General features: G+C 43.6%; 1 protein-coding gene across 1 annotated transcript; it reads left to right on the forward strand.

Moving 5' to 3' along the window:
• The first annotated feature begins 10,476 nt into the window (after positions 1-10,476).
• sec63 (SEC63 homolog, protein translocation regulator) lies at positions 10,477-120,885 on the forward strand. The gene is made up of 20 exons (XM_084315353.1): positions 10,477-10,686; positions 14,268-14,367; positions 29,478-29,592; positions 33,119-33,231; positions 36,787-36,848; positions 37,001-37,059; positions 44,333-44,383; positions 44,530-44,638; positions 45,233-45,327; positions 53,386-53,518; positions 61,679-61,771; positions 62,184-62,329; positions 85,178-85,325; positions 87,345-87,427; positions 89,457-89,543; positions 92,248-92,409; positions 95,680-95,847; positions 97,426-97,626; positions 108,470-108,574; positions 116,009-120,885. Exons 1-20 carry the CDS (start codon positions 10,563-10,565, stop codon positions 116,144-116,146), a joined length of 2,292 nt encoding a protein of 763 aa, XP_084171479.1. The 5' UTR covers positions 10,477-10,562; the 3' UTR covers positions 116,147-120,885.
• Positions 120,886-132,344: the final 11,459 nt, after the last annotated feature.

A 132,344-nucleotide genomic window follows, 5' to 3' on the forward strand; every position in this document is an offset into this window, starting at 1 on the left:
CGCCAACCTAGTCCCTGGACAGTGTTATGGTTTCTCCTCTGCCGTTTTGATCACCCATGTTCCATAATAACACAAAAAATACCTTGGCATTCACTCAGAGCTCCTAACATTCATCCATTCAAACACATATACTCAGCAAAACAATGTCCCATTCATAAGCATACCATTCATTTGCGCACATTCATCCTAAACGCATTTCCTACCTCGCCCATTTCACACAATATTCTCCTAAATTCTAATCTCATGTGCAGTTACCCCACGCTTTTCTCCCACAAGTGCATTATTCCAAAGGTTACTTCCCCCCGTCGTTCTAACTCCCCATCCTCTCAATCTTCATATTAGCGCTGTCGGGGAGTTTACCTGTCTAAATCTCACCCCCAATCAACCAATACCTCGAAAGGCGAATTTTTTAAGCAGATTATGTCGGACCACGATACAACAGATTTGCATGAAACGCCTTTCAAAGCTCGCCTGTCATACGCGCCGATTCTAAAGGGGTCCCCACACGGCGAGCGATTTTAGCCAGGCGACCGATTTTTTTAGCGAGCCGACAGACAGAATTGTATCGCCTTCATTGTTATGAATGAGAGAACCCACACGGCAGGAGATTCTGAAGCGACGGTCGCGCAGCTATTTCTGTCGCCTCGCTCAAAATCGCCTCGATCCTATTTTTGGAGGCGACGGCAGGCAGGACTGAGGAAATAACATGACTTCTACAGTAGTTCTACTGGTGTATCATTTGTACACCATTAATGTATCATTCAATACATTCATTGATCAATAACCTCCGTATTATTACCATGCTACTTATGTTCATTATTATTAATGGGAACAATTTAAATAAATAACGTTAGTTTGAGAAGCTGTAGTGGCCGCTTGTCATTAACTAATAAATGAACAATGCGCCACGATGCATCTAGTGTTTTTATACTCGGGTAACAAAAGAAGTTGTGGATGTTGACAGAGTTTAATGTCCAGGCTGCAGCTGATGTAGTTTGTAAGGTTTATTGTCCAAAGAAAATTATGGTTGAGAACAAAACAGTTTGCGTCTTCCGTGAAAAATACACTCGCTCAGCAGCTGCATAACAATACTTGTCCAATCGTTGGTAATGAACGTATCGTAGCGATCAGGCATGCAGTAATGTCAGGAAGAATGAGGAGAGGTTGTATTCGTATATGGTGGTTTAATTCCAGCTCAATATGGGTTTTACAGGTTAATATTCCCTCGTAACGCGCAACACAGCTACCTGCTAGTGCTAGTGAAGAGCTGCTAATATGCTCACTTCACAACAACATGACGTCCGGTCCCGGCGGTCCGTCCTCCTATATCTCCCGGGGGGAAACAAGTAACCACACCCCCAGCTAGACAGAGCGACGGTCGCCTCTGGTGTGGGGGGATAAGCGATTGTCGTTGAGCAACAGGCGATCGCATCGCCATGCGACGTCTGTCGCCCGCCGTGTGCAGACCACTTAAGAGTGAAGCCTCGATAGACGGTCTGGCAAAAAGCAATCAATTAATCCCCATATTCAACATCCATACTTGTTAGTACCCTAGCCCCTGCCTATCCTCTTCTCATCACTCTGTTCTCTGTTTCTATGTTATCTGTACCCTGTACTCTGTTCTCAGTATACTCTATACTCCGTTCCCTGCACCCTGTCCTCCGTACTCTGTTCTCACCGTGGAACCAGGATCTCCTGTACTACAATCACGGTTCTCTCAATAAACTCTTTACCTCACCCTATAATCTTCTCTTAAAGATCTGACCACTCCGCGTTACCCATTAATGAACCACTTAGCCACCTCACAGTCTCACGTCCCGCATATCTGTGACTATTCCCCGTTCTACCGCTTCCACGCCTACGCCTTCTAGTCAATTACCTATCCCTAACCTATCCCCCTAAGCTAACTAAATATAGACATCTATATCCTCTCCTCACTTGGCATTGTACCAACCATAGGCATCCTAACCGAACATCCCCTATCCCCTAACCCCTCTAAGCGCAGCGCCGGTGTGTGGCTGAGACCAGCGCCAGGTTGTGAACCCTGGACCCCGGTACTCCTCCAACACCAACTTTATCCTGGTCCATTTACATCTCATTTCTACCTAAAGTAATAGCAACCCCAAAAGCGAGACTGCTTCGACCACTACCAATCTTAAACGCCATCACTACTTACCTAGTCCCGCTGGCCTCGGTTGAAATGGTGACGATTTTTCAGTCGTAGAGGCGTCGACGAGGTCCATCTTCCAGAAGTAGCTTTCCGTCGTCTCCAACCGGCTGTGGCCGAATGCAGCACGGGTCACGGACCAATTGAAGTATCTTCTATCTTCATTTATCTCTATATCTAAGTTCAGTGATCGTATAGTTTTCTATATTACCCTTCTCCTGCATTTGTTTGGTATTTCAGATGTTCGGTTCAAGTAAGGAGAGAAGCTGACGAAGTGGTCAAATCAACAGGCTGCGGTGTTTATTAATAAACCACAGCTTAGGAATCAAAACAAGTACATCGTCTCTTTGGTTCAATCTAATCGTCTCTTTGATGTGGCAGTTTGGTCCATGATCCGATCAGCTAGGGCCGATCAGAGCTTTTCTTCTCCGGTGCTGGGGTGGTATTTCTTTGGTTCCCATGCCAACACGCGTCTTCTCTTAGTGGTTTGCTGGTCGTTCCTCGGCGGTCAGGCAGGGAGCGCTTGATTTAGTCTCGGCGGAGTCTGCTATGAGCCTCGGCTCTGTCATCTGGTGTCAATGGCTCTCTGTGTCACCGGTTCCAGGGATCCTTCTCCGTCTCCTCGCTCCCGTCACCGGGTGTGTCTGCAGTCTCCAGGTCCCTTCTGGTGTGTGTGTGTTTTTCTCCGTCGCCATCAGCCCTTTTTATGAGAGAGAGAGAGAGAGAGAGGACCTTCCCTGCCTATCTATTGACGTCACTCCCACAATCTGGCTTCCCTATTTGGCCAAATTCCTTGTAGCCGGAATTTGTCTGTTGTGACACGTCCTCTTGGGTCTTGCGTCAACATGTTACACTTATTCTGCTGACACAACCGTTCACCATAGAATCTGCCGGGCTGTTTAATCATTGATTAGTTTAATGCGTGCCACATCCTCATGTTTTCTTGTGACAAAATGTTTACATAGTCTAGATTGAAGAAACAGACTACTCTCAGTGCCCAGACAACAAACCATATCCGTCCTTCAATAGAACACTTTATTTCCTGATTAAATCATATGACCAATATTGTATAGTTGTTTATCTTTTTAGCATTAAGAGTTTTTATTCCTTATGGTGACTTCTGTTATTCTAATAGTTCTAAGAGTTATGCCTACATGTAACTTATGAAATTGCTAAACCTATTAGTATATTATTGATTTGCACTGTTTTAACTGGTGGCAGTTTTCTGTGATGTGAAAGGAAGATTCCAACCGTTTTGGTGTCACCTTTCTGACCTCTGTACCTTAGTCAGCAGCTGCTGCCGTTGTAACTTAAATTGCTTTGGCTTAATGTAAATATGATCTTTGATCCCAACTGTTATTTTGAGTTTGGTTTAGTTCCTTCAAAGATAATTATATCCTTCCTTCTGTCTGTTATTATCAAATAGGTTCCGTCCGGTGGGGGCAAATGGGTCCTTCTGGAGTAAGCTTTTGTTTCCTCTCTTAGCTAGAGTACATACTTCCTTCCTGCCCTATCTTACTATCTCCTGGAGGGCCCAGTAATTATCTTAAGGTCAGCCATCTGGTCTGGGGAGTCAACTGTCTCTACCCTCTTTAGGCCTGGTGCTAACGGACACCATTCTTCCTGGAGCCCCTGTCGCCCCTTTCAGTTTACCAACTGCATTTCCGTCCAGTATTATTTTGTACACTTTTAGTTATTTTATTCATGTTTTCATTTAGAAATATACGACATACCCTTTCAACAGCAGAGGGTGTTTTAAGTGATACTGGTGTTACAGAAACAGTCAATAAACCCCCACTAACAAATGTACTCAGTACTCAGAACAAAGAGACAAAGGTCACACCTACTGTGACCAGATTACCGCAGAGGACAGCTGGTCTAACCAGAGACCTCATACTGGCTCTGACATTATAAGACAGGACAATCTATTAATCAACTGTTTAGTATCAAAAGATCTCATATGATGTCTGGTATCAGTCTAAGAAAGCACTGACTGTACTTGGATGATATTAGACATCTATAGCCATATAGAAGGAATGTTAAAGTTATATATTATTCATTTAAGAGGAGATTTGGCCACACCAAGGAGGGGGGGCCATCAAGACCCCCCTTCTGTTCACTGACGGAAGACAACACCAACCCCCACAGAGACGCCCAGGAGATCGAGGAGGTGGGGGCAGCCGGCCCCCCCCCCCCAGAGAAACCCAGAGGTGGGGGCAGCCAGCCCCACAGGAGACCGCCTGATTGGACCAACTGTATTAGTAAAATGTGCTATTATTGGCCAGAAATGATAGTATATAAGAGCGAACATATTGGCAGTTCAGGAGCCCAGACCACCCCAACCCCAGGGTCTGCGGCTCCACCCCTCCCCACCAGAGAGACTGTGCTGTTTTTGATGTAAGTAAGCCGGATGGAACCATTATGTTTGGTTAGAATAGAATGTAACTTAGCTTAGAAACCAGGCTTACTTATATGCAAAAAGGGCTTACAGTATTTTCAATGCATGTTCAAATTATGTTAACAAATGACTGTTTTGTGTACCTGTTGGGGTTTGAGATGCAAACCGTGTTGATTCTTTGTACAGAGCAGACATGTTAATGTTTTCTGATAATCCTTGTATGTGAAAGGCAACCTTTTATTCACTCTTGGCCCTGGGTCAAATAAATCAGTTGAGTTGAACTAGAGTTCTGGTTGTCTGGCTTACACGTTTATTTCTCATCTGCTTAAGTCAGATGAGGAGACCAACAATTCTATCACGTATGCTCCTTTCTCCTCCTTCCAGATAGCAATCTCATTGTACTGTACAATAACCTTAGATTATTGTAGGATTCTATAGGAATATACTACAGAAGGATTCTATAGGAATATACTACAGGTGTAAAGTACTTGAGTAATTGTACTTCATCACAATACTTAAGTACTGTTTTTGGGGATTTGTACTTTACTTGAGTATTATTAGGTTTGTATACTTGTACTTTTACTCAATTACATTTCAGAGAAAAAATACATACTTTTTACTCCTTACATTTAAAATGCAGACCTACAAAGTACAAAGTACAACTATTTTAATTAGTATATTTGTTTCTCTGGCCGAACTAACGTTAACGTTATTAATCCTGCGGCCACACTTTATTTAAAAACAGCCAATCAAATCCCCATCAATGGAAAATGAACCCGCCCATACCCATGCTGATTGGTCGTTGTGCAAGACTAGAAAGCGGGGATCTTTGATTAAACATTTAAAAGTAGAAACCTTTTTACTTTTACTCAAGTGTGTTTTTAGCCAGATACTCTGACTTTAACTTGAGTAAGATTTTGAGACGGTACCCATACTTTCACTTAAGTGCAATTTCTGGGTACTTTTTACACCCCTGATAGTGGGGCTACTGTTTTTGTTCTGTCTCTCTGCTACGGGAATGTCTGTCTATGCTACAATCTTCCCTCCTCTCAACCGTTCATGCTGACGGTCAATCGGTGTATACTGGGGGAGTAGTGCGGGGGGGGCTTTGTTTACTTTCATGGGTAAATGGGCTGAGGTCTAGGGCTGGTGTGCTGTTGTGAATATTATGAATGAATGCGGGACTGGTTCTCTCTGTTCCGCCTCCCCTTAACGTTGTGTACATGGGCTTGCCCATTCTACAGTATGTTCGTGGTGTTAGTTCATTTATTCATTAACCCCTTCATGGTGCACACCACAGTGGAGGTTGCTGTTTACAACCACCACTGGTGCTCTGTGTTAGCATCAGTCCTTTGCTTTTGACATGTTGAAACAGTGCCCCGCCCGGCCGACGCCATGAGGTGGGTCGGCCCGGCGAGTGGCTGGTGGGCTGCTAAAGCCTGTACCGCCACGGTATGGAATTGGCAGCGATTAGAACTGTGTTCGAATTGCTGTTTTTTCTGTCAAAAAATGGTGTCTGGTGGCGGGACCTTGAGGGCCAGCCGACGTCGACACATCGCGTGAGGTTGTTGACGTTATTAGCTTTGACCTAGCCGCAAGCTATAACCGCTCAGGGATTATATAGGGATTTTGGTCTTCCGCTGGAGCGCGGGCGGTATTTGTCCTAGGCCCCACACCGCCTCACACCGCGCAGCCAGAAGAAGAGAGAGCACGGCCTCGTCAGCGGCGATGACGAGGCCCTCGACAGGTGGCCATGTTTTCCCCCGCCAGAGGTATCCTGGGCGTTGAATCGACAGGTGTCCACAAGGCCGACAGCCTTGGCGGCCGAGGGATCGGCCATGTTGGATGGGCTCGGCTTAGAATATACAAGCCGTCGCCGTCCTGCCGCGAGCAACCCGCTCTCCGATCACTCCCTCCCCCAACACCAGCGGAAAAAGGGGGCTCTTATTGTTTCCTTTGGCTGCGGGCCGCGTGCCTTCGTTAAAGCGCGGGCGGCCCCACTTTTCGCTTCTCATGGGGACAGGGGCTGACACCCAGTTGATGGCTGAGCCTGGGTCTGTCCGTGAGAATGTTGTGCTGTCAAGCGGCTCCGACACCATAAGCTGTGTTGGTTGAGCCTGGTGTTACGTCTGTCAACTATAGGTGTTGTCAGCAGGGGGGCTCGAAACCTTTTGAGGCACACAGTGCAGGCTTCCCCGGCCTCGCCTTCGCCAGGCCAGGTATCATGTTGGTGCCTCCCACTCCCGCGAGATCGGCAGTGGTCTGAAAAGAAGAGGTGCGTGTGATTTAGGTGGTAGTAATATCACTGCAGGGCTACGGTGTGTAGGAACCCATGGGGTCCTCACGCCTTGCATGTCCGGCTGCAGAACAACTCCTCAGCATGTTCTGGAGGGGTGTTCAGTGGGGGGGCTTTTGTCACCTAGATTGATGTCAGCTTCCCCCGTATCAAACCGGCCCTTTCTGTCGGGGTCCCCCCTTGGGTGCGATTGCCTCGTGGGTAGTGTCAGGTTCCGACCCGACTCCACGGAACGCTCTGCTCGCACGGGTCCAGGGTTGGCTACGCACAGCGGGTGGGACCGGGCCACCTATCTACAGTTCCTTGCGGACCTGCGCCACATGGCGGCGGGTGCGTTGGGAGTGTCATCACATATGGCTACGGCAGTACCATATGTCAAGGTGGATGGAGAGAACGCTGAGGCGGGGACTTGTATTTACACAACCCCACCCATTTTCGGGTTTGGTACAGACCCTATTGTCAGGGTCACCAGCAGTGACAGCTCTGGTCGACGAGATCTGATCTCTGTGGACGAAGCAAGCCATCGTCGTGGCATTTTACTCCCGGTGTTCTCTGGTGGAAATCGGGAGGGGGGGGGTGTCAGACCCATGTTGGATCATGGGAAGGTTCGGTATTTTTTGGGTCGTCTCCTACCTGTTGAACACTGTCAGGTGGGGGTCTGGTTCTCCTCCATAGACCTGTAGGATGCGTGTTCGCATTCCCGATCTTCCGTCCTAGGGCTTACCTGCGCTTCTCTTACAGGGTTAGCGTATGGGTACCAGGGGCTACCGTTCGGCTTTTCTCTGGCTCCCCGCATCTTCACCAAGTGCGTGGAGGCCGGACAGGGGCCTCTGCGTCGTCAGGGGTTACGAAGTGTATTCTGCCCTGCCGACGTTCTGGTCCTTGGCGGTCAAGGTGGATCGTCAGGTCTCATGCCAGGCAGGGTTCCTACCAGCCTGGGGTTGCTGTAGACTGGAAGTAGAGTACTCCTCTTCCCAGTCAACGGGTGGAGTGCTATGGGCATCCCTCTCAGAGCGTGTTGCGACACGCTCGATACGACGTCAGTGTCGTATATCGACAGACAGGGAGGAGTACGCTCCCCCCGTCTGCACCGGGCGGCGGCCGGCTGGCTATGGGCGTCCTCCATCTGCGCGGCCTGAGGGCTCCCCACATCCCCGGCAGGGTGAATATGGGTACAGGTGTAATGTCGCGGGCGGTCCTCATCCTGACGGGTGGGGATTACGTCCGGACATAGCCAGGCAGGTCTGGGACCGATGCCGTGCCGCCTGGGATTCTTTCCCCATACATCTGTTAGGTCAGTTGTTGGGGGCGGGTACGTTGAGGAGCGCAGGTCCTTGATCCTGATTGCGCCGGACCGGGGCGCAGTTGTGTGGTTCCCGGTCCTGATCCAGCTACTGGTAGCACCGCTATGGCCTATTCCTTGGTCGGCGAAGGCCCTCACTCAAGCACACGGGTCGCTGTTCAGCACCCGGTGTTGTGCCAACGTCTGATGGTTTGGCTGGTGAGAGGGTAAGTCTGGAGAGGATAGACCCTTCTGTGGTTGATACCATCCGGAATGCGCATGCTCCCTCCACTGTCGCGCTTACGCGGGCAGATGGCGTATGTTCCAAGAGTGGTGTAAGGCGGGGGGCAGGGACCGGTGTCCTGCCCCCTGGATACTGTCCTTGTTTACCTCCAGTCTCTCCTTGATAGACTGTCGGCTTCGACGGTGAGGGTATATGCAGCAGCTATATCCTCTTATCATGAGGGATTTGAGGGTGATGTTGTTCAGCCACCCTCTTGTGAAGCGTTTCCTGCTTGGCGCCCGACGCGTTAAGCCGGTAAAACGCTCTTTGGCTCCGAGTTGGGATCTTTAATTGGTCCTCGTCGGTTGTCCTTGGCCCCGTTTGAGCCTCTTGAGCAAGCGCTGTTGGAACAGCTGTCATTCAAGACCGCGTTCTTGCTGGCCGTCACCTCCGCTAAACACGTGGGTGTGCTTTGTGCTCTCTCGGTACGACCAGAGTGCCTGTCTTTCGTTCCGATTGCGGTGCCACTCTGCGGCCTAATCCTGCCTTCGTGCCTACAAATATCCGGAGTTCCTTCCGCTCCAGGGATATTGTGGTTCAGGCGTTTCATCCACCTCCTCACGCTAGTGAGTTGGAGGCGGGCCTTCACCTGTCATGTCCGGTCCGGGCTTTGGGGATTTACCTCAGCCGTACTCAGGGCCTCAGGGCTACCGATCAGTTTGTCTGTTACGGTGGTTCTCGTGCTGGTAAGGCACTATCGAAACAGCGCCTGTCCCATTGGTTGTGCGAGGGCATTGCCCTTTGCTACACGTTGGCCGGGCTGGCTCCCCCTGGGGGCGTCAGAGCGCACTCCACTTGTGGGGTGGCAGCCTCTGCCGCTCTGCTGGGTGGGGCCTCGGTGGAGGACATCTGTGCTGCAGCTTCATGGTCCTCCCCGGGTCCCTTCGTAAGGTTTTACCTCATGGACATGACCGGGGGTTCTGTCTCCCAGGCGGTTCTGAGGTCTGTGGCCTCTCCTGCTTCCCGTCCTTTGGTGGGGTAGCAGGGGTGTGTGGGTATGGGCCACAGTGTGTTGTGTCGCACGTGGTTCCGCCTGTGCTGTGTGTTCAAGGGGTTCTAGTTCCCTCTTGTTCGCACTCGGGTGGAGTTGACTGCGCCCACGCTTCATTAGAAAGGATGCGGTGACGGGACTCCCCTTCCCCCTTAATGTGGGCTTACGGGTCCTCAGGGGGTGCATCTGTCGGGCCTCGGGTCCGCTCTACCCCATATCTCGGTATGGCTTAAGAGCGGGACGCGATGCAAGTACGAAATATAACGACAGGTTATGTATATAACCTAGTTATATGAGTACTGGCTAAGCGTCCCGCTCTTAGTGTGCCCTGAGTTCCCTTGGGGAAACTTTTCTTTGGAAACGATTTTTTTCCGAGGAAGAGTGAGTGGTGGCCATGCCCAGTCCTATGTAGCATGCCACTAGGGGCGGGGCCTGGCAGGTGAGGGGTGTATTTTGGTTTTATTCGTTGGAGTACAATAGGTACATGAGATGAGGTATATCTCGGTATGGCTTAAGAGCGGGACGCTTAGCCAGTACTCATATAACTAGGTTATATACATAACCTGTCGTTAACCCTTTCACTACCACACTACCCAATGGTTAACCCTTTCACTACCACACTACAGAATGTTAACCCTTTCACTATCACACTACAGAATATTAACCCTTTCCCTACCACACTACAGAATGTTAACCCTTTCACTACCACACTACAGAATGTTAACCCTTTCACACTACCACACTACAGAATGTTAACCCTTTCACTACCACACTACAGAATGTTAACCCTTTCACACTACCACACTACAGAATGTTAACCCTTTCACACTACCACACTACAGAATGTTAAACCTTTCACTACCACACACTACTACAGACATTTGATTTGATTTGATTTGCGTGCATCTCTGCAACCTGTAGGTGTCAGTAAAGTCAAGCACAGTGGTTTTATTTTTAATTTTTTTTAAAGACGAGTCACCACCACTGAAGAAGAAAAATAAAACACACTGCGCAGGCGCGTAAACCACGTCCACCGACCCTCGTCAGAGCTGTTCGGGCTGCCGGTCTGTCAGGTCACCAGGTCGGGCTGAGAGGGAGAGGAGCACTGCGGAGACCCAGCGGGACCCGAGCAGAGCCGCGACGACATGGCCGGGCAACAGTTCCAATACGACGACAGCGGCAACACATTCTTCTACTTCCTAACGTCCTTCGTGGGTCTCATTGTGATCCCGGCCACATACTACCTCTGGCCCCGGGACCAGAACGCTGGTGAGGCCTGGTGTCCGTCTGACTGGAGGAGCTAGCGGCTAGCTTAGTTAGTAAACACACTCCCTGAAGCTAGCTGTCTCTCTCTCTATCTAACGTTACGTTTCACTTGTCTTCTCTGCTTGTTAGTTGACGACGTTAGCTTAGTGTGTGACGGATATATTACACTTATCTGTTGCCTCGTTGTTCAAAACCAACAAGCTTAATAAGCAAGCTGCCATAACCGTGAGCTAGCTAGCAGCCTGGCAACAGTAGTTAGTCATGCTATCGTGCATCTTGTTGTGCTGATGTTAGCTAGCTTAGCTAGCTTAGCTAACATCGAATCGAGAGACAGCAACAGCATCGCGGACAGGGGTTCATATATTCATAACGACACTATTCACTGCCTTGATTGGTATGTCATAATGTCTAGATGTAGCAGTACTGTCTATCTGTATGTCATGTATGTTATGATTAATTGAAAATGGGGGACCCTGATGTAAACAAGACGAAAGTCTTTCTCTGGTCTGCATGACTGCATCCCCTTAACAATTGTGTGTATTGAGCTGTACTGTATTGTACCCATTCTGCAATCTGTTAATACAATTTTCAATCAATCAATTGACCAGGTCAGACCTGCTATAACCGACCTGGCTTGAGTGTTTCCACGTAACACGTCGTTTTATTAACGTTAGCTGACAAAACCCAGCTGTCAAAATCGCCAGGTAATCTGTGTTGAATCGTAGGCAGATGTTAGTTTGGGTGATATTGTATAACTTAGCTCACGTTAACACTGTATTCCCTTCTGGCAGTTTTCTCAGCGAGAAGTTATGTAAGCATCGGATTTCTTTATGCATAGCTCCCTATGCATAACTATGCTTGCACCTCATGGTACCAAAGCACCTCAAAGGCGCTAAAAACAAAATTACAAACATCTCAAAACAAACTGGTCAGACTACTGCTTGACCTTACTCCTAGAACCCACTGCCCACTTTGACAACCTAGGATGGCTTAGAGTAGACGACAGAGTACAGCAACTTGCAATGGGCCTGGTCTACAAGATACACTACACGACCAAGGTACCCATGTACATGTCAAAATACTTCCCAAAGGTCAGTGAATACCACGATCACAACACCAGAGGGAGCTCCACAAATCATGTTAAACCCAGATTCGGCTCAAACAAGGGACTAAACACGTTTCGCAATTATGCCACATCAATGTGGAACGCCCTACCCAAAGCTGTAAAGGAATGTATTGTGAATCACTACCCACTTTCAAAAACACTCTCAAAAAACACCTACGGGAGACTGCAATTCGAAACTGGGCCCTGCAAATATCCTAACACAACCCCCTCCAATGTACAGTAAATTACCAAGTATGGTCTTGTCAATATTCCAATGTACAGTTTTGTTTGTACAGTGTCCCCCACCCACCCCTCCTACCCAACCTCCGCCCCCCCACCCACCCAACCACCTCCAATGTACAGTCCCCCCCACCCCCCCCCCTACCCAATCCAATCCAATGTACAGTTTCTACGTCAAATGTATATACTCTTTTTTTTTTTTTTTTCTGTTCTGGACTCTTTTTGTATCACAAACGGTACTGTATTTGCAAATCTGGTATGTCATAGATGTAGCAGTACTGTCTATCTGTATGTCATATATGTCATATATGTTACGATGAATTGAAAATGGGGGACCCTGATGTAAACAAGACGAAAGTCTTTCTCTGGTCTGCATCCCCTTAACAATTGTATGTATTGAGCTGTACTGTACCCATTCTGCAATCTGTTAATAAAGTTTTCAATCAATCAATCCCTCACAGTAATCTTTAGGATCACAAACGATTCAAACGTACAGTATGACAGAATTTCCCGAAATCAAAGTCTATGCAGCATTCTCCCAACATCTGGTCGGGTAGCCGGGGGAAACGGTATGAAGGAATTGGATTCCAAAGAATGCTATTTGAACATGTGAAGACATACGTTTATAAGACATTATACACGTTGGCAATTACATTTAGGCTAACCTGGGAAACATATTTCTATGCAGCCAGTGTTTACCCATTTTTGTATTTTGTAATGTGAATCTTGACAGTTTTTTTTTAGCCTCGGGGGGGAAATGGTATACAAAAAAAGCACTGCAATGTGAGTGAGCATCAGTATATACTCATGACATGGCAGTATATACTCATGACATCTCAGTATATACTCATGATATCTGGCTAACTTCCTACCAACATGGTGCTGTTTGATGAGCACCTACTTGTTTAGGGAAATCTATTTTTTAGAACGCATCTTAAAGAGCATGGCAGCAGCGATAACGATGCACAGCAATATACCCGATGCTTATTGCGTATTGTCAGTCAAAACAGTCAGTTACCATTTGTAATAATTACATTACCTCCACTCTGTCTGCAGCAGGTCTCTCCTCTCATGGAACAACATATTTCCATATCAGTAGTCTATGAACCCCACACAAACTGGGCGATAGGATGTTGACACAATTTGGAAATGCACTTAACATGAACAGCTGTTTTTTTTCTTCTTTTTTATCCACTTTTTCTCCCATCCCAATTTCGTATCATCCAATTCAACCCTCCCCTGTCACGGACGCTGTTTCTTGCCTCCCACAAGCCGGCTGCAATGTGGACTAAGTCATACATAGCACAAGTCCCCTCCGGTACTTGAGGTAACAGCAGTCGCATCTTTTCACCTGCGCAGCTCGATCTCTCAGTGGCGAGGAGTAATGCGTGGGAGGCTCACGCTGCCCCCGACACTTCCTGATTCTACTGCGCAGGCGCACCAACCGACCTGTAGGAGTCGCTTGTTCACAACGCTCGATCCCCACCCATCAGTTTCCCACCCCCTAATACGGCCAATGTGTATTAGTATGAACGACCAGCTAAACTTAAAGCAAATGTGGAGCGCTGGGCTCGAACTGACGAGCCCAGCGTCTCCAGCATTTCGTGGCGAGTGCCTTGCCCACTACGCCACGTAGCCGCCCCACATGAACAGCTGTTTTTTTCTTTTAGATAACGCTAAGCTTGCTGTATTAATTTCCAACGCAACAAACTTTTCGCTGTAACGTTTTAATAGAATCCTCCTTATGCTCTCATTCTCTACAACTTAAAATGTTGTCTTCTCATAACAACTCACGCCTTGCAGGATTTCAGAGTGAGACTTCCGTTTCCATGACAAAAACAAGCACTTTTAATAGACGACGTACTTGATGGTAACAAAAAAAAGGAGTTCCCTCAAAAACCACTCAAGTTAATTTGAAACCGCGAGTAGAAATCAACTACTCGCACCCCTTCCCTACCCACTAGTTTATTGTAATCACTTGATGTTTGCCTACCAAGATGTCTGTGAGACTGTGATGATTATTATTATGTCATTTGAATACTAGTAGGAATGTGTTCTGTGTGAAACCCCTTACCAACTCTCTCTCTTCAATCTCTTCTCTCTCTCTCTCTCTCTTCACACTTCTATCTCTGTCTCTCTCTCTCCACACTCCTCTCTTCACACTCCTCTCTTCACTCTTCTTTCTCTCTTCTCTCTCTCTTCACACTCTTCTCTCTCTCTCTCTCTCTGCTGACCTCAGAACAACTGCGTCTGAAGAGCCTGAGGAGGGTCCACGGCAGGTGTCTCTGGTACCGGCTCAGGCTGACCAAGTCACAGCAGAGCATCGTCCCCACACTAAAGTAAGTCCCCCCCCCCCCCCCCCCTCAGGCTGACCAAGTCACAGCAGAGCATCGTCCCCACACTAAAGTAAGCCCCCCCCCCCCTCCTGAATGAACCAGAAGTGATTTCATTTCATTTAGCCGCACGTCATGTGTAACATGTTCAAGGAATTTGACTTTGACAGATTTACACATGCATTGAATGCAAGCCTCGCCCTCTTTTCTTCACCCTCAAATGATGACTATTGCTTCCCTTCGACAAGGAGGGAGGGATGCAACAATTGTGACTCGAGGATCAAGAAAAGTCTTTGTTTGTGCATGGAAGTAACCGTCATTATTGGAGGATCAAGAAAACAGGGCAGGGCTTGAGATAAGATAATAAAAGATAAGATGATCCTTTATTAATCCCCTTGGGGAAATTTGGGTGTCAAAGCAGCATGGGGGGGGGGGGGGGATATACAGGCTTCACATTCCTATACAGTCTAGTATCTATATACACTATAGATATAAAATATAAATACAAATACAATATAATATAAAAAAGTACAAATACAAGATAGTCCAGTGAGTCTCTAGTTCTCAAGTCCCGAGTTCTGACAATGATAGTTGTGGCAGCAGAGCCGGTCGTCTAAGCTCTTTGTTGTAGAGCCTGATGGCTGCCGGTATAAAGGACCGCTAGGTAGGTAGGCAATAGATAGGTAAATTGCCTCTTGTGTATTCGCTAACGGAAAGCGGTTATGACGTGACATAGGGATGGGCATTTTAAAGAAAAGTCCAGATCGATTGATCGCATGCTATACTCGATTGATCTGTATTACTCAAAGGAAAAAAAAACTTTAAAAAAAGATATTAGAATATATATATATATTAACTTATTTTAGTTCATTCACGTATATATGTTTAAGGAAACCAACAAACAGCTATAATCTTACACATGTGAAAATATATGTAAATATTTTCAGATTTCTCATAGCTACGAGTAATGGATTACTCACGCCCATCCCTAACGTGACACCCATATCACAGAACCTCATCCCTAACGTGACACCCATATCACAGAACCTCATCCCTAACGTGACACCCATATCACAGAACCTCATCCCTAACGTGACACCCATATCACAGAACCTCATCCCTAACGTGACACCCATATCACAGAACCTCATCCCTAACGTGACACCCATATCACAGAACCTCATCCCTAACGTGACACCCATATCACAGAACCTCATCCCTAACGTGACACCCATATCACAGAACCTCCCCTTTTAACCCTTTCACTGCCACACTACAGAAGGTTAACCCTTTACTATCACACTACCGACGTTAGTGTGATAGTAAAGGGTTAACCTTCTGTAGTGTCGCAGTGAAAGGGTTAACCGTTTGGTAGTGCAGCAGTGAAAGGGTTAAACAGAGGCCTCGCACAGAATGTTTGTCATCTTTCTTCCAACATGGCTGCCTGTAAGTAACCACTGGAACCCTCTTTGTGCAGTGGTGAGAGTGGGTACTGCAGTGGTGAGAGTGGGTACTGCAGTGGTGAGAGTGGGTACACAACAGTGGTGAGAGTGGGCACAACAGTGGTGAGAGTGGGTACTGCAGTGGTGAGTGGGTACAACAGTGGGTACAACAGTGGTGAGAGTGGGTACAACAGTGGTGAGAGTGGGTACAACAGTGGTGAGAGTGGGTACAACAGTGGTGAGAGTGGGTACAACAGTGGTGAGAGTGGGTACAACAGTGGTGAGAGTGGGTACTGCAGTGGTGAGAGTGGGTACAACAGTGGTGAGAGTGGGTACAACAGTGGTGAGAGTGGGTACTGCAGTGGTGAGAGTGGGTACTGCAGTGGTGAGAGTGGGTACAACAGTGGTGAGACACCAAATGATTACATTTTTTTGTTTCATGTATTTCTCATCTGATGGGGTGGAGATATACGGAAGTGCCCATTCACTTCAATGTTAAAACGTCACTATTAACACTTTGACTGCCACTCACGGCTTTTCTCGGATTTACAATAGTTACGTTGAAAGCCACTCACGAGATTTCTTGATATTTTTTTTTTTTTAGCGATCTGAAATCATATTGCATCACGCGAGCCTACCCTAGCCTACCCAAAGGCCGCCGGCGATCAGATGTGAAAAAAGCGCCCCCTATCGTCTCCCAGATGACATCAGGGATTTTGGAATGGACTCAATGAAAATGGATGGGGGAAAAAAATATTCCAGTCCACATTTTCCAGTCCACTGATGCAGCCGGGGTTACCAGAGTTCATTCTGGAGACTCTGAGCCGCGGCAAGCATGAGTTCTACTGTATACACGTTAGATCTATACACTTATAGATTTTTTCGAATGGTGATCAGGAATTGGAATATACCAGTTGGATACCATCTGATGTCAGGTAAGGAATCTATGTTATCAGTGTTAGGATAATCATACTCTTTTTGATTAAGATATAAGCTGTTTTCTGATATGTGCTCCAGCGGTTTCACTGTAAAATCCATGAGGAAATGAAAACGGCTATTATCAGCGCGCGCCTCGAATGTGCGTGCGTGTACGTATACTATTAATCATCTAGCGTTTATTTGAAAACGATTCATAAATAGGCCGACAAATATCAACGTTCTGGAATATTCCAGTAAAAGACGATTATCACAGAATGGGCTGTTTTTTACCTCAAAACGGGTGTTTTTCAAAATGCTCTCAAACGGAAATGAAGTGATAAAAAACCAATCTGCCTTGACAGCACTGACTGGAAAATGATTCTTTGATAAGCGACGGGCAGCAAACGCGGAAGCGCTATACAAGAAAGGACAGAGCCGGCTGTTCTTCCTTAGGAGGCTCAGGTCTTTTAATGTGTGTGGGGAAATGTTGTTCATGTTCTATCAGGCAGTGGTGTCAAGTGTGCTCCTCTACGCCGCTGTCTGCTGGGGTGGTAATACCACGGCAGTGAGGGATGCCAGGCGGCTGGATAAGCTGGTCAAGAAGGCTGGCTCAGTGGTGGGGAGGAGACTGGACCCACTGGGGACCGTGGTGGAGAGCCGCACGCAGAGCAAGCTGCTGGCCATCATGGGCAATACCAACCACCCTCTCCACCGCCCCCTGGTGGGACAGAGCAGCAGTCGCAGCGGACGGCTCATCTCCCTGCACTCACGGACTGAGCGGCACAGGAGGTCCTTTGTCCCCACAGCCATCAGACTGTACCAACAGTGTATTATAGTGCGGGGGACCTGACCTCTGACCCACACACCTGTTTTTACACCTGTTTTTATACACTGTTTTATACACCTGCTTTTATCTAATCACGCTCCTATTAATATTGATGGATATGATTTAATTGAATTTGATCATGTGCTTATTTTTTATTCATGATGCAGACATAACGTGTAATAACTGAATGAGAACGGTCAATGTCTGTATACTGTGTGAGCTGCGAGATACCCTGAATTTCTAAGTCGTGCGCCCCCTGGTGGCACTGAAAGTGTTAAACACCACTTCAAGGAACAAAATAGTCAAACAGGAAGTTTGTACTTTTACACGAATGTAATTCAACGCAAAAAAGAACACTTACTTTTAGTGTTTAATTACATTTGTGTAAAGGTGTTACCTTTAGTGTTTAATTACACATACACTTCACCACTAACTGACGCATCACCTTTATTATTCAGCTGTGGTGAATGAGTGGTTACTTTTTACACGTGTCATCCTAGTGCTGGCCTGATGTTGTTGATCGGTGGGGTCCTTTCTCAGCACAATCCATTCTGTTTCTCATACTAGCTCTGGCTAGTCTTGCCACAAATCCATAGAACGTCAATGGAGTCAAGCTGCTGTCTGTACAAGCTGACTGAAGGTGACTGAGATCTACCTTTGTGTACACACTACATCGAGTACAATCTGTGAGCCTCAGTCAGCTTGTACAGACGGGAGTAAGAAATAGGGGTACTCAAATCACAACTATCCCTTTTTAAGAGCTGTCACTGTCAAACAAAATTAATGTGTGAAACGGTTTAGAGTTTTTGGATGTGTGTGAAATTATGTTTTCAGGAAATATCTCATTCAGCATGGAATAAAATAGCATACAAATAGATAGAATTGACTAATAGATTCTTGGCTGTCTAAGACTGAATCAACTAATTAATTGCCTATGAGGGGTCAGCCCTGCTGTAAACCCGCCTCGTTTTCTCTCTTTCACACACTCACTCACACTCACACACACCCCACCCCCAATCACCTCACACTTCTGCCTTTTCTCAATCGTTATTACTCGTCACTATCTCTTTCTTGGTCTATTAGGGCTGGGCGATGTAACGATAATGATAATTATTGCGATATATTTTAATAATCGATATCGGGGGAAAAAAATATCTTATTTAATTTTTTCTGACCTGCAACAGGGCAGTTTTCAAACCAGAGACAGTGGACAGACTTGTATTTCTTGCCTGCAACTTAAAGTAATGGCTTTGCTTGTCCAAATGACAATACTGACCAATACTGGAGCCACAGCCAGCAGAGAAGCCGGTTTACTTTCGCTTTCAAACCAGCTGCAGCCTGAGAACTGGAGTGTGAGGGGCTGTAACACTAAAGATGGCGGCAACGACAAAGAATTGCTGCAAAATAAACATACATCTGTTGACATTTTTATTTACATTTTATATATATATTCGATTTTTTTTAAATTATCTATCGTTATCGCAATATCATTTTTGGCCATATCGTCCAGCCCTATGGTCTATCTCTTCCTTGGCTCATGTCTTCCTTGGTTCATCTCTTCCTTGGCTCATGTCTTCCTTGGTTCATCTCTTCCTAGGTTCATCTCTTCCTTGGCTCATGTCTTCCTTGGTTCACCTCTTCCTTGGTTCATCTCTTCCTTGGCTCATGTCTTCCTTGGTTCACCTCTTCCTTGGTTCACCTCTTCCTTGGTTCATCTCTTCCTTGGCTCATGTCTTCCTAGGTCCATCTCTTCCTTGGCTCATGTCTTCCTAGGTTCATCTCTTCCTTGGCTCATGTCTTCCTTGGTTCATCTCTTCCTTGGCTCATGTCTTCCTTGGTCCATCTCTTCCTTGGTCCATGTCCTTGGTCCATCTCTTCCTTGGTCCATCTCTTCCTTGGCTCATGTCTTCCTAGGTCCATCTCTTCCTTGGCTCATGTCTTCCTAGGTCCATCTCTTCCTTGGCTCATGTCTTCCTTGGTCCATCTCTTCCTAGGTCCATCTCTTCCTTGGTCCATCTCTTCCTTGGCTCATGTCTTCTTAGGTCCATCTCTTCCTAGGTCCATCTCTTCCTTGGTCCATCTCTTCCTTGGCTCATGTCTTCCTAGGTTCATCTCTTCCTAGGTTCATCTCTTCCTTGGCTCATGTCTTCCTAGGTTCATCTCTTCCTTGGTCCATCTATTCCTTGGTCCAGTTCTTCTTTGATCTAGCTCTTCCATGGTCCATCTCTGCTTGCCATGTTGTTTCTTTTCCCTATGCTCTCTCGTTCCCTCCTCTCCAAATAGACGCTGGGACTGTAATCTTGTGTTTTTTCCTCAGAATCTGTAAATGTTGTATCTATACTGACTGTGCTTGTTGTGTACTGAGGCAGTCTGAAGCACAGGCACCTGCAGACATGAAAGAGGCTCATAGCTTTGATCCGTTGCTTTCATTTGTTCTCTCTTCATCTCCCTCTCTCTTTTCCCTTTTCTCTCCCTTTTTTCTTTCTCTTTCCCCTCCCTTTCTCTCACTTTCCCCCTCTCTTTCTCTCCCCACCCTCGCTCTCTTCCCCCATCTCTATTTCCCCCTCTCTCCTCTGTATTTCCCCTCACTCTCTCTTACCCAATCTTCTCTCTTTCTCTCTTCCCCATCTCTATTTTCCCCTCCTCTGTATTTCCCCTCTCGCTCTCTTTCTCTCTCCCCCCTCTATCTTTCCTCCTCTCTCCTTCCTCCTCTCTCTCACCCCTCTCTCTTTCTCTCTCTCCCCCCTCTCTTCCCTCCTATCTCAAATCAAATCAAATCAAATCAAATTTATTTATAGGGCCCGACAACACACGTTAATGTCCCCATGGGCCGTACAGGTCTTCTTTAAACAAGTCAAGAAGACAACATAACAATAAGTCAAGAACAGAACAAGAACACTAGATGAATGCAAATAAATGAAAGAATGCAAGCACTCCCAGACATACCCCACGCGAAGGTAAGGAAAAACTCACTAAAACCTAACAATAGGGAAAAAAAGCTCCACAGGCAATGTGGAGGAGAGAAACCTTAGAAGGGCCGTTCAAGGGGGGATCTCCCTTCTTAGATGTCGGTGATAGTAGTGTTGCAGACGGACAGTTGGTAAGCATGCACTCATGTGTGTGGTGAAACACAGATGAGTGCATGCAATAGCAACTGTACATTTTGAAAAATTAAAGATAGAGCTAATAGCGATAGCAACTGAACATTTTGAAAGATTAAAGATAGAGTTGATAGCGGATCTATTTGAGGCACAGGGGCGGCGCAAGAGGGTCACGTCCTCCCCGTCTTAGTCACGGGACATTCAACACTCCGGTCGTTAGAGTTAGAGAGTTCCCATGTTTGTGGTGCTGCAAAGGAGCAGACATGTAGTACCCTGTAGTGCCATGTAGTACCCCGTAGTGCCATGTAGTACCCCATAGTGCCATGTAGTACCCCGTAGTATCCTGTAGTACCCTGTAGTGCCATGTAGTACCCTGTGGTGCCATGTAGAGCTATGTAAGCCATGTAGTACCCTGTAATGCCATGCAGTACCAAGTAGTACTCTGTGGTACCATGTAGTACCCTGTACCCTAACTAAACTACCCTATAGTAAACTATCCAGTGGTACCATGTAGTACCCTGTACCATAACTAAACTACACAGATTAATCTAAAGGTCAGTCCCCGACCAGGTGAGATCAAGGTAGGTTGAAGGAGAGAGAGAAAAGATGAGTCTTAAGCAGGGATTTAAAAGCTTCGACAGAGCAGGCGCCCCTGATGACGGCAGGTAATTTGTTCCACAGGTAGGGAGCGCGGTAGACAAAGGCTCTGTGGCCGGCGGATTTCTTTTTAACCCTAGGGGTCGATAGAAGCCCCGCATTTTGTGAGCGCAGAGCACGAGCGGGCGAGTATCGGGAGATGAGATCAGATAGATAGAGCGGTGCAAGCCCATTTAAAATTTTGTAGGTGAGGAGTAGCACTTTAAAGTCAGAGCGGGCTTGGATAGGAAGCCAATGTAGGGCGGACAAAACTGGTGTGATGTGATCAAATTTTCTAGTTCTAGTTAGTATCCGTGCAGCCGCATTTTGCACGAGTTGAAGATTTTTGATGCTTGAATTAGGTAAGCCTGAAAAAAGTGCATTACAGTAGTCCAGACGTGATGAGACAAAAGCATGAATCAGGGTTTCAGCATCAGCCAGAGTTAAAATGGGGCGTATTTTTGCGATATTACGAAGATGGAAGAATGCAATTTTGGTGACATTTTTTATATGTGCATTAAATGAGAGGGAGGAATCAAAAATGACTCCGAGGTTTTTTATGGTGGAGCTCTGGGATACATGACAGGTATCAAAGTTGAGGGAGATGTCCTGAAACAGGCCTCTGTGGTTTGGGGGGCCAACAATTAACATCTCAGTTTTATCTGCATTAAGGAGTAGAAAGTTTTGCGACATCCATTTTTTGACGGCAAGCAAGCAGGCCTCAAGGTTTTGTAGTTGGGAGGAATCATTTGGCTTAATAGGTATATATAATTGGGTGTCATCAGCGTAAAAATGAAAGTTTATGCCAAATTTGCGTATGATATCGCCGAGGGGTAGCATGTAAATCGAAAATAGCAAAGGGCCCAGGACAGAGCCTTGTGGGACACCACATTGCACTGGGAGGGTCTCAGATGTTAAATCATTATAGACCACGCAGTGTGTTCTATCAGTTAAATAGGATTTAAACCAAGCTAGTGCGAGACCCCGAATGCCAACATGGTTCTCAAGCCGACCTAGAAGAATCGAGTGATCGATAGTGTCAAAGGCTGCACTGAGATCAAGCAATAAGAGCACAGAGGTGAGGTTTGAGTCAAGAGAGAGCAGTAAGTCATTTGTGACTTTGGTAACCGCCGTTTCGGTGGAGTGTAAGGCTCTAAAGCCAGATTGAAATGATTCATTAAGATTATTGTTTGATAAATGGTCAGTAAGTTGCGTTGCGACGATCCGTTCTAACACTTTGGATAGGAATGGGAGATTGGAGATAGGTCTGTAATTTTTCAAGATTAGAGGGTCGAGGTTCGGTTTTTTAAGTAATGGTTTAATGACGGCTGATTTAAAGGCCAGGGGCACCACGCCAGTAGACAAAGAGGTGTTGAAGATATTGAGTAGGGCAGGGCCTAGAGTTGGGAAGAGTTTTTTGATGAGAGTTGCTGGGAGAGGGTCAAACAGACAGGTTGAAGGTTTAGCCGCGCCAACCAGTTTAGAGAGGGCACTAAGTGAGACGTTTTCAAGGCAGCATAGCGTATGACTGGAATCAAAGTCAGGGGGAATGCCCGTCAAGGGTTGGGAGGGACTCAGATTGTTGAGTAAAGCAACAATTTCATCTCTAATGAGGTCAATTTTCTTGGTAAAAAATGTCATGAATTCGTTAGCCGAGAACGCATGGTTTAGGGCACTTGGTTGTTTCTGCGTAAGTTTTGCAACTGTGTCAAACAGAAACTTTGAGTTGTTTTTGTTTTCATTTATGAGCCTGGAAAAATAAGAGGTTTTGGCAAGTGAGAGTGCCTTTTTGTAGTTACGTAAACTATCATTCCAGGCGAGGCGGAATACTTCGAGTTTGGTCGAACGCCATTTATGTTCAAGTTTGCGACAAGCCTTTTTAAAGGAGCGCGTTTCCTCCGTAAACCAGGGAGTTAGTTTTTGCGGAGCACGTTTAATTTTAGGTTTAAGGGGAGCGACAATGTCGAGGGTGCTACGAAGGGCGGCATTAAGTTTGTCTGTAAAGAGATCAAGGGGGCCAGAGTAAGAGAGGAAGGGAGAGAGGGTGTCTGGTAGGCAGTTAACTAGAATTGGGACAGTTGAGGCGTTAATACGACGGCTCATGTAGGATTCTACACTGTCTGGGCGAGAAACCGTCAGATCAATTTGAAATTTGATGAGGTAGTGGTCTGAGAGAGCAGGAACATAGGGGGAGACGGTCAAATTTGACACAGTGAGACCGCGGGCTAGGACTAGGTCAAGGGTGTTCCCACCACTGTGAGTGGGTTGGTCAACGATTTGAATGAGACCGACAGAGTCAATGATGTCGGTAAAAGCCTTATTTAGGGGATCTAGAGTTTTATTGGAATGAATGTTAAAATCACCAACAATTAAAATGTTATCTGAGCGCATAACAAGCTCAGAGATGAAAGTTGAAAATTCATCTAGGAAGAGGGTGTAAGGGCCTGGGGGGCGGTATAGGACAGCCATTACAAAGGATGCAGTGGAGGTAGGAATCAGACCGCCACACTTTCTGTTGGGTGGAGAGGGATGCAACAGGAGCACCTCAAACGAGGAAAACTTACAGTTTGCGTCGGATGTAAAGTTGTGCTTAGAGTCATAAATTAGAGCAACTCCGCCTCCTTTCTTGGAGGTGCGTGCGATGTGGGAGCTACAAAAATTAGGGGGTGAGGCCTCGTTTAAGGGCAGAAAATCATTAGGTTTAAGCCATGTCTCAGTGAGGCCAAATAGGTCGAGACTATGGTCTGTTATCAGTTCATTTACCAAAAGAGCTTTGGTTGGCAGAGAGCGGATGTTGATAAGGCCAACCTTCACACTCTCTGTATACTTAGCAGCGCGGTTTTCAGCCATGTGGGTAGGTTTAATCGCAATTAAGTTGGCATGGTTTATCGCACAAGGACGAGCTGGGTAAAGCGGAGCGTAACGGGATATTCTAGTTTTGATTGGGTATACAGGTTTAGGGGTAGAGATAGAAAGAGAGGAGTGGGGAGCCTGGTGGAGGAGGGACCGAGCAAGAAAGGTATAAGGATTGGCAGGGTCCATCAGTTTAGCATGACTAGCAGGCTCGCTAAGAGCCTGCACCCTGGCATGCTTGTGGGGTGGCTGTCAGCCCGAAGCTATAATCTTGTCTATATTGCGAGATAAGAGAGAGGCGCCTTGCATGTTAGGATGCACGCCGTCCTTTCTCAGCAAGCCAGGGCGCCCCCAGAAAGAGGACCAATTATCCACGAACCCTAAGCCCTGTTCTTTACAGTATTTTTCCAGCCATCGGTGTAGAGAAGCTGTCCTACTCACGAACTCATCATCATGCCGGTTTACAGGCAGGGGGCCAGAGAAGATTACTCGATGCCGACTCATCTTTCTGGCGAGGTCAGAAAGCCTAACTATGTTGATCTTTGTGACCTCAGAGACTTTCATCCTACAGTCATTATTTCCGACGTGTATAACAATATGGTCGAATTTATCTTCAGTGGGTGTGATACGTGGGTTACCTTTTGCCTTGACTATGCTATTCGCCAGAAATCTCAGGTTGGCTTCAATGTCTGTAGCTCTGGCTCCCCCATAACATTTGATCTCGGCTGGCTTGTCTAGCAAAATATGCCGGGTGATGGAGTCGCCAATCACAAGGACGGAACGACGGGGTTGCAGTGGAACCGGCTGCGTACTGGGACCGGAACCCGCAACACGTGTAAAATCATGTTGCGGAGCAGGTGCTGTTGAGGCCAAGGCCGAGCGGTTACACTGCCGCTTCGTAGTGGGCGCAAAGGCCTTGTCCTGAGCACTATGTCTGGGACTCTCCAGACGAGAAGACCCCGCTAGAGGCTCCTCAGAAAAGCCTGTAGTGTCCAAGACGTCTAAAGCTGACTGTTTTCCTGACTCAAGTTCAAGGACACGACTCTCTAACAGAGTTAACCTTTCTAGGAGAGAGGGACAGACAGAACACATAGCCATGATTACACCAGGTAGAGCAGGAACAAATAAAGATACGAAGTACTATGGATCAGCTGCTAAAGGCTATGTGTATGAAGCCGATTGAAGGTTTAGCTAATGAGCTAAAACCAGTGGGTCGAGTAAGTTGACAAGCTAACAAGGCAAGACCAGAAAATGCAGGTACAAAGGAGTGGCCTGCTAGAGGAGGGCAGGTGAGGGGCAGTAGATACTCTAGTGCACTCGGTTGCCTCCTCGGTTAACTCCAGCAGGAAAACTCCAAGTCTTTGTCTGTCTTAGTCGGTCGCCGGCGCTCTGCTGGCGCTTGGATAGACTACACTTAAATCCCTATTGAATATTGTCCCACACCTGTAGGGGGCTAGTCTCTGACTGATTGGACTAATTACCACAGGCTGCTCAAGTCAAACCCAATGGGGTTGCACAGAGCCTGATTGATTAACAACAAACAATTATCAAAATATACAATGGATTGAGTACGAACTTACATTACTCAGCAAGAACACAGTGAAGTCAGCTCAGGTTTTAGAGAAATGTGTGCACAGGCAAATGTATTTAAACAAGCTTTGCCTCTGACTGATTGGACTAATTACCACAGGCTGCTCAAGTCAAACCCAATGGGGTTGCACAGAGCCTGATTGATTAACAACAAACAATTATCAAAATATACAATGGATTGAGTACGAACTTACATTACTCAGCAAGAACACAGTGAAGTCAGCTCAGGTTTTAGAGAAATGTGTGCACAGGCAAATGTATTTAAACAAGCTTTGCCTCTGACTGATTGGACTAATTACCACAGGCTGCTCAAGTCAAACCCAATGGGGTTGCACAGAGCCTGATTGATTAACAACAAACAATTATCAAAATATACAATGGATTGAGTACGAACTTACATTACTCAGCAAGAACACAGTGAAGTCAGCTCAGGTTTTAGAGAAATGTGTGCACAGGCAAATGTATTTAAACAAGCTTTGCCTCTGACTGATTGGACTAATTACCACAGGCTGCTCAAGTCAAACCCAATGGGGTTGCACAGAGCCTGATTGATTAACAACAAACAATTATCAAAATATACAATGGATTGAGTACGAACTTACATTACTCAGCAAGAACACAGTGAAGTCAGCTCAGGTTTTAGAGAAATGTGTGCACAGGCAAATGTATTTAAACAAGCTTTGCCTCTGACTGATTGGACTAATTACCACAGGCTGCTCAAGTCAAACCCAATGGGGTTGCACAGAGCCTGATTGATTAACAACAAACAATTATCAAAATATACAATGGATTGAGTACGAACTTACATTACTCAGCAAGAACACAGTGAAGTCAGCTCAGGTTTTAGAGAAATGTGTGCACAGGCAAATGTATTTAAACAAGCTTTGCCTCTGACTGATTGGACTAATTACCACAGGCTGCTCAAGTCAAACCCAATGGGGTTGCACAGAGCCTGATTGATTAACAACAAACAATTATCAAAATATACAATGGATTGAGTACGAACTTACATTACTCAGCAAGAACACAGTGACTCACCTTCTCTCTTTCTCTTCCCCCTCGCTCTCTTTCACCCTCACTCTCTCCCCCCCCTCGCTCTTTCCCCCTCTCTCTTTTTTCTCTACCCAAATTGCTTTGATAAGGGTGTTGATAATGGATGCTCGCAACACCTCAAGTGTTTCTTCATGGCTTTGAGCGACACAAGCTACGAGTGAGCGGTCGCCACGGTAACGGATGCAACATAGTAGTAGGTTCACCATTGTCATGGAGACATGGAGTCCTTTCACACACACACACTTAAAGGAAAACTCCAACATTTTGGGAAATTAGCTTATTTAACATCTTTCCTGGAGTTAGACAAGAAGATACATACCTTTTTTGTCTCTGTGCGTAGAGCTGCCGCGGTATTGATTATTTCCTTACCGCACAAATTTGCAAAATATTTCCTACCGCCGCGGTTATTACCGCATGCACACAAAAAATTTAAAAAAAAAGTTTGAATGCATTTTTTTTAGTAGTAGTCTACTCTTTATAGCATATAGCCTGCCTCTAGTCTAAATGTCTATTTTTAGAGGATGACTTTGCAGCATGAATATTGTTTGGGATTCGGCAAGCACGCATTAGTTATTGAAAGTGAAACACGGATTCGAAGTTTACCCTCTGGTCGTGCGCCGTTCACTCGGTGACGCGGGCAGGGGTGGTTACCCCTAACCCCCCCGACCCTTTCTTATTATTATTACTATAAAGTTACTACTTTATAATAAAGGCATTCGTTTTGTGGCATTAACATTATATAGTTATACGTTCAATAACATCAGCGTATTTACCGGACAATAGCAAGGCAAGCAATACTCTATTCATATCTCAGTTCCTTTCTTTGCTCAGAGCGTGCTGAGTTGTCCCATTCTGCGGTCTGTTAATAAAGTTTTCAATCAGACAAGTGTATAGAACGAAGGGCTTTTATTATAACATTTGTTGCAGACAGTAAAATCATTATGTCTCGTTTAGTACTCCTTAGGAGCGATCGTAGTCCACTCCGGCGGAGAGTTAAAGCTAACGTTATTAGCCGTGTTGTGATGATCTGACATTCAGGAAGTAAAAACCTAATACGCGCTTGCCGATTGGTGGTGACGCTACAACATGTGACGCGTCTCTCTTCTGACCAATCAGTGGTCTGCAATGTTTCACGTGACTTTTCTGGTACCCAATAGGGTCGCTTGGAACCTCGATAGATGAGTAGGGTATATCTGCAGAGCCGCAAGCCCAACGAGAGGCGGGTAATTTATTATTATTATTATAAAAAACAGCGGTGACGCGGTATTCAGCCTACTCTGCGGTGGCCGTGATGTAACAGCGATACTGCGGTAATCGCGGCAGCTCTATCTGTGCGTGCATTATAGGCTTAGGGAACAGTCGCTCTGTTAGCGTAGCTTAGCTTCATCACTGGATGTTGGTCAGACTTGTACCCTGACGTTCCCTACAGTGCCCTACAGTCACGAAATACACTCCAAATACAACTCCAAAACGTTCCTGTAAACATGTTGTGACCTGTGTATTTACCACGTGGAGAAATAAAAAATAATTGAATTCGACAATTACGTTTTCTAAGCGAATATACTCTGAACTATTTTTTGCCGAACCACTCCTCTGGGCGCAGTCAGTGATTTCAACGTGTCGCCGTGTTTGTTGACATTCTCATTCATTCAAAGGATCCGAACCGATTGAAGTTTATGGATACCATGACTTAAAATCCTCTTACCTTGACGATTAAAAGCCTCCCCAATTTAGAAAACAATATTCCAATGGCTGGTCTTGATATCCTGCACGCTAACGGAGCTAACCAGCAACCGGACACTCAAGCAAATATAATGACTTCCTTTCTGGGGGGTTTCAAAATAAAAGAGCGACGTCTATAGCAGCGGAATACGTTTATTTTGTACATTATCTAACGTTAACACGAACCTAAACTAACGTTACAACTAACCTAAAGTTTTACTGGGACAGCGGTCAGCAGGTCTACTGGGGCAGCTGTACTGGGACAGCGGTCAGCAGGTCTACTGGGGCAGCTGTACTGGGACAGTGGTCAGCAGGTCTACTGGGGCAGGTGTACTGGGACAGCGGTCAGCAGGTCTACTGGGGCAGGTGTACTGGGACAGCGGTCAGCAGGTCTACTGGGGCAGGTGTACTGGGACAGTGGTCAGCAGCTGTACTGGGACAGTGGTCAGCAGGTCTACTGGGGCAGCTGTACTGGGACAGTGGTCAGCAGGTCTACTGGGGCAGCTGTACTGGGACAGCGGTCAGCAGGTCTACTGGGGCAGCTGTACTGGGACAGTGGTCAGCAGGTCTACTGGGGCAGCTGTACTGGGACAGTGGTCAGCAGGTCTACTGGGGCAGCTGTACTGGGACAGTGGTCAGCAGGTCTACTGGGGCAGCTGTACTGGGACAGCGGTCAGCAGGTCTACTGGGGCAGGTGTACGGGGACAGCGGTTGCCCTCAACATCCCTCAACATCTAACGCTGACATACCTTGAGCAAGGCACCGACTCCCCAACTGCTCCAGTGGAACTACTCAGTGGCCAACAGCAGAAAACTGGGCTGTGTGTGCCAGTGTGTGCCTGTGTGTGTGTGTGAGACCATCCCCCAGGCTTTGTAAATACAAATGTGTTCTTCTTAGTCAACTAACTGTTTTAAAACGTGGATATAAAACGGGCAACATGGTCGTGCTAATGTTTTGTTTTGTCATCCTCTGCAGGAAAGGAGCCTTGTTATTGGGCTGGGCAGTGTTTTTACTGCTAGCCTACAAGGTGTCTAAACTAGATAGAGAATACCAGGAGTACAATCCTTATGAAGTCCTCAACCTGGACCAGGTATGGTGTCTCTCTCTCAAACACACTTATGCTCAAACACACTCACTCACTCACTCACTCACTCACTCACTCACTCACTCACTCACTCACTCACTCACTCACTCACTCACACTCTTTCTCTCTCACAAACACTCACTCACCCACTCTCAACCACACACATTCACTCACTCTCAAACACACTCACTCACACTCTCAAACACACACACACTCTCACTCACTTTTTCTCAAACACACACACACACACACACACACACACACAGTCTGTTATATTCTTCATCAGTGAGAGCTTTCAGTTAGCAGCACAGTAGAGGGCCTTGCTGGGATACATGTCGTAAACGTAAACAGTTTGTGATCGGAAGGTTCTCAATAGAAACCAAGGTACCTGTTTTTATTTTTAAGTCTTGATCTGACATGGTTCTAGGGGTGGACGGTATGGTCTAAAATGTATATCACGGTATAATTTGAAGCATAGACGGTAACGGTATATATCACGGTATCAGTGTTTCCGTTACAATAATTTTCTTTGCCTGATAGGCAGGCTATATAAAGAGTGACATCCTCAAGGCATCTAGATTTATAATATTTTAACTTAAAACTAGGCTACTTTTGCATATACAGTCATTATATTCCAAATAAAATAAGTCCCGAGTCGAGACTCCGTGCTGCTCCCAACAGTATGCAACTGCAGAGCCGCAGAGTAGGGGCGCTTTCAGGTCCGGTCACAGACCCGCTCAACAGCGCCCCCCACCCAACGCCTGAATTGCCAATGGCTGAATTGGAGTATTGCACTGAAAGCGCCCCTACTCTGCGGCTCTGCAGCTGCATATGCTTCTCGCAAAAGCCAGCATCCAGCTCGCGCTGCCCAGCCGTCAGAACACTACACACATATCATAATGTTCACAGCAAACTGTAGTTGATCACCAGGTATGTTTTATTAACGTAGAATAATTCATATAAGAAAAACGATAGGGAAATCTCTTACCTTTCTCCACTGGTTAAAAATGCCAGGAACTGAAATTGAAACTTGCTGTGCGCCGCGGCGATATGTGTTTATTATGAAATGACAATTGCGTGTTGACATGCCCACTGCGCGTAGCCTCCTAAATAACCTTTTCCAGTTTGCACATATCTATTATCTATCTAATTCTATCTATTTTTAGGGGCAAATGCGAGTGAAATAGTCGCGCTGTGGTTACATGACGTCATTGCTATTTTAGAGCTGCTCTACCGGTTACAAGGTATAGTCAAAATCCATACCGTAGAGCAAATTCATACCGTTTATACCGTCCACCCCTACATGGTTCTATTGCATATTAAATATCTTTATTGATCTGACATGGTTCTATTGAATATTAAATATCTTTATTGATCTGACATGGTTCTATTGAATATTAAATATCTGTATTGCTCTGACATGGTTCTATTCTATTGGATATTCAATAGAACCATGTAGGGCTGGGCGATATGGAAAAAATTCATATCGCGATAACGATATGATGATTTTATTTTATTTCTCGATATCGATAATTATCGAATTGTTATAAGTATAAAAAAAAAAAAAAATCTTTTTTTAACAACCGATGTATGTTTATTTTGCAGCAATTCTTTGTCATTGCCGCCATCTTTAGTGTTACATCCCCTCACACTCCAGTTCTCAGGCTGCAGCTGGTTTAAAAGCTAAAGTAAACCGGCTTCTCTGCTGGCTGTGGCTCCAGAGGAGTTGAACAGTTCTGGCTCTGCTAGTTTATTTTTGATATTTTGGCGCTTTTTTGGTGGACAAACCACTGCACATGTGCACTGTGACTCGTGACTGGAGTCTAGTTCTGCTAGCACACATAGCCTACTGTGTACAGACGGTTTCAAAATGTATTTTAAATTAGAAAGCAAACAAAATAAATGGACAAGAGAAAAAGAAATCTGAATTTGGTCAGTATTGTCATTTGGACAAGCAAAGCCATTACTTTAAGTTGCAGGCAAGAAAGACAAGTCTGTCCACTGTCTCTGGTTTTAAAACTGCCCTGTTGCAGGTAAAAAAAAAAAAAAACGTTTTTTTTATTTTTTTTTTATTTCGATATGCGATATCGATTATTAAAATATATCGTGATATTTATCATTACCTTTATATCGCCCAGCCCTAGAACCATGCCAGATCAATAAAGACATCTAATATTCAATAGAACCATATCGGATCAATAAAGACATCTAATATTCAATAGAACCATGCCAGATCAATGGTTCTATATTGAATATTAAATGATGTCTTTATTGACAGTAAAGTACAATAGTAATATACAATGTACAGGTGATTAAACTGGGTATATACATTTGTCCTATTGAGTAATAGTGCTAAGCAGATGTATGTACAGAGTTGTAGTATTAATATGTATAGTGATGCAGTAGGGCTGGGCGATATAACGATAACTATAAATATCGCGATATATTTTAATAATCGATATCAAATATCGAAATAAATAAAATCGAAAAATCTTTTTTTTTTTTTTTTTTTTTTTTGTGACCTGCAACAGGGCAGTTTTAAAACCAGAGACAGTGGACAGACTTGTCTTTCTTGCCTGCAACTTAAAGTAATGGCTTTGCTTGTCCAAATGACAATACTGACCAAATTCAGATTTCTTTTTCTCTTGTCCATTTATTTTGTTTGCTTTCTAATTTAAAATACAGTTTGAAACCGTCTGTACACAGTAGGCTATGTGTGCTAGCAGAACTAGACTCCAGTCACGGTGCACATGTGCGGTGGTTTGTCCACCAAAAAAGCGCCAAAAGATCGAAAATAAACTAGCAGAGCCAGAACTGTTCAACTCCCCTGGAGCCACAGCCAGCAGAGAAGCCAGTTTACTTTAGCTTTTAAACCAGCTGCAGCCTGAGAACTGGAGTGTGAGGGGATGTAACACTAAAGATGGCGGCAATGACAAAGAATTGCTGCAAAATAAACATACATCTGTTGTAAAAAAAAAAAAAAAAAAAAATTAATACTTATAACAATTCGATAATTATCGATATCGAGAAATATGATAACATTATCATATCGTTATCGCGATATGATTTTTTTCCATATCGCCCAGCCCTATGATGCAGCTATGAAGACACTATGGTAGAAGTCATACTGGCCAGCAGTGAAACTAGTAAAGAGTAGGTAAGGGATATGTACAGATATAGATATAGTATCTACAGAATACAAAAAAAAAAAATATATATATATATATATATATATATATATATATATATATATATATATATATATATACGGTTTATACAGAGTTGTATGGGTTAGTAGGTATATAGAAGGATTGTATGCCGGTATATTCAGACAGATATGAATGAATATAGATACTTGGCGTCAGTGAAGCGATATAATATCGGCATGCAAATATAGCAATATACCGGTGTACAGATTTCATTTATTTTGAGTATCAGCGTATTGATTATTGTGACTTCCGTTCCATCAGCTGTTTTGTGTATTTGCTCTAACTGTCTGTGTGTGTGTCTGTGTGTGTGTGTGTGTGTTCAGGGGGCATCTCTGTCGGAGATCAAGAAACAGTATCGTGTTCTCTCCCTCAAATTCCACCCCGACAAAGGTGGAGACGCCGCCACCTTCATGAGGATCACCAAAGCTTACGCTGCGTGAGTCTGTGTCTGTCTGTGTGTCTGTCTGTCTGCTGTGTGTGTCTGCTGTGTGTCTGCTGCCCTGTGTGTGTGTCTGTCTGTCTGCTGTGTGTCTGCTGCCCTGTGTGTGTGTCTGTCTGTCTGCTGTGTGTCTGCTGCCCTCTGTGTCTGTCTGCTGTGTGTCTGCTGCACTCTGTCTGTCTGTCTGTCTGCTGTGTGTCTGCTGCCCTGTGTGTGTGTGTCTGTCTGCTGTGTGTCTGCTGCCCTCTGTGTCTGTGTCTGTCTGCTGTGTGTCTGCTGCCCTCTGTGTCTGTCTGTCTGCTGTGTGTCTGCTGCCCTGTGTGTGTCTGCTGTGTGTCTGCTGCCCTGTGTGTCTGTCTGTCTGCTGTGTGTCTGCTGCCCTCTGTGTGTCTGTCTGCTGTGTGTCTGCTGCCCTCTGTGTCTGTCTGCTGTCTGTCTGCTGCCCTGTGTGTCTGTCTGTCTGCTGTCTGTCTGCTGCCCTGTGTGTCTGTCTGTCTGCTGTGTGTCTGCTGCCCTCTGTGTCTGTCTGTCTGCTGTCTGTCTGCTGCCCTCTGTGTCTGTCTGTCTGCTGTGTGTCTGCTGTCCTGTGTGTCTGTCTGTCTGCTGTGTGTCTGCTGCCCTGTGTGTCTGTCTGTCTGCTGTGTGTCTGCTGCCCTCTGTGTCTGTCTGTCTGCTGTGTGTCTGCTGCCCTCTGTGTCTGTCTGTCTGCTGTCTGTCTGCTGCCCTCTGTGTCTGTCTGTCTGCTGTGTGTCTGCTGTCCTGTGTGTCTGTCTGTCTGCTGCCCTGTGTGTCTGTCTGTCTGCTGTGTGTCTGCTGTCCTGTGTGTCTGCTGTGTGTGTCTGCTGCCCTGTGTGTGTCTGTCTGCTGTGTGTCTGCTGCCCTCTTTGTCTGTCTGTCTGCTGTGTGTCTGCTGCCCTCTGTGTCTGCTGTGTGTCTGCTGCCCTCTGTGTCTGTCTGTCTGCTGTGTGTCTGCTGCCCTCTGTGTCTGTCTGTCTGATGTGTGTCTGCTGCCCTCTGTGTCTGTCTGTCTGTCTGCTGTGTGTCTGCTGCCCTCTGTGTCTGTCTGTCTGCTGTGTGTCTGCTGCCCTGTGTGTGTCTGCTGTCCTGTGTGTGTCTGCTGCCCTGTGTGTCTGCTGTGTGTCTGATTCCCTTTGTGTGTGCTTCCCTCTGTGTGTCTGCTGTGTGTCTGCTGTGTGTCTGCTGTGTGTCTGCTTCCCTCTGTGTGTCTGCTGTGTGTCTGCTCTGTGTCTGCTGTGTGTCTGCTTCCCTCTGTGTGTCTGCTGAGTGTGCTGTGTCTGCTGTGTGTCTGCTCTGTGTCTGCTTCCCTCTGTGTGTCTGCTTCCCTTTGTGTGTCTGTTGTGTGTCTGCTGTGTGTCTGCTCTGTGTCTGCTGTGTGTCTGCTTCCCTCTGTGTGTCTGCTGTGTGTCTGCTTCCCTTTGTGTGTCTGTTGTGTGTCTGCTGTGTGTCTGCTGTGTGTCTGCTCTGTGTCTGCTGTGTGTCTGCTTCCCTCTGTGTGTCTGCTGTGTGTCTGCTTCCCTCTGTGTGTCTGCTGTGTGTGTCTGCTGTGTGTCTGCTGTGTGTCTGCTCTGTCTGCTGTGTGTCTGTCTGCTGTGTGTCTGCTGTGTGTCTGCTGTGTGTCTGCTGTGTGTCTGCTCTGTGTCTGCTGTGTGTCTGCTGTGTGTCTGCTGTGTGTGCTTCCCTCTGTGTGTCTGCTGTGTGTTTGCTTTTAACATGTGCAATGTTCAATGAAATAGAAAAATAAATAATAAAATGTGTTGATTAATCCCACTGGTCACAATGGTGACCGTAATAATGTTTTTGTTATAAGGCTCTGCAAATGTTACTGAATGATGTAGCAATGTATTTCCAGCTAAATTGAAATAATAAACAAATAAAGGGTCTCAATTAAATATGTGGTAGTAAAAAGAACCTGTGGGAGGATTTCAACAAGATGCGACAACAGTGCAAAATATTTCACTATAATATTTCAAAGCAAAAAAAAAAAAAAAATTATAACTTTAATATTTTTTTATTTTTTTTTACTGCTGCCCTCTGTGCCTATGCAAATGCCCCTGTGTGCCTATGCAGGCACGCGTGCCTAGGGTTGCCTACCCCTGTTCTAGACCATTCTATGATAATCGTCTTTTACTGGAATATTCCAGAACGTTGATATTTGTCGGCCTATTTATGAATCGTTTTCAAATAAACGCTAGATGATCAATATTATACGTGCACGCAAGCACATTCGAGCCGCGCACGGATAATCGCTGTGTTCATTTCCTCTTGGACTTTTACAGTGAAACCGAAAGAGCCTATTTCACAAAACAGCCTATATCTTCATCAAAATTAGTCTGATTATCCTAACACTGATAACATAGATTCCTTACCTGACATCAGATGGTATCCAACTGGTATATTCCAATTCCTGATCACCATTAGAAAAAATCGATAAGTGTATGGATCCAACGTGTGTACAGTGCAGTACATGATTCCGTGGGTCTCAGAGGCTCCAGAATGAACTGTGATAACCCCGGCTACATCAGTGGACTGGAAAATGTGGAGTAAAAAATCAGAGAAATCTCGTGAGTGGCTTTCAACATAACTATCGGAAACCCGAGATATCTCGTGAGTGGCAGTGAAAGTGTTAAGAGAGTGCAATAAATGTTTTTATTGAAAAAATAAGAATTGTGAGAATCGTGATCTCAATTCTTAGCGAGAAAAATCGTGATTCACATTTTAGCAAGAATCGTGCAGCCCTAATGTATACCATCGTGGAGGTTTACTAAACCGTCATCCACTGTGTGTGTGTATGTTAATCAAAAACCTGTTCCTTGCAGCAGTATTACAATGGTAAATATTTGAATAGATAAAATAGGCCATTTTGAATTTAAATTGCACCACGACGATTGTATAAAAACATTGTCATATATCGCATTGTAACTTAGCTGGAAAACGGAATACGGGCAAAACTAAGAGAAATATTGTGACATTGATATTTGAGCCACATCCCTCAGCTCTAGTATCTACCTATTATTGCAAAGACAGAAATATGGATATTCTAGGGGCCTAACTATTTTGTCCATATCACGCAGCCTAGGGCTGTATGTATGTCTAGGGCCTGTGCTAGGGCCCTGGTTTATTCCTTAACTGTTACTCTAACCCTGTACATACTATTATTACATTATATACTTGTAGATATCTATATACATGTATCATATACTCCTACGTACATACATATTCTGTACAACATTTTGGCTTATGTTGTATCTACATTTCTCTTTTTGTATATTTCTTACCTTTTTATCCTTTTCATATTTGTATCTTTTTTGTATCCCTTGCTATGCTGCTCTTTTGAAACAAAGTAACTTCTCTTTGTCATATCTTGGTGTGAATAGATTCATATAATGCCAGTTGAAAAATATGGTATATGTTGAAAATAGCCATAATCATCCCTTTTGTCTTGTGGCACACACACTGTATTCTGGGTGATTTCCAACTGCACCACTTATTTACTTAATTTGACCCAATTTGACCCCCCACCCCTCACTACAGTCTGACCAATGAACAGTCGAGACAGAACTGGGAACAGTATGGCAACCCAGATGGTCCAGGAGGTGAGTTCAAACCCTGCAAACTCACACACACATTTACATAATTTGAGCATAAATTCAGCATGTGCTGTTGGATAGAATGAACCCCTCCTGACGTCCATGTGGGGAATAGCGCACGTTGTCTCGTTGCCTAATCAATTTCTCTTTCTCTCCAGCGACCAGTTTTGGTATCGCTCTGCCTGCGTGGATCGTGGACTCTAAGAACTCTATGCTGGTATGTTGTGATAGATTTTAGTGTTCTTTTCTCTTGATATTATTTGTATTCAATGTTTTAACACATATACAAATGAAGCAGACAGAACAGACTAAATCAAGACATCAGATATGCACAACGACAAAAGAAAAAGAAAATAAATACAAATATATATATATATATATATACCTCCCCTCAACAGAAAGGGAAAAAAAGAAAAAACAAGACAACCAGTCACTCCTTCGTGCCTCCTACCAGTGCTGGACACATCAAGTCTTAAAGATTGACAAATAGGGGAGCTCCAGTAGCTCACCACGTACCGCGAGTGCTATTTCAGCGGCGTGGACAACCGCGCTCGCGCGGATCTGGGGCTGAGCGCGTTCGAATCCCGGACGGCAGCCGTGCCTTTCCCAGAGTGTCTTTCCCCCCATCTGAACCCTTTCAGCCTGCTTCTGTCGGTCGAACTTGACCAAGTATGAATGCGACGAAAAAGCGATAAACGCAAAAAAAGAATCATTGTATAAATTACCATCAGGCCATAGTGTTCTTTTCTTACTGTACTTTTATATTTTACTTTATTTAAAGCTAGCTTCTGTAATGCCGGGAGAAGTGTGCCTCTTGGTATTGCACTTTTTTCACATTGTTTGTTTTAAGTTAAGGATAACTTTTATTGATCCCTCACGGGGAAATTCAAGTGACACACGCATACAGCTCATCGTCTCATTAAACAATCATCATATCACAATCATACATTTTTTACAGTAACAACGGCACAACATAAATTCAAACAGGCATGTACATTTGTTGACACATGTCGACTACAGTATGTCTGAGACACCGTATGCGATAGTCGGCTGCAGCAACACCGGGGTGTCGTTGCGCCAGGCGGGAGGGAGGGAGGAGAGATTGTCCAGAACCACCGTTGCAGCACCTGATGTGTGGGATAGAGGAGCGGTTGCTCTTGCACCTCAGGTTCTGCCTAGGTTCTCCAGACCTCTCAACTCACCTCCACACACAAAACGGAACACAAACTAAATGTAAACAAAGTGCAATACCTCGCAGGGCTCTTTTGCCTAGAGGTCACTGTTTTGAAGGCGTTATGGAATCTACCTTTAACTGGGGGGGGGCTGCGTCAATATTTTAGGCAACCAACTTGTGTTCAGCGTTTCTCTGATTGGCCACTACGCCCATGTGACCGCGGCAGCGCGAGAGAGCGGCATTGCGGAAATAGGCTGCATTCTATTGCCATTCTCTGCGACAAACTCTAACCTTAACCAACTCCGAAACGGCGCCTAAACTTAACCCTTCTAACCTTAACCAACTCCGAAACAATGCCTAACCTTAACCCTTCTAACCTTAACCAACTCCGAAACAATGCCTAACCTTAACCCTTCTAACCTTAACCAACTCCGAAACAATGCCTAAACTTAACCATAACCATAACCAACTCCGAAAGAATATTGCCATGCTCTAAGACAAACTCTAACCTTAACCAACTCCGAAACGGCGCCTAAACTTAACCCTTCTAACCTTAACCAACTCCGAAACAATGCCTAAACTTAACCGGCGAAAGAATGCACGTTAAAAAAGAAATTGAAGGGATTCGAACTTGTCACCAACGCACCGCAGGATCCACAGCAAGGCGGCGAACCAGTTGAGCTAACCGTCGATGTTAAAAGAGGGGGAATTACGGCTACATAATGCTGCCGCGGGGGCGTGGCTAGACGCAAGTTGGTTACCTTAAATAATTAAGCGGGGGGGCCACAGTGACTCCGGAGGTAGACCAGTCGCCTGGTAATCAGAAGGTTCCCGGTTCGATTTCGGCTCCTCCGTGCAGTGTGTCAAAGTGTCCTTGAGCAAGGCACTTAAGCCTCTTAACTGCTCCCGATGAGCAGGTTGGCACCTTGCACGGTTGCCTCTGCTGTCTGTGTGTGAATGTGAGGCATAAGTTGTAAAGCGCTTTGGATAAAAGCAATATACTGTATATTTGCAGTTCATTTTCCATTAAATGTGCAGTCCATTTAACACATTGTCCGCCATGCATTGTACCCATCCTTGGGCCCAGTCTGCCAGTGCTGTAACTAGAGTTGTTCCGATACCGATACCAGTATCGGAAAAGCCGCCGATACTGGCTAAAATGCTGGTATCGGTATCGGCGAGTACCCTCTAATGCTGCGCTCCGATACCATATGACGTAATTTATCAACAACACTGTGGTCTGTTGAGTAAGCATTATAAAACAAACGTGTGCTTAATCGATTAAAGTGTCAATGCCATTTGTCATTTTAACAGCAGATACTTTCTTAAATGTCATCGTCCCGACAGAGCGGTGTTGACGGGGAGCTCATGGGTTCGCTTGGTGGCTGGTGTTATTAGCATTGAACAGCTAACCGAAAGCTAGCTTTAACATTACCTTGGCTAAAGTTGGGGCTATTCATATAATCCAGCAATAATGGCTGCAGACCTGCAAGCAAAGTACAGCAAGTTGGCAAAGGAGTATTCCAAGTTAAATCACAATGTCACCAGTAACGTTACAGTCTTCTATGGTCTTCCCATATACCGGTAGCTCATGCTAGCTAACGGTAACGTCGTCATTGCACAATTGCACGTCGCGTACACAATTAATGACATGTTGCGGACAGCCATATCGGCGACAATGTTTAGCTTTTAGTGCCAAATGATAAGAGTCTGAGGCGGAGTCTCAAAAGAGAATGTTGAATATTTATTGTGCAAAAATCACAACAGATCCTCTGCTACTTCAACGGAGCCTTGTAGACAGACTGAGTAGGGTATATCTGCAGAGCCAGTGGGTAGCGAGTGCAGCAACGTATAATGTCCGTGTGGATCATTGGAGTAGGGTATATCTGCAGTGCTGAAGCCCCATACTCATTGATTAATGATACCAATACAAATCTATACAATCACCTGTTGTTGAATAAATACCATTACTTTCTAGTTATTACTAAAAAACAGTATATATAAAACAGTATTTGTTAAAAAAAAAAAAATTATATTTATAAAAAATTTATATAATATATATTTTTTTTTAAATTTATGTATGCACTGGTATCGGATAAGTATCGGTATCGGCCGATACCCAAAGCTTAGGTATCGGAATCGGATCGGAAAGGAAAAAATGGTATCGGAACATCTCTAGCTGTAACCCTATGGAGATGTTTACCTTCTTTGCAGGGCTATAACTTTTTAAATATTATGAATGAATGAAAAAGTTTATTTTTGGACATGTTATTCTCCATATTTCTCCAAACAACTCACGATATCTTGTTCCGTCGAACCAAACAATCATAGCAACAAATTAATAAAACATTAAAAGAAAAACATAAAAAAAAAGAAAAAAATAAGGAATTATAAACAAAAGGTCAAGAGCAATGTGTTTGGTTAGCAGACATGTCCAAAAAAGGAGTAGAGGGAAGCTAAGCTTATTGATCCCTACCCCCTTACATTTATATTTGTTCTTCCATTAATTTGACTAGATATAACATAATTTAGTGTATTACAATATAGAATATACTTTGACTTATATTAAAAGATTACAAGAAAAGATAAAAACTTGATTCACTTAACAGCAGTGCATATAGTACATCACTACATACACAATATAACATAACTTTGTTTATCCTCAATACTAATTTCTGTATTTTTCCAATGTGTATTTTTTGTAGCTGCTTTTTAAATTGTGCCACATGTTTACTCTGTTTGATGTATTCGGGTAAATTATTCCACAACTTCACTCCACACACCGATATGCACATGCTTTTCAGCGTGGTGTTTACCATTGGTTGTAGGGGTGGACGGTATAAATGGTATACGGTATAAATGGTATTAATTTGCTCTACGGTATGGATTTTGACTATACCGTGTAACCGGTAGAGCAGCTCTAAAATAGCAATGACGTCATGTCATTTAACCACAGCGCGACTATTTCAATCGCATTTGCCCCTAAAAATAGATAGAATTAGTAGATAACTGGAAAAAGTTATTTAGGAGGCTTCGCGCAGTGGCCGTGTAACACGCAATTGTTAGGGATGTCCGATATTATCGGCCGACCGATATTATCGGCCGATATCGGCAGTAAAATGTGATATCGGAAAATATCGGTATCGGTAAAAAAAAACAAAAAAACAATAACAATATATATATATATATATGTTTTTTTTTTACATTTATTTAACCTTTATTTACCCAGGCAAGCAAGTAAGAACCAATTCTTATTTTATTTATTGTCAAAAGTATGCATGTTGGTTTAATTCAACAACAAGAGATATGTAATGTTAATTTTAACTTTTTTAATTATCATATTTTGCACAGATAATGCTTACATTTAGAAAGCCTTTTGAATGCATCCAGTGAAATTATTAGTTACCTGAAATTATTCTGTTTTTTTGGGGGGAAACCCTGCATATATCGGTATCGGTATCGGAAATTAAGAGTTGGACAATATCGGAATATCGGTATCGGTAAAAAAGCCAATATCGAGCATCCCTAGCAATTGTCATTTCATAATAAACGCATATCACTGCGGCGCACAGCAAGTTTCAATTTCAGTTCCTGGCATTTTTAACCAGTGGAGAAAGGTAAGAGATGTCCCTAATGTTTTTCTTATATGAATTATTCTACGTTAATAAAACATACCTGGTGATCAACTACAGTTTGCTGTAAACATTATGATATGCGTGTAGTGTTATGATAACGACGGCTGCAGCGGGAGGACGGCTGCAGCAGTGGATTTGCGAATAGCATGCAGCTGCAGAGCCGCAGAGCTAGCGGCGCTTTCAGGTCAGGTCCGCTCAACAGCGCCCCCCCCCCCCCCCCCCCCACCCAACGGCTGAAAGCTGTGACCAGACCTGAAAGCGCCGCTGGCTCTGCGGCTCTGCAGCTACATATGCTTCTAGCAAAATCCAGCATCCAGCCCGGCTGTTTGCAATGGGAGCAGCACGGACTCGGGACTTATTTTATTTGGAATATGACTTTATACGCAAAAGTAGCCTAGTTTTAAGTTAAAATATTATAAATCTACATGCCTTGAGGATGTCATTATTTATATAGCCTGCCTATCAGGCAAAAAAATTTATTCTAACGGAAACACTGATACCGTGATATATACCGTTACCGTCTATGCTTCAAATTATACCGTGATATAAATTTTAGACCATACCGTCCACCCCTAATTGGTTGTTTAAGATTCCCTTTCCCTCTTAAGTTATAGCTATATCGACATTACTATGGCCCATTCAACATCGATTATCTATCGTTCGTTTATTATCTATCGTGTGGGAACGTTATATTTTTTCATTCATACGTTGTCGTGTTAATACAGTCGTGAATATAAGTATGTCTTTAAGGTTTTCTGCAGTAATTCCTAAAATGCGAGTTATAGGCCCTGACGCATATGATAGATTATCGATTGGCATTTCTTTCCTATACACCAGGGGTCAGCAACCTTTTTGACATGAAGTGCCAGTTTGAAATATAGTTGTAACTAGTGTGCCTGTGCCATATCAACAATATTCCATGCATCGTAACATTTCTCATAATCGGGTATTTTTTATGATAATTTTTACATTATTACATCATTATTGTTATTGTTATTATTAACAATATTATTATGATGGTTGTATCAACCCTAAATCTGAGTTCGGGCGGGGGTGCAATGCAGACAAACAGTTTTGCCTTACTGAGCTCTGTTATCTGGGGGCTGTAGTTGGTCCCTTTAAGCTGCACACCGGAGCATCTTTTAATCCAGCCGGTTGCTGTTCTCTGATATTTTCTGACATTTCGTTGATGCGTCGCTCGACACTTCAAGCTGACATGGGGATATCTTTTATCCTTGATTTGATTGTCTCTTTGTTTGGCAAGCCTTCAAACAAAACATCTGAGCTACAGAGAAAAGCCTCCTTGATATACTCGCCATCAGTGAATGGCTTTCCACATTTCGCAATGCAATGAGCAATGCGATAGCTTGCTTCAGTTGCATGGTTTTTAGCAGTCGTGAACACTTTGAGGGTGCTGGCTTGCTTTCCATACCTGGCCACGGCACGTTTAATCGATTCTGCCTTAACTTTTTTGATGCTTCGTCTCAAAATGGCGTTTCACACCTGACGTTCTGCAAACTACATTTTCTAAACATAAAAGTACACACAGCACGGTCCTTCTGACACACAAACCCGTAGTCGTCTGTCCACGAGGGCTGGAATGCCCGAATTTCCTTTGCTTTAACTTTCTTAGCGGGGGTTGCCATCATGAAAGACGGCACATACAGAATGCAACCGCAGCACTTTGATTACTTGGGAACTACGCGCGGGTGCGGGAGGCCAGCTGACTGCTGACAGCTGAGCACCATGGGAACAGCTGTATAGCTGTCATAGGGGTGTGCAAAACAGTCAACTTACAAAAAAGAACCTGTGGGAGGATTTCAACAAGATAAATGCGACAACAGTGCAAAATATTTCACTAATATTTCAAAGCGAAGTATAAAAAAAAAAAAAGTATATACCGTATATATATTTTTTTATTATGCTGCCCCCTGTGCCAATGAAAATGCCTCCGCGGGCACGCGTGCCTAGGGTTGCCTACCCCTGCTATACACGCTATATTAAAAAATTCAAATGTATATGATCGGTATACAATTATGCTTCATCATGCTTGAAGGAAAGGTGGGGGGGGGTTGTTTATAATTCCTTGATCGTCAGTAGCGTCTTTTTTTACTATGGGTTGATACGTTGATCAGATGGATTGACGTGAAATGAATAAACAATCGGGCTGAAAATAACGTTGGATTCCTCTTACCGTTCGCCGATGAGACTGGAGGAAAAATATTCCAATTATTTGATGTCGATCTGCTAGATCCATTTCCCGTTTGTATGACGCAATAAACGCCGAAATCATATTGATTATTGCGTTTCGAAAGCGATCTATCTAGATCCACACTACAAGATATTACTGCCGGAGGAATTTCCTCGATGCACCGAGCGCCACTTCCGGTTTGGCTTGGAGTGTAACTCGCCTGACATCCACCAGGCGGCGGTATTGAGGCGTTGCAATATCAGACAGGGTCCAGCTGCAGCAGCGGAGGGAGGCTGGGTGAATTATGAATGCCATGGCGAAAAAATGAAATATTGATCCCAAAAACGAGTTTATTCGTTGTTGGCGCACAACGCATGGCGGGCAATAACGAGTATACACGTTTTTGGCGCACAATGTGTTAACACTTAAACTGGTTAGTTAGTCTTATTTACAATTATAAATAAATGGATTGTCTGTCTCTTTTCCTTAGGTGCTGTTAGTCTATGGCCTAGCCTTCATGGTCATCCTTCCTGTCGTTGTCGTAAGTATTAACACAAGATCAATCGTGATGATGCCATATTTTGCACGTGTGGTTAAATTGAGTGTAAAAATGATTTGAAAGATTTAAAGATATTTAGATATTCTCTTATTACTTCTCACTGTTTTTTTGTGTGCACTTCTGCTCAGGGCACGTGGTGGTACCGCTCCATCCGCTACAGTGGAGACCAGATCCTCATCAACACCACGCAGCTCTTCATGCACTTCATGTACAAGACGCCCAACATGAACATGAAACGTGAGTCTCGTAGCGCCTCCTCCCAATGACGCCACCTGCTCTTTTAGTGCATGCACTCCACCGTTTCAGCTCACTATGCCAATAATATGCCAAAGACTCTGGAAAATGGATATCAATGGCTGAAACGCAAAACCTCCTATCCATTTTCCAAAAGCAGTATATTGTATTGCGTATCATAAAAATAAAATAAAAAAGGCATTCTGCAAGAAAACACCTTTTTTTTTTAATTTTCTTCCCAAAAAAGTGAACATTTCAGATAGGAGGTTTTGCGTTTCAGCCTTGGATATGATATATGATGCATATTGAGGTCTGGGGGTGAGCGGGGGGGGGGGGGGTGAGCGAGCCAGTGCCCATGTATATTGTTCTTTCGTTTAGTTTTTGGTGTTTTTTGTCTCAATTATTGTCTTGTTGTGTTAAGTTGTTGCATTGGGATGTCTTTTTATGTATTATTATTATTGTATTGTGATATGTCTTTGTTTCATGTTTGAAAAAATTTAATAAAAATATTTGATCACAAAAAAAAGATATATGATACATACTGTATTAGCTGTGTCGTCCTCGCCCTAGTTGACCTCACCGTGTCCTAAACTCCAGGGTTGGCCATGGTGCTCACAGCAGCGTTTGAGTTCGACCCGCGCAGCAACAAAGATGCCACCATACGACCAACGGACAACATCGAAGTGCCACAGGTAGACATCAGCTGTGTGTGTGTGTTAACCTGGCCCGCTGGATGGTCTGTTACACAGAACCCTCTGGGAAGTCGTCTGTTGAAGCTGTTTGGAATATGGCCGTGCAAGACCTTGAGGTAGCATGGCCTAGACTAGAGGTAGCATGGCCTAGACTAGACTAGAGGTAGCATGGCCTAGACTAGACTAGAGGTAGCATGGCCTAGACCAGGGGTTCCCAAAGTCGGGGTCGCAACCCACAGGAGGGTCGCGAGCCGCCGCAGTGGGGTCGCCAGATGATTAAAAAAAAAATATATATATATATTATATCTAAAACATTTTTTTATTTTTTTTTTTAATGCAGTCAGGCCACTGAACTTAGAAGCAGGCCAGGACAGTGTTTCTAGTTGCACCAGCGCAATAGTTAGATAACCTAGGTGGGGAACAACCAGGAGATCACTGCAACTCACACAAGTTGGAGAACTATCTCTCTCTTGCTCTCACACACACACACAAAAGGAGCCGCATGTGATTGGTGGAGGCAGGACTCTTACAAAAAACTGTTGTTGCTAATCATTGACACATGCTAGCCTGTAATAACCCCCCCCAGAAAAATTTGCATTTGATATATTGCAAATATATGCCATCACACACACTGGCATTTAAAGGGTTAGAATTATAAAATGTATATGTGGTGTTATGGTCAGGGCTGAAGTTGAATAAAATATTGTATTATTTTCAATCTGACATTACAAAAAAACTGAAAATCCATCAAAATCTGTGTTGTTGCTAATCATACATAGCCTGTTTTTTAACAATAATTTGTGATGCCATCACAAACACTGGCATTTAAAGGGTACAAATAAAAAAAATGCCTGCACCAGAATGCAGGAAATGAAGTTTTTGTAACAAGAAATGTCCTGGTGGGGGACCCCCCGCTTAAAAAGTAGCCTGACTGGGGCTATATTTTGCACTATATTTTGCACTATTTCCTGGCCTGAATGATTTCCCCAGTCCGGCCCTGGTTAAAAGCCTCCAATGCTTATTAGTGTGTGCGTTTGAACGTGTGCATGTTTCAACCATACATTTCCATTTATAAGAAAAAAATAAAAATAATTTTTTTTTATTTTTTTTTACCTCTTATAATAGTGGGGGTCGCGGCTCTCTGACACCGTTATTTTTGGGTCGCGGCCTGAAAAGTTTGGGAACCCCTGGCCTAGACTATAGGTAGCATCGCCTAGAGACTATAGGTAGCATGGCCTAGACTAGAGGTAGCATGACCTAGACTAGAGGTAGCATGGTCTAGACTAGAGGTAGCATGGTCTAGACTAGAGGTAGCATGGCCTAGACTAGAGGTAGCATGGCCTAGACTAGAGTTAGCATGGTCTAGACTAGAGGTAGCATGGTCTAGACTAGAGGTAGCATGGTCTAGACTAGAGGTAGCATGGTCTAGACTAGAGGTAGCATGGCCTAGACTAGAGGTAGCATGGCCTAGACTAGAGTTAGCATGGTCTAGACTAGAGGTAGCATGGTCTAGACTAGAGGTAGCATGGCCTAGACTAGAGGTAGCATGGTCTAGACTAGAGGTAGCATGGCCTAGACTATAGGTAGCATGGTCTAGACTAGAGGTAGCATGGTCTAGACTAGAGGTAGCATGGCCTAGACTAGAGGTAGCATGGCCTAGAGACTAGAGGTAGCATGGTCTAGACTAGAGGTAGCATGGCCTAGAGACTAGAGGTAGCATGGTCTAGACTAGAGGTAGCATGGTCTAGACTAGAGGTAGCATGGCCTAGAGACTAGAGGTAGCATGGTCTAGACTAGAGGTAGCATGGTCTAGACTAGAGGTAGCATGGTCTAGACTAGAGGTAGCATGGTCTAGACTAGAGGTAGCATGGTCTAGACTAGAGGTAGCATGGTCTAGACTAGAGATAGCATGGTCTAGACTAGAGGTAGCATGGTCTAGACTAGAGGTAGCATGGTCTAGACTAGAGGTAGCATGGTCTAGACTAGAGGTAGCATGGTCTAGAGACTAGAGGTAGCACGGCCTAGACTAGAGTTAGCATGGACTAGACTAGAGGTAGCATGGCCTAGACTAGAGGTAGCATGGCCTAGACTAGAGTTAGCATGGTCTAGACTAGAGGTAGCATGGCCTAGAGACTATAGGTAGCATGGTCTAGACTAGAGGTAGCATGGTCTAGACTAGAGGTAGCATGGTCTAGACTAGAGGTAGCATGGCCTAGAGACTAGAGGTAGCATGGGCTAGACTAGAGGTAGCATGGTCTAGACTAGAGGTAGCATGGCCTAGACTAGAGGTAGCATGGTCTAGACTAGAGGTAGCATGGTCTAGACTAGAGGTAGCATGGCCTAGAGACTAGAGGTAGCATGGTCTAGACTAGAGGTAGCATGGTCTAGACTAGAGGTAGCATGGTCTAGACTAGAGGTAGCATGGTCTAGACTAGAGGTAGCATGGTCTAGACTAGAGGTAGCATGGTCTAGACTAGAGGTAGCATGGTCCAGACTAGAGGTAGCATGGTCTAGACTAGAGGTAGCATGGTCTAGACTAGAGGTAGCATGGCCTAGACTAGAGGTAGCATGGCCTAGACTAGAGGTAGCATGGCCTAGACTAGAGGTAGCATGGTCTAGACTAGAGGTAGCATGACTTAGACTAGAGGTAGCATGGCCTAGAGACTAGAGGTAGCATGGTCTAGACTAGAGGTAGCATGGTCTAGACTAGAGGTAGCATGGTCTAGACTAGAGGTAGCATGGTCTAGACTAGAGGTAGCATGGCCTAGACTAGAGGTAGCATGGTCTAGACTAGAGGTAGCATGGTCTAGACTAGAGGTAGCATGGTCTAGACTAGAGGTAGCATGGTCTAGACTAGAGGTAGCATGGTCTAGACTAGAGGTAGCATGGTCTAGACTAGAGGTAGCATGGTCTAGACTAGAGGTAGCATGGTCTAGACTAGAGGTAGCATGGTCTAGACTAGAGGTAGCATGGTCTAGAGACTAGAGGTAGCATGGTCTAGACTAGAGGTAGCATGACTTAGACTAGAGGTAGCATGGCCTAGAGACTAGAGGTAGCATGGCCTAGACTAGAGGTAGCATGGCCTAGACTAGAGGTAGCATGACTTAGACTAGAGGTAGCATGGCCTAGACTACATGTAGCATGGCCTAAACTAGAGGTAGCATGGTCTAGACTAGAGGTAGCATGGCCTAGACTAGAGGTAGCATGGTCTAGACTAGAGGTAGCATGGTCTAGACTAGAGGTAGCATGGTCTAGACTAGAGTTAGCATGGCCTAGACTAGAGGTAGCATGGTCTAGACTAGAGGTAGCATGGTCTAGACTAGAGGTAGCATGGTCTAGACTAGAGGTAGCATGGCCTAGACTAGAGGTAGCATGGTCTAGACTAGAGGTAGCATGGTCTAGACTAGAGGTAGCATGGTCTAGACTAGAGGTAGCATGGTCTAGACTAGAGGTAGCATGGCCTAGACTACATGTAGCATGGCCTAGACTAGAGGTAGCATGGTCTAGACTAGAGGTAGCATGGTCTAGACTAGAGGTAGCATGGCCTAGACTAGAGGTAGCATGGTCTAGACTAGAGGTAGCATGGTCTAGACTAGAGGTAGCATGGTCTAGACTAGAGGTAGCATGGCCTAGACTAGAGGTAGCATGGCCTAGACTAGAGGTAGCATGGTCTAGACTAGAGGTAGCATGGCCTAGAGACTAGAGGTAGCATGGCCTAGACTAGAGGTAGCATGGCCTAGACTAGAGGTAGCATGACTTAGACTAGAGGTAGCATGGCCTAGACTACATGTAGCATGGCCTAAACTAGAGGTAGCATGGTCTAGACTAGAGGTAGCATGGCCTAGACTAGAGGTAGCATGGTCTAGACTAGAGGTAGCATGGTCTAGACTAGAGGTAGCATGGTCTAGACTAGAGTTAGCATGGCCTAGACTAGAGGTAGCATGGTCTAGACTAGAGGTAGCATGGTCTAGACTAGAGGTAGCATGGTCTAGACTAGAGGTAGCATGGCCTAGACTAGAGGTAGCATGGTCTAGACTAGAGGTAGCATGGTCTAGACTAGAGGTAGCATGGTCTAGACTAGAGGTAGCATGGTCTAGACTAGAGGTAGCATGGCCTAGACTACATGTAGCATGGCCTAGACTAGAGGTAGCATGGTCTAGACTAGAGGTAGCATGGTCTAGACTAGAGGTAGCATGGCCTAGACTAGAGGTAGCATGGTCTAGACTAGAGGTAGCATGGTCTAGACTAGAGGTAGCATGGTCTAGACTAGAGGTAGCATGGCCTAGACTAGAGGTAGCATGGCCTAGACTAGAGGTAGCATGGTCTAGACTAGAGGTAGCATGGCCTAGAGACTAGAGGTAGCATGGCCTAGACTAGAGGTAGCATGGTCTAGACTAGAGGTAGCATGGTCTAGACTAGAGGTAGCATGGCCTAGAGACTAGAGGTAGCATGGGCTAGACTAGAGGTAGCATGGTCTAGACTAGAGGTAGCATGGCCTAGACTAGAGGTAGCATGGCCTAGACTAGAGGTAGCATGGCCTAGACTAGAGGTAGCATGGTCTAGACTAGAGGTAGCATGGTCTAGACTAGAGGTAGCATGGCCTAGACTAGAGGTAGCATGGCCTAGACTAGAGGTAGCATGGGCTAGACTAGAGGTAGCATGGCCTTGACTAGAGGTAGCATGGTCTAGACTAGAGGTAGCATGGTCTAGACTAGAGGTAGCATGGTCTAGACTAGAGGTAGCATGGCCTAGACTAGAGGTAGCATGGCCTAGACTAGAGGTAGCATGGCCTAGACTAGAGGTAGCATGGCCTAGACTAGAGGTAGCATGGTCTAGACTAGAGGTAGCATGGTCTAGACTAGAGGTAGCATGGTCTAGACTAGAGGTAGCATGGTCCAGACTAGAGGTAGCATGGTCTAGACTAGGGCTGCACCGATTAGTCGACATAATCGACGATGTCGATTATAAAAAAAAACGTTGACGACGAATTGTTGCGTCGATTAGTCATTACAAATATATATATATAATTTTTATTTTTTTTGCACTACCTATCTTTGAAAGTGGCTTCTCAGCTCTGGTCCAGCCAGCTGAAGACTTCTTAGCTTAAAGGGGAGATGAAGCATAGCGATAAACAGTCATATCATCAAATTAGTATTTAGATAAACCACAGAAAAAATTACGTTATAAAAATAAGGCGTTTCTAAGAAAACGATTTGTAATAATGTCCATTTATGTAGCATTTATGAACATGTGCGCCGCCATTTTGTTGCTGACGTCACGTGTTGGTTTGGTGTATACACTGCTGATTAGCTGCATAGTAAATATGGACTGTCGGGTCAGTCAAATGTTGCCTACCAAACAACGGGACCGCGGTGGTTATTTTTGTATTGCTCCTGGCTCTTCAAACTAATTTTACCGTGTGAAAGAGAGGAAAGTTGGTTAATTTCCACAAACTACCAGTGAAAAAAACAGTGTTGTTGGCACGTTGGCTCAGGCTGGCTGCACTCTGGCTGGCTGCACTCTGGCTGGCTCCACTCAGGCGGCGCGATCAGCCTGTTGGACAGGGAAGGAGGATCTGCAGCGAACACTTCATTGCCTCGGATTATGTTGTTGGGGGTGGGAGGTTTGTCCAGAATACCACTAATCAGCTGAAGCGGTTCCCTCGGTCTTCGACAGACAGACTTGCGCACCGGGCGCAGGCAGTTCAGCGACGGGAGCATTTAGCCTGCTGGCTACCTAGCTCCAGTTCAACCAGCCGAGCGACGGGAGCATTTAGCCTGCTGGCTACCTAGCTCCAGTTCAACCAGCCGAGCGACGGGACCATTTAGCCTGCTGGCTACCTAGCTCCAGTTCAACCAGCCGAGCGACGGGACCATTTAGCCTGCTGGCTACCTAGCTCCAGTTCAACCAGCCGAGCGACGGGACCATTTAGCCTGCTGGCTACCTAGCTCCAGTTCAACCAGCCGAGCAACGGGACCATTTAGCCTGCTGGCTACCTAGCTCCAGGTACCAGCGTTAGCTCCCGGAGCGATGGCTAGCTAAGCCAGGTACCAGCGTCAGCTCCCGGAGCGATGGCTAGTTAGTTAGCAGCACCAGCCGGGTACCAGCGTTAGCTCCGGGAGCTGACGCTGGTACCTGGCTTAGCTAGCCATCGCTCCCGGAGCTAACGCTGGTAACCGGCTGGTGCTGCTAACTAACTAGCCATCGCTCCGGGAGCTAACGCTGGTACCTGGAGCTAGGTAGCCAGCAGGCTAAATGCTCCCGACGCTCGGCTGGTTGAACTGGAGCTAGGTAGCCAGCAGGCTAAATGGTCCCGTCGCTCGGCTGGTTGAACTGGAGCTAGGTAGCCAGCAGGCTAAATGCTCCCGACGCTGAACTGCCTGCGCTCGGTGCGCAAGTCTGTCTGTCGAAGACCGAGGGAACCGCTTCAGCTGATTAGTGGTATTCTGGACAAACCTCCCACCCCCAACAACATAATCCGAGGCAATGAAGTGTTCGCTGCAGATCCTCCTTCCCTGTCCAACAGGCTGATCGCGCCGCTTGAGTGCAGCCAGCCTGAGCCAACATGCCAACAACACTGTTTTTTTCAGTGGTAGTTTGTGGAAATTAACCAACTTTCCTCTCTTTCACACAGTAAAATTAGTTTGAAGAGCCAGGAGCAATACAAAAATAACCACCGCGGTCCCGTTGTTTGGTAGGCAACATTTGACTGACCCGACAGTCCATATTTACTATGCAGCTAATCAGCAGTGTATACACAAAACCAACACCGTGACGTCAGCAACAAAATGGCGCCGCCCATGGCGAAAACAGGGAAATTATATTTGATTTTTCAGACAAATAAGCAGGATTTCACATTTTATTATAGGACCCTGTCTTACACAAGGTACACAACAAACAAACTAGGATCACATTGTTCACTGCTTCATCTCCACTTTAACATAACAGACCGACAGTAAGTTTGGGGGAACTAATGGGATAACTGGGGATGTTGTTTGGTCCTGACAAGAGTCTCAAAGCAACTCTGAGGTCATGCTCAATGTCCAATCTGTTCCTCTGCTCTGTCTTCAGCTGGACCAGAGCTGAGAAGCCACTTTCACAAAGATAGGTAGTGCAAAGAAAAAATATATATATATATATTATATATTTTTTTTAATATTGTTTTTTCGATTAGTCGACTAATCGAAAAAATAATCGACAGATTAGTCGACTACCAAAATAGTCATTAGTTGCAGCCCTAGTCTAGACTAGAGGTAGCATGGCCTAGACTAGAGGTAGCATGGCCTAGACTAGAGGTAGCATGGCCTAGACTAGAGGTAGCATGGCCTAGACTAGAGGTAGCATGGCCTAGACTAGAGGTAGCACAGCCTAGACTAGAGGTAGCATGGCCTAGACTAGAGGTAGCATGGCCTAGACTAGAGCTAGCATGGCCTAGACTAGAGGTAGCATGGTCTAGACTAGAGGTAGCATTGACTAGACTAGAGCTAGCATGGCCTAGACTAGAGGTAGCATGGCTTAGACTAGAGGTAGCATGGTCTAGACTAGAGGTAGCATGGGCTTAGACTAGAGGTAGCATGGTCTAGACTAGAGGTAGCATGGCTTAGACTAGAGGTAGCATGGTCTAGACTAGAGGTAGCATGGCCTAGACTAGAGGTAGCATGGTCTAGACTAGAGGTAACATGGTCTAGACTAGAGGTAGCATGGTCTAGACTAGAGGTAGCATGGCCTAGACTAGAGGTAGCATGGTCTAGACTAGAGGTAACATGGTCTAGACTAGAGGTAGCATGGTCTAGACTAGAGGTAGCATGGTCTAGACTAGAGGTAACATGGTCTAGACTAGAGGTAGCATGGTCTAGACTAGAGGTAGCATGGCCTAGACTAGAGGTAGCATGGTCTAGACTAGAGGTAACATGGTCTAGACTAGAGGTAGCATGGTCTAGACTAGAGGTAGCATGGCTTAGACTAGAGGTAGCATGGTCTAGACTAGAGGTAGCATGGCCTATAGGTAGCATGGCCTAAAACAAAAGGATCTAAGCTCTCCCCTCCTCCCCCTCGCAGTTGATCCGGGAGTTGGGGAACATCAACGTGAAGAAGAAGGAGCCTCCGTTCTGCTATCCTTACAGTCTTAAGGCCCGAGTCCTGGTGCTGGCTCACCTGGCCCGTATGGACGTGTCTGAGGACATAGAAGAAGGTAGGAGAGAGACACACACACTCTGCAGCCATATCTCTTGTATTGGTTTTCCGGTTAACATGGGAGTGGGATTCTACCAGGGACTTCACGGTTCAATTCAGTTATATATCGTATTTGCTTTCGCGTCCCGCTCTGAGCCTTATGAGATACCCCTTATCTCCTATGATACCTAATGTATCTCCCACGAAACAACTACATGCACCCCACCTGTATGGGGCCCCGCCCCTATGGTGGCATAGCCCATATAACCGTGACTCTGGTCACCAAACACCCTTCCTCTATTTTCGTCCCAGCGTACTGGCTGCGTGCACCATACGTAACTAGCAGGATGAAAAAGATCAGAGTCATAATGTTGAAAGCTTACCGGAGGTTGCTGGCCCCTGGCATCTTCGACGCATGTTTTCGGCGACACGGCGGGCCTATGTTGATGTTCCTCGTCTGATGACAGCAGATCGAGGTTCAGCTGTACAATATTGGCTGTCAGGCCAGCTTGTACTCAGGTAGGCCCTGTGTCTTCAGGCATGGGTATTAGTGTTAGTAATGCTGGTTTGTTTTGTTACACAACCATGTTGTGTGTTGGCGCCGGGGGCAGGATGGTTTGGTGAACGTTCACTGCAGGGAACGGTTTCCAAGCTGTCTTGGGCGTGCTACTAAACATATAATGCTATGCTACATGCTATCGCTAATGCCACATGCTATTACTACTGCTAACTGCTACGCTGTTCTAATGTCTCCGCCGTGAGATGTTGTCACTTCTCCCTCCTCTTGCCCGGTTCATCAATGAAGGTCAGTCGGTAGCTGTTGTGGTTTTTTTTGCTGAGTCCTATTTACCTTTTTTCGGGTAAATGGGTTGACAACAGGGTAGGCCGTGGCTAGGTTGCCTAGCCAGGTATGTTACCTTGTGTTCCGGCGGGGTCTGTTGAACGGTGTCCCCATCTGGGGCGATGCGTGAGCTCGGCGGTGTAGCAGTAGAGCTATATTACTGCAGGATGGGACTTGACGGCGGGTTATGGCTCAGCTGGCTAGTTCCTATCCACATTGGCGTCGGGTAGTGGGGCTATGGGTCCAGCCGACATGGTAAACATGTTGCGTGTCTGCGCAGGCGATTGTTGATCTGGGTCCCACATCGCCTCACGCTAGGCTGTAGTAGTATAAGGGTAGGGCCGCCTGGGAGAAATGTGAGGCCCTGTGCGAATTTAAATGCGAGGCCCCCCACCCCCTGAGGCGGTCCTGTGTAGTGGGCTATTGTTTCGTTCTGTCACTCTGCTATGAGAAGGTCTGTCTTGCTACAGTTTTCTCTCCTCTCAACCATTCATACTGACGGTCAATCGGTATACTGGGGGAGTAGTGCAGGGGGGGCTTTGTTTACCTTTTTTGGTAAATGGGCTAAACTAGGGCTGGTGTGCTGTTGTGAATATTTTGAATGAAGGCGGGACTAGTTCGCTCTGGTCCGCCTCCCCTTAACTTTGTGTGTATGGGTTTGCTCATTCTACAGTATTTTGTGGTTTAGTTCTTTTATTCATTTAACCCTTTCATGGTGCACACCACAGTGGAGGTTGCTGTTTGCAATCACCACTGGTGCTCCGTGTTAACATCAGTCCTTTGTTTTTGACATATTGAAACAGTGCCCCGCCCGGCCGACGCCATGGGTGGGTCGGCCTGGCGAGTGGTTGGTGGGCTGTTAAAGCTTGTACCGCCACGGTATGGAATTGGCAACGATTAGAACTGTGTTTGAATTGCTGTTTTTTTTCTATTAAAAATGGTGTCTGGTGGAGGGGCCTTGAGGGCCAGCCGACGTCGACACATCGCGCGAGGTTGTTGACGTTATTAGCTTTGACCCAGCCGCAAGCTATAACCGCTCAGGGTTCCCCTCTCCGCAGGGGATTTTGGTCTTCTGCTGGAGCGCGGGCGGTATTGTCCTAGGCCCTACACCGCCTCACACCGCGCAGCCAGAAGAAGAGAGAGCACGGCCTCGTCGGCGGCGATGACGAGGCCCTCGACAGGCGGCCATGTTTTCCCCCGCCGGAGGTATCCTGGGCGTTGATTCGACAGGTGTCCACAAGGCCGACAGCCTTGGCGGCCGAGGGATCGGCCATGTAGGATGGGTTCGGCTTGAACAAACAAGCCGTCACCGTCCTGCCGCGAGCAGCCCGCTCTCCGATCACTCCCTTCCCCAACACCAGCGGAAAAAGTGGGCTCTGATTGTTTCCTTTGGCTGCGGGCCGCGTGCCTTCGTTGATGCGCGGGCGGCCCCCCTTTCGCTTCTCATGGGGACAGGGGCTGACACCCAGTTGATGGCTGAGCCTGGGTCTGTCCGTGAGAATGTTGTGCTGTCAAGCGGCTCCCACACCTTGAACTGTGTTGGTTGAGCCTGGTGTTACGTCTGTCAACTTAAGTGTTGTCAGCAGGGGGGCTCGAAACCTTTTGAGGCACACAGTGCGGGCTTCCCCGGCCTCGCCTTCGCCAGGCCAGGTATCATGTTGGTGCCTCCCACTCCTGAAATATTGGCAAGTGGTCGCAGCTCACATGATTTGGGGTGGTAGTAATATCACTGCAGGGCTACGGTGTGTAGGAACCCATGGGGGCCTTACACCTTGCATGTCCGGCTGCAGAACAACTCCTCAGCATGTTCTGGAGGGGTGTTCAGTGGGGGGGCTTTTTTCATCGGAAGCCCCCCGTATCAGACCGGCCCTTTCTGTCGGGGTTCCCCCTTGGGTGCGATTGCCTCGTGGGTGGTGTCGGGGTCAGATGTTCCGACACGGAACGCGCTGCTCGCACGGTTCCAGGGTTGGCTACGCACAGCGGGGGGACCGGGCCAACTATCTACAGTTCCTGGCGGACCTGCGCCACGTGACGGCGGGTGCGTTGGGAGTGTCGTCACATATGACTACGGCAGTACCATATGTCGAGGTGGATGGAGAGAACGCTGAGGCGGGGACTTGTGTTTACACAACCCCACCCGTTTTCAGGTTTGGTACAGACCCCATTGTCAGGGTCTCCAGCAGTGACAGCTCTGGTCAACGAGATCCAATCTCTGTGGACGAAGCAAGCCATCGTCGTGGCGTTCTCCTCCCGGTGTTCTCTGCCTGAGAAGTCGGGAGGGAGGGGTGTAAGACCCAGGCTGGACCTGTCCCATGGGAAGGTTCAGCATTTTTTGGATCGTCTCCTACCTGTTGAACACTGTCAGGTGGGGGTCTGGTTCTCCTCCATAGACCTGTAGGATGCGTATGCGCATCTCCGATCTTCCATCCTAGGGCTTACCTACGCTTCCTTTGCAGGGTTAGCGTATGAGTACCAGAGGCTGCCGTTCGGTTTTCTCTGGCTCCCCGCATCTTCACCAAGTGCGTGGAGGCCGCACTGGGGCCTCTGCGTCGTCAGGGGTTACGGAGTGTTCTGCCCTGATGACGTTCTGGTCCTTCGCGGTCAAGGTGGATCGTCAGGTCTCGTACCAGGCAGGTCTCTACCAGCCTGGGGTTGCTGTAGACTGGATGTAGAGTACTCCTCTTCCCAGTCAACGGTTGGAGGGCTATGGGCATCCATCTCAGAGCATGTTGTCAACACGCTCGGGAGGTTCCGTCCTAGGACGGTTACGGCGCTGTCTCACGTCGCGTTTTCACCGACGCCTCCCTCGCTGGTGACGCGTCGGGCCAACGCAGTAGGGGGCAGCAGGCAAACCATGCTGCCCGGTCTGCGCTACGTTCAATGTGTTGGTGTTGAAAGCGGTCCTTCTGGTCCACAAATGGTGTTGATCAGGACGGACGATACGACGTCAGTGTCGTGTATCGACAGACAGGGAGGAGTACGCTCCCCCTGTCTGCACCAGGCGGCGGGCGGCTGGCTATGGGCGTCCTCCATCTGCGCGGCCTGAGGGCTCCCCACATCCCCGGCAGGGAGAATGTGGGTGCAGGTGTACTGTCGCGGGCGGTCCTCATCCTGACGGGTGAGGATTACGTCTGGACATGGCCAGGCAGGTCTGGGACCGATGCCGTGCCGCCAGGGATTCTTCCCCATACATCTGTTAGGTCAGTTGTTGGGACGGGTACGTTGAGGGGCGCAGGTTCTTGATCCTGATGGTGTTACCATCCGGAATGCGCATGCTCCCTCCACTGTCGCGCTTACGCGGGCAGATGACGTATGTTCCAAGTGTGGTGTAAGGCGGGGGGCCGGGACTCAGTCTCCTGCCCCCTGGATGCTGTCCTTAGACTACTGCAATTCGGTTCTCACCTGCCTCAATAAATCATCCATAGACCGCCTCCAGTTCATACAAAATACTGCTGCAAGACTGCTGACCAGATCAAGCAGAAGGTGTCACATTACTCCAGTTCTGGCCTCCTTGCACTGGCTTCCTATACATTTTAGAATTAATTTCAAAGTCCTGGTGCTCACTTTCAGAGCTCTGCACGGCCAGGCACCAGAATATTTAACTGACCTGCTGGAACCATATGTGCCCAGCAGGACCCTGAGGACAGCTGACCAGGACCTGTTGGTCATTCCGCGCACCAGGCTGATCACCAAAGGTGACAGAGCCTTTCAGTCTGTAGCGCCTAGACTCTGGAATGCCCTTCCTCGTGGCCTAAGAGCTGTATCGTCTGTTGACATTTTTAAAAATCAGCTAAAAACATTACTGTTTAAACAGGCCTTTGGGTAATGTTTGAGCTTCTCCTTCAGGTATAGAATATGTCTTTTGTTTTGTTTTGTTTATCTGTGATGCATTGTGTTTTGTTCTATCTTTTTTTGTTCACTCATCCTACCATATTTGAGTTACTGTGTGGAAGTGTGGGGTAACACGTATGAAAGCAACATAAAGCCATTATTTATATTACAGAAGAGAGCAGTAAGAATAGTTCACAATGTAGATTCAAGAGAACATACCAACGAATTATTTATTAAATCCAGACTATTGAAACTTAAAGAGTTAGCTGAAATACAGACTTTATTAGTTTTGTTTAGAGCAAAATGCAGAGTATTACCAGCAAATATACAGAGGTTGTTCGTTCCCTGTCCAGATGACAGCAGAAGGAAATTAAATTTTAAACACCAATTTGCACGAACAACCTTAAAACAAAGGTGCACCTCAGTTATAGGTATCAAACTATGGAACTCTTTGCAGAACGATGAAAAGAGTTCCAATAATATATTTCACTTCAAAAGGTTGTGCAAAGAAAAGATACATAGACAGTATAGCACAGTTTAGTATAATATTGCAGTTTAGCGTGTCAGGACGTAGCATAGAGTTGTAGTGTAGGCCAGTATGAGTATAGTAATATAGTATATAGCAGCGTAACATAGAATAATAATATATTAAAATATTGTATAATACTGTACCAATATGGTGTAGAATAAATAGTATGATTTAGTTATATTATAATAAAATAGAAATTAGATAGTATATAGAAGTATAATACATTATATAAGTGTGTGTGTGTGGGGGTGTGTGTGTGTAAATGAATTAACCTAAATATGTAGTTTGACTGATAGATAGACAAAATGGGTTTATTTATGTTGATTTAATTTGGTTGTGTTGATGTTAAATTTTTATTTATTTTTTGCAAAATGGGTATATTCTGTTTGGTTTTACACAATATGTCTATCGGTGTGTTGTACGTGTGTAGGGGCAGGTATATATAAGATTTTTTCTTCTTCCTGTTCCTTTCGGCCATGGTATTTTTTGTGAATTATGTGAATATGTACTGTTGGACTGTGGTGATTCCATGTACGGATAAATAAAATGATGATGATGATGATGATGATCTCTTGAATGGTTTCTTGCTTTTTATTTTAATTTAATTTTATTTCTGCTGTATGTAAAGCACTTTGTGAGCTGTCTCTGTGAAAAGTGCTATATAAATAAACTTTACTTACTTACTTACTTACTTACCTCCAGTCTCTCCTTGATAGACTGTCGGCTTCGACGGTGAGGGTATATGCAGCAGCTATATCCTCCTATCATGAGGGGTTTGAGGGGATGTCTTGTTCAGCCACCCTCTTGTGAAGCGTTTCCTGCTTGGCGCTCGACGCGTTAAGCCGGTGCAACGCTCCTTGGCTCCGACTTGGGATCTTCAATTGGTCCTCGGTTGGTTGTCCTTGGCCCCGTTTGAGCCGCTCGAGCAGGCGCCGTTGGGACAGCTGTCCTTCAAGACCGCGTTCCTACTGGCTGTCACTTCCGCTAAATGCGTAGGTGAGCTCTGTGCTCTCTCGGTACGTCCAGAGTGCCTGTCTTTTCGGACCGATTGCGGTGCCACTCTGCGACCTAATCCTGCTTTCGTGCCTAAGAATATCCGGAGTTCCTTCCGCTCCCGGGATATTGTGGTTCAGGCGTTTCGTCCTCCTCCTCACACTAGTGAGTTAGATGCGGGCCTTCACCTGTCATGTCCAGTCCGTGCTTTGGGGATTTACCTCAGCCGTACTCAGGACTTCAGGGTTACTGACCAGCTTTTTGTCTGTTACGGTGGGGCTCGTGCTGGTAAGGCACTGTCGAAGCAGCGCCTGTCCCATTGGTTGTGCGAGGGCATTACCCTCTGCTACACGTTGGCTGGGCAGGATCCCCCTGGGGGCGTCAGGGCGCACTCCACTCGTGGGGTGGCTGCTTCTGCCGCTCTCCTGGGTGGGGCCTCGGTGGAGGACATCTGTGCTGCAGCTTCATGGTCCTCCCCGGGTCCCTTTGTAAGGTTTTACCTCATGGACATGACCGGGGGTTCTGTCTCCCAGGCGGTTCTGGGGTCTGTGGCCTTTCCTGCTTCCCGTCCTTGGTCGGGTAGCAGGAGTGTATGGGTATGGGCCACAGTGTGTTGAGTCACACGTGGTTCCGCCTGTACGGTGTGTTCAAGGGGTTCTGGTTCCCTCTTGTTCGCATTCAGGTGGAGTTGACTGCGCCCCCCCCTTCGTTAGGAAGGATGGGGTGACAGGGCTCCCTGCACCCCTTGATGTGGGCTTACGGGTCCTCAGGGGGTACATTTGTCGGGTCTCGCGTCCGCTCTTCCCCATATCTCATAAGGCTCAGAGCGGGACCCGAAAGCAAATACGATATATAACGATAGGTTATGTAGATAACCTAGTTATATTAGTATTGGCTGAGCGTCCCGCTCTGCGCGGCCCTGAGTTCCCTCTTGAGGGATCTTTTCCTGGGACGGGATTTGGCGAGGAAGGGTGTTTGGTGACCAGAGTCACGGTTATATGGGCTATGCCACCATAGGGGCGGGGCCCCATACAGGTGGGGTGCATGTAGTTGTTTCGTGGGAGATACATTAGGTATCATAGGAGATAAGGGGTATCTCATAAGGCTCAGAGCGGGACGCTCAGCCAATACTAATATAACTAGGTTTTCTACATAATCGTTATTATTATTCGGGTTGCGTAATTTCTTTATTTTATTTGAACTTATTCTATATTATATGATTTAAATAGTTTTTTACAGTTACCAGTTCAATGCATAGTACTTCTAGGTATCCTTGTTACACTTTATGGTACTAAATGCTTGTATATTGTTTATAATCTCGACACAAATCCCCCAAAAAATCGACATTGCACAGGATGCTTATTTGAAACAAAGTGAACCAACATTGCTCTTAGAGGATGCTTCTTTGAAACAAAGTGAACCAACATTGCTCTTAGAGGATGCTTCTTTGAAACAAAGTGAACCAACATTGCTCTTAGAGGATGCTTCTTTGAAACAAAGTGAACCAACATTGCTCTTAGATGACTCTTCTTTGAAACAAAGTGAACCAACATTGCTCTTAGATGACTCTTATTTGAAACAAAGTGAACCAACATTGCTCTTAGATGACTCTTATTTGAAACAAAGTGAACCAACATTGCTCTTAGATGACTCTTATTTGAAACAAAGTGAACCAACATTGCTCTTAGATGACTCTTCTTTGAAACAAGGTGAACCAACATTGCTCTTAGATTACTCTTCTTTGAAACAAGGTGAACCAACATTGCTCTTAGATGATGCTTCTTTGAAACAAAGTGAACCGTGAAACGGAGTCGGTAGAATGAACTTACTATGTACCTGCCTCGTCCACCTCTACAGACTTAGGAACATTGCAGCCGTATAGCGTATTTTCTGATAGGAGTCTGTTCATCTTTACCTCACACTCCTATTGTTTGTTATTATAATGTTATTAATGCTTTTTTTTTTTTTTTTTTTTTTTTTTCCAGATCAAAGGTTTGTGGTGAGAAAGAGTCCAGCTCTGCTCCAGGAGATGGTGAACGTGGGCTGTCAGCTCACTATGATGGCCAACAGCAGAGGAGGTGCACGCACGTGCACACACGCGCACACACACACACATACACACACACTCACACACACCATGGTTCGCACAAGGTCCTTGAAGTGCTTAAAGTGCTTTTCAAGGCCTGGAATTCCTTGAAACAGCAATTTTTTTTAACAAGGTGCTTAAAAAGTCATTGGAATTCAAATCAACTATTTGCATTGAAAGTTTTGTTCATCCATGATAAAATAGTTCTGAATCAAGAAATATATATTTCTAAAGTGTAACTAATTGTCGGAAATTGGTTTTAAGCCATAAATATTGGATCAGATGCCCTTTTAAAATTATAACAGTGCTTGAAAAAGTACTTGAAAGTCCTTGAATTTCATTTTGCAATGTCTGTGGGAACCCTGGTATGAGGTCTGACACGTTTACTGTGTGCGTGTGTCTAGGTTTCCATGCTCCCAGGCTGGTCTCCATAGAGAACTGTATGAAGCTGACCCAGATGATAGTTCAGGGTCTGCAGGAGTCCAAGTCGCCTCTCCTCCAGCTGCCTCACTTTGAAGAGGAGCATCTCCGATACTGCATCTCCAAGAAGGTACCCCCCCTCTGACAGAGAGAGAGAGAGAGAGATTGAGGGATAAAGAGAGGGAGAGACAGTGACAGAGAGGTAGATAGAGATGCGCACAGGGAGGGAGAGATGGAAAGCGGGGTTCGCACAAGGTCCTTGAAGTGCTTAAAGTGCTTGATTTTGTACAAAAAAAAGTCGAGGCCTGGAATTCCTTGAAAACAGAATTATTTTTAACAAGGTGCTTAAAAAGTCCTTGGAATTCAAATCAACCATTCGCATTGAAAGTTTTGTTCATCCATGATAAAAATTCTGAATCAAGATTTATTTTTTTAATTTAAAGTGGAACTAATTGTCGGAAATTGGTTTTCCAACAACGATTTTATGTGTTAGTCCGCCAATTGAATAACGCCAACAACGTATATATATGTTATTATGATCGTTATTTCTTTTATTCACTATTTCCATTCATAAACATGCAGGCTGGGTGTATCACTGGGGATGGGTTTGAGATCGCAAAAGTCCAATACCGCCGCCTTGCGGCCACTATTGCACTCCTTTTGAAACGATGTGGCTTGGTGTCTGGGCTGATCTGCGGCCTGCGGGCGGAGTCTAACTACTCGGGCAGGGCAATCGCTTATAACGCATCCATCGACGAGGGTTGGGCCCCCCGGGTTCATGTTCATTGCTGGATTATGTTGGAAACACGATCGATCAGTACTTGGAATGGCGATCAGATAATTGGAATATTCTTTTCGGGACAGATCCTGGTCAAGGTAAGGACTAAATGGTATCAATATTCATTCATGCGATCGGGAGCGTGTGTGTGGCGTGTTCCGTTGGTAGCGATCAAAGCACAGAGGCGTGCCCCCCCCCCCTTTCATGCATCCATGATGAAACATAATACCGATAATTAGGGCTGGGCGATATGGCAAAAAATTATATCGCGATAACGATATGATAAAGTTATCATATCACTCGATATCGATAATTATCGAAATTGTTATGAGTAAAAAAAATAATTAACAGTTTATTTTGCAGCAATTCTTTGTCGTTGCCGCCATCTTTAGTGTTACAGCCCCTCACACTCCAGTTCTCAGGCTGCAGCTGGTTTGAAAGCGAAAGTAAACAGGCTTCTCTGCTGGCTGTGGCTCCAGGGGAGTTGAACAGTTCTGGCTCTGCTAGTTTCTTTTCTATCTTTTGGCGCTTTTTTGGTGGACAAACCACCGCACATGTGCACCGTGACTCGCGACTGGAGACTAGCTCTGCTAGCACACAGCCTACTGTGTACAGACGGTTTCAAACTGTATTTTAAATTAGAAAGCAAACTAAATAAATAATCTCAATTTGGTCAGTATTGTCATTTGGACAAGCAAAGCCATTACTTTAAGTTGCAGGCAAGAAAGACAAGTCTGTCCACTGTCTCTGGTTTTAAAACTGCCCTGTTGCAGGTCACACAAAAAAAAAAAATCTATATATATATTTTTTTTTGATATATACTTTTAGGAGTTAGGAACCGGTTCCTATTAGAACCGGTTCTCGGTGCCCAACCCTACCGTTAACTGGAATATGTTCGTTTCTTACACATGTTGGATTATGTAATTGGTTTGTCATGACAAACTAATAAAAAATCGCGAATTAAGCGGTGGTATCCTATAGTATAGCCCATATTAAGCTGGTTCAAAACATACATCAGAGGGAGGAAATTCTATGTTAGACTAGGAGAGCACATGTCTGATATATACGACAACAACTATGGAGTTGCACAAGGGAGTTGCTTAGGTCCTTTACTCTTCTCCCTTTACATGTTACCGCTGGGTGATATCATCAGAGAACATAATGTAGATTTCCATAGCTATGCGGATGATACACAACTGTACATATCTGCTGAACCAAATTATACAGCGATCAGCTCCATTACAGACTGCTTACTGGCAATAAATAAATGGATGAGTAAGAACTTCCTGAAACTAAATGAGAACAAAACTGAAATTCTAATTATCGGCCCCAAAACTAAAAAAGAAACGTTAATAAAGAACCTAGGAGGACTAACCCCTTGGATCAAATCTGAGGTCACTAGTCTCGGGGTTATCATAGATTCAGAACTGAACTTCAATTCTCATATTAGCAAAGTAACGAAAACATCGTTCTTCCATCTCAGAAATATAGCAAAAGTACGACCATTTATTAATCAGAACGATGCTGAGAAGCTAATTCATGCATTCATATCTAGCCGGTTAGACTACTGTAATGCACTTTTCACAGGTCTCCCTAAGAAAACCACAGAGAGGCTTCAGCTAATCCAAAACTCTGCAGCCCGACTGCTAACTAGAACCAAAAGGAGAGAGCACATTAGCCCAGTCTTAGCTGCTTTACACTGGCTTCCTGTAACATTTAGAATTGACTTTAAGGTCCTTCTCCTTACATACAAAGCTCTAAATGGACAGGGACCTAGCTACATCACCAACACTCTAATAAATTACACTCCAGCAAGAACACTGCGATCAGCAGCTGCTGGACTACTAGAGGCTCCCAGAAACAGTCAAAAGAGGATCGATCGGTAATGCAGCCTTTATCAACTATGCCCCAAAACTGTGGAACAAACTACCCCAAAACATCAGGGAAGCCAACTCTCTAGACATCTTCAAAAGACAGCTTAAAACCTATCTCTTTGCTCAGGCATTTCAATGACTTACCTGCACTATTCTTACCCTGCCTACTTTACTATGCTAATTTTATCTTATTTTACACTGCCTATCAAATTCATGTGTCGGTTATCACACTTTTTACTTCTTACTGATGACTATTTTTAAACTGAATCATTTTAAACTATTTTTCACACTTTTTACTATAACCTTGCTATTTACATTTTTTACTGTTGTTGTATGTCCGTTCTATTTTTATAATTTTTAGACTATTTTTAAACTTAATCATTTTAAACTACTTTATTATTTGTATTACTGAATAGAGAGCCTATTAGGATGCTAGATCCTAATGTGAAACGCTGTGATTTACCATACCTTGCTATGCTCGCTCATGCCTGTATTTTTTATGTCTGTTCTATTTTATAATTTTTTGACTATTTTTATTATTTGTGTTACTGAAAACTGTAAGCGGAGAGCCTATTGGGATGCTAGATCCTAATGTGAAACACTGTGATTTGCCATACCTTGCTACCTGTCTATCTTTTTATGCCCGCTTATGCCTATTTTTTACTGTTGTGAAGCACTTTGAACTGCAACCTCTGTATGAAAAGTGCTATACAAATAAAGTTATTATTATTATTATATTATGTACATTTCAACAAAGTGGAGCCGCAGGGCACTTCCATAGCATACGCCTTCAAATCCTCTTACCTTGACGATTAAAAGCCTCCACAATTTAGAAAACAGTATTCCCATGGCTGGTGTTGATATTTTACGATGCCAGCTTGTGAGACTTCGTTGTAGCCAGCCAGCTAACATTAATGCCATTCAGAATTTATTAACATAGCTACAACAACACAGTAATGTTAATATAATTACATGCATCATTGTTTACAATGAACAGTGGGGCTAATCGAAAGGACTGGACACGGACAAGTTAAACAGCCTATACGGCCGCACCACAGCCACATTTGACGAGCTCTCCTCCTGCCGATTAAATTCAGCAACTCTTCCTCCACCTCGAGTGCCTGTAGCTGCCTGCATTTGCACAACGGCGTCCATCCCTGCTGCTAGCTAACGTTAAAACTAGGGATGTCCCGATCACGTGATCGGGATCGGGGCCGATCACGTGATTTTCCGAAGATCGGGATCGGCAAAAAAAAATCGGCTATTTTTATTTTTATTTTTTTTATTTTTTTTTCAACAAACATGACCATGTTCACGTCTTAAACTCATACTGAGGCCTTAGTTTTGGTTTTAAATTGCATATCATCATTCATTTATTTATTGTCACACAGAGCAGAAGAATTTTGCCAAAACAAACCAATAGTATCCAGCTGCAGAACGGCAGACCAGCCAAACTCTCAGACCCAAATTAAAATGATTATAATTTTTTTAATCCCAATTTCTCACATTACATTGTTGACGTTATCCAGGTGAAAAGTTAACTTCATTCAAGCGAGGCATTGCAATCCTTGACATAAATCATTTGATGTATACCGTAATTCCTCTAATAGTAACCCCGGCTTGTATTTGTTTCAACTGTAGCGGGTACCAGGCTTGTATTAGGAGGAGGCCTGTATAAGAGGGAGGCCTATATTTCAAATTTTCAAACGGATCATAATGAATAAATCAACATTTTGTGTCAGTTTGAACCCAGTAAAATGTACTGGGTTCATTTATTGAAACCAAGTACTGTATGAAATAGTAAACAGTGCAATTACAGGTGGTCACTGGTCATTTCAACGTTTTCAAAGTGAAATCAAGTAACTAGCTCAGTATGCAGCTCAGTATATTAGTAACCCGGCTTGTATTAGGAGGCCGGCTTATAATTGCTTAGCTCAAGAGCGCACCCGGCCATTAATAGAGACCCGGCTTGTATTTGAGACCCGGTTACTATTAGAGGAATTACGGTAATTAAATCAAAGGAAATGCGTTTGGGTCTGATAGTGTGGCTGGTCTGTCGTTCTGCAGCTGGATACTATTGGTTTGTTTTGGCAAAATTCTTCTGCTCTGTGTGACAATAAATAAATGAATGATGATATGCAATTTAAAACCAAAACTAAGGCCTCAGTATGAGTTTAAGACGTGAACATGGTCATGTTTGTTGAATAAAAAAAAAAAAAATTATTAAATTTTTTTTGATCGGATCGGGAAAGATCTCTATTGGTAGATACTCAAAATCACATGATCGGGATCGGATCGGGAGCAAAAAAACGTGATCGGGACATCCCTAGTTAAAACTAACCTAAAGTTAGTTGTTCACCAACAATCTACAGACACCAACTGAACAAACACAGAACCGGACACACAAGCAGATAGCGAAGCATCATAAATACTTCCGGTCGGGGGGTTTCAAAATAAAACACCGGAAAGACGTTTATTTTGTACATTATCTAACGTTAAAACGAAGCTAAACTAACGTTTAAACTAACAAACTAACAAACGTAACAAACGAACTAAATATAACTTACACTGTATATACAAAAACACGAGCAAAAACAAACAAACACGCCTATTATATGGGTTGTTATCAATGGGTTGGTTGAGAAGGGAAGTTTCATCTATCTAGGGAACCTAGCTACATCCGGGGTACAAAGTTGCATACGCTGCGCGGGGATGAGGGCATGCTGAATGTGATTTGACCAAAGCAGAGTATACACACAGACAGTGGAGCTGTTTGCAGATAGCGAGCATTTTGACTTGTTGCGTGGTGGCGATGTCTCGCAGATAATACAACTACAAGTATAATTATATAATATATATATTTTATAAAAAAAAAATAAAAAAATATATATTCATTTAATTTTTAATTTTTTTATAAAACCAAAAACGATCGGTATCGGCCGATATGGCTCATAGACTATCTGTGATTGGTATCGGTGGGAAAAAAAACGTGATCGGGGCATCCCTAGTAGCTAGTCCAGGGAAGAAACGATAACGCTTTTACTAGAATACACGTTGCCGGCCATTACGAAGCATTTTGGAAATTACACCAGACCGCCCTGAAACTACACTCGTATTCATGACGGTATAAAACGGAAATGTATGGATGGGAAAATTATCTGTTTTTTGCATCTTGACCGGAAGAAACTCGATGACAATTGACTATATTAATTGATCCATAGCTATAATTAGGGATGCCCTGATCGATCGGCCAGCGATCGGTATCGGCCGATATTCAGTATAAATATGAGATCTGTGAATTCTGATAATGCTTTATTTTCGCCGATCCTGAAAACCGATTGAAAAACATGATGCAATTCTTAGCGGAGTTCTCACTCGCTGACTTCTCTCTCAGGCACAGAGCTGCAGCGCACTGCCCCTCCTCCTCCCCCTGCCCCTCCCAGACCCGTGTCAACAGAGGCTCCTATTGCCTCCGGCAATAGTCTGCTCTAGTCTAGTGCATGCGACCTCTGTGAGCTAATGTTAGCTACCTAGCTAACGTTACTGTTGAAACAAAATGACCCAGTCAACTATTCACTTTTAGTTTAATACATGATGCATTGTCTAACGGTATCTAGCTGGCTAGCTACTGATAGTTCCTGATATCAACAAATGCTCCAGCAATAGTCTAGTAGTGCATGATACCTCCGTTAGCTAGGTAGCTCACGTTAGCTCACGTTAGCTCACTGTTTATATGAAATGTCCCAGTAAACTAAATACTTCACTGAGGCGTTGACTAATTAACGTTATCTAGCCGGCTAGCTACTGATAGCTCCTGATATCAACAAATGCTCCAGCAATAGTCTAGTTACTAGTTTACTGGGACATTTCATATAAACAGTGAGCTAACGTGAGCTACCTATCTAACGGAGGTATCATGCACTACTAGACTATAGCTGGAGCATTTGTTGATATCAGGAGCTATCAGTAGCTAGCCAGCTAGATACCGTTAGACAATGCATGATACCTCCGTTAGCTAGGTAGCTCACGTTAGCTCACTGTTTACACAAAATGACCAAGTATTAGTTCACTGAGGCGTTGTCTTAACGTTATCTAGCCGGCTAGCAGTAGCTACAGATAGCTCCTGATATCAATGTCTCATAACATTGATTCGATGCGTATTCGAGCCCCTGGCTTGCATCGCAGTCACGAAAGGGGCTAGCTGAGGGCATGCTGAATGTGATTTGACCAAAGCAGAGTATACACACAGACAGTGGAGCTGTTTGCAGATAGCGAGCATTTTGACTTGTTGCATGGTGGCGATGTCTCGCAGATAATACAACTACAAGTATAATTATATATATTTTATTAAAAAAAAATATATACCGGTAGGCTAATTTTTTTTTAATAAAAACGATCGGTATCGGCCGATATGGCTCATAGACGATCGGTGATCGGTGGCAAAAAACGTGATCGGGGCATCCCTAGCTATAATATATGTGTCACCTAGCAGCGCTTGCGACCACAACTCGGCCCGCCCCTTTGTTGGCTAGACCTTCTAGAGTTTTCTCTTTTTTTTTTATGTGTTTTTTTCTTTTCTTCACATTATTATAAATTGAATGTATAAGTACTTGTTTACTATAAAAACGAACAGTTAGAATATCTAAAATAGTGTCAAACCTGTGTTTAAATTTAGGTTGTTCACGGACTTTATTTCAATGAAACGGGGGCGTAATTACTGTATTTGCATGTGAATCAAACCTAGCCTGCAGCCCGCAGAGATTTACATTGGGGGAGTGTTTGAAGCGACGCACTGGCTGTTTACACTTTCAATGGGATTAGCACTCTGGATCAGAAAGAGATGAATGCATTGGATCTAATGAACGAGTACATGAACTTTGTTAAACCAGTTGATTCAGTCTCTGGCTCTCTGCTCACCGGTGAAAACACCGCGCTATTCAACTAAATTAACTGAGATCGGTCGAGATGCGTCTGCATGGGTAAGTTTAAGAATGTTTGTTTATGTTTACAGTAGCATGTTTACAATTCCGCATCTTTGATAAAACTACACCAAGTTTTTCTGCCGACCACAAGTCCAACCATGTCACGTTTATTACATTAACGTTAGCGTTCGTCTTGTTTACATCAGGGTCCCCCATTTTCAATGCATCATAACATTGACATACATGAACACAACGCATTGTAACGTTAACGCAGCTGTCAACTGTACTTTACTATGGAATATACATGTATATTATCGCGACGCGTCGTCACAGACTAAACAGTGTTGTGAACACAACACATTGTAACGTTAACGCAGCTGTCAACTGTACTTTACTATGGAATATACATGTATATTATCGCGACGCGTCGTCACAGACTAAACAGTGTTGTGAACACAACACATTGTAACGTTAACGCAGCTGTCAACCGTACTTTACTATGGAATATACATGTATTGTTAGAAAATGTTTTGGATCTAAATCACTTGGAGTTTGAAAGTGATATCAGAAGAAACTACTCAACCTCGGCTGTCTTTAACTATGATTGAACACAACACTCTAACTCACCATGTTTAGATAATAAAGTACTCAACCTCTACTTGTCTACTGTCTGACTGAACACAACACTCTAACTTACCATGTTTAGATAATGAAGTACTCAACCTCTACTGTATTTAACTATGAGTGAACACAACACTCTAACTTACCATCTTTAGATAATGAAGTACTCAACCTCTACTGTATTTAACTATGAGTGAACACAACACTATAACTTACCATCTTTAGATAATAAAGTACTCAACCTCTACTGTATTTAACTATGAGTGAACACAAAAGTTAGAGTGTTGTGTTCACTCATAGTTAAATACAGTAGAGGTTGAGTACTTCATTATCTAAACATGGTAAGTTAGTGTTGTGTTCACTCATAGTTAAATACAGTAGAGGTTGAGTACTTCATTATCTAAACATGGTAAGTTAGAGTGTTGTGTTCACTCATAGTTAAATACAGTAGAGGTTGAGTACTTCATTATCTAAACATGGTAAGTTAGAGTGTTGTGTTCAGTCAGACAGTAGACAAGTAGAGGTTGAGTACTTTATTATCTAAACATGGTGAGTTAGAGTGTTGTGTTCATTCATAGTTAAAGACAGCTGAGGTTGAGTAGTTTCTTCTGATATCACTTTCAAACTCCAAGTGATTTAGATCCAAAACATTTTCTAACAATACATGTATATTCCATAGTAAAGTACAGTTGACAGCTGCGTTAACGTTACAAGGTGCAAGGTGGAGAGCTGTAAACAAGACGAAAGTGTATGGATGCAGGGTCCATGTGTGTGTGTGTGTGTGTGTGTAATAACAACAAGTTTATAATCTCAGCACAGATTGCAGAATGGGTACAGTACAATACAGCTCAATACACACAATTGTTAAGGGGATGCAGACCTGAGAAAGACTTTCGTCTTGTTTACATCAGGGTCCCCCATTTTCAATGCATCATAACATTGACATACATGACATACAGGTAGACAGTACTGCTACATCAGTGTCTAAGAGAGGTGATGAGCATCAGATAGCAAGGTGGAGAGCTACATAACATTAGGTTGTGGTGGCTAGGAGGGATATGAGAACTGTGTGTGTGTGTGTGTAGTTTAAGATGCTGCATCACCGCTTAGCCACTGAGTCCAGCTAGTTTAAGATGCTGCATCACCGCTTAGCCACTGAGTCCAGCTAGTTTAAGATGCTGCATCACCTCTTAACCACTGAGTCCAGCTAGTTTAAGATGCTGCATCACCTCTTAACCACTGAGTCCAGCTAGTTTAAGATGCTGCATCACCTCTTAACCACTGAGTCCAGATAGTTTAAGATGCTGCATCACCTCTTAACCACTGAGTCCAGATAGTTTAAGATGCTCATCACCTCATGACATGAGGACCGTGCGTATGTGTAGCTAGGAGTGATATGATAAGCAGTGTGTAAGCAGCTTACAGAGCTACATAACATTAGGCCCATGCCACTGAGTGAGGACTTTGTTGCTTTTTCTCGTTGTGACATAGATTTAACAATAATTCTGGTGTCAAAGCAGCATGGGGGGGGGGGGTACATAGCTTCACAGTCCTATACAGTCCAGATAGGGGGTCCTGGAGAGACAGGGGTCCTGAGGAGAGAGAACTCTGATTCAGCAGCACTTAATTATGTTAATGTTATTCAGGTGAGGGGCGTTGCTGGAGGGGGGTTTGTTGACGCCCAGTTGAAACTGTCTGAAGTGTGAAAAGTTGCCTTCCTTTGAGACACCTTTTCACCTCTTTGGTAATTTAGAACACAGCCAGTTTTAGAAATTATAATTGGGCACATCGTGTTCAAAACATTCTCAGATGTCAACATATGACACATCATTTGAAAGCTTAGATTCTGTACTTTAGCAATCTGGAATAATCTGAAAAATGAAAATGTAGAGATCTGGCATAAAGCGCTGTGAGGTGACACATATAATATAGCTTTAGGCCTGCAAACACAGCCACTTATCCCCATGTTAAAAGGCGATGGCATTTAAGCGGTAAGGTAAACAGCGACCCCTGGTGCTGAATGGTTAACCACTTATCAAGCGGGCAGAGTGGCAATTTTTTTACTTGAACTTGAGGACTGCATACTTTTTTTGCAAACAAAAACAACATACTTTATACTTATGGCTAGGGATGCTCGATATTGACTTTTTTACAGATATACCGATATTGTCCAACTCTTAATTTCCGATACCGATATCAACCGATACCGATATATGCAGGGTCCCCCCCCCCCCAAAAAAATTGAATAATTTCAGGTAATTAACATTACATATCTCTTGTTGTGGAATTAACACAACATTATGCATACTTTTGACAATAAATTAAATCAGAATTTGTTCTTACTTGCTTGCCTGGGTAAATAAAGGTTATAGAAATGTAAAAAAAATAAAATTGAAAACCGATACCGATATTTTCCGATATCACATTTTAATGCCGATATCGGCCGATAATATCGGTAGGCCGATAATATCGGACATCCCTACTTATAGCACATGCATGAGCCTGGTCTCTTTTGAAAAATGACATTCTGAAGTTTCTGATTCCAGAAAAAAATTCACTTTTAGTGCTAACGTAGAGTAACATAGGTCTGAACTTGAGTTGTAGAAATACTTGTTACTCAAGTTTTTCTTTAGTAGTCCAGAGGTAGTATTTCCCCAGAAGGTGGTATGGCTTACAGATGCATATGTTTCCCATATGCATTCAGCGCTGCACCGCTGCTGAATTAGGACTGCCGCTGCTATGAACTAGACTATTACATTTTTTTTAATATACAAAAAAATAAAAAAAATTATAATATTTTTTTATCATTTCATTTGGGCTGTGGGGGTGCTTAACACTTTGAGTGCCGGGACACGTCTTCTCACGTCTTTGCTGGCCATGCTAAAGTTGCCGGGGGACGCTGTACAGCGTCCTTATATCAATATTTCAAAAATCTGCGATCGGATTCATAATGTCCCTCCGCTGGCCTGAGATCCACCAGCAGGACCCACTGAGCTCTCTGGCGGTTCAGGAGCGCCATCTGGTGGCCGATCGGCGCAACCGCTTAACAGGAAGCGCAGTAGAGGTTTTGCTGGTCGGCCATATTACTTCCAGGCACTCGGTATAGGTTCCGGCACTCTAGCTCGTCACACTACATAGCGATCGATTGCCAATAACTCGATAAACAACATGATTTGGACGTATATACCATTATACAAGCTGGAGATGGACCGGGTAATAATATATCCCATAATGATAAAATTTCTACTCGACGATGATCGCCCAACGGCGCGCGGAGACTGGGGTGAGTTTCAGCGTGTAACGTTACCGTCTTCGATAATAACTGATATTATCAACATTTGACCCACATTAGATGATTGGTATAACGCTGCCCACGGAATTATAAACGCCCCCTCGCCCATCCGGTCAACATCAGATGACGTGTAGTAACTTCTAGAAGTACGTCTAGTTGGAATTTTTTATATCGCGCTGATTGCCATCAAACTGTATTTCATCATCAATATAATGCATTTGGGGCTATATATCACGTTCTGGAGAAAGCTGCAGAAAGAGATGAAAACATACTTATACATTAGACCATACTTTACTATGAATATGTGAATGAAAAAGTTTAACGTTGCTACACAATGAACAATACATATAGGACTTTGAATGGGCCCTAATAATGGCAATGTAGCAATAGAATTTAAAAAGTTATAGCCCTGCAAAGAAGGGGACTTTCTCCATAGACAAATAGCGCTGGCAATCTATGGTATATCATTAATTTAACCTTAGGCAACCAAAGTGTTAATGTAAAAGACTGACCTGAGGAAAAGGCTGCAGGGAGAAAGCACTGCAGTCTAGTCGATTTTGTGTATTGAGCACAAAGTTCATCATAGATAGCCTCTTTATTTTTCTCTCAAAGTGCACCAGATTTTCAAAATGTAAAAAAAATATTATTTTTATATATATATATATATATATATATATATATATATATATATATATAGGCACAGCACCGCTGCTGAATTTTTTTTCAGGGGAAACACTGAGATGGAGCCATAGCCTGAAGCCTTATGTAGTACATATCCAAATTTCATAAATATCTTCAGAAATGAGTGATTAGGAATAATTTTGGTAAACTGTGTACAAAGAAAAACTCAGTTTTCTCATAGACTTCAATTCATTTGGCTGTTTTTCTCTTCATGTTAAAGAATTTAGTTTGTCACCTAGATCCCTGATTCATACATCCCCATGTGGTGTTTCATTGGTAAGCCACACATTGGCTACAACGATCCACAATCATTTTCGAGATCGGATCTAGATTGACGGAACTACTGCAGCCTGAGTCGGGAGTGGTATTTTGCGCAATACCGTGTACTTTGCACAAGCCTCAAATACCGGCATGTAACCCGAGAACCGCTGAACGGATTTTGTCGCTATCGACAGGCAACAATTTATTTATATATTATTGTATTACAAAATATGCACAACCGAGCCACTAGGGGTCACCAAAGTGCAGGTTGCAAAAAGTCCGAAAAACGTCCCATATGTGGGACGTTGCATGCAGTGGAGGCTGCTGACAATTTTTAGGTGAAGCACAAATTATTATATTATATATTAAATAATATTTTTAAAACATCCCCCACTGTGTGTCAGTGGTCAGTGGACACAGATGAAAACATATTAACATTAGGTGACAGCGGACCTGACCAGATGAAAACATATTAGGTGACAGCGCACCTGACCAGATGAAATCATATTAGGTGACAGCGCACCTGACCAGATGAAATCATATTAGGTGACAGCGCACCTGACCAGATCAAAATATATTAGGTGACAGCGCACCTGATCAGATCAAAACATTTTAGGTGACATGACAGCGCACCTGACCAGATCAAAACATATTAGGTGAAGGTGACAAGGAAGCCACAGACTCATACCCCCCCGACACTCAAGTAACCGCCTCGGACAGTCCTTCATACCAGTGGCCATCAGGCTCCACAACAGTGGGCAGCGACTGCTGCCAGACATCGACCTAGAACTAATAGGAACCCAAGTAGGACAATAACACTACCTTATGCATACTGCACCTTATGTGGATACTGTGATACTGTGAATAATGTATATTTCAGTTAGTTAGATAGTAAATTATATTGACCTATTTGTTTACACTGCTTGTGTTGTTTTCACTACCTGTACCCCCCCCCCCTTCCCTCATGCTGCTATGATGCCTGAATTTCCCCAAGGGGATCAATAAAGGAATATCTTATCTTATCTTAAAAGGAAAGATGAAATTACCTACCTGGGTTCCATCCTATACAGGCAAATCTTTCCTGTGACAAAATGGGATCCAATGTAATAAAACTAAGTCAACCAACGAACTAGATTCCTGTACCGGATCTCCTCTCTGGTAAACAAGAATACCTTGAAGACTCTAACAGGAGCACTCATTCAAGGGTACTACGACTATGCTTGCACCTCATGGTACCAAAGCACCTCAAAGGCACTAAAAACAAGATTACAAACATCACAAAACAAACTGGTCAGACTACTGCTTGACCTTACTCCTAAAACCCACCTCACCCCTGTCCACTTTGACAACCTAGGATGGCTTAGAGTAGACTACAGAGTACAGCAACTTGCAATGGGCCTGGTCTACAAGATACACTACACCACTAAGATACCCATGTGCATGTCGAAATACTTCCAAAAGGTCAGTGAATACCACGACCACAACACCAGAGGGAGTTTCACAAATCATGTTCAACCCAGATAAAATAATAAAAAAAAAAAAAAAAAAAAAAAAAAAAAATTTTAATAAAAGAAAATAGTCATAACTTAGAAATGAGATTGCATAGGTCTATGAATCGATATCGTGATTCTGTTTCGATTAATTGCCCAGCCCTACAGTGTGTACAGTAAGTTAGCTTGGTGATTATCATTGTGATGTAGGCTAAGCTGGCTAGCTACTGTTAGCATACAAGCACTGTAGCCTACTTACTTTTTCATCCACAACGTTTTTTCTGATCCAGATGCATAAATCCACTTCTTCATGTTGCTCAGTTGCTGGTTTATACTTCGGTCCTAATGTTGGCGCAAAGTTTAATTTAGCCTGACTTGACTTGTTATAGATGTACAGCTTACTAATTACTAAACAACAACTTTCTCATAGTCTCAACTTTCACATAGTCAAAACGGGTCCAGCTGCATGTCCGGAGGATAGGTTTAGCTCAGGCCAATCTCAAGTTTCTCAAGTTTCTTTATTAGTTGTCATACAGAAGTACAGAATACTTTTATACAAAATGCTTCTTTATGTTACATTTTGTATAAAAGTATTCTGTACTTCTGTATGACAACTAATAAAGAAACTTGAGAAACTTGAGATTGGCCCGAGCTAAACCTATCCTCCGGACATGCAGCTGGACCCATTTTGACTTTGCAATGCAGAAATCTCTGATTGGATTTGCAAGGCTGCCAATCATATTCAACCTCCGTGTATTGATGTCAAGGGCTGTCAATCAATCAACCCTCCATTCAATGGCAAGAGTTTAACTGCACAGACCGTGCTTAGATGAAGTTAATAGCCTATTTTGATTCGCTGTTATTTATTATTTATTTAACAATGGGTCACACCTGTGAAGTTTTCTTCATGAATAATTACTGCAGGCAATACTGCAGTGCAGGCCTGCTCAGAGCTGTCAATTTTGGCCATTTTTGAAGAAGAAAAAATTCACTGGCATTTTTTTTTACAGAGGAAAACATTTATTAAACAAAAATAATAATAATTATAATAATAATTAAAAAAATATATATATATATATATTTTTTTTTTTTTTTTTAATATATATAGGTATATGTAAATTAATAATAATTATGAATTATGAGTGAATTTGTGTTTCACGTGTTGTCATAGAGAAACCTCCACTGGTTGCATGCTAAGAGTTAAGCCATAAAAATGCTTTTCTATAAAAAACAGCATTTAAAAGTGAATTGTGAATTGTATCCTTTTAACACATTGAGTGCCACGCCCCTTCCGGGAAGTGACCCCTTCATTGCCGTCCATTAACCCCATATAAACGTAGTTGTAGTTTGTAGAGCTAAACCTATATTTTATAGTATAGCTATGGGTCTAATAACGCCGCGGTATAAGACCGTCTGCCAGCTCATACACACTCGGAACAGTATGCACAAGGTGCCCCGCTGAATTATGAATGGCAATAGCGAATAAAAGAAATACCGTGAGAAAAACGTAGATCTACGTTTCCGGCACTCAACGATTGGGCAACGGAAACGTAGTTCTACGTTTTCGGCAACCAAATGGTTAAATGCCCTTTTTAAAATGAAAAATAGTACTTAGGAAAGTACTTGAAAGTCCTTGAACTTTATTTTGCAATGTCTGTGGGAACCCTGGGAAAGAGAGAGATGGAGAGAAATATAGTGGGGAGAGGGAATGGTGAGATGGAGAGAAAGACAGAGAGACAGTATTCATATATATATGCACAGACTCACTCGTCCTCACTCACTTCAGAGACGCAGAGAGGGAGAGGAAGACTGAGAGAGGGATGAGGCGGCATGTTCGTAGTTGAGCTGTCTTTTTAGTGCTTTTGTGCTCTGCTTTGTTTCAATGGAAATGCTGCGCTATTGCTATTATAATACTGAGAGATGGAAAAAAGAAAGTGTGCTCAGAGAGGACGAACATCGCCTAAAGCAGTGCCTAATGTTAGTTCAGTGGAATTGGTTGTCTCCTTGAAAACTTAGTGTGTGGCCAGCAAGGCCTTGAGATAGCATGGCCTAGACTAGAGGTAGCATGGCCTAGACTAGAGGTAGCATGGCCTAGACTAGAGTTAGCATGGCCTAGACTAGAGGTAGCATGGTCTAGACTAGAGGTAGCATGGTCTAGACTAGAGGTAGCATGGCCTAGACTAGAGTTAGCATGGCCTAGACTAGAGGTAGCATGGTCTAGACTAGAGGTAGCATGGTCTAGACTAGAGGTAGCATGGTCTAGACTAGAGGTAGCATGGTCTAGACTAGAGGTAGCATGGTCTAGACTAGAGGTAGCATGGCCTAGACTAGAGGTAGCATGGCCTAGACTAGAGTTAGCATGGCCTAGACTAGAGGTAGCATGGCCTAGACTAGAGTTAGCATGGGCTAGACTAGAGGTAGCATGGTCTAGACTAGAGTTAGCATGGCCTAGACTAGAGGTAGCATGGCCTAGACTAGAGTTAGCATGGCCTAGACTAGAGGTAGCATGGCCTTGACTAGAGATAGCATGGCCTAGACTAGAGGTAGCACGGCCTAGACTAGAGTTAGCATGGCCTAGACTAGAGGTAGCATGGCCTTGACTAGAGGTAGCATGGCCTAGACTAGAGGTAGCATGGTCTAGACTAGAGGTAGCATGGTCTAGACTAGAGGTAGCATGGTCTAGACTAGAGGTAGCATGGTCTAGACTAGAGGTAGCATGGCCTAGACTAGAGGTAGCATGGCCTAGACTAGAGGTAGCATGGGCTAGACTAGAGGTAGCATGGCCTTGACTAGAGGTAGCATGGCCTTGACTAGAGGTAGCATGGTCTAGACTAGAGGTAGCATGGTCTAGACTAGAGGTAGCATGGTCTAGACTAGAGGTAACATGGGCTAGACTATAGGTAGCATGGCCTAGACTAGAGGTAACATGGTCTAGACTAGAGGTAGCATGGGCTAGACTAGAGGTAGCATGGGCTAGACTAGAGGTAGCATGGACTAGACTAGAGTTAGCATGGCCTTGAGATAGCATGGGCTAGACTAGAGGTAGCATGGCCTAGACTAGAGGTAGCATGGCCTAGACTAGAGGTAGCATGGACTAGACTAGAGTTAGCATGGGCTAGACTAGAGGTAGCATGGGCTAGACTAGAGGTAGCATGGACTAGACTAGAGTTAGCATGGCCTTGAGATAGCATGGGCTAGACTAGAGTTAGCATGGCCTAGACTAGAGGTAGCATGGCCTAGACTAGAGTTAGCATGGCCTAGACTAGAGGTAGCATGGCCTTGAGATAGCATGGTCTAGACTAGAGTTAGCATGGCCTTGAGATAGCATGGTCTAGACTAGAGTTAGCATGGCCTTGAGATAGCATGGTCTAGACTAGAGTTAGCATGGGTTAGACTAGAGTTAGCATGGCCTTGAGATAGCATGGCCTAGACTAGAGTTAGCATGGCCTTGAGATAGCATGGGCTAGACTAGAGTTAGCATGGGTTAGACTAGAGTTAGCATGGCCTTGAGATAGCATGGCCTAGACTAGAGTTAGCATGGCCTTGAGATAGCATGGCATAGACTAGAGGTAGCATGGCCTTGAGATAGCATGGCCTAGAGTTAGCATGGCCTAGACTAGAGGTAGCATGGCCTAGAATAGAGGTAGCATGGTCTAGACTAGAGGTAGCATGGTCTAGACTAGAGGTAGCATGGCCTAGACTACAGGTAGCATGGGCTAGACTAGAGGTAGCATGGGCTAGACTAGAGGTAGCATGGGCTAGACTAGAGGTAGCATGGCCTAGACTAGAGGTAGCATGGCCTTGACTAGAGGTAGCATGGTCTAGACTAGAGGTAGCATGGCCTAGACTAGAGGTAGCATGGTCTAGACTAGAGGTAGCATGGTCTAGACTAGAGGTAGCATGGCCTAGACTAGAGGTAGCATGGCTTAGACTAGAGGTAGCATGGGCTAGACTAGAGGTAGCATGGTCTAGACTAGAGGTAGCATGGTCTAGACTAGAGGTAGCATGGTCTAGACTAGAGGTAGCATGGCCTAGACTAGAGGTAGCATGGCCTTGAGATAGCATGGGCTAGACTAGAGGTAGCATGGCCTAGAATAGAGGTAGCATGGCCTTGAGATAGCATGGGCTAGACTAGAGGTAGCATGGCCTAGAATAGAGGTAGCATGGCCTTGAGATAGCATGGGCTAGACTAGAGTTAGCATGGCCTAGACTAGAGGTAGCATGGCCTAGACTAGAGGTAGCGAGGCCTAGAGGTAAAAAAAAAAAAAAAAACTAACCGTACTGTCATGCACTTGTCCTTATAAACTAACCTACACTGTACCACGCAACACTTTGATGAACATTGTTACTCAGCTGATAGAGTTGTACCCTTCCTGATGACTTGTCGTACAGAACTTGTAAGTCGCTTTGGATAAAAGCGTCAGCTAAATGACTAAATGTAAATGTAGAGGTAGCATGGACTAGAGCAGAGGTGAGCAACCATCGGTCGATTTCAGGGGGCCTCTGAGTAGATCTCTGGATGATTTAGGAATCCCAGACAAAGTTAGCCAATCACACTCAACGTTTTCTTTTTTGATCTACTTTTTTCTCCCATTTTCTATTTTTCTCCCATCCCAATTTTGTATCGTCCAATTCTACCCTCCCCTGTCTCGAACGCTGTTAGGCCATGCCTCCCACAAGCCGGCTGCAATGTGGACGAAGCCTTACATCACGTGTCCCCTCCGGTACTCGAGGAAGCAGCCGTCGCATCTTTTCACCTGCACAGCGCGATCTCTCAGCGGCGGGGGTCTGCGTGGGAGGGACACGCCGCCCCCGTCGCTTCCTGATTCTGCTGTGCAGGCGCACCAACCGACCTGTAGGAGTCGCTGTCCACAACGTCCGATCCCCACCCATCAGCTTTCCCACCCCTAACACTGCCAATTGTACTATGAACGACCAGCCAAGCTGATAGCAATGCGGAGAGCTGGGCTCGAACCCAGCGTCTCCTGCATTGGTGGCGAGCGCCTTGCCCACTACACCACCTAGCCGCCCCACACTCAACATTTTCAACGTGAATCCCAACTAATCCCTGTTCTTTGTGGCTCTTCGGCCCCACCTTCTTCTTTCGCAGGCTTTTTCTGGGCTCCACCCTCCGGGGCCAATCTTTATAATTACGTCATTAGTAGCCCTGCTGTGATTATAAATGTGCTGCTTTCAACCAGGTGTATTACTCTGCTTAAAACCTCTTAACAGGTGGGGTCCCGAAATCGGGCCCTCATGCCCATGCACGCAAGTCATGGCACTTTGCGAGCGTCTATCGGCTCGGCCTGCAATTTTTGCCGAACATATAATATACCGTTCGAAAGATCTATTTGTTGCCGTTCGAACGCCGACCAAATCCGTGCCTCGGTTCTCGAGTTACATGACGATATGTCAGGCGAGCGTCTTTTTACGTGCAGCGCATCATGACCACCCCGGACTGTATATGCTCCAGAACTGAGCAATCACAGCTGATGGCAAAAATTATTGGTCAGCGTTGTAGCCAACAAGTGTACACTTCCAACCATACCCCACGTGGGGGGGGGGGGGTGTGAATATAGGAACTAGGTGAAAGTTGACGGGCGAAACCGGGAAGTGAATCAGACCTCAGAACGCACGGTGGTGGATGAGGAAATGGATTTTGGAAAGCTTTTTTTTTTGGCATCAGTTTTACTAAAACGTCTCTCAAAGACTCATTTTGGAACGGATTTTTATAACATTTTATATTATATACCGGTATATATATATATTGGAATATGGAATCTTGCAACCACTAAAGAAAAATGTGAGTACACTAGTTCAAGTTCAGACCTCTGTTACTCTATTTCATAAGTGATTTTCCTTTTTTGTATTAGTAACTTCAGAATGTTATCTTTCAAAAGAGACCTGGCTCATGCATGTCCTATAAGTATAAAGCTAAGCTTTGCAAAAAAAACTATGCAGTCCTCAAGTTCAAGTAAAAAAAAAAATAATCACACTTTTCTGCCCACCTGTAAAGAGGTAACAACCACAACTGAGTTGATAAGACTGCAAGACTGCATCATTGAGAACCGGAAGAGACTAGGCTTGGGCGGTATCATTATTTTCATACCGTCATACCTTGCTGACATAATACCCCGGTATGGGTATTATGACGGTATGACTTTCATTTTCATCGGGGGGGGGGGGAGCGGAGCTAAGTTAACAATATACTCGTTATCACCATACATAACGCTTATATTGAAACACGTTGACATTAGGGCCGTTCTTTCAACCTAAAAGTGCACTTTCTTCAACCTCAAACCTAAATTCCTTAGTGACCCGTGTCATACGGAACAAATAACGTATAACGGAGGCTGAAATTAGACCAATATGACTCACAAACTCAGGACAGTAGTACACAACTACACATACAGACGCACAAAATTTATTCTGCATTGATTAAGTGATAATCAAAACCCAGCTTAAGCCGTTAAACCAATGTAGTGAATCCCGAAGCCAATACGCACACACACAGTCGAACTGGAACGCTTTACCAAACATACACTACCAGCATTCATATCTCATACGTTCATCTTCCAATCGCTTAACCATAACATAACTTACCCGTACCAAAACAACGTGTCCCGAGTCCACTCATGCATCCATTTCAAAGGAACACGCACGTTGCGTCATCTGCTCTGCTGAGCTCTGACTGAGAGAGGGAAAGACAGACTGCCCTGCCCTCTGCTGGCGCATGCTGTGCACTACAGATTTGGCGCACAGTCTGTGACGTCACGGTATTGAGAATCATACTGGCTGGATTTCGAAATATCCTGGTATACCGTTAAACCGTCAAACCGTCATACCGCCCAAGCCTAGAAGAGACACCAAGGTAGACCTACCATTTCCACACAGAATAGGATGAGGATTCATTTATCATCATGTCGAAAGGAAAATGCATCTGCATTATATGTAATTACTCTGAAGGGCATTTCCTCGCACATCGCTTGTGCCTCCTATATCGCATTAGCCGCGTTCTTCAGCCAAATACAAGAACTAATTTCACGAGGCACTTCTTTCAGCTGCCGACAAGTTGTTCTGTGATTTTTATTTTTTTATTTTTTTTCAAACGAGACTGAAATGGAAGCCGTCCACAGCCTTCAGTTGTCTCCAGGAGAACAATGACACAGAGACGTGAAGGAATTTCTGAGAACTCGGAGGAGCAACTCTTCAGTCCGACGAGTCGACTGACCTTCACTGATGTAGCCCAGCTGTACAGTCTTCATTTTATACTGAAGTGAAAATAATAGCTGCTGCTTGGACTCTTTTTTTGGCCTCTGAAATAAGAGAGAATGACTTAAGTTATATATCGCCGCTATATATTCATTATTTTGTGTTGTGATTCTTGAGTTCTCAAGCATCTTGAACTGAGAAATTTGTCTTCTTTCTTTCTCCTTGAAATTTAAAGCAAAGTAGGGAGGTAGTCGGAATGTATTTACACTTTTTATTCTTAACCCTTTCACTACCACCACGCTACCAAATGGTTAACCCCTTTTCACTACCACAATACAGAAGGTTAACCCCTTTCACTACCACACTACAGACAGTTAACCGTCTGTAGTAGGGCTGTCTTAAATACTTAGAAGCTTCGTTCGATGGGCATGGGATTCGAATATGAAAATAAATTTTTTTTTTTTTTTTTTGCCAAATCAACTCTGCCTCTCTTTGTTAACACTTTCGGAGCCCAAGCTTAAAGGGGAACTCCAACATTTTGGGAAATTAGCTTATTTAACATCTTCCCTGGAGTTAGACAAGAAGATACATACCTTTTTTGTCTCTGTGCGTGCATTTTAGCTTTGGGAATAGACGCTCCGTTAGCATAGCTTAGCTTCATCACTGGAAGTGGGGGAGGGTTAGAGCCTTACAGTGCCTTACAGTGTATTGCAAGGTCTGACATTGACCAATCTTGATATGCATGACCTTGGTGGGCTCTAGGTCAACTCCTGAAAAGGGGGTCAATGTCAGACTTTGCAATCAAAAGTTAGGGGGCTAATAACCCTTGCCATAATTTCAGTGCGCCCCTAACTTTTGATTGCAAGGTCTGACATTGACCCCCTTTTTCAGGAGTTGACCTAGAGCCCACCAAGGTCATGCATATCAAGTTTGGTCAATGTCAGACCTTGCAATACACTGTAAGGCACTGTAAGGCTACTGTCCTGCCTCACTTCCAGTGATGAAGCTAAGCTATGCTAACGGAGCATCTATTCCCAAAGCTAAAATGCACGCACAGAGACAAAAAAGGTATGTATCTTCTTGTCTAACTCCAGGGAAGATGTTAAATAAGCTAATTTCCCAAAATGTTGGAGTTCCCCTTTAATCTTGATTTACCGCTTGAATGCCCACCATCCACTTCAATGTTAGCGTTAATAACGCCTAATCTATGTTTTAAATTATGGCTATGTGTCTAATCTGCCCGTCGCTTATCAATGACACGTTTTCCAGTCAACATTGTCGAAGCGGATTGTTTTTTTATCGGTTCATTTTCGTTTTATAGCATTTTGAAAAGCCCTCGTTTTCAAGGAAAATATAAATATTCCATGATTAAAGACGTTTTCTGGAATATTCTAGAATACACAAACTCATTTTTCGGCCTATTTATGAATAGTTTTCAAATAAACGCTAGATTATCGATAGTATGTGTACGTATGCACGCTATATAGGCGATCTGAGAAATCGATTCTCTGATTTCCTCAAAGTGATCTCGCGCACACACACACACACACACACACACACACACACACACACACATAGGGCGAACGCTGAGATCTCAGCGAATACAACTCTGATTATCCCAAGACTTGTAAAATAGATTCCTTACCTCGGATCAGATGTTCTCCAAAAAGATCATTCCAATTCCTGATCGCCATTCCAAAAATCGATCGCTTTTATTGATCCAATGCTACATACTGTACCTCCCCTCTCTCTCCCCCTCTCTCCTCTCCCCCCTCTCTCTCTCTCTCCCCCCTCTCTCCCCCCCCCTCTCCCCCCCCCCCCCCCCCCCTCTTCCTCCCTTCCTCCAGTATAAGGTGCGGAGCCTGCAGGACCTGGTGAGTCTGAAGGACTCTGACAGACGGAGCATGCTGCGCTTCCTGGGAGAGGAGAAGTACGATGAGGTGCTGGCCGTCCTGGGCAGCTTCCCCCACGTCACCATGGATACCAAGCTGCAGGGTCAGTCCTGCAACACACACACACACACATACATATCCAGTTTTGGACTTGACCAGCCTGCAACATATCAACCCACCACACACAGAGCCATTGTATGCACTGTATGCAATGCCTTTAGAACAGGGGTTCTCAAATTTTTTATACCACGACCCCATTTAATTTAGGAATTTTTTTGGCGACCCCACACTTAACACATCTTGCGCAAAAAACGAGTTTACTCGTTATTGCCCGCCAATCGAATAGCGCCAACAACGAGTAAACTCGTTTTTATGATCGTTATTTCCTTTATTCGCTATTGGCATTCATAATTCATCCAGGAAGGCTCCGGGAGCCAGTTGGACCCTGTCTGATATTTCAAAGCCTCAATACCGCCGCCTGGTGGATTTCGGGCGAGTTACACTCCACTCTAAAGCGGAAGTGGCGCTCTGTGCATCGGGGAAAAAGCTCCGCCAGAGAGATGTTGTAACATGGATCAAGATACACACTCGAGTGCATGGGATCGCTTTCGAGACGCAAGAATCAATATGCTTTCGGCGTTTATTGCGTAATACAAACGGAAAATGGATCTAGCAGGACTTTTTTCACCAGACGCATCGGCCACAGGTAAGAGGAATCTAACATTATTTCGTACTAAAGAAAGCTGTTAGTGACAATCAAGGAATCATAAACGACCCCCCCCCCCCTCCTTCCTTCACGCATGATTGAGCATAATGTATAGCGATCATATGCATTTGAAATTTTTAATATAGCGTGTATAGGAACGAATCGATTATGTGTAATATGCGTCAGGGCCTATAACGCGTGTTCTAGGAATTACTGCTATACACTCTAGAAACATACTTATATTCTCGAAGGTACTAACACGTTTAGTTTAGTTTATTCGGATCCCCATTAGCCATTGCCACAGGCATAGGCTACTATTACTGGGGTATCACACGATAATGTATGAATGGAAAAATATAACATCCCACATCCGGAACGATAGATACCCGATGTTGAATGGGCTATAGTAATGTCGATATAGCTATAATATTTAAAAAGTTATAGCCCTGCAAAGAAGGTGAGCCACTCCATAGGGTTACAGCACTGGCAGAGAGTGGTATAAAATGGGCATACTGCATGGCGCAGAATGTGTTAATCGCGTAATTTCAACGTGGGATTAAGGAATATCAAAATAAAAGCACACATTGTTGAACTATCAATACACATTTATAAAACGAGGCATATTTAGCCCCCACTTTGGGTCGCAACCCGTAGTTTGAGAACTGCTGCTTTAGTAGTATGCATGCCTTTATGATTCAACTGTTTTCCAAAAACTAAACTGCAACCCATTATAATGTGGAACACGAGACTTACAGAATCACTTGTGATTAGGGATGCTTGATATTGGCTTTTTTACCTATACCGATATTGTCCAACTCTTAATTTCCGATACCGATATACCGATATTGTCCAACTCTTAATTTCCGATACCGATATATGCAGGGTTCCCCCCCCCCCCCCCCAAAAACGGAAATAATTTCAGGTAATTAACATTACATATGTCTTGTTGTGCAATTAACATAACATTATGCATACTTTTGACAATAAATAAAATCAGAATTTGTTCTTACTTGCCTGCCTGGGTAAATAAAGGTTATTTTATATATATATTTTTTTTTAACCGATACCGATATTTTCCGATATCACATTTTAATGCCAATATCGGACATCCCTACTTGTGATGATATAGAATGTGAAGGTACCTGCTCACTGCTCTCTCCACTGCTTTAAATTCATCTAACTCTGCACACAGAGCTGAGCCTGGCAGTGAAAGCCTCACATTGAACCCATTTCTCATGAATCACTTCTTACACCGGCTGACTATTTACAAGTGGCTTCCTCTCCCTGTCATCCTGTCTACTTCTTCTTCTTCTGTGTCTCTGTCTTCCTCTCTCTGTGTCTCTTTGTCTCTCTCTGTCCTTCTCTCCCTCTACGTCCGTCCGTCTCCCCGTCTCTCTTGTCTCCTCGCGCCTCCAGTCCTCGATGACGAAGACAGCAATAACATCACCGCCGGCTCCATCGTCACCGTAACAGTCACCTTAACCAGGAAAAGGATGTTGGTAAGGAGTGATCATCACATTCCATGTGACACTGACTCAGCATTAATACTCCAGACACTGACTCAGCATCTTTTTGTTGTAATGTACTTGTGCTGTATGATGACAATACATTTGAATCTAAATCTAAAATCGAAATATTCTGCTTAGTCATGTATTCACGATCTGATTAAAATGAATATAAATGTGTTATAAGACCTTAACCAGGGTAACTGCTACTATCTGGAATATTAATGTGTATGTAAATTAAAATTGTATCGCACTACAAAGACCTTTCTGATTAAAATGTATGTTATAAAAAAAGTAGTTACGCTTTTACAAATTCTCCCACAAATGATCACTAGAGGTTGTCTGTGACTACTTCTAGCACTATAGGGAGGTGTAGTCTGACGTCACTTTAGTTTCCCGCGCGGTCCACCCGTATAGGGATTCATCATTGGGAAAATGTATTATCGGCTATTGTAATAAACGAATAATTATGCCTCATGAACAGGGCTTGACATTAGCACCCGCCAACCCGCCTGTTAACTGCCTGAGCTGTTACTGGATACCTGAATTTCCCCAAGGGGATTAATAAAGTATCTATCTATCTATCTATCTATCTATCTATCTATCTATCTATCTATCTATCTATCTATCTATCTATCTATAATCACATTATTACCATTGTTGGGTTATGATCGGCGTGTGTGGGGATTTTTGGCTGGTGAAAATGAGAGTGGCTAGTGACTTTGGAAAACCACTAGCCAAAGTCACTGGCTACTGAGCCAAAAAGTTAATGTCAAGCCCTGCTCATGAACATTGGCAAGCTTTCCATTTTTGCACAAAATGAGTTCCCTTCTATCACTGAAGGCCGGATGGCTGAAAGCGTTTTGTGCGTTATACAACTTGTGCATACAAATAAAAACCGATTTTCCTCAAGTGCGGTCCCTACTCCATTTTTTTTTTAACTTAATTAATGTTTGACTACGCACCTGTCTGAGCGCAGTGGTTACCCTTTTTCTACTTAAAATTACCTTCTATCACTAACATTATTGTTTAAGCATTTTTGGTTGAAATAAAGTTAGTTATAGGGTTGTTTAATTTGTCGTTAAAAAATAACTACACTTACCAGTAGAACGCCTGTCGTTCAGTGCTGTCGCCTAATACACGTCACGACCATTGTGTAGTTCCTCAGTGAACGAAAACATAAACGTTGTTATTTTGCTACTTTTTTATGATTTAATTGCGAATTGTTTCATGTTGAGCTATAGATTGTGGATAAATACACACAGAAAGGTACACCGTGCCAATGTTAATGCTTTATTTGTTTTAAACGAGACGATTTAGAAATGTGTCCGTTGGAAATACATTGCAATTTCAAGAGGGGTGGACCGGCCGGAAACAACAATGATGTAACCACTACACCCATAGATATCTATAGAACACTAGATAGCTTAAGGCGGAGTCACCAGCGTCACTGAACCGCCGCCATCTTGTGAGGGTCAGCCTTGAGTGAGAGTGAGTGAGCTGCACAGACAAAAATACTCATAACTCGCTGAAATATTGACGGATTTACAAACGGGTTGGTTTGCTATAAACATCAAAGATGTAGTTATGATACTGCATACTTATAAAAAAAAACATTTTAAAGATGTTTTTTTTTTACAAACCGCTTGAATCATAGCCACGTTAATAATGCTTGCAATAAACCAAACTGTTTGTAAATCCGTCAATATTTCAGCGAGTTATGAGTATTTTTGTCTGTGCAGCTCACTCACTCTCACTCAAGGCTGACCCTCACAAGATGGCGGCGGTTCAGTGACGTCGCTCTCCATTGGCCGGCAGCGCGGGCAAGCTATCTAGTGTTCTATATATATCTATGACTACACCTCCCTATAGACCAGGAAGTAACCACTACACCTCCCTATAGACCAGGAAGTAACCACTACACCTCCCTATAGACCAGGGAGTAACCACTACACCTCCCTATAGACCAGGAAGTAACCACTACACCTCCCTATGACACTATGGTGTGTGTGTGTGTGTGTAGGAGGTGTTTGAAAAGGAGCAGGAGGGGACACCTTGTCCTCCAGGAGAAGAGACCACCAGCACGACCACAGAGGATGGAGCAGTAGTAGTATGTAGCATCTCATTACACATCTCACCTTTTAACAGAGATACCACATGTTAGACCAAATGTAGATTCAGAACATCAAGAGTGGAAAAATCCGGTAATAGTATTTTTCCCCCCACTTTTGTTCTTCAAGCTCAGCGGTCATGAAGGGTTTCCTGTCTATGGTTTCAGTTTAATTTTACTATCCTGCTGCTATGTGAACAGGGGGTTAATGCCACTTGCTCTCATGGAAAGAAGGAGAGATGTATTGAAATTACCTTATTTTTTTCCGTATATTACCAAATTATATATATGAGATGTGGGGGGCGCAGCGGACATTGCTCTTGTCACCAACGCAAGAGACACCGGGTTCAACTTTGGCTGTCGGCGTTGCCTCCGGCTTGGGCCGGCCGTCATACTAACTCAATTGGCAGAGTTAGCGGGTGGAAGTCGATGGGTAGTAATCTGGACTTGTGGACAGCGACTCCTACAGGTCGATTGGGTGACGCCTGCACAGCAGAGACAGGAAATGGCGGGGGTAGTGTGAGCCTCCCACACGTTACTCCTCGCCAAATGAGAGTCTGCACTGGCAGGTGAAAAGATGTGACAGGCTGCCTCCTCGTGTATCGGAGGGGACACGTGATGCAAGGCTTGTATCCTCTCTACAACCGGCCAGTGGGGGGCATATGCGAGCAACGTTCAAGACAGGGGAGGGGAGAATTGGCACAGCGAAATTGGGATGGGAGAAAAATTGAAAGAGGAGAAAAAAGTGGATCAAAATATATATATATGAGAGAATATTTTCACTCACAGTGATTTTGATACTTGATTGATAATTGTTATATCTAACATAGTCGTTACAAAGTTTTTCCAATAGCTAAAAATTACAAATCCCCATTAATTTTGTTCAGCTAACCCTGGACTATAGGATGGGTCACAGCCCCGACATTCTTATGGAAGTCTATTCAGTGCAGGGAGATGATGCTACTTCACTACCACACTACAGAAGGTTAACCTTTTACCACCACACTACAGAAGGTTAACCTTTCACCACCACACTACAGAAGGTTAACCTTTCACCACCACACTACAGAAGGTTAACCTTTCACCACCACACTACAGCAGGTTAACCTTTCACCACCACACTACAGAAGGTTAACCTTTCACTACCGCACTACGTAAGGGATAATGTATAGCTACGAGGTCATTGTCGCAAAATAATTGACCGACACAGAGTTTAGAATACCGAGGCGCCTCGCAGAGGTGTTTTAAACGTAGTGAAGGTAAATTATTTTGCGACAATGACCGAGTATAGCTATACATTATCCCGCTTATTACATGGCTAACTTACTAACAATATACCTAATTCATTTTACACCATCGACAAGATGAGATCAAATGCAGACGCAGTTGTTCTGTGGCTCTGTCAGTCCAAATAAAGTTATTATTATTATTATTATCGCCGGCAGCCGGCAGGTGTGTCTGATTGCACTGATGCAGTGTGTGTCAGTGGGCTTGATTGCTCCAGCTGTGAAAAAGCAATAATCACCGGTGATTATTGCACGTTGCCCATGGCAGCGGTCAGTTATCGAAAAAGAATTCACCGCTGTCGGGGGCTATTGACCAATCACAATCGAGCATTTCGGCGAATGTTAAAACAGCACTCTCAGGTTCAAAATTTAATGGCAGCCTGAAACAAACATGTTTCGGAAATATGTATTCCTTCTTCAGTGTTATAGCTTGCAAGCTATAACACTGAAGAAGGAATACATATTTCCGAAACATGTTTGTTTCAGGCTGCCATTAAATTTTGAACCTGAGAGTGCTGGTCTGGCTTCACTGCTTCTTTTATATAATACTTAATGGGATTTCAGCACCCAGTGTCGTATCTTGAGAGCGCGGTCTAACTTGACAGGCGAATGTTAAAACGCCATGTAATAAAGCAGGTTAACCTTTCACTACCACACTACAGCAGGTTAAACTTTCACTCCCACACTACAGATGGTTAACCGTCTGTAGTGTGGTAGTGAAAGGGTTAACCTTCTGTAGTGTGGTTGTGAAAGGGTTAACCCGTTGTCGTGGGACAGTGAAAGGGTTAACATTCTGTATTGTCGCAGTGAAAGGGTTAACCATTTGGTAGTGTGGTAGTGAAAGGGTTAACCTTCTGTAGTGTGGTTGTGAAAGGGTTAACCCGTTGCCGTGTGACAGTGAAAGGGTTAACATTCTGTATTGTTGCAGTGAAAGGGTTAACCATTTTGGTAGTGGTAGTGAAAGGGTTAATACAATGAGGTGTGTCTCCCAGTGGTAACAGGAAGTGTTTCTATGATGACACTGACCCATCCTCTTCTTATGGTTCTAGGTTAACCCTGTTACCCTGCTCTGCCTGACATTCTGTTTACATAGCAACAGTATCTTGAAATGGGCCCATTGGTTGAATATGTTTGTCCAACCTTGCAATGTTGTTTGTTAGTTCATTAATTAATACATGTATGAATCTGTTATATTATATTATAATTATTATTATTGTAACCTTTAGTTTACCCAACAAAGCCCTTTTTAACACCAAGGTCTCATTTTCAATTGGCCTCATTTTCAATTGGCCTATCTCAAACCTGCCTTCCTTTCTTGATCCTCCAATCACAATTTTTATCAAGAAAAGATAGGCTTGAGATAGGTCAATTGAGTTGCCACCTCTGATGACGAGACAAATGTGTGTTTGTGTGTGCAGCAGCAAGGAGAGAATAATAAAACCAAAACCAAAGTGTGGCAGAATAAGAGTAAAGGGGCCAAGAAGACAGCCAAGTCCAAGAAGAAGAAACTAACCAAGAAAAAGCCTGTCCCTGCACCCACCACCAAGGCCAAACAGGCCAATGGCAATGTGGCAGGAAACGTAAGCACCCAATCCCAGTTCAGCAAATCTTGATTTCCACATGTGGTTCTTACGGATGCATTAAAGGAACACGACCAACATTATGGGAAATGTGCTTAAATTTTCCATAATGTTGGCGTGTTTCTTTAACTTCGGTTGTATAACCCAATATTTTTCCTATCCATTGGTCCATATATCATTTAATGTATATTAAAGCATTACATCACGCGCAGGAGTGGGTTGTGAGAATTAGACCCCCCTAGGCATGGTCTAATTCTCATAACCCACGACTGCACGTGGTGTAATGGCTTTTATACAACTGGCGCATTCATCCAACCTTATTGCTATACAATAAACACATTAATTGAAGATTTATTGAAAAAACCATCCACAGAAAAAGTAGTTCCCAAAAAAATAAAAAAGTTGCCTCCATGTGGAAGCAGCTCGGAAGTGCATCCAACTGTTCTCACTGTCTCTCAACTAAGACATCCAACAAACTAACACATCCAACTGTCTTTCAACTAAGACATCCAACAAACTAACACATCCAACTGTCTTTCAACTAGACATCCAGCAAACTAACACATCCAACTTTTGTTTTGAACCTACTTTCTATAGAACTTCATTCTTAGATGCTTCTATAGAAAGTAGGTAAAACAAAATAGTCTGCCATGTTTCCAACTGGTTAAGTTTAGTCGCTCTCTTTCGAAGTTTGTTAAGGTTAGAGTTTGGAATCAGGGCTGGTGGTCTATCGCCCTGCTCTAAAGACAAACTCTAACCTTAACCAACTTCGAAAGAGAGCGACTTCGAAAGAGTGCCTAAACTTAACCAGTTGGAAACAAGGCGGACAGTAATATATTATCAATCAATTCAATAATCCATGCTCACTTAAAATAGCGCACCTCCCAGCTGCTTCTATAGAAAGTGGGTAAAAAGAAATTTTTAATTTTCTTTTGCAATCAATCCGCGCGATTTTTATTTTGTTCCACAATGACTCATGACCCATCAATTACATCATCCAACATTGTTTAAGAAACTAACACATTCGCCATGACGGAATCGTTTTTCATTTAGTCTTTATGACCCTATCACCATATCCTTTTGTAACGTTTACACCATCTTGCTTTCACTTCTAAAAACTCGCATGGCGCATTGATAGTAATGCGGTTGTGGGCGGGTCCTGGGACCAAGAGCGTGGGGTTATTACAAATACCCACGTGTAACTTGACTGTTTCAGCCAATCGGAATCGAGAAATGTGCATGCTGTTGTATAATTAAGCATTACATCACGCACAGGAGTGGTTTGTGAAAAATAAACCCCCCTAGGCATGGTTTATTTTTCACAAATCACGACTACAAGTGGTGTAATGCTTTTATACAACTGCCACATTCATCCAACCTTATTGCTATACAATAAACACACATTAATCGAAGATTTATTGAAAAAACCATCCGCCACAAAAAGTAGTTCCCACAACAACAAAAAAGAGAAGTTGCCTCCATGTGGAAGCAGCTCGGAAGTGCATCCAACTGTTCTCAACTAAGACATCCAACGAACTAACACATCCAACTGTCTTTCACCTAGACATCCAACAAACTAACACATCCAACTGTGTGTTATTGGAATGATTGATTGATTGATTGATTGAAAATTGTATTACCAGATGCAGAATGGGTACAATACAGTACGGCTCAATACACACAATTGTTAAGGGGATGCAGACCAGAGAAAGACTTTATGACTTACCAGATTTACAAATACAGTAACACATCCAACTTTTCTTTAGTTTTTAACCTACTTTCTATAGAACTTCATTCTTAGATGCTTCTAAGAATTTGCGCGATTTTTATTTTGTTCCACAATGACTCATGACCCATCAATCCAACATTGTTTAGGCAACTAAGACATTCGCCATGACAGAATCGGTTTTTATTTAGTCGTTATGACGCTATCAACATATCCTTTCAGTCCACCCTCACTTAAAACAGCGCAGCACCCAGCTGCTTCTATGTCTCTCAGTCTGACTCTCCTCTGCCGTTGCAGACAGGAGTGTGTGTGGGTGTGTATGCGACCGAGTGAGTGTGCCAGACAGTGAGAGAGTGAGCTCTGCAGTCGGGGACAAGAAAGGGGAATACAAAAAAAATTAAAAAAAAATTGCAATCAATCAATCAATCCGCGCGATTTTTATTTTGTTCCACAATGACTCATGACCCATAGATTACCTAATCCAACATTGTGTAAGAGACTAAGACATTCGCCGTGACAGAATCGGTTTTTATTTAGTCGTTATGACGCTATCAACATATCCATTTGTAAAGATTATTGTCCGCTGTCTTGGTTTTTTTAAACTCGCACGCGGAGTAGTGATTCGGTTGTGGGCGGGTCCTGGGACCAAGAGCGTGGAATTATGACGGATACATACGTGTAAATTGACTTTCAGCCAATCAGAATCGAGAAATTTGCATGCCGTTGTATAACATTGATTTGATATGGTGATGGAAGGGTGATAAAGTGTCAGATATTCAATGAACATTTTCATTTAGACAAACATGATTACATTAACAGGGTTTGCACAAGGTCCTTGGAGTGCTTGATTAAAAAATAAATAAGTCAAGGCCTGGAATTCCTTGAAAACAGCCCATTTTTTAACAAGGTGATTAGAAAGTCCTCAAACAACCATTTGCATTGAAAGTTTTGTTCATCCATGATAAAAATTGTTTTGAATCAAGAAAAAAAAATTTAATCTAAAGTATAACTAATTGTCAGAAATTGGTTTTAAGCCATAAATATTGGACCAGATTTTTTTTTCAAAGCCCTTTAAAAAAAAGTGCTTGGGAAAGTACTTGAAAGTCCTTGAATTTCATTTTGCAATGTCTGTGGGAACCCTGTTTATTGATCCCCTTGGGGAAGTGCAGGCGTCATAGCAGCATGGGCAGAGTAATAGTAAAACGCCATAAATATTGGCAATGCAATTTGATCAATGTCTGGGAACCCTAACCCTTTCACTGGTAGTAAGGTTAGCCCTTTACCATCACACAAATGACGGCGATGCTCCATCATTAGCGCCGCAAATGCGGAGCTAATGATGCTAATGATGGAGCATCGCCGTCGGTTGTGTGATAGTAAAGGGCTAACCTTCTGTATTGTCACAGTGAAAGGGTTAACCGGCTGTCGTGTGGCAGTGAAAGGGTTAAAAACACAATATAACACTGATGGGCGAGACGTGATGAATATGGATGTAACGGCCCCCGGCCCCAGCAGTAGTTCACGTCATGACGCTTGTGTTCCAGGAGCTGGTGGCAGCGCCGGCCAAGGAGGAGGAGGAGGAAGGGTCCGACAAGGGCAGCGAGTCAGACGAGGGGGGCGAGGCCAACAAGGACTCTCCCAGCGAGAGGGACGAGGAGAGCGACAAGCAGAGCGACACCGAGGTGGACGAGAGCGCCGGGGACGACGAGGAGGTGTGTGTGTTTTAAAGGATGCCAACATTGTGGGAAATACGCTTACTATCTTCTCCAGAGTTGGACAAGACTTGAGATAAGATATTCTTTAAAGCGCTCACCACGAATGCTGGAGACGCTGGGTTCGCCTGTTCGAGCCCAGCGCTCCACATTGCTTTCAGTTTGGCTGGTCGTCCGTACTAATACACATTGGCAGTATTAGGGGGTGGGAAACTGATGGGTGGGGATCGGGCGTTGTGGACAGCGACTCCTACAGGTCGGTTGGTGCGCCTGCGCAGTAGAATCAGGAAGCGATGGGGGCGGCGCCCCTCCAAAGCGCAGACCCCCGACGCTGAGAGATCGAGCCGCGCAGGTGAAAAGATGCGACTGCTGTTACCTCGAGTATCGGAGGGGACTTGTGCTATGTATGACTTAGTCCACATTGCAGCCGGCGAGGGTTGAATTGGATGATACGAAATTGGGATGGGAGAAAAATAGAAAATGGGATAAAGTGGATAAAAAAAAGATAAGATTCTTTTATTCAGGGTTCGCACAAGGTCCTTGAAGTTTTTGATAAAAAAAAATGCCAAGGCCTGGAATGAACAGCCCATTTTTTAACAAGGTGCTTAAAAAGTCCTTGCAATTCAAATCAACCATTCGCATTGAAGTTTTGTTCATCCATGATAAAATTGTTCTGAATCGAGAAATAGCTTTTTTTATAATCTAAAGTGTAACTGTCAAGAAATTGGTTTTAAACCATAAATATTGGATACAAAAAATTCCAATACGCATTTAAAAGTGAATTGGATCTTTTTAAATGCCCTTTTAAAATGAAAAATAGTGCTTGGGAAATTACTTGAAAGTCCTTGAATTTCATTTAGCAATGTCTGTGGGAACCCTGTTTATTGATCCCCTTGGGGAAGTGCAGGCGTCATAGCAGCATGGGCAGAGTAATAGTAGAACGCCATAAATATTGGCAATGCAATTTGATCTGAATATAGAAATATGAGAAGAATAAACGGTGTAAACAAAGGTACAGATGAGGGTCTGTATGCCCTATCGGTTATATTATACGTTACAATAAATATAGGCAATAAGTAATTAGAATCTGAATATATATATATATGTTTAGGATGTGGCCAAGTGGTGGAAAAAGTATATACTTTTATATAAATATACTTTATACTTATAGCACATGCATGAGTCTGGTCTCTTTTGAAAGGAAACATTCTGATCTTTCTTCCACAACAAAAAATAATAACGGAGTGCTGAAATAGAGTTAGTAGTGCGCATCAGGCTGGGGAAATAACGGGCTCAGAAAGTTAAAGAAATGTCCCTTTTTATTAGGGTTATGGTGCAAATAATATACATAATAATAATAATAATAATAATAATTATACATATGTATAACTGACCTATCTCAAACCTCGCTCTTTCCTTCAGAAGGATTTTGATGATATTGTACCACAAATGCTGAAATAGCAACCCCCCCCCCTAAAAGCACGAATGCTCACACCCACCCCTTAAAAAAACAAAATCTATCTACATCCAACCTAATGACCCTCTCCTCCTCCACCTCCTCTCTCTCTTCTTCTGCAGGAGTGGAAGGAGCTGCAGCAGAGTATCCAGAGGCGAGAGCGCGCCCTACTGGAGACCAAGTCCAAGGTCACCCACCCCGTCTACAGCACCTACTTCCCGGAGGAGAAGCACGAGTGGTGGTGGCTCTACATCGCAGACCGCAGGGACCAGACGCTGGTGTCCATGCCCTACCACGTCTGCACGCTCAAAGACACAGAGGAGGTGAGGGCTTTTCATTTCTACCACGTCTGCACGCTCAAAGACACAGAGGAGGTGAGGGCTTTTCATTTCTACCACGTCTGCACGCTCAAAGACACAGAGGAGATGAGGGCTTTTCATTTCTACCACGTCTGCACGCTCAAAGACACAGGAGGTGAGGGCTTTTCATTTCTACCACGTCTGCACGCTCAAAGACACAGAGGAGGTGAGGGCTTTTCATTTCTACCACGTCTGCACGCTCAAAGACACAGAGGAGGTGAGGGCTTTTCATTTCTACCACGTCTGCACGCTCAAAGACACAGGAGGTGAGGGCTTTTCATTTCTACCACGTCTGCACGCGCAAAGACACAGGAGGTGAGGGCTTTTCATTTCTACCACGTCTGCACGCTCAAAGACACAGGAGGTGAGGGCTTTTCATTTCTACCACGTCTGCACGCTCAAAGACACAGGAGGTGAGGGCTTTTCATTTCTACCACGTCTGCACGCTCAAAGACACAGGAGGTGAGGGCTTTTCATTTCTACCACGTCTGCACACTCAAAGACACAGGAGGTGAGGGCTTTTCATTTCTACCACGTCTGCACGCTCAAAGACACAGGAGGTGAGGGCTTTTCATTTCTACCACGTCTGCACGCTCAAAGACACAGGAGGTGAGGGCTTTTCATTTCTACCACGTCTGCACGCTCAAAGACAGAGGAGGTGAGGGCTTTTCATTTCTACCACGTCTGCACGCTCAAAGACACAGGAGGTGAGGGCTTTTCATTTCTACCACGTCTGCACGCTCAAAGACACAGGAGGTGAGGGCTTTTCATTTCTACCACGTCTGCACGCTCAAAGACAGAGGAGGTGAGGGCTTTTCATTTCTACCACGTCTGCACGCTCAAAGACACAGGAGGTGAGGGCTTTTCATTTCTACCACGTCTGCACGCTCAAAGACACAGAGGAGGTGAGGGCTTTTCATTTCTACCACGTCTGCACGCTCAAAGACACACAGGAGGTGAGGGCTTTTCATTTCTACCTCGTCTGCACGCCAGTGGCGGCTGCTGACCAAATCTTTTGGTGAAGCACAAATTATTATATTATATGTTAAATTATATTTTTAAAACATCCCCCAATGTGTGTGGCAGTGGTGGCTGTGAGTTAAAAATATTAGGGAGGACGGGAGAGATAAAAGAAATGTAATAAAGAAGTATAGACACACAGTGTGGTTATGAAGACAGCAGACAGACACTACAGTTAAAGACAACAGGCACTAGTAATAAATACCTTGGAGTAACTCTTGACACACACGCCTCACTTACACACATCACATCAATAGCTATAGGAGAGAGGAGGAGGAGGAGAGAGAGGGAGGAGAGAGGAAGAGCGAGAGGAGATGTTGTACAGAACCAGGGAGCGAAATTAACTTTTTGACTCACCGGCCAGTGGCGGTAGATGGGAAGAATCTACCCGCCAAGCATATTTCTTACCTGCCAACTTTTTTTTGATAAACATTTTTTTTTATTATTATTTTATATAAAATTTTTTTTTTTAATAAAATATATATATTATATAATCATACTTGTGATTGTGTTATCTGCGAGACATCGCCACCTCGCTGTCTGCAAACAGCTCCACTGTCTGTGTGTATACTCGAGTGGCCTCCAGCTCCAGCAAGGATTCTCCGGGGGTGCAGCTGGACCCTAAACGCTACATTCAGCATGCAAAAGGATTCTCCTGAGCTACAGCTGGACCCTATTCAGCAGCCCTCACTCATGCGATGTAAACCAGGGACTCGAATACGCATGTTGTTGTTGTAGGACATTGATGCCAGGAGCTATCTGTAGCTACTGCTGGATGGCGTTGGGACAACGCCTCAGTGAACTATTTAGTTTACTGCAACATTTCGTAGTGACTAGTTACCTAGCCAACGGAGGTATTATGCACTGGACTATTGCTGGAGGATTTGTTGATGTCTGGAGCTATCAGTAGCTAGCCGGCTGGATAACGTTACACAATGCCTCATGTATTAAACTAAGTGAATAGTTGACTGGGTCATTTTGTAACGGTAGCTAACGTTATCTCACGAAGGTCCCACACTGACTAGACTAACGTCACGGTGACTCGGAGGCAATAGCCTCTGTTTACATGCAGGCATACAGGGGTAGGAGCAGCAGCAGCAGTGCTAACTAACATCTTGGTGACTCGGAGGCAATAGCCTCTGTTTACATGCAGGCATACAGGTGTAGGAGCAGCAGCAGCAGTGCTAACTAACGTCACGGTGACTCGGAGGCAATAGCCTCTGTTTACATGCAGGCATACAGGGGTAGGAGCAGCAGCAGCAGTGCTAACTAACGTCACGGTGACTCGGAGGCAATAGCCTCTGTTTACATGCAGGCATACAGAAACAGGTGGGGAGGGGGTAGCAGCAGCAGCAGTGCGCGGTGCGCGCTTCATGTCTGTGCTGAGACAGCGAGTGAGAACTCCGCTAAAGAATTGGATCATGATTTTCGGTTTTCACATGACTATTTGATTGCCCGCCACACGGCGCTCAGACGTCTCAGTGGGAGGATCCAAACGTAAAAACTGAGCGCAAATGGCGGGTGGCGCTCTCTAGTTTCGGTCCCTGTACAGAACGCATCACCAGATCAATCTCAGATGCACATCACTCGGCACTATATAGAACTGAACGACACACACACACACACACGCACACAGAGGCCAGGCCACAGCGGACCAAAATAAATCGCTCGTTACCCACAGAAAGGCAGAACGCATACCAACGCAGTGAACGCACGCAGTAAAATACAGCCAATTAATTCATAATCAACACAGACCCGCCGCGCCCCACACAGCTACTAAATATTAAAAAAAAAAAATCACTCAGCATTGTCCCTCGTAAATAGACTCCCTCCCATCTGATCACTTGTAAATTAAATCCATCCTTCGATATTTTCTGATGAAAAAGGTCTCCATTCGTCTTCCCCAACCAGCCCACTCAGAGCGAGACTAAGTCGGCCCGTCTGACCTGGTAGTCCGATAACCTTGGTCGTGGGGGTCTATCTTGGTAGGTTTCAATGCAACTCCCGGTTCTCCCTGGCCACAGGTAAATGCATGTTTCGCGAATCCTCCCCCAAACTCCTTATACTATCTCCGATTACTGGAGATTACTGGTGATGACATCACAGTCACGCTGCGGCCCTAATGTTGGCGCAAAGTTTAATTTAGCCTACTGTGTTGTTCAAGTTCAAGTTTCTTTATTAGTTAAAATACAGAATACCTTCACATGGAATGCTTTTTCCTGTTATGCTCCTATGAGGATCGTAGGACGCTTGGATCATACACATACAGCTCATTACAGTAATATTCCACAATTATTACATTTTAGATAGTAATAATGGTACAGAGCCTTGAGACAAACATATGCGTATTCACCACAGCAAACAGACTGTTGTTACAGCTGTACTGTATTGTACCCATTCTGCAATCTGTTAATACAATTTTCAATCAATCAAACAGCCGGAGAACTTGATGACATCTCACAGTCACGGAGCTCTTCTCTGATTTGAGTGTCAGAACTTTGAGGGCTGTCAATCATTCAATCCCCGTTCGTGAGTGGCGTGAGCAATAATGCACGGGCGGGGCTTAGATGACTCAAATAGCCTATTAACCCGTGCACTATAAGTTGCACTATAGTGATTGACAGCTCGCCATCACTGCAGTTATGTGATGAACAGGCCTGATCAGAGAGCTCAGAGCTGTCACAAAAAATTCACTGGAATTTTTTTTACAGAGGAAAACATTTCTAATAAAAGAAAATAATAATAAAAAAAAATATATATATATATATATATATATATATAATGTAAATTAATAATAATTATGAGTGAATTTGTGCTTCACGTGTTGTCATTGAATAACCTCCACGTCTGCACGCTCAAAGACACAGAGGAGGTGAGGGCTTTTCATTTCTACCACGTCTGCACGCTCAAAGACACAGAGGAGGTGAGGGCTTTTCATTTCTACCACGTCTGCACGCTCAAAGACACAGAGGAGGTGAGGGCTTTTCATTTCTACCACGTCTGCACGCTCAAAGACACAGGAGGTGAGGGCTTTTCATTTCTACCACGTCTGCACGCTCAAAGACACAGAGGAGGTGAGGGCTTTTCATTTCTACCACGTCTGCACGCTCAAAGACACAGAGGAGGTGAGGGCTTTTCATTTCTACCACGTCTGCACGCTCAAAGACACAGAGGAGATGAGGGCTTTTCATTTCTACCACGTCTGCACGCTCAAAGACAGAGGAGGTGAGGGCTTTTCATTTCTACCACGTCTGCACGCTCAAAGACACAGGAGGTGAGGGCTTTTCATTTCTACCACGTCTGCACGCTCAAAGACACAGAGGAGGTGAGGGCTTTTCATTTCTACCACGTCTGCACGCTCAAAGACAGAGGAGGTGAGGGCTTTTCATTTCTACCACGTCTGCACGCTCAAAGACACAGGAGGTGAGGGCTTTTCATTTCTACCACGTCTGCACGCTCAAAGACACAGGAGGTGAGGGCTTTTCATTTCTACCACGTCTGCACGCTCAAAGACACAGAGGAGGTGAGGGCTTTTCATTTCTACCACGTCTGCACGCTCAAAGACACAGGAGGTGAGGGCTTTTCATTTCTACCACGTCTGCACGCTCAAAGACACAGAGGAGGTGAGGGCTTTTCATTTCTACCACGTCTGCACGCTCAAAGACACAGAGGAGGTGAGGGCTTTTCATTTCTACCACGTCTGCACGCTCAAAGACACAGGAGGTGAGGGCTTTTCATTTCTACCACGTCTGCACGCTCAAAGACAGAGGAGGTGAGGGCTTTTCATTTCTACCACGTCTGCACGCTCAAAGACACAGGAGGTGAGGGCTTTTCATTTCTACCACGTCTGCACGCTCAAAGACACAGGAGGTGAGGGCTTTTCATTTCTACCACGTCTGCACGCTCAAAGACACAGAGGAGGTGAGGGCTTTTCATTTCTACCACGTCTGCACGCTCAAAGACACAGGAGGTGAGGGCTTTTCATTTCTACCACGTCTGCACGCTCAAAGACACAGGAGGTGAGGGCTTTTCATTTCTACCACGTCTGCACGCTCAAAGACACAGAGGAGGTGAGGGCTTTTCATTTCTACCACGTCTGCACGCTCAAAGACACAGAGGAGGTGAGGGCTTTTCATTTCTACCACGTCTGCACGCTCAAAGACACAGGAGGTGAGGGCTTTTCATTTCTACCACGTCTGCACGCTCAAAGACACAGGAGGTGAGGGCTTTTCATTTCTACCACGTCTGCACGCTCAAAGACACAGGAGGTGAGGGCTTTTCATTTCTACCACGTCTGCACGCTCAAAGACACAGAGGAGGTGAGGGCTTTTCATTTCTACCACGTCTGCACGCTCAAAGACACAGAGGAGGTGAGGGCTTTTCATTTCTACCACGTCTGCACGCTCAAAGACACAGGAGGTGAGGGCTTTTCATCTCCATCAAACGGCGGCCATCTTAGCTTTAAACCGTTGTATTGGTTCAGAGACACTAAAACAGCGGGACGCAGTCAAACGAGGACAAAATGTGCTGCGATGTGCGTTAAGAGGTTAATGCTCTACCTTATGACAGATGATGTTGGTGGGTTGGTCAGGGTTTATTTTTTATTTTTGTTTTCATTATAGTGTGTACTCTGCCTCTGTGTTATTTGATTATAGTGTGCTCTCTGTCTGTTATTTCATTATAGTGTGTACTCTGTTATTTCATTATAGTGTGTACTCTGTTATTTCATTATAGTGTGTACTCTCTGTTATTTCATTATAGTGTGTACTCTGTCTCTGTTATTTCATTATAGTGTGTACTCTGTTATTTCATTATAGTGTGTACTCTGTCTCTGTTATTTCATTATAGTGTGTACTCTGTCTCTGTTATTTCATTATAGTGTGTACTCTGTCTCTGTTATTTCATTATAGTGTGTACTCTGTTATTTCATTATAGTGTGTACTCTGTCTCTGTTATTTCATTATAGTGTGTACTCTGTCTCTGTTATTTCATTATAGTGTGTACTCTGCCTCTGTTATTTCATTATAGTGTGTACTCTGTTATTTCATTATAGTGTGTACTCTGTCTCTGTTATTTCATTATAGTGTGTACTCTGTCTCTGTTATTTCATTATAGTGTGTACTCTGTCTCTGTTATTTCATTATAGTGTGTACTCTGTTATTTCATTATAGTGTGTACTCTCTGTTATTTCATTATAGTATGTACTCTGTTATTTCATTATAGTGTGTACTCTCTGTTATTTCATTATAGTGTGTACTCTGTCTCTGTTATTTCATTATAGTGTGTACTCTGTCTCTGTTATTTCATTATAGTGTGTACTCTGTTATTTCATTATAGTGTGTACTCTGCCTCTGTTATTTCATTATAGTGTGTACTCTATCTCTGTTATTTCATTATAGTGTGTACTCTGTCTCTCTGTTATTTCATTATAGTGTGTACTCTGTCTCTGTTATTTCATTATAGTGTACTCTCTGTTATTTCATTATAGTGTGTACTCTGTTATTTCATTATAGTGTGTACTCTGTCTCTGTTATTTCATTATAGTGTGTACTCTGTCTCTGTTATTTCATTATAGTGTGTACTCTGTTTCTGTTATTTCATTAGTGTGTACTCTGTTATTTCATTATAGTGTGTACTCTGTCTCTGTGTTATTTCATTATAGTGTGTACTCTGTCTCTGTTATTTCATTATAGTGTGTACTCTGTCTCTGTTATTTCATTATAGTGTGTACTCTGTTATTTCATTATAGTGTGTACTCTGTCTCTGTTATTTCATTATAGTGTGTACTCTGTCTCTGTTATTTCATTATAGTGTGTACTCTGTTATTTCATTATAGTGTATACTCTGTCTCTGTTATTACATTATAGTGTGTACTCTCTCTGTGTATTTCATTATAGTGTGTACTCTGTCTCTGTGTTATTTCATTATAGTGTGTACTCTGTCTCTGTGTTATTTCATTATAGTGTGTACTCTGTCTCTTATTTCATTATAGTGTGTACTCTGTTATTTCATTATAGTGTGTACTCTGTTATTTCATTATAGTGTGTACTCTGTCTGTTATTTCATTATAGTGTGTACTCTGTTATTTCATTATAGTGTGTACTCTGTCTCTGTTATTTCATTATAGTGTGTACTCTGTTATTTCATTATAGTGTGTACTCTGTTATTTCATTATAGTGTGTACTCTGTCTCTGTTATTTCATTATAGTGTGTACTCTGTCTCTGTTATTTCATTATAGTGTGTACTCTGTCTCTGTTATTTCATTATAGTGTGTACTCTGTCTCTGTTATTTCATTATAGTGTGTACTCTGTTATTTCATTATAGTGTGTACTCTGTTATTTCATTAGTGTGTACTCTGTTATTTCATTATAGTGTGTACTCTGTCTCTCTGTTATTTCATTATAGTGTGTACTCTGTCTCTGTTATTTCATTATAGTGTGTACTCTTGTCTCTGTTATTTCATTATAGTGTGTACTCTGTCTCTGTTATTTCATTATAGTGTGTACTTTTGTCTCTGTTATTTCATTATAGTGTGTACTCTGTCTCTCTGTGTTATTTCATTATAATGTGTACTCTGTCTCTCTGTGTTATTTCATTATAGTGTGTACTCTGTCTCTGTTATTTCATTATAGTGTGTACTCTTGTCTCTGTTATTTCATTATAGTGTGTACTCTTGTCTCTGTTATTTCATTATAGTGTGTACTCTGTCTCTGTGTTATTTCATTATAGTGTGTACTCTGTCTCTCTGTTATTTCATTATAGTGTGTACTCTGTCTCTCTGTGTTATTTCATTATAGTGTGTACTCTGTCTCTCTGTTATTTCATTATAGTGTGTACTCTGTCTCTCTGTTATTTCATTATAGTGTGTACTCTGTCTCTCTGTTATTTCATTATAGTGTGTACTCTGTCTCTCTGTTATTTCATTATAGTGTGTACTCTGTCTCTCTGTTATTTCATTATAGTGTCTACTCTGTCTCTCTGTTATTTCATTAGTGTGTACTCTGTCTCTCTGTTATTTCATTATAGTGTGTACTCTGTCTCTGTTATTTCATTATAGTGTGTACTTTGTTATTTCATTATAGTGTGTACTCTGTTATTTCATTATAGTGTGTACTCTGTTATTTCATTATAGTGTGTACTCTGTCTCTGTTATTTCATTATAGTGTGTACTCTGTCTCTGTTATTTCATTATAGTGTGTACTCTGTCTCTGTTATTTCATTATAGTGTGTACTCTGTCTCTGTTATTTCATTATAGTGTGTACTCTGTTATTTCATTATAGTGTGTACTCTGTTATTTCATTAGTGTGTACTCTGTTATTTCATTATAGTGTGTACTCTGTCTCTCTGTTATTTCATTATAGTGTGTACTCTGTCTCTGTTATTTCATTATAGTGTGTACTCTTGTCTCTGTTATTTCATTATAGTGTGTACTCTGTCTCTGTTATTTCATTATAGTGTGTACTTTTGTCTCTGTTATTTCATTATAGTGTCTACTCTGTCTCTGTGTTATTTCATTATAGTGTGTACTCTGTCTCTCTGTGTTATTTCATTATAATGTGTACTCTGTCTCTCTGTGTTATTTCATTATAGTGTGTACTCTGTCTCTGTTATTTCATTATAGTGTGTACTCTTGTCTCTGTTATTTCATTATAGTGTGTACTCTTGTCTCTGTTATTTCATTATAGTGTGTACTCTGTCTCTGTGTTATTTCATTATAGTGTGTACTCTGTCTCTCTGTTATTTCATTATAGTGTGTACTCTGTCTCTCTGTGTTATTTCATTATAGTGTGTACTCTGTCTCTCTGTTATTTCATTATAGTGTGTACTCTGTCTCTCTGTTATTTCATTATAGTGTGTACTCTGTCTCTCTGTTATTTCATTATAGTGTGTACTCTGTCTCTCTGTTATTTCATTATAGTGTGTACTCTGTCTCTCTGTTATTTCATTATAGTGTCTACTCTGTCTCTGTTATTTCATTATAGTGTGTACTTTGTTATTTCATTATAGTGTGTACTCTGTTATTTCATTATAGTGTACTCTCTGTTATTTCATTATAGTGTGTACTCTGTCTCTGTTATTTCATTATAGTGTGTACTCTGTCTCTGTTATTTCATTATAGTGTGTACTCTGTTTCTGTTATTTCATTATAGTGTGTACTCTGTCTCTGTGTTATTTCATTATAGTGTGTACTCTGTCTCTGTTATTTCATTATAGTGTGTACTCTGTCTCTGTTATTTCATGATAGTGTGTACTCTCTGTTATTTCATTATAGTGTGTACTCTCTCTTATTTCATTATAGTGTGTACTCTGTTATTTCATTATAGTGTGTACTCTGTCTCTGTTATTTCATTATAGTGTGTACTCTGTCTCTCTGTTATTTCATTATAGTGTGTACTCTGTTATTTCATTATAGTGTATACTCTGTTATTTCATTATAGTGTATACTCTGTTATTTCATTATAGTGTATACTCTGTCTCTGTTATTTCATTATAGTGTGTACTCTGTCTCTGTGTTATTTCATTATAGTGTGTACTCTGTCTCTGTGTTATTTCATTATAGTGTGTACTCTGTCTCTTATTTCATTATAGTGTGTACTCTGTTATTTCATTATAGTGTGTACTCTGTCTGTTATTTCATTATAGTGTGTACTCTGTTATTTCATTATAGTGTGTACTCTGTCTCTGTTATTTCATTATAGTGTGTACTCTGTTATTTCATTATAGTGTGTACTCTGTTATTTCATTATAGTGTGTACTCTGTCTCTGTTATTTCATTATAGTGTGTACTCTGTCTCTGTTATTTCATTATAGTGTGTACTCTTGTCTCTGTTATTTCATTATAGTGTGTACTCTGTCTCTGTTATTTCATTATAGTGTGTACTCTGTCTCTGTTATTTCATTATAGTGTGTACTCTGTCTCTGTTATTTCATTATAGTGTGTACTCTGTTATTTCATTATAGTGTGTACTCTCTCTGTTATTTCATTATAGTGTGTACTCTGTTATTTCATTAGTGTGTACTCTGTTATTTCATTATAGTGTGTACTCTGTCTCTGTTATTTCATTATAGTGTGTACTCTGTCTCTGTTATTTCATTATAGTGTGTACTCTGTCTCTGTTATTTCATTATAGTGTGTACTCTTGTCTCTGTTATTTCATTATAGTGTGTACTCTGTCTCTGTGTTATTTCATTATAGTGTGTACTCTTGTCTCTGTTATTTCATTATAGTGTGTACTCTGTCTCTGTTATTTCATTATAGTGTGTACTCTTGTCTCTGTTATTTCATTATAGTGTGTACTCTGTCTCTGTGTTATTTCATTATAGTGTGTACTCTGTCTCCGTGTTATTTCATTATAGTGTGTACTCTGTCTCTCTGTGTTATTTCATTATAGTGTGTACTCTGTCTCTCTGTTATTTCATTATAGTGTGTACTCTGTCTCTCTGTTATTTCATTATAGTGTGTACTCTGTCTCTCTGTTATTTCATTATAGTGTGTACTCTGTCTCTCTGTTATTTCATTATAGTGTGTACTCTGTCTCTGTTATTTCATTATAGTGTGTACTTTGTTATTTCATTATAGTGTGTACTCGTTATGTGTGTTTAGTTATTAGATGATGGTTAAACATTGACTGCTATTTACTTAGATGTATTTACACGTTTGTTTAGTTAGCTACATGCTCCGTTTGTTGTTCTCCAGGTGGCTGTTATTTAGATGTAATTCTCAGTTAGCTACAGGTAACTGTTTTGCTGACAAGTTGGTCCTGTGTTTGTTGTTGTCCACCAGGTGGAGCTGAAGTTCCCTGCTCCCTCCAAAACGGGCAACTACCAGTATTCAGTCATCCTGCGCTCTGACTCCTACCTGGGACTGGACCAGATCAAACCACTCAAGGTGTGTGTGTGTGCGTGTGTGCGTGTGTGTGTGCGTGCGTGTGTGTGTGTGTGTGTGTGTGTGTGTGTGTGTCAGCCGTTTAGTGGAGATTGTGGTTACTTGTAAACATCTTTAACCCTTTCACTACCACACTATAGAAGGTTAACCCTTTCACTACCACACTATAGAAGGTTAACCCTTTCACTGTCACACTACAGATGGAACCGTTTGTAGTGTGGCAGTGAAAGGGTTAACCTTCTGTAGTGTGGCAGTGAAAGGGTTGACCTTCTGTAGTGTGGTAGTGAAAGGGTTAAAATTCACATTTAACCACAAGTAGATTATAGTTTTACTCAACATGAAATCACATCACAATCAATATTCTTTTCTGAAAACGTTTTGTTTTGGAGCAAAGTACTTTCTTTGTTGCCGCTATCTGTAATATTATGGCTTTTGCCTTCAAATGTGCCACAGTGCTCTGGTTCCTCGTTACATTACAGTCTCTGGCTGCCGTGTTGCCGTCTTGTTAGTGTTTTTTCAGTAAAAGGAGTGAGGTTTGTTTACCACCAGCGCCCGGTAGACGTCCTGTTGTGACCGACTGGAGTAGAAATCTGAAGTTTTATTGTTGCATCTTGTTAGGCCTGCCACGATAACACATTTTGCTGGGCGATTAATTGCCCCCGAAAATATCACGATAAGCGATATTATTGCGACCGGTTAGAGAATTTTTTTTGGAGAAATGTATTTCCCAAAACTTTTATTTTGAAGCCCACCGCTCCGTCTTTTCCGGTGTTTTAGACTTTTATTTTGAAGCCCACCGACCGGACCGGAAGTATTGTTGTGATTATCAGGTACTTTTTTAGTCCCTGCTCTGTCGTGGTTCCAAGCGAGTAGAAGTGAGATGCATGCATCTTATTGGTAGAAGTGGTACCAGAAAAGTCACGTGAAACACTGCAGACCACTGATTGGTCAGAATAGAGTCGCGTCACTCATTGGAGAGTCTGAGGGAGTCTGAACGAAAACAGAACGCCGCCATCTTTAATGTCTCGCATAGGATTTCATAATCATTATGTTTGCAGCAGGCACAAGTGCAATAAACAAAGGATACAGTCACTGTGTATTCTGCCTCATTTATTGATTAAACAAAACCGACATCAACACTATTTGCCACCGAGCGGAGAGTTTAGTCTCGCAAAAAGATTGCTGACTTGTTAAGGCTTGTTGTTAGGTTAGGTGCTAATGTTGTGCTAGCGTTTTAGCATGGCTATCGTACATAGCGTGATCAATATAACTCGCTATTGATTGTATGAGTAACGTTAATGCTAGTAGAATAGACACAATGAGGGGTAACGTTAGCCCCACGGAGCTCCTGTGCTGTGCTCTGTAGTAAAGCCAGCGGCCCGCCTCCCAACACGGACAGTGACTGACAAGGGGCACTGGTTCCGACTCAAACAAACACGCAAATAGCAATTAATCGCGCCCGTCAAAATCATTGCATTCATTTTAATTATCGCGGCAATTAATCGATTTATTGCTTATCGCGGCAGGCCTACATCTTGTCATATTCACAAACACAGAGCAACATTCTTGGGTCTCGCCCCCCCGACCTGCAGCATGTCAATAAAACAATAGAACACATACGTATAAAACACAATAAAAACCAGCATAATAGTGATTTAAGAAAAAGTGACAGTGCTGAGAGTGGTGATATAAAAAGTGCAACTGTAGAATAAAATAAGTATATTACATTTACATTTAGTCATTTAGCTGACGCTTTTATCCAAAGCGACTTACAAGTTCTGTACGACAAGCCATCAGGAAGGGCACAACTCTATCAGCTGAGCAACAATGTTCATCAAAGTGTTGAGTGCTACAGTGTAGGTTAGTTTATTAGGACAAGTGCATGACAGTACGGTTAGTTAGGGTTAGATTTTTTTATTTTTTTTTATTTTTTTTTTAATTCAGATAATGGTTGAAGAAGTGCGTCTTTAGTCGACGGCGAAAGATTGGACGTGATTCGGCTGTCCTAACTGGGGTGGGTAGTTCATTCCACCATTGTGGGGCAAGGACTGAGAATAGGCGACTTCTCTTTGATGACCCTCCCGGAGCTTGGATAGGAGTAGGTCTGAGGCGGCCAGAAGATGCAGAGCGTAGGGGTCTTGAGGGTGTGTAGTTAGAGACCATTGACCGGAGGTAGGCGGGAGCGGTTCCCTTTGCCGCACGGTATGCTAGGTCGAGGGCCTTGAAGCGGATTCGTGCAGCAATGGGGAGCCAGTGCAGGTCCCTAAGAAGTGGGGTGACATGGGCCGACTTCGGTAGGTTTGAGATCAGGCGGGCCGCTGCGTTCTGAATGAGTTGAAGAGGCTTAGTGGCAGTGGCCGGGAGGCCAGCGAGCAGTGCATTGCAGTAGTCGAGGCGGGAGATGACTGTTGATTGGACGAGGAGTTGGGTGGCTTCTTTTGTCAGGAAGGGGCGTATCCGTTTTGCTTAGGTTCAGTTTGAGGTGGTTGGACGTCATCCAGGCTGAGATGTCGGACAGACAGGCCGAGATCCGCTCAGAGACGTGGATATCTGAGGGAGGGAAGGAGAGGAAGAGTTGAGTATCGTCGGCATAACAATGGTAGGAGAAGCCATGAGACGTGATAATGTTACCCAGTGATTTAGTGTAGAGGGAGAAGAGAAGGGGTCCTAAAACCGAGCCCTGGGGGACACCCGTCCGCAGGGGGCGGGTGGCCGACAGGGTCCCTCTCCATGACACTTGGTAGGAGCGGTCATTGAGGTATGATGACAGCCATGTCAGCGCAGAGCCAGCCACTCCCATTCCTGCGAGGGCCGCAAGGAGGATCTGGTGGTTGACTGTGTCGAAGGCTGCAGATAGATCTAGGAGAATCAGGACAGAGGAGAGGCCTTTCGCTTTTGCTAAGTGAAGTGCCTCTGTGACCGCAATGAGGGCTGTCTCTGTGGAGTGACCAGTCCTGAAGCCTGACTGATTAGGGTCTAGGAGGTCATTCTGTAAGAGATAAGCAGTAAGTTGGTTGGATACAGCACGTTCAAGTGTTTTAGAAAGGAAGGAGAGAAGAGAGACAGGACGGTAGTTGCCTATGACGGTAGGGTTCAGGGTTGGTTTTTTTATGAGCGGCGTGACTCTGGCTTGTTTTAGGGAGGTGGGGACCACCCCCGAGTTGAGTGAGGAGTTGATGGTTGCAGTTAGGAATGGGAGGATGTCTGGTGCTATGGTCTGGAGGAGTGGGGAGGGTAGCTGGTCCAGCTGGCAAGTAGTCGGACGGTTTGACGTTACCAGTGTCAGGGTCTCTGCTTCTGTAATGGGAGAGAAAGATGACAGAGTGAAGGATGAGGTTCTCGATTCAGCATTTGGAATGGGTGGGGGTTGGGAGAAGGAGCTGCGGATGTTCTCCACTTTTTCCTCAAAGAAGATCGCAAAGTCTTCGGCAGAGAAAGATGAGGGAGGGGGGGGTGGGGGGGGAGTGAGGAGGGAGGACATGGTAGCATGCAGTTTGCGAAGATTCTTGGCAGAGGCCTCGATCCTATGGTGGAAGAAAGAAGCTTTGGCATTAGTGATGGTTTTGGAGAATGTTAACAAGAGGTTGTGATATGTGTCGATGTCAGCAGTGAGGCGTGACTTTCTATACTTCCTTTCAGCTGCTCTCAGGACCTGTCTTTGTTCTCTCACTGGATCTGTCAGTGGAATGGACTCAATATTAACACTTTGAGTGCCACGCCGGGTTTTCCTTTTTACCCCCTTGATGCCACGGTCCACTTCAATGTTAACGTTAATATCGCCTAATCTATGTTTTAAATTATGGCTATGTGTCTAATCTGCCCGTCGCTTATCAAAGACTACTTTTCCAGTCAGTGCTGTCAAGGCAGATTGGTTTTTTATCGCTTCATTTCCGTTTCAGAGCATTTAGAAAAGCACCCGTTTTGAGATAAAAAACAGTTCATTCTGGACCATTCTATGATAATCGTCTTTTACTGGAATATTCCAGAACGTTGATATTCGTCGGCCTATTTATGAATCGTTTTCAAATAAACGCTAGATGATCAATATTATACGTGCACGCAAGCACATTCGGGCCGCCCACGGATAATCGCCGTGTTCATTTCCTCTAGGACTTTTACAGTGAAACCGAAAGAGCCCATTTCACAAAACAGCCTATATCTTCATCAAAATGTGTCTGATTATCCTAACACTGATAACATAGATTCCTTACCTGACATCAGATGGTATCCAACTGGTATATTCCAATTCCTGATCACCATTCGAAAAAATCGATAAGTGTATGGATCCAACGTGATACAGTAGTACACATGATTCCGCGGGGCTGAGAGGCTCCAGAATGAACTGTGGTAACCCCGGCTGGATCAGTGGACTGGAAAATGTGGAGTACCGGATTTTTTTCCCCATCCATTTTCATTGAGTCCATTCCAAAATCCCTTATGTCATCTGGGAGACGATAGTGGGCGCTTTTTTCCACATATGATCGCCGGCGGCGCTCGGGTATACTCGGGTAGGCTCGCGTCATGCAATATGATTTCAGATCGCTAAAAAAGAAAAAAATCCGAGAAATCACGTGAGTGGCTTTCAACATAACTATCGGAAACCCGAGATATATATAAGTGTTAAGTATAATAAAAATACTTAAAATAGGGCGGCTACGTGGTGCAGTGGGCAAGGCGCTCACCACGAATACTAGAGAGGCTGGGTTCGCCTGTTCGAGCCCAGCGTTCCACATTGCTTTCAGTTTAGCTGGTCGTCCGTACCAATACACATTGGCAGTATTAGGGGGTGGGAAACTGATGGGTGGGGATCGGGCGTTGTGGACAGCGACTCCTACAGGTCGATTGGTGCGCCTGCGCAGTAGAATCAGGAAGCGATGGGGGCGGCGCCCCTCCAAAGCGCAGACCCCTGACGCTGAAAGATCGCACTGCGCAGGTGAAAAGATGCGACTGCTGTTACCTCGAGTATCGGAGGGGACTCGTGCTATGTATGACTTAGTCCACATTGCAGCCGGCTTGTGGGAGGCAAGAAACAGCGTTTGAGACAGGGGAGGGTTGAATTGGATGATACGAAATTGGGATGGGAGAAAAAGTGGATTAACACTTTAATCGCCGGAAACGCTGTAACTCGTCATTCCCCGCCATGCTCATTCTGCTGAAGACGCCGTAACACGTCTTTGATATCAATATTTCAAAAATCTGTGATCCAAATCATATTTCTCCCCCGGGGACCTGAGATATACTGCTGAGCTCCACTCAACTCTCTAACGGTTCAAGAGCGCCATCTGGTGGCCGATCGGCAGATCGCCAAACAGGAAGTCATGTGGATGAAGTGGTGCTCACCCATATTTCGTCCGGGCACTCGCTATCATTAGCAGGACTCCATCTTGACACAATGGATGTCGATCGGTTTCAAATAACTCGACAAACAACATGATTTGGACGTATATACTATTATACAACCTGGAAATGGATCGGGTATTTCTACATCCCATAATATGAATATCTCTGCTCCACGCTCATCGCCCAACGGCGCGAGGAAGATACGGTAAGATCCAGCGTTATTTTCCAACGTGTTCTTTACTAACTGCTCTGATGATCATATCACCCACACTAGATTAATGATATAACGTTGCCCACGGAATTATAAACGACCCCCCGCCCATCCGGTCAACATCAGATCATACGTAGTAACTCCTAGAAGCACATCCAGTTGACATTTTTTATCTCGCACAGATTCCTACCAAACTGTATTTGATCATCAATATAATGCATTTAGGGCTATAAATCAAGTTCTGGAGAAAGCTGCAGAAAACGATAAAAACATACTTATACTTTAGACCGTATTTTAATATGAATATGTGAATGAAAAAGTATAACGTTGCTACACCCTGAACAATAGATATAGGACATTGAATGGGCCATAATAATGTCAATTTAGCAATACAATTAAAAAAGTTATAGCCCTGCAAAGAAGGGGAACTTCTCCATAGACAAATAGAGCTGGCGAGGGATGGTAAATTATGAATTTAACCATGGTGATCAAAGTGTTAAAAAAAAACTTAAAATACATAAACACACCACTGAAACTGTTCCCTAGTAGCAACAACACACCACTGAAACTGTTCCCTAGTAACAACACACCACTGAAACTGTTCCCTAGTAGCAACAACACACCACTGAAACTGTTCCATAGCAACAACAACACACCACTGAAACTGTTCCCTAGTAGCAACAACACACCACTGAAACTGTTCCCTAGTAGCAACAACACACCACTGAAACTGTTCCCTAGTAACAACACACCACTGAAACTGTTCCCTAGTAGCAACAACACACCACTGAAACTGTTCCATAGCAACAACAACACACCACTGAAACTGTTCCCTAGTAGCAACAACACACCACTGAAACTGTTCCCTAGTAGCAACACACCACTGAAACTTCCCTAGCAACAACACACCACTGAAACTGTTCCCTAGTAGCAACAACACACCACTGAAACTGTTCCCTAGTAGCAACAACACACCACTAAAACTGTTCCCTAGTAGCAACAACACACCACTGAAACTGTTCCCTAGCAACAACACACCACTGAAACTGTTCCCTAGTAGCAACACACCACTGAAACTGTTCCCTAGCAGCAACAACACACCACTGAAACTGTTCCCTAGTAGCAACAACACACCACTGAAACTGTTCCCTAGTAGCAACAACACACCACTGAAACTGTTCCCTAGTAGCAACAACACACCACTGAAACTGTTCCCTAGTAGCAACAACACACCACTGAAACTGTTCCCTAGTAGCAACACACCACTGAAACTGTTCCCTAGCAGCAACAACACACCATTGAAACTGTTCCCTAGTAGCAACAACACACCACTGAAACTGTTCCCTAGTAGCAACAACACACCACTGAAACTGTTCCCTAGTAGCAGCAACACACCACTGAAACTGTTCCCTAGTAGCAACAACACACCACTGAAACTGTTCCCTAGTAGCAACACACCACTGAAACTGTTCCCTAGTAGCAACACACCACTGAAACTGTTCCCTAGTAGCAACACACCACTGAAACTGTTCCCTAGTAGCAACACACCACTGAAACTGTTCCCTAGTAGCAACACACCACTGAAACTGTTCCCTAGCAACAACACACCACTGAAACTGTTCCCTAGTAGCAACACACTACTGAAACTGTTCCCTAGTAGCAACACACTACTGAAACTGTTCCCTAGTAGCAACACACCACTGAAACTGTTCCCTAGTAGCAACACACTACTGAAACTGTTCCCTAGTAGCAACACACTACTGAAACTGCCTATAACGCGTTCGTCTGTCTCTCTCTGTCTCTCTCTCTGTCTCTCTCTCTCTCTCTCTGTCTGTCTGTCTCTCTCTCTCTCTCTCTCTCTCTCTCTCCCCCCCCCCCCCCCCCAGCTGGAGGTCCACGAGGCCAAGGCCATGCTGGACAACCACCCTCAGTGGGACATCCCGGAGACTGAGGAGGACGAGGAGGAGCAGGAGGACAGCGACGGCATCGAGGAGAGCGAGGAGGACGACGAGGACAACGACTGAACACACACACACACACATACTCTTGGACTCGCACACCCACCCCTTAGTCCCGCCCCTCCACCACCAAGAGAAGAGAGGCAGGAGCAGCAGAGACCCAGAGGCCCCGTCACTCACAAACACACCATCCACCATTTGTACCCCCATGACAACCCCTTCGTCCTTCCTTCCCTTTGCCCCCCTTTACAATGACATGAACCGTGACCCCTGTCCCCCCCGCCCCCTCACACATACACACGCACACACACAACCCTCTTTTCTACAAAGACCTCTTATATAGATCATCCCCTTCTGATGCTATCAGAAGAGAAATCTGTGAATACTCACCAAGGTCCCAAGTGTGTAAGTACGAGTGTTGTCTGTGTACGAGTGTCGATGTGTGTGTGTGTGTGTGTGTGTGTGTGTGTGTGTTTGTACAGGTATGATAGTTTTACACACAGGACTGGCGGGACCTTATTATTGCGGCTTTTTTTTCTTTCTTTTTTTTTCATTTTCTTTTCTATCTTTTTTCCAGATAGGAGGGGAGGGGGGTGGATTTACAGAAACCTCCTTTAAGAAAATAAACTAAATGAATGGACTTCAAATTGAAAAAACTAAATAACAAAACAAAAAAAACATGACATTGTCCTTTTGTTTATGATTTAAACCGTGTGTTTTGGCACCATTGATGCTCTCTGTTGTACACACTGAAATAACAGTAGGGAGAGCTTTTCAGTGCCGTCTCTCTGTGGATTGCCTCCCATTCAGTTCGGCACAAGGGGGCGCAGTCGAGTCTCGTCCGTTTTCAGCACCCGCCAAGATCGTCACCTTGCTGAATCGCAATGGAGATGTGGTTTTAATAAATCCTCTGGTAAACACTGATCTCCAGTCAGTTCTACTGCTCTTACAGATCCTGTCCTGTTGGTCCACTTTAAAGCCATTTTGTTTCCTGCGAAAGGCAATTTAGTTGTGATCGGTTAAAAATGTCTAATAGTGGATCTACAAATCAATAATTATCATCATGGTGGTTTGATGAAAATGACAACTAGCAGTGTTTAAATTTATATATTTTTTTGTATTAGAAGAACTTCTCTTGTCCCTACACTACACAAGGGATTTAAAGGGAAAATCCACCGCAAAGAAATAATTTACATTGTTGTTATTCCAGTGATCTTGGACAGTTCAGTCAATATCTGTAAACCTAGACAACAGTCTCCCTAAGCTGGACGTCAGAGGATCGACACCTGAATCTTGTGACGACGTCATCATGTGACATGTTTTGGAGTTGGTCCGTTGACAGTGAATCAGTAGGCAGAATTTGTGGCCTCATAGAATTTGTGTTTGAGCAAATATACATCCAAAAGAGTTTTATTTAAATCCAGGGCACACTTCTCCGAATGAGAAAATGGACCCATATATCCCAGTAGAAATCACCATGGCTACCATCCTAGGAGTTCCACTGTTTACAGAGCAGCTCCAGGAGTTGTCTCTTGATGATGACATCACTGGAGTCTTGTCTCTAGGGAGGTGTAGTCTGATGTCACTTTAGTTTCCCGCGCGGTCCACCGGTATAGGGATTTATCATTGGGAAAATGTATTATCGGCTATTGTAATAATTCTGCCTCATGAACATTGGCAAGCTTTCCATTTTTGCACAAAATGAGTTCCCTTCTATCACTAACATTATTGTTTAAGCATTTTTGGTTGAAATAAAGTTAGTTATAAGGTTGTTTAATTTGTCGTTAAAAAAGAACTACACTTACCAGCACAGCCTGTCGTTCAGTGCTGTTGCCTGATGCACGTCACAGCCTCAGTGAACGAAAACATAAACGTTATTTTGCTACATTTATGATTAATTGCGATATTTCTTTTCACGTTGAGCTATAGATTGTTGATGAATAGACACATAAAGGTACACCGTGCCAATGTTCATGCTTTATTTTAAACGAGACGATTTAGAAATGTGTCCAGTGGAAATACATTGCGATTTCAAGGAGGGTGGACCGCGCAGGAAACAACAATGACGTCACCACTACACCTCCCTATTGGTGCTTAAGGAGAGATGTGTTCATATCCCCAAATTGAAACTGAGTTGTACAGTATTGTAGAAATAAGTTATATGTGAATTATATTTCAGGGTGGATTTTTCCTTGACTTATTCTGAGTCTTTCAACAGGGGGTCGGAAACCGACTTGTATAGAGAATCCTGGTGACATTTTCAGTGACTTGTCCTTTACGTTGTCCGTTATTCTTTCCTTTTTATTTTTTATTTTGCAGTTGTAGCACATTCCATTGTAAACCCATTGTCCAAAAAGGCCTTATTAATACAACCGAACACAGCAAACGTACACTTTTATAGAAGAAATCCTTGTGGGTGCTATGCACCCATTGTTTTGGGAGACTTATTTAAATGTATGTATGAATTTTTTTCATTATAATTATTTCTTCCTTTTTCGTGTTTGAGAGAAAAGACGCCATGTTGTTTTTTGGCCTTCATTTCAGTCCATCCATTTCAGTCCTGACAGGGCTGTCATGGTAGCTTATACTGTATACAGTTTCTTGCAAGGTTTTTGGCGTCCCAGGGAGATATGGGGAAGGAAAAAAAGGCTGTGAAGAAAATGTAGTTAATTATCTGCTTGATTCTTACACTCAAAATATGAGAGAAATCTGACCTTTAAATGAGTTTCAATTGTTCAAAGAAATGTCCTTTTTTATAAAAAATACAAATAAAAACATATATATATCAACATGCACTCACCCCGATACATTTCTATGGCCAATTAAATCCAATAGATGTATATTCTGATTACGATTTAACTTTTTAAGTTTATCTGCGTCTTTGTGAACTCACAAGTGGTAATTTGTTATTTGTGACTAATACAGCAGAGACCAACACCCCTCCAATAGGTGTTACGTACAGATGGATGCCAATTCCTGTGACTTTTTCTTGTGCAGTGTCCACATTGACTACCATAGTAGAATTGGACATAAAAAGTCACAGGAATACAAGAACAACATTTCCCCCCCACAGCCTTTTTTAGTCATACAGTATGTAGGCCTACCCAAGGGTTCCAAGACCTTTTCAAGGCACTTTCGATACTACATTTTTTGATAAATGACTTATTTGGCCACGGCAAGCAACGCCTCTATTGAGTACATAAAACAGTGTTTGCATTCTTGGAGGTTAGTTATTTGTGAACCCCATATTGGCTTTTGGGGGTTAACGGATAAAACACCATTATCCTCGTAAGTTTGTACATTGAAGATCCTAAATTGACCAATTTCGAGTGTCCAATTATGCTGTGATCACGTTGGAAGCCTTTTTGAAAGCGCCTGTTTTTCCCGCCCTGATTTTTCCAATGGATTTGTGGCAACAGGAGCGTCTTCTCCAAACTACGCACCTGGTGTTTTTGAAGCAACTCTTTTTCCGGCCCTCCCAGTTGAAAATGTTTCAAACTACATCAATGTCAACCTATTTGTCAACGGACCAATCAAATCAACCAAGGGGAGGGATTTCACATCCAAGGTATCTGAAGAGAAATAGTTGCCAACGTTAGTTCGTGTTGGCTATCAATGCTAACGGTAGTAATAATATATGTAACTTATGTAACGTTAGCGGAGGTAGCGATGGTAATTGGGCGTTATTGCTCGTTGCGCCTTGTTCACTTTACCACACCTCGCATTTGAGCGCAAGAAAAAGGCATCCAATCTGATCATAGCCCTATGGTTCATCCGTCTAGTTCCAAGCACTGGAGAATTTTCTTTCGCTCTTTCTTCCGTGGTTACTTAACCCTTTCACTACCACACACTACAGACGGTTAACCTTTCACTACCACACTACAAATGGTTAACCTTTCACTGGTTAACCTTCTGTAGTGTGGTTGTGAAAGGGTTAACCATTTGTCGTGTGGCAGTGAAAGGGTTAACCTTCTGTATTGTTGCAGTGAAAGGGTTAACCATTTCGTAGTGTAAGGGGGGGGGGGTTACCCTATGTGAAGGACCCTAACTGATCTGTCAGAAACTGGGAGCCATGTCAGTCAATCAGAAAGCACTTGTACCAGGTGTTTTGGTTTATTTTGAAGTAGAAAGTTTCGGCGAGGTCAATGAGATTTAGAGAGGATTTCTCATTCCTCACCATTTCATAATGTAAACTGCATAGAAGGACTTGAATGACTTGCTTCGTACCCCCATTGACCCATCTTAAACCATGCCCTCTTTACTTGATCCTCCAATCACAACTGTTGATTCCTGAGGGGAGATGGAGAAGTCAATGAACTTCCCCCAATATTGCAAACAAACTCATAAAATCCATTTCCAGTGGCTGAAAAACCAAAACATACTGTAGGTACAAGTGCTTTTTTAGTTTTATTGGATGAATTGAAATAATTGCCATATTGTGAAATGGGATTGTTCAAGGTGGGGGGGGGGGTGTCCCTTTAAAACATAACACGCTTAGTTGAATGAATGAACTCTTCATGTCAGTTGTGAAGCTACCCTCCGAGGCTCTTAAAAACAAGGATCCTAAAGTCTAGCTTGATCCTCGTCATCTAGATCAGTGGTTCTCAAGACGAATTTGAGGGAGCGTGAATAAGATATACAAATACATTATCATGTTTACACATTTTTCGTATATATACTTTTTTTTCTCATTTAATAAAGACTATTTGAAGTCTAGAGCCCTCCAGCGATCATTCATCAAGTTAAATATCCTGAAAAGGGTAAATGAAAATCATTATTTTGTGTCAAAGTTCACTCTTCTGTCTATGCTCAACTATGTGGGGGGGGGGGGGGGGGTCCGCGAACAGGTGTTTCCTGTTTTAGGGTCACAAACCAAAAAGATTGGGAACCGCTGGTCTTAGATGGTAAATAGTTCAGGTCAACCAAGATGCCATATTCTGACCAACATTGTTGGATCTTATTGGAAACTAGAGCTTTGTGAAATGTCCTCCATACTTTTGTCTATTTCTTCTCTTTTTTTACACATCCGTTTTTTCAACAACAAAAAATGTATCCCATCTGTGAAAATCCCGACCTTCCTTATATAACTCTGGATGTTTCACCGCATATAGACATCTAGCCCATAGTTCTGTTTAGAGAGAAGCAATGACTAATCTTTTCTAGTGAATATCAAGACTTCAAAGAAAATGTATCGTTTTCTTTTTTTATTACTTTTTACTTTTGTGTTTTTTGTTCAGTGCGGGGGAGGGAAAGGGTTAAAAATATCTGGGTGCTGTTCGAATCCAGCTCACAGCTCCGGGGTTGTCACCAGCTTGGCTGGCCGTCCACACTAATACAATTGGCTGTATTAGAGGGTGGGAGAAGCTGGCGGGGTGGGTCCGGGTCGTTGTAAACAGCGACTCCTACAGTTCGGTCGGGGCGCCTGCTAAGCGCGGATAGGACTTGAGGGGGATAGTGTGATCCTCCCACACGCTACGCCCTCTCAATGAGAATCCGCGCTGCCAGGTGAAAAGAAGCGGTGATTGGCTGGACGTGTGTCGGAGGAAGCACGTGGTAGCCTCCACTCTCCCAGATTATCTGACTGTGGGGGGTAAGTGCGCAGCGACCAGGAAGGGACTGGGAATTGGCATACGACTAACATTGGGATGGGAGAAAATCGGAGGAAAAATGGAGGGGAAAAAAGATCAATAAAAAAAATATATATATCTGGGAGCATGCTCTCCTATAACCACATAACGCACACACACGTTCACACATACATTTACACACACAAGCACACAACCCCCCGGAAATTGTGTTCAAGCAGGTGTATGCTAACCGGTAAATATTGTATTTATCACTCTGCAATGGAATGTAGCATCAGTGATTTTAAAGGAGCACGCCAACATTATGGGAAATGTGCTTACCATCTTCTCCAGAGACAGACAAGAAGATGGATACCTATTTCCTCTGTGCGTTCAGTAGAAAGCTATCCGGCTGCAAGCTAGTCTAGCTTATCACAAATGAATGGAAGCAGATATGGACCAGCTAGCCTTGCTCAAAACTCTGGGAGAGGTGTTTTTTGGCCAAAAGCTAGGCTAGTGGTCCATATCAGCTTCCATTTATTTGCCGGATGGCTTTCTACTGAACGCACAGAGAGGAAATTGGTATCTACAGAATCTTCTTGTCTGACTCTGGAGAAGACTGTAAGCGCATTTCACATAATGTTGGCGTGTTCCTTTAACGCTGTGTGGAAAATAACTGCAGTCAGGTTAAATACGACACCAACTGTCCCGTTGACGCGCCAGAACACAAGGTCCACTGACCCACCAGGCTTGACTCGCTTCGGACTAAACTACCCAATGATTATCTATCTGCCACTTTTGTTTACAAAGGAACTGTCATTGTAAATGGGAAAAAAATATATTATTTGTATTTAAAAATCATTTCAAATTAAATGAACTTTTAAATGAAAAGGGTTTGTTTTAGTTTTTTTTCTATCAAGGCATTTTAATGTTCTGAGCTGAGAGTATAAATGCATTGGGGCGAGATCTGTTTTCCACAACCGCTTCAGGAGGTGGTTTGAGATGCGTTGGTGTCGCAAGTTGGTCAAGTGTAAATGGATGGATTATACGAGTAATAATAGTGACGATAGTATACATCGTCCATAACGTACATAGCACACTGCACCAGAGTCCGTGCACCTGACTCCTAGAACCCACCTCACCCCGGCCCACTTTGACAACCTAGGATGGCTTAGAGTAGACGACAGAGTACAGCAACTTGTAATGGGCCTGGTCTACAAGATACACTACACGACCAAGGTACCCATGTACATGTCAAAATACTTCCCAAAGGTCAGTGAATACCACGATCACAACACCAGAGGGAGCTCCACAAATCATGTTAAACCCAGATTCGGCTCAAACAAGGGACTAAACACGTTTCGCAATTATGCCACATCAATGTGGAACGCCCTACCTAAAGCTGTAAAGCAATGTGAATCACTACCCACTCTCAAAGAGCACTGCAATTCGAAACTGGCCCCTGCAAATGTCCTAACCCAACCCCCTCCAATGTACAGTAAATGTCCTAACCCAACCCCCTCCAATGTACAGTTACCCCCCCCACCCCGCCTACCTAACCCCCCCACCCACCCAACCACCTCCAATGTACAGTTCCCCACCCCACCTCCTCCAATGTACAGTTTCTTCGTCAAATGTATATACTCTCTTTTTTAGTTTTGTATCACAAACAGTACTGTATTTGTAAATCTGGTATGTCATAAATGTATAGATGTAGCAGTACTGTCTATCTGTATGTCATGTATGTCATTATATGTTATGATGAATTGAAAATGGGGGACCCTGATGTAAACAAGATGAAAGTCTTTCTCTGGTCTGCATCCCCTTAACAATTGTGTGTATTGAGCTGTACTGTATTGTACCCATTCTGCAATCTGTTAATACAATTTTCAATCAATCAATCAGTGTTTAAGTATTAAGAGTCAGACAGTCCTAATGGTTCTCAATTTCTCCAGCCGTTAGCTCTCCAAATATTGATAGCAGTCCATGCCCACGGTTGTGGAACCTGATGGCTACTGGCTCCACTCCTAAAGCTTCTATCTGGATAATGATGCAATGATACACTGGAATATGGATAAATTATATCTGGAAATTATCCAGATAAGATGAGTGAAATGACAAGTGTGTACTGTAGATTGAGGGCAAGCAGACCTGCAGCACTATAACTGTGCTGCATGCTTCCGACAAAACGTCCCTGCCAGATTGTCCCTGAGTGAGTGAGTGATCCCAATTCGCCATGCATAGCTGACTGTATTACACTACCACCCCTGCAGGTCTTATATAACAAGAGGTGCAAATCCAGAGCCTGCAGAATAATGAAAGACCCTCACCACCCCAACAACAGCCTGTTCAAGCTGCTGCGGTCAGGCAAACGCCTGCGCACACCAGCAACTAGGACAGAGAGACTTCGGCTCAGCTTCTTCCCCCAGGCCATCAGAGTCTTGAACACTGAACTCTCCACACACAAGCACACATGAGCACACACACAACACACACACTGTATACGCTCACACACTAACAGTCACTTTAGCATGAACACACACACACACGCTCACACTCAACGGTCACTTTACACAATGAAAAGGTCACTAAAAAAAAAACTGGAGTGGTTCTTGTATAGTAAATAGATGGATATAACAAGATAGCATAAGGATATATAGTATAACTATATTGTATAGTATAGCATTGTATAGTAGTGTACATAAGACCCAGTGCCTCATCCGTAGCTAACATTGTATTGCACTATCGCAGGACCTTAGCATGTCTTTTACCATGCTTTTTGTAAACTTTATGTACATTATACCTGTTATGTCTTATTCTTATTACTTGTATTATTGCACAAATGTCTTATTCTTATTACTTGTATTATTGCACAATCGCTGCGGGCATGACCACCCGCATTTCACTGTATGCTTGTATGCCGTGACAAATAAAACTCTTGACTTGACTTGACTTGACTTGACTTGACTTGACTTGACTTGACTTGACTTGACTTGACTGATACAGTCCTGTGGGGGGAATTAAGCAAAGCTTAATTGTCTGACAAGTAAAAATAAATTTACTAGTATAATGATAAGTAAATATTGCTAATATAATGATGTGTTATGGGGGGGTGTCGGGAGAACCCAAGAGCGGAACACAAGGCACAGGAGAATGAGGCGGTTTAGGTTATTTAATGGGAAACCCAGGGAATAATAATAATAATAAATTGTATTTGTATGGCACTTTTTGTTCACTAGGATCCCAAAGTGCTACAGGGTTAACCTGTTCCCCCCACGGGGTCGGTACCGACCCCTTTTGACATGATCATATAGGCATATTTTTATGAATGATGAAAATAATTTGTGATTTTAAAATCAACCGTTTTCAAGTATTAACATCACTACTATGTCACAAAAGCATGTAGAATGTAAAACGTTAGGTTGGCAATAGGTTAGCAATAGGTTAAAAGTGTCATAATAAGGTTTTACCTTCTCATTTTGAAGAAGTCTATCCGAGCCGCCGACCATTTTGTAAATAAAAAAAAACTATAATAAAAATAATTATCTGTTATTATTAGGGTGCTCGATATTGGCTTTTTTACCGATACCGATATTCCGATATTGTCCAACTCTTAATTTCCGATACCGATACCGATACCGATATATGCAGGGTTTCCCCCCCAAAAAACGGAATAATTTCAGGTAACTAATAATTTCACTGGATGCATTCAAAAGGCTTTCTAAATGTAAGCATTATCTGTGCAAAATATGATCATTAAAAAAGTTAAAATTAACATTACATATCTCTTGTTGTTGAATTAAACCAACATGCATACTTTTGACAATAAATAAAATAAGAATTGGTTCTTACTTGCTTGCCTGGGTAAATAAAGGTTAAATAAATGTAAAAAAAAAACATATATATATATATATTGTTATTGTTTTTTTGTTTTTTTTTACCGATATCGATATTTTCCGATATCACATTTGACTGCCGATATCGGCCGATAATATCGGACATCCCTAGTTATTATGCATGCCTGGTGATATTAATTAAAGTTAAAATTGAACTCGGGCATTTGAAAGATACTATATGTATATAGATATAAATGTGCGAATTGGCTATAATAAGGTAATGTATAAGCAAATATTCTATATTCTATAATAATATTTCAAATTGCATTGGTCCGGATGGGAGAATTCAGTACTGTATATACAGAACCTTTGGTTTTATCATCTTCCCTTTATTAATTTCCTTAGATCTTTTGTACACATGATCTCAAGAAGGTACTGAACGAGGTCAGTGGCAGTTTTTTAAGTCTGGTCATTATTATCATGGTGTTATTCACTGTCAAAGATGAAAAGAAAAATCATAATTCATATTTTCCTTTGTTTCATCACAATTTAAGCAAGCCTAGTAATAGACACAATATTTCTGACACTGAGAATACATTCACTGAGGTCCATAGATGTACCTAGATACCAAGAATATGCAAATAGCCCTTGTAGAAGTGGAGCAATATTCCATTTACCTAGGTATACATTTTATGCAGATTTTCACCTGGGGTGGAACATAGTTATAAAATAAAATAATTATTAATAAAAAATTAAATACAGAATAAAAATAGAACATAGTATAAACAGAAAATTACCGTAATTTTCGGACTATAAGCCGCGCCTTTTTCCCCCATTTTTCGACCCTGCGGCTTATATATCGGTGCAGCTTATATGTGACTCGACGTGACCAAACCCGAAAATGTAAAAATCGAAATATTGCTTTTTTGACTGCATTGAAATGTTATTTATCTGTTCCCTTATTTGCTAAACTTAATACAACTTGTAAATGAGTTAATTCTTGTTATTTGTCCGACAGTATTGTGTCCCAATGCTAATTACATATGGTAATTAAACATTAAAACACCTGCGGCTTAGTCCAGTGCGGCTTATATATGTACACATCATTCAATTTAGCTGCTGCGGCTTATATTCAGGTGCGGCTTATAGTGTGAAAATTAGACAACAGCACAAAAAAATAAAAAGCTAACAATCAAAGGCCTTTTGAAAGGCCTCATTTCAGCCCTGCTTTAAAAGAGTCCGGCCCTCATTTATCAACAATTCTTAGAAAGTGTTCTATTTTCGTTCTTAAAGGGGAACTATCTTATAAATGGCCTTTTTGAGTGTTTAGCATTGTTTCCTAGCTATGTGAACTTATATTAATATGATCTATGTCTCAAAATTCTCATATTGGCGCATTCTTCCAATTCTCCTCTCACAATATTCACCCTCACTGAACTGAGTCATTTGAAAATGTGATGATTTGTGATGTCAGAAAGACACCGCTGCATGTTAATGTTGAGATACAAGATGAGCTGCACACAGTTCTGCTGCCCAGGCTCAAAACGGCTCGAGATCTTGAGGTAGAAAAATGCTGTTTTTGAGGACTTGATTAGAAATACAAAACAATGAATAAAAAAAATATATATATTACAGAGGTGTTCCATAGACTCACAGGAATTGTGTAAAAGTGCCCAAATAGTGAAAGAAATAGTAAAATAGTTCCCCTTTAAAGGAAAACGCCAACATTTGGGGAAATTAGCTTATTTGCCATCTTCCCTGGAGTTAGACAAGAACCATGCCTTAAAATCCTCTTACCTTGACGATTAAAAGCCTCCCCAATTTAGAAAACAGTATTCCCATGGCTGGTGTTGATATGCTGCTAGCTAACGAAAACCAACAGCCGGACACTAAAGCAAATAACGAGGGTACATTTTTACTTCCGGTCGGGGGGTTCCAAAATAAAAGAGCGACGTCTATAGCACCGGAAATACGTTTATTTTGTACATTATCTAACGTTAACACGAACCTAAACTAACGTTACAACTAACCTAAAGTTAGTTTAGGTTCGTGTTAACGTTAGATAATGTACAAAATAAACGTATTTCCGGTGCTATAGACGTCGCTCTTTTTTTTATTTCATGACTCACGATCCCAAGAATACTTCACATAGTCAGAATACACACAGGGAAGCTACCAGGCAGGAAGCCCCACGTGTGACAGTTCAGGTTAGGCCAGACAGAGAACCCCAGACATTCAGAGGTGACGGTTCTGATAAGTGTTCAGTTCAGGAGTGGATTGACATGACTAAGTCTCATCTCAGGAAACAGGCGATACCTATGCAGAGCAGGCTGATGAGATTCTGAGTCGTTTAAGGGGTAAAGCTAGAGATGTTGTGAGGATCGGCCTACATAGTGATCCATCGCTTGATGCCAATAGAGACCCTGGGCTGATTTACAATATCCTCCTTCAGTACTTCAGTGATGCATCCTCATGTCTCCCTCTTTCGGACTTCTATGCCACCCTGCCCAAACTCAGAGAAAACCCAGTCGATTACTGGATTAGATTGAACAAGGCAGCAGACCTAGCTATTGAGGGTCTGGGCAGACAGGGCAAGCAAGCAGGGAACATGAGCGATGAGGTGGCGCTCATGTTTGTGAAACATTGTCCTGACCCAGAGTTATCCTACACTCTGAAATGTAAGCCAATCCATGAATGGACCTCACGAGATGTGCAGATGAGGATTGATGATTACCAGAGGGAGTTGAGGGCTAGCAGCAGAGCTAGTGGGGCTGTGCAGTTAAAGAGTCACACCACCACTGTCCTCCATGAGCAGTCTAGCTCATCACCAGCCAGTTTGTCAGTACCTGAGCAGTGCCACACCCAGAGTCCTATCTCTCTCTCTCTTCATACTCCTTACCCCTCTCCTGGTTCTGTCCCAGTTCAAGGAGAGGTCTGCCATGTCCCACGCCCCACCTCTACTGCAGTTGTTGCTCAGAATCTCCAGCAGTCGGAGGAGAGGCTTCTTAGCCGTATGGTGGACATGTTTCAGGGGATGATGGAGAAAATGCAGCAGCACAATGTCGCTACTCCAATGCGAGGTGGGAGGTTCCCGCGTACCCCTGAAGGGGGACGTCCCAGGGAACGAGCTTGTGTCACCAGACCCCAATGAAAAGCACCCCAGTCTACAGCTAGGAAGTGCAAGCGCACAGGTGTACTTTCCAAAGAGCTCAGCTGAACTACCACAACAGATTCCCCAGGACCACAGACAGACAAGGAGAGAATGTTTAGCAAAAACAAGCAATACTTTATTACATAATGGTATTTAAGAAAAACAGGCAATACTTTAATACATAAGATACAAATTCATAAACCTACCTAAACACTATTAGACTAGATTAAAATACCCACGCCTCTTAAGCCTAAGGTAGTTTAAAAGGAGGAAGTGCTCCATGCCCCGTAAACCCACCCCCAGACTGTTACTCCCACCCACGCCACCTATCCCCGCCCCTGAGACACTACACACGTGAAGGAAAAATGAGTCTGCCCTGCACACGGGTCTATGACTATCAAACGTTAACTTAGAATCACACTATACCACACGGTTCACTGCAAACAGCCTGAAATAAGTATCGATATCACACTATCCCTCGGGGAGCCACGGCAAAATGATTTAGGGAGAATATAAGTAGATAAATACACACTAAGTGTTCACACGGTAAATTAAGGGGGTTTGGATAGGATAGTGGGTGTTGTTCACCGCTAGGGGTTGTGACCAGGCCTAGAATACTCCTCCCATATCCTAACCTAGGTCTGGGGCAGTGGAAGCGCTGAGTTACAAACAATACAAAAAAAGGTTAATGATAACCGGGGCCCGAAGCTGAGGGCCGGAAGGACGCCACCTCCTTCCGCTCCCGTAGCCCCTCTCGGCTTCGGGCTAAAAACTATTCGGTCTGTACTGGGGTGTTTTAGGCACTCCAAGCACCAGGCGTGCAATAATGTCCTTCCGCCTGCAATGAAAGGCACAGCCAGTAAGAGCAAGGTCCCCCGTTCACGGGTTCGTCAAAATGCACAATGGATTAGATATCCTCCATATGATTTAGAAAAGAGAGAAAGGTAGTTCACAGAGGATGTAGAATCCACAATACTAGGTTCCAGTCTTCGACAGTATTACTGGCTTTACTGTATGCCGTTCCGATAATCTTCAGCTTCACGCCACTAATAATATTCCTAATTCAAATGCAGTCAATGTTCGTCTATGTCTTCATTTACCACTCGGGAAAATAGTTCGTTTGTTTAGGCACGTATTCTACTGTCTTGCGTTCTTTACTCACGGCGCCCGGTGTGGCGATAATGTCTCTCCGGTCTGAAGCTCCACTCGTTTCCACTGTGGGGGAAACACCGCAGTCGCCGCTATGAACTGGTTCCACTGGAGGAAAGGTAAAAACACAAAAAGAGCCGCGTGTCCTCGTACTCCTTAGCCCTGCGTCCTCTGCTACCGTCCTCTCGACTCCCGTTTTCGTTCTAGGAAGCAGCAATAGCGCCGTGTGTACCAGCAATATCACCAGTCGGCGTCCTCGGGTTTCTCTTTCCTCCTCTGCTCCGGGTCTCGTCCTTCTGTGTCTCCCCCCAGCTGACAATACTCGCCTCCCTTTTGAGCGAGTTCGCGGGGTTCCAGGGCACCGCCCCTATGCGCCAGCCAGCCAATCAGCTTCCTCCAACGGCACAGCCTGTAACGCAAGAGAGGGAACTCCCATGGGTAAATCCCACCGCTCCATGAATACACACAGACACACACATACCCCCACCCGCGACACTTGTCGGGTCTGTGATGACTCTAGTCATAGCACCATTTCACACTGCATGAATGAGAGGCTGTGTTTCGTCTGTCTGGCCCCTGGGCATACAAAGAGGGACTGCCAGGCCAATAAGTCCTCCCAACCTCAGTTTGGGGGGAACTAACTGACCTGTATGTGAAGGGAGGCAGTACAGGTCCTGACGTGAACTCCCAAACTAGTTATATATCTGATGCTGAGACGGTTTATACGTCTGTGAAGGATTCAAGTGATGACTCAGAAGTTGTTGTGTATCAGAACATACACAGAATTAGCAGCAGTGACAGTCTTTTCTACACACCTGTGGGTGTGGGTGGTACAACAACACTGGGTGGCATGCTGGACAGCGGGTCCATGGCTTGTAGCATCAGCGAGGTAGCAGAGATGGAGCTGAGGGAGGCTGGAGTGATAACTGAGCACAACCAGATCAACGTGAGTGTGGTCCTTGTTGGATGTGGTGGACGTCGTGTCTCGACGTGGAGATGGAAGTGTACGGCTGTAAGATGTCGGTCCCCACGCTCGTGGTTCAGGGACAGATGATGAGTTGATACTGGGGGTGTAACGGTACACAGAAGCCACGGTTCGGTACGATTTCGGTACAACAGGAAAAAAATATTTATAATCTTATTATATATTTATAATTATTATTATAATTATTATTATTAAATATACTGTATATAACTAAGCTACTGAGTGAATATGCTAATCTGAGGTATCAGGTATGTACAGTATTATTATGTACAGTGATACAAGTACACCATGGTAGAAGGCCATACTGGCCAGTGGTATTATAACTAATAAGAGTACGTATGGGATATATACAGTGGTATTATAACTAATAAGAGTACGTATGGGATATATACAGTGGTATTATAACTAATAAGAGTACGTATGGGATATATACAGTGGTATTATAACTAATAAGAGTACGTATGGGATATATACAGTGGTATTATAACTAATAAGAGTACGTATGGGATATATACAGTGGTATTATAACTAATAAGAGTACGTATGGGATATATACAGTGGTATTATAACTAATAAGAGTACGTGTGGGATATATACAGTGGTATTATAACTAATAAGAGTACGTGTGGGATATATACAGTGGTATTATAACTAATAAGAGTACGTGTGGGATATATACAGTGGTATTATAACTAATAATAGTACGTGTGGGATATATACAGTGGTATTATAACTAATAAGAGTACGTATGGGATATATACAGTGGTATTATAACTAATAAGAGTACTTATGGGATATATACAGTGGTATTATAACTAATAAGAGTACGTATGGGATATATACAGTGGTATTATAACTAATAAGAGTACGTATGGGATATATACAGTGGTATTATAACTAATAAGAGTACGTGTGGGATATATACAGTGGTATTATAACTAATAAGAGTACGTATGGGATATATACAGTGGTGGCCTCAGGCTGTTTGAAGGGCAGGGGCGAAAATAAAAAAAGGGCACCTACTGCACAACATGGGACCCCATCAGGGAGCAAAAAGCTATGATGCGTCATGTATGGTGAGATAGTCTTCATCCTTGATTAAGATTAACATTAGAATAACATAGACAATCCAGATTAATAGTATAACCACACCTCTATGATAAAAACACACAGGGAACAATACACATTTCAAATGTGTATTTCACCTCATTGTCATAGTGTTTGAAAAGTAGATTATCGGGCGGCCAAGTGGCGCAGTGGGCAAGGCGCTCGCCACTAACGCAGGAGATGGTGGGTTCGAGCCCAGCTCTTTGCGTTGCTACCAGCTTGGCTGGTCGTTCATACTAACACAATTGGCAGTGTTAGGGGTGGGAAAGCTGGTGGGTGGGGATTGGACGTTGTGGACAGCGACTCCTACAGGTCGGTTGGTGCGCCTGTACAGCAGAATCAGGAAGCAACGGGGGCAGCGTGAGCTTCCCACACGTTACTCCTCGCCACTGAGAGATTGCGCTGTACAGGTGAAAAGATGCGACAGCTGCCTCCTCATGTACGGGAGGGGACACGTGATGCAAGGCTTCTA

The sequence above is a fragment of the Notolepis coatsorum genome, assembly GCF_963971535.1.
Source record: "Notolepis coatsorum genome assembly, chromosome: 5".
In the NCBI taxonomy this organism is placed as follows: Eukaryota; Metazoa; Chordata; class Actinopteri; order Aulopiformes; family Paralepididae; genus Notolepis; species Notolepis coatsorum.

Coding starts and splice junctions, on each gene's coding strand:
- sec63 (XM_084315353.1), top strand. CDS start 10,563: ATGGCCGGGCAACAGTTCCAATACGACGACAGCGGCAACACATTCTTC. Junction 45,328..53,385: donor ACAACATCGAAGTGCCACAG/GTAGACATCAGC, acceptor TCCCCCTCGCAG/TTGATCCGGGAGTTGGGGAA. Junction 61,772..62,183: donor GATGGCCAACAGCAGAGGAG/GTGCACGCACGT, acceptor GCGTGTGTCTAG/GTTTCCATGCTCCCAGGCTG.